Source organism: Amblyomma maculatum, chromosome 11, assembly GCF_055883805.1.
Source record: "Amblyomma maculatum isolate TAMU_Amacu chromosome 11, ASM5588380v1, whole genome shotgun sequence".
Taxonomy (NCBI): domain Eukaryota; kingdom Metazoa; phylum Arthropoda; class Arachnida; order Ixodida; family Ixodidae; genus Amblyomma; species Amblyomma maculatum.
Window position 1 is genome coordinate 143,844,820 of NC_139354.1, and position 144,179 is coordinate 143,988,998.

Below are 144,179 nucleotides of genomic sequence, written 5' to 3' on the forward strand. Positions count from 1 at the left end.
TCAATTTCTTGTTTTCTGTTCCGTTTCGGAGATGATTCACAAAAGAAGAGGAAATGCACATTAAACCTGTCTGCCAAAGCAGCGCCACTATATTCAACGTCATTTAGTATTAATGTTCTAGGAATAGGACATGTTTTCCTTCCCTCGAGCTTGCTGAAACAATTCCAGATTTTCTTAAGGCACTTGGAGACTGCTGAAAATTTGTTCTTTTAGTATTCCTTTCTTACAGTTTTTGATGTCAGAACCTCACTTATTTCTAAATTTTTTGTATTCCTTAATTACGTCTAGATCTTTAAATCGGATGAATTTGTCAAAGCGTTTGTCGCGAGTTTGTATCCGTTGATACAATTTTCTTGTTACCCACGGCTTTAGAGATTTTTATGGCATTTTCCCACTATCAAATGAAAAGCGGTATCATACTTGCTTTTTACTAATTGAAGGAAGATATTGTTTGGTATACTAGGATTTAACTCCCTGCAAACATCACTCCAGGCTATGCATTCAATCATTGATCTAAACGCAACCAAATTTCTTTGATTGAAACTGTGGTACACTATCTGGTGAGTTGGTAGCTTACGTTTCCTTATCTTCCGCGGAAACAAACAGAATATAGGTAGATGGTCGCCTAAATCAAATGTGATCACACCTGAGAGAACATCTGATAAATCATGATTTCTAACACACAAATCAATAATGTTTCTCTCTCTAAAGTTATTCTTGTTGGTGACTGAATAACATTGGTACATAGAAATGTATCAATGACTTCACAGAAAAGACGCCGTGGGGGCTGTTTGTCAAAAGATCAATGTTGAAATCCCCAACAAGAACAACAGGAATGTTTATGATGCAAGCATTTCAAGAAGATCACGTACAAACTGAATAAATTCAGCAATTTCACTAGATGGTTGCCGATAAATGCAAGCAACCAAGTGTTCCCGAGCATTTCATAGCAACTGATTCGTAGTGCCCAGAGACAAGAGAAAAATCTGATAAAACTTCGTAGTCAGTTTTCTTTAACATACAATGCAATGCTACCTCCTCTACGGTTATCTCTGAATGCACCTTCAAATTTATAGCCAGGAAAAAACATAACATTTTCACTTGTGAAGCATGTTTCAGTGTACGCTAGTATATCAAACCTGTGATTCAAGGAACCTAAAGCTGTTTGGATTTCAAATTCATTATTTTTCAGGCTTCTAATATTCACATGAAATATTGAAATCCTGTCGTTTTCGCGAACAAGGTAACGGCGCACCAAAGAATTAAAAGATAAAGCATTGGAGTAAAGAAGCTTTGATTGTGATGCCATAAAGAAAAGGAAAGAATGAAACCGATAAGTGAGGCGAAAGAAAGGCGACGCCCATTTGCATGATCTTTTTGAGGTCAGTCTCGCATGCAATGCGTGTTGCCGTTTACCCTTGGCTCTTGCGCACAAACAGCTTTCCATTACTGTTACAAGCATATTTATGTCGCTTTTCTGTAGTCCTTGTCTTCATCAACAACATGAACCTTCTGTTCTGCGCAGTTAAATTGTCAAAAAAGTAGATTGCGGACTGAGCTTCCCGCATACTCTGCTTCTTTGCCATCTATTGGTCCTTCGTTATAAGTGAAGAAAAGCGATCCAAAACTGCCGGCGTTTTTCCACGTTTAGCGGGCAGTCTGTGAAGGTCTTCAACGTCGTGCTCAGTCAACAGAGCAAGCTCTAAGTACTGTGCTATAGCATTAATCTTGTGGAGCAAGTTTTCATTTTTGGTTTGGGCAATTTCATGTACTTCCAGGTTATTCCGTCTGCTGTATTGTTCTAGGTTCTTTATTTTCTGTCGCAGTTCGCCGATTTCCTTATTACTGCTCTCTGAGTCAATCTGTGCCTCAACCTTTTCAACCCGTTTTGCTAAGGCAACAATCTCAGTCGACTGAAGCTTCGTTTAGGCCAGCACTTCATCGTACTGATCTGAAAGATACTGAACAGGCTTTACCATGCTTTCAACTGTCTCTTTGATCTCGTAAAATCATCCAAGTTTTGTTGAACTGTAAGTAGTTCCCTGAGCTTTCTGTTGATTTCTATCAATAGCTTTTCAGTCTGAGACTGGTCATTTTATACATTTCTTACATTGTTTAAGCCTCGAGCGGCTGAAACTACACATGCTTGACACTTCCAATTTTTTTTTCAGTATCTGTCATTGCTTTGTAGGCTGTCTTAGTCGTATTAGAACAGGCGCCTAAGTGATAACCGTACTGGCCCTCTGAGCAGATTTGTCAGAGGCCTTCTGCCTGAAGTGACTGATTACAAACCAGGCATATATCAGAATCAAGATTATCCATAGCACTCGCCATGAGAAGTTTTCGGCGCAATGAAAAAAACAACTATCGGTACAGCACACAAGCAGCGGCGGTGATTCTCAGAAGCATTTCTTATGACTTAAATGTGTGGAAACGCATCAACCTACAAAATGAATGATTTGCAGTTACGCACTTGTCGTTGTTGCTTCTGCCACCGCCGCTGAGCAAGTGTGGGAGGCACAGGTGAGTCTCTTCCTTTTATACGCTGCTGGCTGGCGCTGTCATTATCTTTCGGTGCCGGTCGCAGTAATTCTTGTTTTGTTTAGTCCACCAGGTGTAACGCCGCAAGCCTGGCCAAGAACTGCAAAATGAAGGATTTGCCGCTGCTTTCATTGTTGCCTCCGCCACTGCCATTGACCAAGTCCTTTTATGCTCGAGGTCCCCGCAGCTGTCTCAATACCATCTTTTTTTTTCTCCATCCACAACTAACCTTCTACGCTGGCACTTTATGTCGAGACGAAGAAGGTCACCGCATTCCCCAACCACTCATACTGCCTCAAAGGAACGTTAGTAGGAGCGTTATCACAACCGACGCCCCCATGTTTGCTACGCCCTCGGCGATATAGTGTTGCTTTAGGCGCAGCTGCGCATGCGTGGTTTAGACTTGAATATGAAGTTTCACCATAGATATCCTTTCGTCGCTGTGGAACGCCTGAGTTTCGTGAGGTATGTGATATCACGGCGCTATGAAATTGGCCGATGCTCACGCAGTACCCAGGTAGTGCACGTCGCTCGTACAAAACTGCTTCATCCTCGGCATCTTACTAAACCTGCTTGCCCTGGGGCCTTCATCTGCGAAGGGGGAAATGAGAAGTGTCACGTGCTTTTGGAGGTCATACAAAGGAAGACGCTGGAATGAAAGGAAGAAACAGAAGCTGGTGTGCCTTGCGGACTCCCATGCCTAGACTAGAAATAAACACCCTCGTCACATACTGGGTACATATATATATATATATATATATATATATATATATATATATAGAGAGAGAGAGAGAGAGAGAGGTGCAGCGGTAGCGTAACGGTAGAACATCCGCCTCGCATGCAAGAGGACCGGGGCTGAAATCCCGGTGCCGCGCAATTCTCCACCGGATGAAAAAAAAAAGAAAATCCGCGTGTCGATGGAATTGCATAAAAAGGTTTGGGGTGCGACCTGATGCCGGTGAACACCTCCGGCAACGCACTCCCTCACCAGAACAGGAGTTGGCCACCCTGGTGCAGTAATTGGCCGCAACCTCCTATGATAAGCTCCACATAACCCCGGCCCTCAGTCACCAGCGGCTGCGGAACAACTGACCACGGCGGCGGTCAGACCTGTGACGCAGCAGGGGGTGCTAAGAAAGCCTGGCTCCGCTGGACAGGCCGCTATTGGAAACTCACCCTGGCAACGTTTAATGCTAGAACACTAGCTAGTGAAGCTAGTTTAGCAGTGCTGTTAGAGGAACTAGAGGGCATGAAGTGGGATGTCATAGGGCTTAGTGAGGTTAGGAGGCCGAATGAGGCATATACTATACTGAAGGATGGGCATGTACTGTGTTATCGAGGTTTACCAGAGAGGCGACAACTAGGAGTAGGTTTCCTTGTCAATAAGTATATAGCGGGTAATATAGATGAATTCTATAGTATTAATGAGAGGGTTGCAGGCATCGTAATTAGACTTAATAAGCGGTATGAACTGAAGGTTGTACAGGCCTATGCACCTACATGTAGTTATGATGACCAGGCAGTTGAAAGATTCTATGAAGATGTAGAATCGGCAATGCGAAAAGTAAAGACGCAGTATACTGTACTAATGGGCGACTTCAATGCCAAGGTAGGGAAAAAACAGGCAGGAGACCAGGCAGTGGGTGACTATGGCATTGGTTCTAGGAATAGCAGGGGGGAGTTACTAGTTGAGTTTGCAGAGCGCAATAACTTAAGAATCATGAATACCTTCTTCAGCAAACGGAAGAACCGGAAATGGACATGGAAAAGTCCTAACGGGGAGACTAAAAACGAAATCGACTTCATAATGTGTTCAACTCCCGCCATTATTCATGATGTAGAGGTATTCGGGAAAGTGCGATGCAGTGACCACAGGATGGTGAGGTCCCGAATTTGCCTAAATCTGAAGAAGGAACGCAAGACGTTAGTAACAAAGAAACCCATCAACGAATTAGCGGTGAGGGGGAGGGCAGAAGAGTTCAGGATCTCGCTACAGAATAGGTATTCAGCTCTAACTGAGGATGGCGACATTACCCTAGAGGCAAGGAACAATAATTTCATAGATATCATTACTGAGTGCGCGGTACAAGTAGGCGGTAGGATAGTTACAGAGGATACCGGTAAGCTGTCTAAGAAGACGAAAGATTTGATTAAGAAACGCCAGCGTATGAAAGCTTCCAATCCAACAGACCAGATCGAATTGGCCGAGATATCAAAGCTAATCAATAAGCGCAAGGTGGCCGATATAAGGAAGTGTAACATAGAGAAAATTGAGCATGCTGTAAAGAACGGGGGAAGCCTTAAAGCGGCAAAGAAGAAATTGGGCATAGGCAAAAACCAGATGTATGCGATAAGGGACAAGGCGGGCAACATCATCACTAATATGGAAAAGATAGTCAAAGTAGCCGAGGAGTTCTATACAGATCTCTACAGTAGCCAAAGTAGTCAGGACCATAATGAGATTGGCGGTAGGGAAAAACAGTCAGACGTTCCACCAGTGACAAAGGACGAGGTCAAGAAAGCACTAGAAACTATGAAAAGGGGGAAATCAGCTGGAGAGGACCAGATAACTACAGATTTGCTGAAGGACGGGGGGGATATCGTGCTAGAAAAACTGGCCACCCTGTATACGCAGTGCCTGGTGTCATCGACGGTACCGGAACCATGGAAGAATGCAAACATTATCCTCATTCACAAGAAAGGGGACTATAAGGACCTTAAAAATTACAGACCAATCAGCTTACTGTCTGTTACGTATAAGGTATTTACTAAGGTAATCGCTAATAGAATCAGGACAACCTTAGACTGCAGTCAAGCAAAGGATCAAGCAGGGTTTCGGAAACGGTACTCTACTATCGATCATATCCATACCATCAATCAGGTGATAGAAAAATGCTCGGAATATAACCAACCCTTATACATAGCATTCATTGATTACGAAAAAGCATTTGACTCAGTTGAAACCTCTGCGGTGATGCAGGCATTGCGAAATCAGGGGGTAGACGAGCCGTACGTGAAAGTGCTGGAAAATATATATAGTGGCTGCATAGCAACCATAGTTCTGCATAAAGCAAGTAACAAAATTCCCATAAAGAAAGGTGTTAGGCAAGGAGACACAATCTCCCCAGTACTATTCACAGCTTGTTTAGAGGAAGTATTTAGAGACTTGGAATGGGAGCAGTTAGGGATAGGGGTAGATGGAGAATACCTCAGTAATCTGCGATTTGCTGATGACATTGTCTTGCTAAGCAACTCGGGGGATGAACTGCAAATAATGATTGATGACCTAGACAGGAAAAGTAGAAAGGTAGGCTTGAAAATCAATATGCAGAAGACTAAGGTAATGTTCAACAGCCTCTGGAAGGAACAGCAGTTTACATTAGGTAGCGAAATACTGGAAGTAGTAGGCGAATATGTCTACTTAAGACAGGTAGTAACCGCAGATCCGGACCACGAAAAGGAAATAACAAGAAGAATAAGATTGGGATGGAGCGCGTTTGGCAAGCACTCGCAGATTATGACTAGTAGCAGCTTACCGGTATCGCTCAAGAGGAAAGTATGCAACAGTTGCATCTTGCCTGTACTCACCTATGGGGCTGAAACGTGGAGGCTAACCAAGAGAGTTCTACTAAAGTTGAGGACAACCCAGAGGGCTATGGAACGAAAAATGGTAGGGGTAACATTAAGAGATAGAAAGCGTGCAGAGTGGGTCAGAGAAATAACTCAAGTTACCGACATTCTAGTAGAAATTAAGAAGAAGAAATGGACGTGGGCAGGACATGTAGTGCGAAGAGAGGATAACCGATGGTCGCTTAGGGTAACAAACTGGATTCCAAGGGAAGGAAAGCGTAGCAGGGGGCGGCAGAAAGTTAGGTGGGCGGATGAGATGAAGAAGTTCGCAGGGGTCAAGTGGATGCAGCTAGCACAGAACCGGGTTAAGTGGAGAAATATGGGAGAGTCCTTCGCCCTGCAGTGGGTATAATCAGGCTGATGATGATATATATATATATATATATATATATATATATATATATATATATATATATATATATATATATATATATATTTTGCCAGGGGGCGCTCGGAGCGAAAGACGTTGAAGTGGCACTCGGAGAATAAGACGAAGTGAATCGGCTCCGGACTCGCAGGACGTACCTAAACCTTGAACCGTGTAATTCCACCTGTACCGGCTCTGGTAACCTAGTCCAGTCGCCAATACCATGACAAATCTGGTGGAGGTCAGGTCTGATGTCCCGTGCCCCTCCGCTAAGCAGGAGTGCTGGTCATATATTCGAGAAAATGGCTGTTCACCGCACCAGCCGCAGGCAACGAGGACTACCACCTGAGTTTTCCCCATCGGCAAAGACTACCGGCAGCCACGACGTCGGCACAATGCCTGGAGCGGCCCCTACTTACGTGACGTTTCAGAACCCCCGCGTCCCAAAGTCCTTTCACGGGGACACCTATGAGGACGTCGACGACTGGTTGCAGCACTACGAAAGAGTAGCTACCTTCAACCTCTGGGATGATGCTGCCCGGCTTCGCAACGTCTACTTCAGCCTTGAGGATGGCGCTCGAATATGGTTCGAGAACCATGAAGACCAGCTGTCTTCCTGGAGTGAGTTCAAGCGTCATCTTGCGGCTACTTACGGTAGGTCATATCGCCGCGAACGGGCCGAATGCGCTCTCCAATCTCGGGTTCAAACGCCTAACGAAACCGTCGCGGCATATATCGAAGACATGACACGCCTCTTCAAGCGGGCAGACCCTACAATGTCCGAGGACAAAAAGCTGCGCTACTTCATGCTTGGCGTCAAAGAGCAGCTTTTTGCTGGCCTGGTGCGCATCCCACTGAAAACTGTCGCAGAATTCCTTGCGGAAACATCCACGATAGAAAGAGTGCTTCAGCAGCGAGTTTCGGGACAGAATCGTACCGTCCACGCCACCTCTGTCTCTGCCGAGTTACCATCGCATGGCATGGACGCATCGGCGCTACGGGAGCTCGTACGTTCGATTGTGCGCGACGAACTCAGACTGCTGTATGGCGCACCTCAACCAGCTTCTACCTCCATTGCGAGCGTTGTCCGCGACGAAGTGCATCAGACACTCCGGCCTTCGTTTCCAAGCGGTGAACCTCACCCTGCTCCTCCTCTTACGCCACCTGAATGTCAGCGCCCTACATACGCCGAGTTGCTACAATACTCTCCACCCCAGTCGCCTACCCTCATTCCTGCTAATGTAGCTGCACCGACAACACCGGCCCCCGTGGTCCAGTATGTAACGGATTCCTGACCGTCTAGACGGAAAGCAGACGCGTGGCGTACCCCCGACCGACGGCCTTGGTGCTTTCACTGCGGCGAACCGAGGACAATGTCCGAGGACAAAAAGCTGCGCTACTTCATGCTTGGCGTCAAAGAGCAGCTTTTTGCTGGCCTGGTGCGCATCCCACTGAAAACTGTCGCAGAATTCCTTGCGGAAACATCCACGATAGAAAGAGTGCTTCAGCAGCGAGTTTCGGGACAGAACCGTACCGTCCACGCCACCTCTGTCTCTGCCGAGTTACCATCGCATGGCATGGACGCATCGGCGCTACGGGAACTCGTACGTTCGATTGTGCGCGACGAACTCAGACTGCTGTATGGCGCACCTCAACCAGCTTCTACCTCCATTGCGAGCGTTGTCCGCGACGAACTGCATCAGACACTCCGGCCTTCGTTTCCAAGCGGTGAACCTCACCCTGCTCCTCCTCTTACGCCACCTGAATGTCAGCGCCCTACATACGCCGAGTTGCTACAATACTCTCCACCCCAGTCGCCTACCCTCATTCCTGCTAATGTAGCTGCACCGACAACACCGGCCCCCGTGGTCCAGTATGTAACGGATTCCTGACCGTCTAGACGGAAAGCAGACGCGTGGCGTACCCCCGACCGACGGCCTTGGTGCTTTCACTGCGGCGAACCGGGTCATGTCTATCGGCGCTGTCCCTACCGTCGACTGGGCCTCGAAGGATTTTCCGCCGATTCACCGCGGCCTCGCTACGGCGAACGGCCCCCAGCCGTTGAAGATTTCGTCAACGACCAGCGTCGTGGTGTTCCGTCTCGTCTGCGGCAATCGCGATCACCGTCGCCTAGGGCTCGCCCTTCGCCATCTCCTGCGAGGTCCTCATGGGCAGCGCAGGACCTGTATTATTACTGACAGAGGGACTGCCTTTGCTTCACAAATGATGGCCGAAGTTTTTCATCTCAGCGGTACGGCGCATCGAAAAGATACTGCTTACCATCCGCAGACCAATGGGCTGACGGAAAAGCTTAATTAGACCATTGCGGACATGCTGGCGTTGTATGTGGACGCCCAGAAAAAGACTTGGGATGCTATCCTACCATATGTGACATTCGCGTACAATACGGCAGTCAAAGAGACGACACGCTTCACGCCGTTTCGCCTAGTTTACGGCAGGGAGGTTCGGACGATGCTGGACGCAATGCTGTCTTGCGAAACAGATACCGAGATTTCTACCGACGCCGAGCACTTTGCTCAAGATGCTGAGCAAGCACGCCAACTAGCATGCGTCCGCATCGCCCAGCAACAGGACAAGGATTCACGCCGGTACAACCTCCACCACAAACAAGTTTCCTACCACATCGGGGACCAGATGTGGGTGTGGACTCCTGTTCGACGCCGTGGCCTATCAGAAAAGCTGATTTGCCGTTACTTCGGACCATATAAAATCTTGCGGCGCCTCAGCGACGTTAACTATGAGGAGCTCCCAGACGGCCTAGAGCAGACAGGCCGTCGGCTACCTCGTTCAGAGACAGTTCATGTCCTATGCTTGAAGCCGTATTTTACGCGGTAACTGAAAAACGGCATCTGCAAACTTCTTTTTGTTTCCTTTTGTCCACCTGTGTGCGCGTGTGCCGTGTGCATCACGCTTAAGAAGGGAGGAATGCCAGGGGGCGCTCGGAGCGGAAGACGTGGAAGTGGCGCTCGGAGAAAAAGACGAAGTGAATCGGCTCCGGACTCGCAGGACGTACCTAAACCTTGAACCGTGTAATTCTACCTGTAACGGCTCTGTGCGCCTAGCCCAGTCGCCAATATATATATATATATATATATATATATATATATATATATATGGGAACAGTATGGAACAGTAGTCGAGCGTCGTAACCACTGCGCCACCCCGGCGGGGTACGAGAATATTGTGGAGAGTCGTTGACTTTGTTCTATGATATTGAAATGGTTTTTAAGGATTTTGTTAATATTCGGGATATTGTCTTCGAAGGTTACAATGAAATTACAGTGTTGTGGTGATGGATGTGATTCCGCAAGGATGTGATGATGGTTACTTATTTCAGCCCTTTTTATGGCATCTTCGATGATAGAGGGCGGGTAGTGTTGTTTCTCTAGTGTTACTCGCATGCGATTAGCATTTCTTGAAAATCTACGGGTTTTGAGCAAATGCGTTTGAATCTGTAAGCCTGCGAGTATGGGATTGAAGTCTTGCAGTGGCGTGGATGGCAGCCTTTGAAGTGAAGGTATTATTGTCTGTCTGTGGGTTTATTGTAAACGCTAGTGATTAATGCGCCCCCTTCAACTCGAACCAGAACATCTAAGAAGTTGATTTTACTAGTTGAGTAGGTGTGTGTGAAAGAGATATTAGGGTGTATGTTGTTGAATGAGGCGATAAACTTAACGAGTTCGTCCTCTGTTTCGGTCCAAATCATGAATATGTCATCTAGAAAGCGTTTGTCAAAAATTGGTTTGATTGCAAATGAGGACAGAAAGTCGGACTCAATTTTGCTCATAAATATGTTTGCGCAATTTGGAGCCATTTTGGTGCCCATAGCTGTACCACTAGTTTGAAGATAGTATGAGTTGTTGAAGTCAAAAGTGTTAAGTTTAAGGACCAGATTGGCTAGTGTCTCGATGGTACTTGGACTAGGAGAGTCTAAAATTTTATATTTTTCGTATGCTCCGATCATGGCCTGGATTCCGTCGTCATGTGGGATGTTAGTGTAAAGTGACACCACGTCAAGGGTGACTAGGAAAGCTCCATGAGGGAAGGTAACATTGGATAATTCTCTCAGGAAATGATTGGTGTCGCGTATGTACGATGGATGTTTCGGAGGTATGTGTTTGATTAGGGAATCGATATAATCTGAAATTGGCTCTGTGAGTGTGCCGATACCGGCAACAATAGCTCGCCCTGGATAATTCTCTTTGTGTATTTTCGAGAGCATGTAGAAGCGCCCCGCTGAGGCATTTTTTGGCGTCAATGCTTTACTTACACGTAGGGGTAATTCACCTTCATCGGTTAGTTTAGTAAGAGTTTTTCCTATGATGCTCCGGTGTTCAGCGGTGGGGTCCGATGAGAGTTTCTTATAGAATTTTGGGTTATTGAGTTGACAGTTGCCCTCCTGAATGTAATCGTCTTTGTCTAAAATTATTATACCTCCACCTTTTTCGGCGGACTTAATAACAATGTCAGTTCATTTGCCGAGTGAGTCTAATGCATTACGTTCTCTCTTTGTGAGGTAAGGTGGGCCAGATCTACGTGTCCCAAAGGCCTGAAGAATATCCCCTTGTACTGCTTTTATATTCCCTTCATGGATCACTGCCTTGTCGTGGCGGAGGGGCTTGCGAAACTTGACGAAGTCGTGAGCTCTGCTGTGTAGGGCCACCCAAGATAGACAGTTCACGGCAGAGAGTTCTGACAAATTGTGTGCTGGAGTAACAAAGCACCTGCGACATAACTGCGTCTTTTCCGGTTTCCTCCCGGATGCTTCACAGCTGCTTGTCTGTAACAAGCAGAGAAGAAACGACATTAACGTGAAACTGCTCAGTTTCTTCTCGCAGTTCCAATTTACTCGGAAAACGTTAGAGAGGATCAGCAACGAGAAGTTCACTGCCAGGTTTGTGCTTAATGATGATTGGTAATTTTTGAAGTACTAGCCGCATGCATTGGAGGTGCATCGGGCATTCAAACATAGGTTTCTTGAATATCATTTCTAGCGGTCTGTGATCTGATTCGACGACCGTTACTTCTGGCTTTCCAAATATGTAACCTTGAAATTTTGTATAGCCACCGACGATTGCCAAAGTCTCTTGTTCGATTTGTGCGTACCGTTGTTGGGCTGAGGTTAGCGGACAAGTGAGTATGTAACAGGCTATCAATTCTGCAAAAGTACGGCCCCTACACCATACTGGTTAGCATCAACGGGCAGTACAACGGGTTGTCCTTGCTGAAAGTATGCCAGGACTGGTGTTTGCATGAGACTTGCACGGAGCTGCTGAAAACTTCTCTGTTGCAGGTCTGACCAAACCCGTGCTTTCTTTCTTTAAAAGTTCTCTAACAGGAGCAGAGAGGGAGGACATATTATGGTCGAAACGCGCCACGCAGTTCACCAGCCGAGAAACACTTGCAGCTCTGTACGATTTTTTGGTGGTGTAACCTTTAGGATGTCGTCTACTCTTTCAGGGTTCAGGGAGAGTGCTTGTTTGGTGAGCTCATGGCCCATGTGGCGTACTCGGGGCTGCAAGAAGCCACATTTTAAAAAGCTTCAAGTTGTGTTCTCTTGAACGCATCAGCAACTTTGTGATGTTGCTATCGTGCTGCTCGCGAGTTTTTTTTCCCAGACTAAAATGTCGTCCATAACCGCGGTTACAACAGCAAGCCCCTCTGCTACTCCGTGCATCGCTCACTGAAAACCTTCTGGAGCCGAAACTATGCGGAATGCCATCTTCAGAAACCTATCTGCTGTACGGGGGGCTCATTGTATAATATAAGTTAGCTCGGTTTGTCTAACTTTACTTGTGAGAATCCGGATGACGCCTCCAAAGGTGAAAAAGTACCTCGGTCCAGACAGACGCGGTGCTATGTCTTCTAAATTTTGCATATGGTAATGCTCCCTAAGAATCGCCTTGTTCAAATCTGATGGGTCTAGGCCACGGAGCAAGAAACCATTTAGCCGCAGCGACAAAAAGAAACCTGGACAGGTTGCCTTGCAACCAAAACGGCGGTAACGTCTTTCAACGCCGACAGACTTTGCCAGCATGATAGTGGCGCCACGGGCTTGTGACCTTTTCTGGTCGCCGCAAACGGTGTAGCTTCCACTACCAAAGGTTTCTTGGACCGTGGTCTAGGCATATGCGCACGTTTTCCTTTTTCAGCACCATCATCATTCATCATCATCATCAGACTAACTATAGCCACTGCAGGGCGAAGGCCTCTCCCGTATTTCTCTAATTAACCCGGTTCTATGCTAGCTGCATCCACGTGACCCCTGTGAACTTCTTAACCTCATCCGCCCACCTAACTCTCTGCCGCCCTCTGCTACGCTTTCCTTCCCTTGAAATCCAGTTTGTTACCCTAAGCGAGCATCGGTTATCCTCTTTTCGCACTACATGTCCTGCTCATGTCCATTTCTTGTTCTTAATTTCCGCTAGAATGTCGGTAACTTGAGTTATTTCTCTGACCAACTCTGCACGCTTGCTATCTCTTAATGTTACCCCTACCATTTTTCGTTCCATAGCCCTCTGAGTTGTCCTCAACTTACGTAGAATCCTCTTGGTTAGCCTCCACGTTTCAGCCCCATAGGTGAGTACAGGTAGGATGCAACTGTTGTATACTTTCTTCTTGAGCGATACCGATAAGCTGCTAGTCATAATCTGCGAGTGCTTGCCAAATGCGCTCCATCCCAATCTTCACCATTTGGCTTGACCAAAAGGTTGGTTCAGTTACCTTTGCGATGACTCTGTCACTTTCCATTTTTTGGAGGTCTGCTTTCACACGATCTTGAAGGGCAAGCGCGACTCTTCTTGCTGGTTTCACGGTGCCTTGGTCACCAGGCTTCAGCTTGAGGTGGTACGCGACACCCTTAAGTTCTCCTGGGCCTCGAAATACGTCTTCAAATTCCCGAATACCGTTGAAGTCGACCGCATATATCGCACCTATGCGGCTTATTAGGCCAAGACGTTCAGCAACGCAGCCACTCAGTTTCACTTGTACATCCGGCTTGACAATAAAAAATGTGTTTCCGTGCACTGCACTTTGTGGCTAATGGGCAGCCTAATCTTTTTTGATGCAATTCCTTTGTGGCCGAAGAACGTGCACAGTGTAGCGGAGCTAACTCTGTCGGTTGGCATGTTATGCGTCGCAGCATAGTCTCGGGCATTACACAACATGTTGCACTGGTGTCAATCTTGCACCTTATGTACCTGCTTGCGATAACGACTCCTGACGACCAACGATCATCCTAATCGAGAGGATTGATTTAGAGACTTTGAAGAAATAGTTCTTCGTCTTGTGTTATCTGAACTTCTTTTATGCTGCCTTCTTTGTTGCTCGTTCGTGACCGGGCCCTTTGACAGGTGCGAGCGAAATGGCTGCGGCCTCCACATTTCTGGCAGTGCATACCTAGAGCGAGACAGTTTCCACTGTTGTGTTCATCGAAACCACTATTTTTTCTTTATTGCCTGATTTTGTGAGACCACACAAACACACACAAGACATTGATATAATAAGCCGGCCAGAGGTGGTTTCGTTGTTCTAAAATTTCTTTAAATCCATCAAAGGTTCAACCTTTGGCAATCACTCAGGATTACCATCGTCAAACTTCACAATCTCGATAAACCAATAGAGAGGCTCGCGTAAAAAAATTCATACAAATCTGGGGGCACCCCTTAGCGTGCAGCGTTCTGTGCGGCAGGGCTGTCCCCTCAGCCCTCTTTTATTCTGCAGTTACATTGAAACCCTTTGCTTAAATATCTTGAACAATGAGAATATTACTGGTTTTCGTTTGCAAACCTGGAAGTGAAGCTGCTGGCGTACGCCGATGATGTTGCGGTTTTTACGGTTAACCAGAAGGGTATAACCGAAGTGGTTGATTCTGCAAAAACCTTCAGCGAAGTTACAGGCAGTAAGGTAAACTGGTCCAAGTCACTGGGACTCTGGCATGGTAGATGGCAAAGTGCTCCTAAAAATTTTGCAAATGTGTCCTGGGTGGCGACTCCGTCAAAGTACCTTGGCGTGCCGCTACAATGCTATCGTGATAGCGATACATATTGGAGAGCATGCACAGATGACATGCGGAAAAGGGCAGATAAGTGGAAAGGAACCGGCTCATGAATTTTTGCAAGAGCCACAGTGTGAAACCTCTTCATTTCTAGGCTGTGGTATGTGATGCAAGTTTTACAATGTGCAAGATTGAGTGTGCAGAAGCTGCATATGATATTCGCGGTGTTTGTGTGGGCTTCAAAATGGGAAAGATGCAGCCGCACGAATTTATTTAGAAGTGTAAAGGATGGCGGCATGGGCTTAGGGCATCTTTTTTGCGGCAGATTGTCAGCAGATTTCTGTTCCTGCGTGACGTTCATGATCCATTTTTTTTCACTGCCTGCCAAATTAGGCTTGGACGTGCACTGCCAGATTTTGTTGTGCCAACCGAATGTTACACGGGAGGTATTTTTGGTTACTTTAGAGAAGTTGTTCAAAGTGTGCGATTTCTTTGTGCAAGATTTTCAAAAAAATATTTATCAACAGGGAAAAATAAAACGTTGTACAAAGATTTGTGCGATGTTGTTCTGCCGGAGCCCATCTATAGGGCCATATACAGGGAGGCCCTGGCAGGAATGTACTGAAGAGGACAAAGAGAATGAAAGCACCGGAAGTGGCTAAAACTTTCTTTAAGTTGAACACTGGAACTTTGCCAGTAAAAGTGTTTTTCCAAGAAAAAAGGGTTTATTTCTTGCTTGGGGTGCACATTGCTTATTTGTAAACAGCCAGAAACGATAGATCATGAATTTCTTCCCTGTTAAGGGGTTTATTTTTGGACGTACTTCAAGGAACCATAAAATAAGATTTACCTGTTAATCCTGACGGAATACGGTACTTACCCACGCAAAATGAGGAGGGTGTTCCGTATGATTCAATCATGCTAATGGGTCTCCACAGTAGATGACGTTCACGCATGGCAGGATATTATTCTGATCCTGATGCGCGTCCTGCACGAATTTTTTCATCGAAACCACACTGAAGAAAGCGTTTGCTTTTGATTTCACTGCATCTATTCTAGCAGGACATGCGTCTTGTATTTCAAAAAACGCTCTTTGCCCTGTTCGCTAGCACGGCAGATTTGGACAGCTTTGCTGCAAGACGGATTTTCCAGCACGAGCCTCTGCTGCAAAACTTTGTCCCTGATTCTAAGGTTAGGTCTACTACGCAGTAATCTCTCTTCTAAAGCGCCAAACTCGCATTCCTGTGCAAGCGTCCGAGGTTCTGTGAGCCAATCGTTGAACGACTCACCCTCTTCTTGGTTCCTAGGGCCGAAGCGAATTCGATGAATGTCAGGTTGGTTGATGGCTCGCAGTGGTCCTCAAAGTTTTGCGCGAGAATCTTCATGTCGTGCTTGTAATCGTGACTCCCAAACGTGAAAGTGCGGCCCCGTCGGGATTGTGCAAGGGTAAGACGCTTGACTTCTGTTACAGTGGCTAGCACTGTAGTTCTGTGCTGGAGTTCCCGCGTTCGAACCCGACAGCGGCGGCTACGTTTCAATGGATGCGAAACATGTTGGCGTCCGTGTGTTGTGCGATGTCAGCGCTGTTGTTGTTGTTGTGGCTGTAGGAAGATGGAAAAGAAAATGCGCGGGCCTGCTACTGGCTCTGTAGCTGAGCCACCTCCGCTGCCTCGTGAAGATTATGCGCCTTTACATTCCTGTGAACCAATTATTATTAATATTATAGAACAGTCGCCTGGTTTCTTCGCGGATTGTCATAAGGAAAGTGGCAGCGTGAGCCTAGTTTTGTTGCTCTCTCTCAGCTTCGTTGCAAATGCAAACAGATCGAACTCTCGCTTCCAGGTGGTCCAGCTGTGAAAGGCGTCTCCCGTTGTTTCCATCGGCTTTGGCGTGGAAAGCATCGATAATGTCATGTTTCGCGGCCGCGTTTGGTGCAATTTCATCCTGCAAGGACAGGCTGACGACATGAGCGACGATACACGGGTAACACGGGCGACACGCCCCACTTCTGACACCATGTAACACGCGAGCATGTGAGAAAGAGGAAAGGCGCTTTATTGCAAATGCGCCAGTATTTATACCGGCAACCCTTGGGCTGAGGCGTGCGCACTGGGCGTCTCGTGCAGACGTGTTGCTGACGGTCTACACTGCCACAATCCCCAAGCACTGAAAAGTCTTCAAGGCAACTAAACAAAAGTAGTACTTTAAGAGCGACACTGGAAAACTTTAAAACATTTATTTCGGGTTTTCTACCGAAGCCCTGCTTTTTTCAAGAATGTCGCTACATTGCGCTCAGGTACCGTATTAAAGGTTTGACAAAGACAGAAGCAGAAGGCAGAGATAGGGGAAATAGAGGAAAAGACTAACAAGACTGGCGGAAAAAGAAACAAGATGACATGGGCGCCACGCTAGCACAGAAAGCGCGAACAGCACATAGCAGCGGGCTCGCGCGCAAAGGAAAACCCATAATCAAACAAGGTTCGTTGGTCAACAATCCAAGAAGAGAAGGAGCGTCTCGATTGGTGTGGGCCTTTGCGTTTAATACAGGGATTTCTGGTGCATTTTATTGGCGCCATAACGCAACACGACGAAGGTCTAGCATGAGGCACATGATGCAGATATAAGGCAAATAACTGGATGTTCAGTGCGCTAGCAAAAACGAAACCCAGGAGGTAAAAGCAAGAGTACACCAAGAAGAAGAAAAGCTGAAGTTCTAGAGATAAACTAAGATATCACAGTAAAAACAGTTTATAAAACTTTAGCGAACAAAACAACTCATAACGGGTTGTATATTATCCAACCAAATAGAAAGATTAGAACTGCATTTCCTCTAACAGGAATGTCACTCACTAGGACAGTAGGCAACACCAACACAAGCTACCATTGTATACCCATACATCAGAGGATGGCACTCTGTAATAGGACAGTGTTCAGCGTCAATGCAAAAAAGCAAACAATAACTGTGTATGAAAATTAAAACCGTAAGCACATTAGCCCCCAGAAACTATTGCCGCGAAATATTTAAATCTTGACTTGTTCTTATTGGACAGCCACTGCATGCGGCCTAATCATTGTGAATCTAGCGCGCTTATCGAATTCTGTATAGCGTGTTTGTTCATGCTCGTTGTCGCGAGACGACGCTTTATCATTTTCTTTGTCGCGAAAAATGCGTCGGAACGTACTTCGAAGATTCCAGCCGCTGGCGTGTGCTTCTGTAATGTTCCAGGTCATGCTAATACCGTTCGCAGCTTTACCTAGATCTTTCCTCGGCGCCTTTAAATTCAGCGCTGAAAAGTGAAATGCGCATTCTTTGTTCGACGATCGACGAGCACTCTAGTTGCTATCACAGGCGCTGAGTTGCTTAGGTTTTTTTGAGGGACCAAGTAAGCCCAAAAAAAGAGTTAATTTCAGTACTATAGAGCCTCTGTTTTTTTTATTACTACGGCCTTGTCACCACTACGTGACATCTGATGGAGTTGCTGCCTTGATCCTTCAAGCGAAGACCCCATCCTTCTTCCTGTCGTCCAGGGGGACCAGCATACAAGTCACTGAGCCAGCCGCCGACTTCAAGGGCTCCAACCCGAATACGGTCTGCTACCTGACGCCTTTCGACGCCGGAAGGCGTCCACTTTGGAAATGGCCCAGTCGACGGCACCGATTGTCCTCGTGCAGCCCAGGGAACCCCCATCTTCCAAGGACTGTCCACTGAAGATGCGGAAGACTGGATGGACCTTTTCGACCAGGTAATAGTATTTAACGGCTGGAACGACGAAACATAAGTAAGGTAAGTCTATATCTCCCGACGCATTTGCCCTATATGGCTCGAAAATCACGAGGCAGCTTTGAAGAATTCGTAAATTTTCAAGAAAACGTTTTTGACTCTCTTTGCAAGTGTCGTTCGGACGAAAAAAGCCAAGGCCATCCTTCAACCAAGGCTTCAACTCCCAAATGAGCCTGTCCTGGTTTATGTTGAGGAGATGAAGCGCTTGTTTCGTCGCACCTACCCTTACATGACTGAAGGGGAGTTTGAAATTATTAATGCGAGTCGTTAAAGAGCCCCGTTTTGCAGGGCTTATCCACATTGCAACAAAACCTGTGCACGAATTTGAAAGCGAAGCGTCGACCATCGAGAAGACGATGGGCACCCGAATGCGCCACAATGATCGACCACTGCAGCCGGTCAGCGCAAGTCCCTACAGCAGTGCATCCATGAGCGGAGTAAGCTTCCGGGACCTCATCCATGACATCATCCGAGAGGAGCTTCGCCGGTTGCTGCCATCATTCCGCAACCCCAGGTGGCGACGGTCGCGGACGTTGTCCGGGAACAAGTCCAGCAGTCGCTGGGTGTTCCTCAAGCTACAGTTCCCGACAGCCCCAGCGCAAGAAACGACAACAATGAATTACGCTGCTGCATTACGTCGTCCTGCGCCCCGACGTGACTTTCCAAGCCCTCGCCGCTACCGTCCCATTCCGGAAAGCCGCTGCTTGGGCTCTGCCTCCCAAGCCTACCGACGAACCACAAGCCCAAGGAAGTGCGATACCAGGAGGACTGCGAACAACTGGCCATTATGCTTCCACTGCGATGAGGCCGGCCACATTCTACGTCACTGCCCATACCGACCAATCGGCCTCCGTGGTTTCACCGTCGACGCTCCACGACCCTGTCCTGGCGACCGACCACAGGAAATCGCCAGCTTCCTGCGCAGGGATGAACACGCGCTGCCAAGGCGTCTGTCAAGCTCCTCATAACCGTACAATGCCAGATTTGCATCCGCGGGCCGCGGTTAAGTGCAGACTGTTCCCTATCCCCCATAGGGTAAACGAAAGGCGGCAACCTTTGCAGGTGAGCTTGCTAAGCGGCGAACTAATGGAGCCCTAGCGAAAAATTTCGTATCGCGACAAACGGGTTTGAACCGGTACTGTATTATCCCGTATAAATGTCATATCGGTGTGACCAGACCTGTATGAAGTTTAAACGGGTTTATAGCGGTCAGGTGATGTCCGGTATAAATCTCAATTCGGACGGTCCAGTATAGAGATAATACAGGGCAGACCATTTCCACTATGCATCTTATACATGACATCCCAGTCCGGTATGGTTATGAAACAGGGCGGACCAGTCTTGTATTGAGCTCATAGTTAGGACAGGTCATGTCCGGTTTAACAGAAACCGGACAAGCCCGATATGAATGAAACTGATACGGGACAGAGTATTTCCGCTTCTCAACACAATTCGGGTGGATCGTGAAGCTCAACCAGGATGACCACTTCGGAACATGCCTTCGCGGTAAATAAGCATGAAACCATACATATTATACGTTACAACTTTTCTGCATATGTGGAGTATGCGCTGTTTCGCAAATACCTAGAAGATATGAAGCCGTGGATGTGTGCGCTAGCAAGCACATACACGCATTGCATTTTGCTTTTGCGTGTGCAACAGCCGCTGCAGCTTGTACGATCTTGCGGTGCATCTTCATATCTGCGACTGAAGATCTGCCACCTTGAACGCGAAAGTGCAAGCAAGAACGTAGCGTTTCGCTAGCGATGACAAAAAACTGTTCGGGAAAAAATAAACAAACATTGCTGACCATCGAAAGATGCGCAGATAGCCGCACACCGGGTGGCGCGTTCTCGAATGTTTACATATTGAAACCGCTCAGTCGGAAATGCATTCACTGACATCGATGCTCCGCTGGTAGCACGTGAAGCTAAAACACCCGGTATTATAAGTATTAGTGCATCGGATATCTCTGTTTGTAGGAAAACTTACAAGTTTCGTAGACGATGAAAAACACATCAGCACAAGTAAATTGTAAAATCTTGAGGTTTGCCTTCAATAAAGCGACGAATTACAGACCGTTTTCGTGGCGAGGAGGATAATAGCCTCGAACCGGAACGCGTTGCGCGGCTCCTCCTTTCTGGTATGTGGGGACGCGGGGATAGCAGCGGGGGCGGCAGGACATTCTACGGAGAATGGGCGCACGTTGCAGTCTTTTGTACACAGAGTGTCTTGAATAGCCGCAAAGTATCTGGATTAGCTGATGTGAGCGATGTTCTTTCCCTGTTCTTCTTTCGACCCTTTCTTTCCTTCATTTCCCTGACCGTTTCATTTCCGCCGGCCGCAGTTTAGCTGCTAAGAGCTGCCGCGGTTAACGCAATCTTTTTTTTTACTCAGTTGTTTGCATTAACAAAACAATAACAACCAAAAGGAGATGATTGACAGAAGATAAAAGATTAACAGCGGTGGTATGCGCGTGTGTGGCTCTACACTGTTCCACTTGCAACTCACTCAATTGGGCGAAGACGAGCAACTTCTGAATTTCAAGCCCCAACCGAAAATGGCAACCGAAAGGCTTTGGCAGCCTTTCGTGCGAGTTTCGAACACTGTGGTCGTAGAGTAGGGACCGGAAAAACTGAATACCCGTACAACAACGGCAGACGTTGGGCAACAAGCCGATGATATGCCATGCGGCAAATATTTACGAGATGCCGCCAGGTAAAGAACTATTTTGATTCAGTCACCTGAGGTTAATGCAAGTATGAAAGAACCTGTCCCACTTGAAGACAACGATATACTAATAAATTGGTTGTCAACTTATTTAGTGAAACAGCGATAATTTTTTTAAACACGCATCTCGTAAGATTTTGCTGCCGATAATAAATGGGAATATGATCATAGGAATAGCAGCGATTGCTTGCAGTAAGCAAATCTTGCGACGAAAAATGGACTACATAATTGTTGACAAAAGAAACTTTCGATGAAGTCATTATGGGACATAATTTGAGGTCTCTATTCCATAGGTATCATTTGTCCATTTTATCTTGCATTTTATGTCAGCATGACGGCAGCGTCAGACAAACGCAACTAACGCCTAGTCAGAGATATTGCAGGATAGCAGCATCCGCTATTGACAAGCCATGGCCACTCCCCGTACATACCGGCAAACAGGTGCTTGAGACATGTAGGCAATGCTGAAATCCGATTGCCTGGTAGTGGACACTTGAACACCCTGCCTGCTGGTCACCCAACAAAAGTAGCCAGGGTAGAGTAAATGGATTCGAAATGGATAATGAATACTTAAGAATAGAACCCTAGTGGAGGTGTGGGAACTTCCGCAGTAGCCGCTCAAGCAGTAGAGTATATGAATGATCGGCTAACCCAACAAATGTAGCGCGATTAGCATTGCTCCTAAACGTGACATGAAACGGCTACATTCGCTTTCTTTCTTTCCTCAAATTGTTACGGTAAGCCGTCTCTAGAAATCATTTAAGAATAAAAAGTAGATCGAAAACTGTCATTACTGCCAGTGGTGCGCCGCCGCCTCTCTATGCCACATAAAAGTTTCACACTAATTGTAATCAGGCTTGTAGCCTTCAGCCCACCTGATCAGGAGCATAATTATTTGTCATTTCAGACCGAATGGCATCGCTGCTACTGAAAACATTTTTTTTTTCAGCTAGGTACTTTCAGAAAGCAAAAATGTGCACGCGAAAGCTCCAAAATGCCGATTTCCACTACTTGTCGCCTGTTCCGCAGATGGGACCCCACATACCAGCATGGCAGTTGTTCACAACTCGGCCGCTAGATGGCGCCACATACACAAGACGGACATAAAGTTAATCCTGGAGAAGCGTTTCGAAGTGGTTGAGGTAAACAGGGAGGTACATAAAGCAGGTATTGTTAGGGCTTTTCAGCGAGATGGCATTCATTTTAACAGAAGGGTGGGAGCAGAGATCGGCTGGCGCCTGGCAGGCAGGGCTGTCGCTTTTTTAGGGGGTCCTCGAGGACTCCGTGCACAGAGGTAGTTAGAAGTGAAGCAGAAAAAAGTGTAATCATGGAGGCTGAGTCCCCAAAACTGGCAAAGAGTAGGTTGAGAAAGAAAAGTACAAAAAAGAAATTTAACACTAGGATCAGCCATATAAACATGCAAGGAGGTAGAAAAAGAGCGAAATGGCTAGAGATAGAACAGCAGTTGAAGGATGACGAAATAGGTGTGCACGCTTTTTGCGAGACTCATCTCAGGGATCTAGAAGATCCGCCGTTTATAGAAGGCTACGTATGGGAAGGGTGCCACAGAACGAAACGGAAAAAAAAGGTGGAGGGGTAGGTATGTTGATACACCAGGGAACAAATTGGCAAAGAATTAAATCATCTTGTAAAGAATATATCTGGGTTTCAGGAACTATTGCCGGCATAAGGACATGGCTAGGGGTAGTTTATTTAGGAAACAGGACATCAATGCAGGCAAGAAAACAAGGATCTTGTTGAATGTCTCAGTGACGATATAAGCCAGTTTGGAAACGGGGCCAATATTATCCTACTGGGGGACATGAACGGCCACATCGACGATCTGGATGGATACACGGATTGTAACGGGAAGCTAATGCTAGATTTCTATGAGCGACACGATCTAATTATAGTAAATAGAGAAACAAAATGTGAAGGCCAAATCACGTGGGAATTCTGCAACAGGCAGACGACCATTGACTCTTGTCTAATGTCGCAGGAAATTTATGGCAAGGCCACAAAAATGGAAATAGACGAAGAAGGGGAGTGTAGTCTGGGAAGCGATCACAAACGTATTAGTCTGCAGATGGGGCCCTTGATGAAAAGAGAAATGGAACTTGGACAAAACGTAAACACAAAATTAAACGACAATCAAATAGCGCAGATAGCAGCAGACATAGAGGAAGCAATAGAGAAAAGCCCCATGGAAGACTGGGATTATGAACAGGTAAAACTACTCATAAGGAGGAAAATTCAGGAGGTTAAAGTAGCGAACCGCTGGAATGGAAAGAAGAAACCACGGAGCTGGTGGAATAAGGAAATCAGGGAAGCTATTGAACAACGACGGGCTGCTTCAAGGGAACACCGAGTGGCAAAGAAAGCACAGGTGTCTCAGGAGGATATCGACCAAAAATCGGAATCATATCGACAAAAGAAACTTGAGGTACAGGCCCTCATCCAAAGTAAAATAAACCAGTCCACCGATCGCTGGATGGCTGACATACGCGATGCCCCTAGAGGCGGAGCAAGAAAATTCTGGAACCATATAAGCTGGCTGGGGAAGAAGAATCAAAGAAAGCAGGATCGGATTCAAGATAACGAGAAAAATTGTTTAAAGGGAGACAACGCAGTGAACTACATTACATCCGTTATAGCCGAGTCATTTAAGTGCGGCGATAGGGTAATCTCCGCAAATCAGGAAGCAACACAAGGTAGCAGAATAAAGAGCACCTTAGAACTGACCAATCTAAACTGGAAAAAGGCAGAAAAATTATTCCTAAAAACACACCTACAGGAATAGATGGAATTCCGATCAAGCTGAATAATGAACTCGGTCCAAAAAGTAAGGAAACGTTGTTAAAAGCTCTGGAAACAGTCATAACGAATAAGCAAATTCCGGAGAGCTCGCGGCAGAGTAAAATGAATTTGATTTATAAAGGGAAGGGAGACAGGGTGCACATAAAATCCCACAGGCCGATTACCATATCATATGTTATGTACAGGTTAGCCATGCAGGCGGTGAAATTAAAGGTGCAAGCATGGGTAGAAAGTAACAAGATACTCGGAGAACTTCAGAACAGCTTTAGAAATGGTAGGCGCTTAGATGATAGCCTGGTCGTGCTTACCCAATGCATCGAAATATCTAGAGTGGAAAATAGACCATTGTATTTGGCCTTCCTGGACATAAACGGGGCGTACGACAACGTAAGCAGCGAACTCCTGTGGAACATATTAAAAGAAGAAGGTAACGGTTTTGAGATAATAGAGTTCCTACAGGAAATATACCGGGATAACAAAGTAGAAATTACGTGGGAAGGGATAAGAAGTACGGAGAATGTCAAAGTATGCAAAGGATTAAGACAAGACTGTCCTCTATCACCGGAGCTGTTCATGCTTTATAGGATAAACCTGGAAGGGAAGATACAAGACAGTAACTTAGGCTTTACCCTGTCATATAGATTAGGTGGAAAGGCGGTAGAGCAGCGCGTCCCCGGTTTTATGTATGCAGACGATATTGTACTGCTAGCTGAGAGTCTGGAAGAACTGCAAACACTAGTTGAGTATTGCGGAGACGAAGGGGACGCTCTAGGCTTCAGTTTCAGCGCAGTTAAGTCGCGTCTGATGATTTTCAACGGCTCAACTGATCAGGATCTTAAAAATACAAGGCCATGAAATACTTAGAGTAGCAGAATATAAATATCTGGGGGTATGGGTAAACGAAGGATTGGCATACATTGGAAAGCATGAGCAATCTCTTAAGGCCAAAGGGCGAAGGCATGCCGGGATAATGAAGCATAAGGCATTGTGGGGATACAATAGGTATGAGGTTTTGAGGGGTATTTGAAAAGGAATATGGTACCCGGACTTACTTTCGGAAATGCGGTTTTGTGCCTAAAATCAGAGGTACAGTCGACATTAGAAATAAATCAGAGATCCGTTGTACGATTAGCACTAGGTGCCCACGGCAAAACTACAAATGAGTCGGTACAGGGAGATATGGGCTGGGCATTGTTCGAAGTACGGGAAGCTCAGAGTAAAATATTATATGAGGAACGCCTGAGGAAATTGGACAGTAACAGATGGGCAGCTAAAGTATTTGAATACCTGTACTTAAAAAGCGTTGACTTACAATGGAGGGAAAGAATTAGGAAACTAACTAGTAAGTATGCTAGTCACAAGGACGGATAAATAAAAAGCATTAGGCAACAGGTGAAAAACACAGAATGTAAACATTGGATAAAGTCGATGGAAAAGAAACAGAGTGTGGAATTATACCGAAAGTGGAAAATGCAGACACGGAAGGAAGATTTCTTTGATAACTCAAGAGGCAGTGCCCTACTTTTTGAAGCTAGATCAGGGTGCCTTAGAACACCCAGCTACAAAAAGAAATTTAACAATGGTGATGACGCATGTGCTATATGTGGAAACTCCAGTGAAACAATTGACCGTATTATACTCGAATGTAATGGTATCCGTCCGGACCCAGGTAGCACAGAATGTGGGGCCCCAGTAGGTCAGATGTAGGCAAGTGGGGCTGGGGCAACCATCATAAAACCTGCATCGGTCCCCGATGGGGCAAATGTGGGCAAGCCCCATTTGGGCTTGCCCCTGCTCCTCCTGCATGGGTCCCATAGCGGCGTTTATTGGGCTAATGCAGAGCACATTCTTGCATCCAGACCACAAGGGTCCCTTGCCGGATATTTGAGGGCAATCCAACCTAAATGTGGGCTTTTTATGGGAAAGCCCTCATAGATCCGAAGTGAGGCCGCCCCCATTAAATCTTTGTGGGACCAATATCGGCCGTAGTGGGGCAAGAAAACGCACATACCCACATGCTGCCCAAATCAGCCCCTTGTAGGTTACTTGAGGGCAGGTGAAATATGAATAAGGGCTCAATTTGGGCAAGCCCTCGTGAGGCCCAAATGAGGCAGCCTTAGCTAAACCGCTTTAGGTCCCACATAGGCTGCAATGGGGCTGGAAGGCGGGCGTGCCCGCATGGTACCAAAATCGGTCCTTTGTGGGGGCTTTGAAGGCCTGTGCAACAGCAGGTGGGCTCCAGGTTCAAAAACAACGTCCAGCCCAATTGGGGCTGCCCACATAAAACTGCTTTATATCTCACATGGGCCGTAATGGGGCTGGAAGGTGGGAGGGCCCGCATGATACCAAAATTTGTCCCTTGTGGGGAATTTGAAGGCACGTGCAATAGCAAGTGGGCTTTAGGTTCAAAACCAACACCCAGCCCAATTGGGGCTGCCCACACAAAACCGCTGTAGGTCCCACATCGGCCGTAATGGGGCTAGAAAGCGTGCGTGCAATTGCGTAATCATTGTTTCCAACTTTTATTTGCATTAGATGTTGCCCTAAATTACTGTTATAGATGATTTGTATAACAGTTGTGGCCATGTTTAGTCGATTAGAAATTTACATGGCTTTAGTTCTCGCGCTCGTGCAAATTGCGCTACATATACTAAAACAAACTGATAGCTAACTGTTGCCTCTTATGTGGTTGCTTTGGACAGCCTGCAACTCGCAGTACAATATTACTGTTCAGAACACACATTTCCATAGCCTGAACTAGATGTACATGAAGTCATTTCGGCTCGATGAATGTTATGAATTATTGTAAAAATTAATATTGTGGCTTTTTAGAAAGTGCAGACATGTATAAAGTAATTACCTAATTATGTGCCTAAATACTGATTGGGAAAACTTGGACTAGGGCTTCCCATCAATTTCCTACGTCGGACCCTTATGAGAATAATGTGGGCAAGCCCAAGTGTGGCTAGCGCTATAGAACCCACATTGGTCCTATGTCATTTTCTGAGGGGCTAACTGAAATAAAAAAAAAATGTTCCTCCAAAGCGGCTGCCCAAATCGGTCCAAAGTAGGACCATCGCGGGGAGTTGGCGGGATGTGCCCTTTTAACAATGCCGGAAAAATGTGGGCAGCCCCGCAAGGGCTGCCTGCATCGGCCCCTAGTGGGGCCAATTGGGGCTTTGTCGACAGCCCGCTTCGGGCCTACGTCGGCCCCTCTTGCAGCACCCACATTGAGCCCACCGGGGCTGTCCTGCATTGCCTACATCGGGCCCACCGGGGCCCACCCTTCATAGCCCACTTTGTGCTACCTGGGGAAGTTGATGCAGACGCAATTACTGTTCCTGAAGCTCTGGGGTTTAGAGATACCAGTGGCCGGGTGAATAAACCGGCGGTGGAAACTAGCAAAAAACGACTGGAAGATTGGTGGCTTAAAAGCAGAAAAGTGACATAATGTTAGTAATGTAGGAACAAAAATTTAATAAATAGAATGATGGTTTAGTTATCCATTCTAAATCAATAATTAAGATATAGGGAGAAAAATTTGTGAACCCTCGTGATAGCCTGGAAAAATATTCAGCGTCTTTAAAGGGCGATCGGTGAATTACGGCCACAAATTCTACAGCCAAAGAAAGTATACAAAGTACGAAAGAGCAAAAGTAGCTACATATACTCAAGAATGACCACTGTAACTGTAACCCGCCGTAGAGTAGTGGTTTTTAATGTGCCCGTCTGAATAACATGCGGAACAACTGACCACGGCGGCGGTCAGACCTGTGACGCAGCAGGGGGTGCTAAGAAAGCCTGGCTCCGCTGGACAGGCCGCCATTGGAAACTGACCCTGGCAACGTTTAATGCTAGAACCCTAGCTAGTGAAGCTAGTTTAGCAGTGCTGTTAGAGGAACTAGAGGGCATGAAATGGGATGTCATAGGGCTTAGTGAGGTTAGGAGGCCGAATGAGGCATATACTGTACTGAAGGATGGGCATGTACTGTGTTATCGAGGTTTACCAGAGAGGCGACAACTAGGAGTAGGTTTCCTTGTCAATAAGTATATAGCGGGTAATATAGATGAATTCTATAGTAATAATGAGAGGGTTGCAGGCATCGTAATTAGGCTTAATAAGCGGTATAAACTGAAGGTTGTACAGGCCTATGCACCTACAAGTAGTTATGATGACCAGGCAGTTGAAAGCTTCTATGAAGATGTAGAATCGGCAATGCGAAAAGTAAAGACGCAGTATACTGTACTAATGGGCGACTTCAATGCCAAGGTAGGGAAAAAACAGGCAGGAGACAAGGCAGTAGGTGACTATGGCGTTGGTTCTAGGAATAGCAGGGGGGAGTTACTAGTTGAGTTTGCAGAGCGCAGTAACTTACGAATCATGAATACCTTCTTCAGCAAACGGAAGAACCGGAAATGGACATGGAAAAGTCCTAACGGAGAGACTAAAAATGAAATTGACTTCATAATGTGTTCAACCCCCGCCATTGTGCAGGACGTAGAGGTAATCGGGAAAGTGCGATGCAGTGACCACAGGATGGTGAGGTCCCGAATTAGCCTAAATCTGAAGAAGGAACGCAACAGATTAGTAAGAAAGAAACCCATCAACGAATTAGCGGTGAGGGGGAGGGCAGAAGAGTTCAGGATCTCGCTACAGAATAGGTATTCAGCTCTAACTGAGGATGGCGACATTACCCTAGAGGCAAGGAACGATAATTTCAGAGATATCATTACTGAGTGCGCGGTAGAAGTAGGCGGTAGGATAGTTAGAGAGAATACCGGTAAGCTGTCTAAGGAGACGAAAGATTTGATTAAGAAACGCCAGAGTATGAAAGCTTCCAATCCAACAGACCAGATCGAATTGGCCGAGATATCAAAGCTAATCAATAAGCGCAAGGTGGCCGATATAAGGAAGTATAACATGGAGAAAATTGAGCATGCTGTAAAGAACGGGGGAAGCCTTAAAGCGGTAAAGAAGAAATTGGGCATAGGCAAAAACCAGATGTATGCGATAAGGGACAAGGCGGGCAACGTCATCACTAATATGGACAAGATAGTCAAAGTAGCCGAGGAGTTCTCTACAGATCTCTACAGCAGCCAAAGTAGTCAGGACCGTAATGAGATTGGCGGTAGGGAAAAAGAGTCAGACGTTCCACCAGTGACGAAGGACGAGGTCAAGAAAGCACTAGAAACTCTGAAAAGGGGGAAATCAGCTGGAGAGGATCAGATAACTGGAGATTTGCTGAAGGACGGGGGGGATATCGTGCTAGAAAAACTGGCCACCCTGTATACGCAGTGCCTGGTGTCATCGACGGTACCGGAACCATGGAAGAATGCAAACATTATCCTCATTCACAAGAAAGGGGACTCTAAGGACCTTAAAAATTACAGACCAATCAGCTTACTGTCTGTTACGTATAAGGTATTTACTAAGGTAATCGCTAATAGAATCAGGACAACCTTAGACTGCAATCAATCAAAGGATCAAGCAGGGTTTCGGAAACGGTACTCTACTATCGATCATATCCATACCATCAACCAGGTGATAGAAAAATGCTCGGAATATAACCAGCCCTTATACATAGCATTCATTGATTACGAAAAAGCATTTGACTCAGTTGAAACCTCGGCGGTGATGCAGGCATTGCGAAATCAGGGGGTAGATGAGCCGTACGTGAAAGTGCTGGTAGATATATATAGTGGCTGCACAGCAACCATAGTTCTGCATAAAGAAAGTAACAAAATTCCCATAAAGAAAGGTGTTAGACAAGGAGACACAATCTCCCCAGTACTATTCACAGCTTGTTTAGAGGAAGTATTCAGAGACTTGGAATGGGAGCAGTTAGGGATAAGGGTAGATGGAGAATACCTCAGTAATCTGCGATTTGCTGATGACATTGCCTTGCTAAGCAACTCGGGGGATGAACTGCAAATAATGATTGATGACCTAGACAGAAAAAGTAGAAAGGTAGGCTTGAAAATCAATATGCAGAAGACTAAGGTAATGTTCAACAGCCTCGGGAAGGAACAGCAGTTTACATTAGGTAGCGAAATACTGGAAGTAGTAGGCGAATATGTCTACTTAGGACAGGTAGTAACCGCAGATCCGGACCATGAAAAGGAAATAACAAGAAGAATAAGATTGGGATGGTGCGCATTTGGCAAGCACTCGCAGATTATGACTAGCAGCTTACCGGTATCGCTCAAGAGGAAAGTATACAACAGTTGCATCTTGCCTGTACTCACCAATGGGGCTGAAACGTGGAGGCTAACCAAGAGAGTTCTACTTAAGTTGAGGACAACCCAGAGGGCTATGGAACGAAAAATGGTAGGGGTAACATTAAGAGATAGAAAGCGTGCAGAGTGGGTCAGAGAAATAACTCAAGTTACCGACATTCTAGTGGAAATTAAAAAGAAGAAATGGACATGGGCAGGACATGTAGGGCGAAGAGAGGATAACCGATGGTCGCTGAGGGTAACAAACTGGATTCCAAGGGAAGGAAAGCGTAGCAGGGGGCGGCAGAAAGTTAGGTGGGCGGATGAGATTAAGAAGTTCGCAGGGGTCAAGTGGATGCAGCTAGCACAGAACCGGGTTAAGTGGAGAAATATGTGAGTGGCCTTCGCCCTGCAGTGGGTATAATCAGGCTGATGATGATGATGATGATGATGATGAGGCTCGATTCCGCACTTGGTAGTAAACGTTTTTTTATTTTTTTTTATTTTAATAATATTTTAAATGTAGTCGTGTTATTTTATATTCTTGCATGGTTTTTCCACCCTGGCGACGCATTTTTTTCCGGAAACGAGGGCCATCATCCATACAGGCCATTCCGGTATCAGAGCTCCGCGCGGTTTCATTTTCGACTTTCCAGGGCAGTGCAGGAATTTCCTGAAATAGCCCCCAATCCTGTATCCCAGATCCGGTACAGTAAACCTGTATACGATTTCCTGTACGAATTTTATACAGCATTTTTCAGTAGGGACATCCTCCACCCCTGACGACTAGTGAGGATGCTTTAACCGATACCCCGCGGATACGCACGACGAGGACATCGATGACAACGCGACCACACGTTAAACTGTCCTGGTAACTGAGAACAGCGTGTCCTGGCCGCGACCTGAGCAAACGACGAAGCAGAGATCGAACACCGAAGCTAGCATGCACTGCAAGGGCACTTACTAGTGACCTCACCGTTAGTGTCGACGGACGCACGATTACCGCCCTTGTATACATCTTTCTTTCTTTCTTTCTTTATTTGTTCCTTTCTATTACAGAAAGCCGGAGCGAAAGCTAAAGGCTACAGAGCCTGAAAAAGGCTTCCGCTCCAGATGACGTTCAGCGTGCAGTTTGAAAAACGTATACAAAACATACAAAAGAGCACTTCGAATCATAAACACAATGCGCAAATACAGAAATTTGATTGCATGAAACTGAGTCACTCCAAATAACTATGGATAGGAAAAAAGAAATACAAAAGATTGGCATTTTATTGCGGATTGCTATGTAATAAACCAACTGCAATTAATGAAACAGATGAAACATACCGCTGTAGACGATATCAATAAAACCGTTTGTTGAACTTAGTGATACAGTATAGAACACTTGCAAAATAATAAAGAAAAGCACATGTAACCTCTGGTACAAAAAACACAAAACAAAAAATTAAACTATGCAATTGCGATGTCATGCTTGAGTAATAGGGCTTTAAGAAACTTTTTGGTGACAGGTTTGTTAAAGTTTACGAGCGTATCTACACGATTCAGCAGAAACGGTATCTGGTAGTCTGTGTGTTGCCGGCCGTAGTTTGTTCTTGTGGCAGGTGTCCTTCTGAGTACTCGGCGAAAAGAATACTGTGAACTTGGGTTTGAATCGGAAGCTTTATATAACTTGTTGTTAATGTACTGTACGAGCTTGTAGTAGTAGACCTGGTTTGCTTTGATTATTAAATGTTGTGAAAAAAGCGGATTCGTTGGGAGAAGATGAGGCGTGCCATAAAAGTTTTCAAATATTCTCAGCATTTTCTTCTGCAATAAAATTAAGTTCTTTAAATTTGGGCTGTCGTAGTTCCCCAGACGAGTGCGCAGTAAGACAGTCGAGAGTAGAAGAGGGTATAATACAACATTTTTTTCAGCCAAAGTGGAACGAGGTTCTTAATCTTATACAGACACCCAACAGCTCGACTTAAGTCCCCTGCTAGACGACTAACATGCGTATTCCAAGATAAGTTATTCTGAAACCATACACCCAAAAATTTTTGTGTCGATACCTGATCTAGCAGCTTATTACGGAAATTGATGGCGATTTTGCAACATAGAGGCTTATTTATTGGTGCAAAGATTATATATTTGGTTTTGGTATGTTTAACCTTAATTTATTAACATCGAGCCAGAGGGATAGTGAGTTGAGGTAGTTATTTACTGTGTCCTGGAGCGAAATCAGCGATCTGCCTGCGAAGAAAAGATTAGTGTCATCTGCGTACATAATTAATTTTGGCGAACTTGGTATATTGCAGATGTCATTAATGTATAAATCGAACAATATCGGTCCTAGAATTGATCCTTGCGGTACGCCGTACAGTACATTTAATAATGATGAATGCGCATTATTTAGTGTAACATATTGGGAACGATTAGTCAAATAATTTCTTATTAGATCTAATGCGACACCTCGTATACCGCAGTCGTAAAGCTTCATTAATAATATTTCATGGTCCACCGAATCGAAAGCCTTCTGAAGATCCAGAAATCTACCTACTGTGTAGAGCCTTTGTTCAATATTGCGTATTATTTCGTTTTTAATGTTTAGTAAAACCTGGTCAGTTGACTTATTCTTTTGGAATCGGTATTGTGTCTCTAAGATTATGTTATGTTTTCTTATGAAATCTTCCATTCTGACGTTTATAACACCCTCAAAAACTTTTGGCAAAAGGGGGAGCACTGATATGGGACGGAAGGTGTTGACTGAGTAATCACTCCCACCTTTATGAATTGGACTCACCCTTGCTATTTTGAGTTGATCAGGAAATATTCCAGTCTCCAGTATACTATTAACAATATGGGTAAGAATAACAGAGATTAGATCGGAAATATATTATATAGGAATTGCTTTAATATCATCAATGCCGGCCGCAGTGCTATTTTTAAGATTTTGTATCAGTCGCTCAATTTCAAGTGGTGTGGTTGGCGACATTGCCAATGAGTTCAGAATAGCAGGTTTCGGTAAGACAAGCTCTTGTACAGGTGGGTAAGTGGAAGTGTATTTTCCGATTTTTATGAAATGGTTGTTGAGGGTATCAGCAGCTCTTGTGTCACCTTCGAACCTTAGCATGCGGTTAGCGCTGCTAATAATTAGTTCGATATGCGGTTTCCAGGATAATGACGAACTGATGATAACACCCAAGTACCGGTATGATGTTACAGGTGCAATCTGAATATTATCCAAAGCGTAAGCGGAGGTAGTAGTATTTTGTCTGGAAACTCTCATTAAAGCACACTTGCGAGGGTTTAGTTGCATTTGCCATTTTTTTCACCAAAGAGAAATGTTATCGAGATCAGTCTGAAGGCAGTGTTTGTCGTCTTCGGTGCAAATTTCACGATATAAAACACAGTCATCCGCGTATAAGTGTATGTTAGAAGAAACGCAATTAGGCAAGTCATTGATGTATATCAAAAAAAGAAGTGGGCCTAGTACAGAACCTTGGGGGACACCTGATGTTACTTCAGTTAAAGGGGAATCGTAGTCATTAAGCGTTACATATTGTGAACGATTAGCAAGAAAACATTCAAGCCAGGCTAAAACATTATGATCTAGGTTTAGAGCAGAAAGCTTAAGCATGAGTAGTTCGTGGTTCACATTATCAAATGCCTTTGAAAAATCTAGAAATATGCAGTCGGCCTGTGAATTTTTATCGATAATTACATGCAGGGAATGTGAGAAGAGAAGGAGTTGCGTTTCACAAGAATAAGTTCGCCGGAAACCATGCTGGGCCGAAGTAAAAAAATGAGTTTGATTCCAGGAAGTTGAATATGTTAGAATAGAGAATATGTTCCATTAGTTTGCAGGGAATGCTTGTTAGTGAAATGGGTCTGTAGTTCAAAGGTGAATATTTGTTACCTGATTTGTGTAAGGGAACCACCTTCCCTATTTTCCAGTCCGAAGGCAGCGTTGAACTTGCCTTTGTGAACAGTTGCGGTGTGTCTGTAGACTCATTCATGGAAATTCTGTCCTTTTATCTATCTTCTACAGTTATCGGTTGGGAAGGAAGCTGCTACATTCAACACGCTGGTGTTTGTATTGGTTCGTGCGTTGCCCCCGTACTAAGCAATATTTTTCTCGCGCAGGTGGACAGGAACATTCTTCGTAATTCAGTTGGATTGGTTTATAATATTTGCAGATATGTGGATGACTACCTAGTGTTTGCTGTTCAGTCTTATCTAAATCATATCATTCCTGACATTTTGAAGGTTTTTATAGATTGCAGCTCAGGCTTGAAGTTCACCGTTGAGCAGCCTAAAGATTTGGCACTACGGTTCCTCGACTTATCCTTGTCCGTATGCCAGGATCACGTTTGTTGGGCTTAGAGCCCCCGATCTGCCAAAGCACTTCTTAATTTTGCCTCTGGACATTAAAACAATGTTAAGAATGGTATCGCGACGTCCTGTCTCAAAGCAGCCATCACTAAATCCTGTATTCATTCCTTACAAAAAAGCGTCTTTGCACAGGTCAACAGGTTGAAGGAATCTGGCTATCCCATGCATGTTATTAAGATGATTCAGTAAAACACGTTGTTGGGCTAGTTGGTGCATAGCATGAAGTAAGACTAACCGGCCAAGAAGACGCACACAGGAAAAATCGACACACACATCGATTTTTTTCACATCGCTTTTACAACCTGCCGCGCAAGAGTAATCACCTACTGCCTACGGAAAGGGTTTATTCCGGCTGAGGTTATTGGCTTCTTCGGAATGATTCGTCCATTTTTCGGCCATGTGAAACGCGTCTGCCGCCTTCTGAAGTCGGAGCTCTGGAGACAAGTGAGGTTGCTGTACGACTGGATTCGAGTGTTGTGTTGTGCCGGTGTCCCAGATTACAGCGTTGAAAACAGAATGAAGATTTTCAGAAGACTTGCATCGCAAACTACTGAGTGTCTGTGGCAGCGCACTTTGTATCTTTTGCCGAAAAAGCATCAAAAGTCACCTGTGCAACACTGCAGTGTCGTGAACCCTGACAACGCCAGCATACCTGAGGATATCGCCGATACCCTGAAGAAGGGACCTAAGTACAGCGTTCCACCCAGGATACCTGCGCATGAAATGCTTGCCTTGAACAGGAAGCTTGCATACAAGGCTGGGGAAAATGGTGAGAGGTGCCTTTTGGACGGAGTAGACAGCATCCTCACGACCGTGCAGAAGAAGGACCTTTCCCCAAAGGACTGTATGCAGCGAGTAGTAAGCGACTTCGAAAAGAACAACCTGCGACTACTACAGGCTGATAAAGAAGGCGGATTCGTGGTGATGACAGCTTCAACCTACGACAATAAGGCCTCCTTAGCGGTATCAAAGAACTTTGTTCAGGTGAGCAGACAAGCCTGCAGAGTGAAGACAAAAGCGGTAGACATGTGCAAGGACTTGCAGCTCACCAGGTTGACGAATGGCATTAGCAAATGTAAAAAGGGTCACCTGGAGATATTTTTTTCCGTTAAAACGCACAAACCCGAAATGCTTTTCAGATGTATTGTCAGCGAGCGCGGCTCATGGCAACAGCAAATTAGGCGATTTCTTCTTGTAAACTTAAACAATCTTATTACTAATGATCCCTTCGCTACCAAGAATGCGACAGATGTGACCGCCTATTTAAAAGAGCAGAAGGACATCGGGTTCATGTTCTCCATTGATGTTCAAGATTTATTTTATTCCGTCCCGCATGCAGAACTGTTTGAGGCCCTACGTGAGTGTATTGATTTTAATGGGGTTACAGCCTTTCAGAATTCATCATGTATTAGTGTGGAAAGTTTCCTGTCACTTTTAGAGTTTTACCTTGGCTCCACTTTTGTGTCTCTTGGAACAAAGATTTTTATTCAAAAAAGGGGAATTTGCATAGGTTCCTGTGTCGCCCCAGTGCTATGTAATATATTTTTGTCTTCTATTGACCGTGCCTTAGCACATTCTATTGACAACGGCTCTGTCCTTCGAATTTTTAGGTATGTTGACGACTTTCTGGTGATTTTATAGACTAACCGTAACTTGACGCATGCCAGTAGGGTTGAAGGAATCTTAAGCCTGTTTGGACAAGGAAAAGGCCTTACTTTCACCCATGAGATACCGGAGAACAATTGCCTGCAATTCTTAGATATTAACATCAGCTTTTCAAAAGGACGTGCCTGTTGGATGTATTTCCCCAGATCTAAGAAAGAATTGCTGCCTTACGCTTCTTCACATTCTATGACAGTAAAAAGGGCGATCGCTTTTCTTTGCTTGGAATCGGCGCTGATCAAGTCCTGCGCTCACATGATGGAAGTAAGTTTTAATAATCAGATTAACAGACTTCTAAAGGCAGGCTTCCCGTGCTCTGTTGTGTCTGCAGTAGCAGAGACCCTGTTACAAAAAATGAAAGGCAAGAAAAGCTCCTCCGCTAAGCCTCGAAAAGGGAGACCACAGGTGGTCCCTTATACGCACCGTGTCGCCCACAGCCTGAAAAAGGTTGCAGCCAGGTATGATGTGCCTGTCGTATTCTCAGCCCCGAGAAAGCTGAGCGGTTTGTGTGCACGCATCGGGCGGAAAAAGAAGCCCCAGTGCGAAAAGAAGCATGGCCAACCCTTTGTGGAATGTGCGGTCGGTGTGGTGTATGAAGTACCACTGACCTGCGGCAAGGTCTATATAGGCCAGACGGGTCGTTGTATTAATGACAGAGCACTGGAGCACTCGAATTCCCTAAGGAATGGAACCGGGTCTAATTTGCCCCTTCACTGTAAAGAGTGCAGATGTGAGCCGGTGCTTGACGGTATTAAGATTCTCGGCAGAAGTTGCGACAAAATAGCGCGTGAAGTTCTTGAAGCATTTATGATAACACAGAAAGGAGATGCATGTTGTAGTGATTGTTCTGTTGCCTTACGAAGTAAGGAAATCAGGTTCATTCAATCTGTTTTGTAATCACCAGGCCTTGTTAGATATGTGTGTGCCCGTTATCATGGCGTTGATTCATGGTTTAATACCCGCGCGCAAAAAAAAAAAAACGTGAATGTTTGTATTGTGTATGACTTTAGTTCCTTCTGAAGCAGCTTTGCATAGATAGTGCTGTTTTATAGTTTTATATGTACGTAGTGATTACTGGGTAAGCGTAGGTACGATAAAGGAGTTACGATGAAAGTGAATTGTGGTTCCACGACGGAAGGATGTGAAGGCGATTGTGGAAAGGTCATGTGGCTGAGCGCCTCTATATATTTGAGCCCCGTTCTTGCTAATAAGTTCAGTTGGTAGTCCAGCCTCTTTCTTTCTGTGTCGATTTTTCCTGTGTGCGTCTCCTTGGCCGGTTAGTCTTACATCATGTTATTAAGATGACTTGTGGAAAACTGGTGCATTGGATTAAGGCAGGCCATAAGTCGAAACTTGTTACACGGGAGCGTCAAAAGGTTGGCGTCGTGCAGTATATCCAGAGGATGGCACACGGACTAAAGAAGGTGGGAAGCCGCTATGGTGTTTCCGTGGTTGTTTTCTGGACCGACAAAATTGAACAGTTTGTGCTCACATATTCGAAATCGGCACGAAACTGGCGGCGACAAGAAAAAGAGGCGTGGTTGCTCCGTTAAGCACCGCTCGCCGTTTGTACCCTCTGGGATCGGCGTGCTGTATAAGCTGCCTTTATCTTGCGGAGGCGTTTACATAGGACAAACGGGGCGGTGTCTCAACGTTAGGCTAGGGGAACACCACAACTCCTTAAAAGAACAGTCTGATAATCTTCCGAAGCATTGCCGCGCTTGTAGCATTAAAGAGAACCATCAGGGGAAACAAAAGTGCATACCGCTTTTTTCTATGGCCAGCGTTCTTTTTAGATATCGTGACAAGCTGGTTCGTTAAATTATGAAGGCTTACCATATTAAAAAAATCTCAAAATTTGTGTGTCAGCGAGCCGTCGGTTAACTTGGTAGATTGCGAATTTGATTTCTTAGCCTCTACTTTACATTGACTTTACTTATCTATACTTAGGTGTATCTTACTTTTTTTTTTCTTCCCGCCCCAGCAATAAGTGGCACGTGTTACTGTGTGTTACTGCCTATGTTATGACCTAGCTTCCCATTTAGGAGGCTGCTTCTCTCTCTCTCTCTCTTCTATCTCCTTATGTTTTTTCTGGTATCTTTTTCATGTGACCTGTATTTATTGCGTGCTTCAGCAATAAACACTGCAGTTGCGAGTTAGCGCTTGTCCGTGTCTTACTTCTTTCCGTCCTCCGTGTACTTTCGCGCTATTTTCCATCATGAATACTCTGTCATTGGTCAATCTTTCGCCGCCCAGCTCAAGAAAGTGACGAACACTTGAGATGGCCCGCTAATCCGCACCGCTGGTGGTAACGTTATTTCTGCATCGGGGCGATGCCCCGCAAGGGTTACAGCAAATGAACATACCTACCCTACCAGCTTCATTGTCCTACATCAGTGCTCCCGCGACATGATTCTGGGCATGGATTTTCTGAACGAACATTGGGCGATCATCAACCTCTGATCAAAGCTCATCAAGCACTCCACGGACAAAGAAATACCTTCCATGAAGTTTCGACGCATAAAGTCGCTCTCAACATCCTCGACGAAGAATTGACCGTACGCCCCTATCAAGCGTCATAGTCCCTGTGAGAATAAAAGAAGTCAAACTCGCGGAAGGGGCTGTCGAAGGATAAAAGCTGTCGCTGAATAAAGTACTTGGAGTCGCAAGCGGCGTCGCCCGTTTCCATCACAGTCAAGCTCAGGTGTTCCTCACGAACTTCAAGATTACTGTCACCTGAACAAGGGTATGACGACTGCTTTCTTTGACGAGCTAGCGGACACCCGAGAAGTCTTCGCCCTCTCCAGCCAACTTTAAGACGATGCACCCAACCGAGCCAAGCAGCGCCGTTTCGACCTCAACCCAGCGCTTCCCCGAGAGAGGCAATACCGCATTCGCGCTCTTCTTGGAAGCTAGAGCGAGTGCTTTTCTTCAGCGTTAAAGGTGCGGCAAACTCCGTAGGCAAAGCATCGTATCATCATGGACGAACACGCTCGACCGCTACGTCAAACCTCCTACGGCGTATTGTTCCGAGAACGCCAGGCCATACGCGATCAAGTTCGGCAAATGCTTCGTGATGACGTGATCCACCCATCGAACAGCTCCTGGGCGGCACCAGTCGTTTTGGTGAAAAGAAAGCAGGACACATTGTTTCTGCGTCGATTCATCATCAGCCTGATTATACCCACTGCAGGGCGAAGGCCTCTCCCATATTTCTCCACTTAACCCGGTTCTGTGCTAGCTGCATCCACTTGACCCCTGCGAACTTCTTAATCTCATCCGCCCACCTAACTTTCTGCCGCCCCCTGCTACGCTTTCCTTCCCTTGGAATCCAGTTTGTTACCCTCAGCGACCATCGGTTATCCTCTCTTCGCACTACATGTCCTGCCCATGTCCATTTCTTCTTCTTAATTTCTACTAGAATGTCGGCAACTTGAGTTATTTCTCTATTTCTCTGACCCACTCTGCACGCTTTCTATCTCTTAATGTTACCCCTACCATTTTTCGTTCCATAGCCCTCTGGGTTGTCCTCAACTTAAGTAGAACTCTCTTGGTTAGCCTCCACGTTTCAGCCCCATAGGTGAGTACAGGTAAGATGCAACTGTTGTATACTTTCCTCTTGAGCGATACCGGTAAGCTGCTAGTCATAATCTGCGAGTGCTTGCCAAATGCGCTCCATCCCAATCGTATTCTTCTTGTTATTTCCTTTTCGTGGTCCTGGTCTGCGGTTACTACCTGTCCTAAGTAGACATATTCGCCTACTACTTCCAGTATTTCGCTACCTAATGTAAACTGCTGTTCCTTCCCGAGGCTGTTGAACATTACCTTAGTCTTCTGCATATTGATTTTCAAGCCTACCTTTCTACTTTTCCTGTCTAGGTCATCAATCATTATTTGCAGTTCATCCCCCGAGTTGCTTAGCAAGGCAATGTCATCAGCAAATCGCAGATTACTGAGGTATTCTCCATCTACCCTTATCCCTAACTGCTCCCATTCCAAGTCTCTGAATACTTCCTCTAAACAAGCTGTGAATAGTACTGGGGAGATTGTGTCTCCTTGCCTAACACCTCTCTTTATGGGAATTTTGTTACTTTCTTTATGCAGAACTATGGTTGCTGTGCAGCCGCTATATATATCTTCCAGCACTTTCACGTATGGCTCGTCTACCCCCTGATTTCGCAATGCCTGCATCACCGCCGAGGTTTCAACTGAGTCAAATGCTTTTTCGTAATCAATGAATGCTATGTATAAGGGCTGGTTATACTCCGAGCATTTTTCTATCACCTGATTGATGGTATGGATATGATCGATAGTAGAGTACCGTTTCCGAAACCCTGCTTGATCCTTTGCTTGATTGCAGTCTAAGGTTGTCCTGATTCTATTAGCGATTACCTTAGTAAATACCTTATACGTAACAGACAGTAAGCTGATTGGTCTGTAATTTTTAAGGTCCATAGAGTCCCCTTTCTTGTGAATGAGGATAATGTTTGCATTCTTCCATGGTTCCGGTACCGTCGATGACACCAGGCACTGCGTATACAGGGTGGCCAGGTTTTCTAGGACGATATCCCCCCCGTCCTGCGTCGATTACCGCCGCCTAAACAGCGTGACAAAGAAGGATGTGTACCCTCTCCCACACACAGATGACACACTGGACCGGCTCTGCAATGCAAGGTACTTCTAATCAATGGACCTGAACAGCGGCTACTGGCAAATTGAGGCCGACGAAAGAGATCCGAGAGAAGACCGCATTTATCACACCAGACGGCCTATACGAGTTCAGGTGACGCCATTTGGCCACTGCTCCGCACCAGCCACGTTTAAACGAGTAATGGACGCCTTGCTGGCTGGCATGAAGTGGCAGATTTGTTTGGTATTCTTGGACGACGTCATTGTCTTCTTGTCAAACTTTGAAAACCGCCTGAAACGGCTGCAGACAGTGCTAGAATTGAATCGCCTCTCCTGGACTAAAGTCAAAAACCAGAGAAGTGGCACCTCGCCTACGAGGAACTGCGGTTTCATTGTTAGTACGGATGGTGTCCGGCCAGACCCGGAAAAAACCGCTTCAATCGCACAATTTCCACCGCCTGCCAACATGAGAGCTGTGCGCTTATTATCGACGATTTGTGAGAGACTTTTCGCGCATCGCCGAACCCTTAACGCAGCTTATAAAGTCTGACTTAACGTTTAAGTGCACTGTTAAACCTCCCTTCCGTACAGCCGGTCTTAACACTTCCGTAGGATTCGCTCCAAAGTAAAGTATTTAAAGTCAACTGTGCGCCACTCCGTGCGGACCTCACACGACAGAAACACCCAATAGCAAGAAATACAAATACAAATACAATACAAATACAAGAAATACAAATGCAGCAAGAAATACAAAATACTCGACGAGCTAAGATCTGAATAGCTGAATTGGCAGTAAAGAAAAAATAAAAGGAAGCAAGGGTTGACATTTAAACTATATCTACGAACTTGGGATATCGACGATTCAATCCATAAAGCCTCGAAACATAACCGACGCCAACACAAAGACCACGAAAAGCAGGCGCCAACAGACATTCGCGTTAACTTCGTTCTCACTCACTGAGCATCAATTCTCAACGTTAACGTGGTTCTCAAAAGACACAACGATATTCTACAAAGCGAAAGGATAAAGGAAGTGCTCCCCATGCCGCCGAGAGTTGTGTACAGGCATGCACGGAAAATTCGTGATATGATCTGAAGGCCTCGCCTTCAAAAAACGGGCCCGCGACCATGGTCTCGCCCGACGAGTGACAAATCCAGTCTCTTAAAAAACACCGGTTTATTCCGGATAAACAAACAAAAAACGAAACAAAGAAACATAAGGCGCTACTGCGCTGAGAACAAGCTGTTCATACGCGCGACAATAGAACTCCAACGGAAAGCGGGAAGAATGTCAGTGTCATACCGCGGCGAAACAAAACACACTGCGGAGCGAATAAAATGAGCAATGGGGCCAAAGCGCTAACGGCGACACAAGAAAGATTTCTCCTCGCGGGACAGCGACTCACAGGAATACGCCTAGGCTGTTTCTGCAGGCACTGCTTCCATCTTGGTGTCGGCGATCTTCTTTCAGTCTTCCGTGCACACCCTGCTGGCCCGTGACGCTCGCCGGTTGCCCCGCGCCGGCCTCTCCGCCGGGGCGAAAAAGCCACGCGCCTCGCTTCTCACGCGCTTATCTACCCTCGTCTGTCACCGCTAACATCACGCCCCCCAAGACTATCTGCTTGCTCATGCGCACTCGTGCTGCCCGTGCAAACACAATATAAATAGAAAGACGCGCGCGCGGTTTAAAACACCTAAAGGGGCTGCGGAGCCCCACAGATCATATCATCTACTGTTGGTAACCGCATGTTCAGCGGATCTGCGCCATGCAACAAAGAAAGATGTGAACTCTGTACCATAATGGCAACAGCTACCACTGATCAAAGCACAGCATCAGCCTTGTGCGACAGCGCTAATGTTATCTACCTTCTGGAATGTGGCACTTGCAGGGTCAGTACGTAGGACAAACCGCAACACCATTCAGCATTCGAATCAACAACCACAGGTCACATGCACGAACACAGCCAAATCTCCCTCTGTCAAAACATATCAATATATTTGGACATCAGTTCGACAACTTCACAGCTACTGTACTCCAATAAGGGTTCAAAACACACTATGATCGCGAAAGTTGTGAATCGTACTTGATCCAAAATTCAACGCCGTCGCAAGCGCTATCAATTAATCAGTAGGAAAGTTGTCCTGCCTTCATACTTGAGCCCTGTCAGGCAGTTCTAACATCAATACAGTAACGGACACAATTATTTCAAACATTTGAGGATCTTGAGGGTAAAAGACCAAATGTCAAGTAATAAATGTCATGTTTATATCTTGCTTAGTGACTCGTCTTTATGTACGCATGATGCTGTTTTTCATGAATCTACCACAATAAGATGGTTGTTTGAAACAATTTTCTGAGCTATGGCTTTCCTCTATGTTTTTTTTGTTGTCAACCACTATGTGTGGTGCTAGATTTGGTATTGATCTCTATTTACATTCTAATGTGGCCGAATACTGTTCCACTGAGTGACATTTGTGCTTTAAATGTATCTTGTCCATTATTATTCAAGTCTTTGTTTTAATTTTTTTATGTCACTCTTTGCAATCCTCTAGAGCTTGCTTTGCATTTCTCCTGTTCCAAGCTTTTCTAGCGTGCCCTCTGTTAGTAATAGTTCAATTGCTGTAACAGTGGCATATGCTCCCTTGTCCTTGTTTTTTGCCCTGACATTCCCTTGTATAACGAGCCTTACCATGTGGTTTTATTCTGTGTACCATTCCTGTTTCGCGTGTCACGTGTGGCGGCGTCTGGAGCCACTTTGGATGCTTTTACCCTCTGTGCTTTTGTCTTCACGCCGCGACAGACCACACCGGTGACGGGGCCGGCGGCGGGGCGGTCGCTCCATGGTCCCTCACAAATGGCGCATCCGTTCTTCCTTCTTTGTAGAATGCTGAGCCTCCCCTACCCCCTCCTTTTATTTTTTCTTTCCTCCTTTTCGCCCCCCCCCCCTCCTCTGCTTTTAAGGGAAAACGTGCTATGCAGGCGTTTCCACTCTTTTTCCTCTCTCTCGATCCTCTCTTGCTGTGCGTGTGTATACTGTTGGTTGCCACCACGGCAGGCAACATCTCTGCCTCACCTGTTTTCTTCCCCCTTTTCACCCTCTCAGTGAACGGTTTTAAGATGCGTGTAACCACCTGTACTTCATTCTTGAAAAAGACCGGACCCCGGTCTAAACGTCGAAATAATTCCACCGTTATGTTTTTAAACTCTTGGTGATTCATTTTACACACACACACACACACACACACATATATAATACTTGGTGGACGCACATGCGCTACAGTTTATTTATTTATTTTAGAATACTGTGAGCCTTTCTCAGGCTCTGACAGGAGTGAAAAAAAAAGTATAAACAGCAGGCATAGTGTTCCAAGGCAGCAGGAAAAGCATACAGAGTACACCGTGAATAACACATCAAGGTTGAGGGTATTGACAAGCTACGTTAAGACTCGTGAACAACAAAGAGGGCAGTGAAACAACAACACTACGACAATAACATTTCTTGAAAAAAAGATTCAACGCTGGCAGAAAAGGCATCAAGCGACACGTTATTCATAAACTGGTGGGGCAGGTTGTTCCATGTTTCTATGGAACGGGGAAAAAATGAGAATTTGAACAAGTCACATTTAGCGGAAAACGGTCTTATACACATGTCATGGTTAATTCTTTTAAAGCGATGATAAGGCGGCTTTAGGTACAAATCTTTATCTATGTTGATGCAATTGTTATATAGAAGGAAAAGAAATTTCATGCAGCAGTCTGTCTCCGGCATTCCAACGTCGAAATGCCCGCGCTTTCACGCAGATGTGTCACACTTTCGTAACGTGAGTAACGGTTATATTTAAACCGGAGTGCTAGTTTTTGAATTCTTTCCAGTTTTTTGTTCAGATAAGATTGATGAGGGTTCCAAACTATTGCAGTGTACTCAAGAATGGGTCGTACTAATGTCTTATATGCGTTTAGTTTTACATGTGAGGGTGCAGCTGATAATTTCAGTCGTATGAATCCAAGTTGTCGGTATGCTTTTGTGCATATGTTACCAAATGTGATTCCCAACTCAATTTTTTCGTGATTGTTACTCCCAGGTACTTACCTTCTTTACTGCGTGTCACAGCAGATCGTGATAACAAATAAGTTAAGTAAATGGGAGTCTTCTTCCTAGTTATTGTAACAGAGGATGTTTTGCTGACATTTATTCTCATACCCCAAGTGTCACACCAAGAGGCAATGTTATTCAGTGTTAAGTTTAGATTATTTTGGTCATCTTGCGAACGAACAGTAGTTTATACAACGCAGTCATCTGCAAACAGCCTTAATACAACATTATGAGTTACACAGGTGAAAATATCATTGATGTAGATAAGAAAAAGTGTAGGCCCTAATACGGATCCCTGGGGAACGCCTGAACAAACATCCAATGTGTTATTTCGACATATTGCGAACGGCCTGAGAGGTAGGTGATGATCCACGAAATTATTTTTGAATACCAAATAGACTGAGCTTCTCAATTAACTTACAATGTGGAACAGAGTCAAACGCCTTTAAAAAGTCAATAAACACTGAATCTACCTGCAGACCAGAGTTAATGGCAGCCGCAAAGTCGTGTGTAATCTCAAGTAGTTGAGTAACGGTTGATAAACCCTTCCTGAAACCATGCTGGTTTGCATACAGAAGTTTGTTGTTTTCCAGGTAGGTTATGAATGCTTTGTTAATTACATGCTCCAATAATTTGCAGCAAGAGCTAGTGAGTGATATGGGTCTGTATGTGTTTACGCAAAGTCTGTTTCCAGTTTTTTTGAAAATCGGGACCACCTTTGCGCAGAGCCAGTCGGTGGGTACGGACGCTGTTTCTATAGATAAGGAGAAGATTTTATGAAGGAGCGGAGACAGTGCTTGCGCATATCGTTTTAGAAAAGCGTTAGGTAAGCCCAGGTTATTTCTTTTCGTCAAGCTGTAACAACAAATTAAGAATGCCACATTCCGTTACAAAAATGTCATGCATACTCGATTGGTATTCCGCTTGACTGAATTCTGGGGCAGGGGCACGAGTGAACACAGACTGAAAATATTGATTAAAGGCGTTTGCGATACTGTATGCGTCGTATGTAACAGCTCCGTCTATTTCCATTTGATCGATTGATCCTCCCGGCTTTGCCATGTAAAGCCAGAACTTTTTTGTCTCATGTGTTATAAAATTGGTCAACGTATTCGTGAAAAAGTTGTTCCTTGCTATAGAAATTTCAGCTTTAAGCGTTTGAGAAAGCTCACTTAAAATAGCCAAATTGGTTTTCTTTTTACGCATTCTTTGTATCTTTCTTTTGAGGTGAATAATGCTACGTGTAATCCAAGGTGTCTTTCTATTTACTCGCTTTCTTATAGTTGGGATGAATTTTTCTTCACAATGTGCCACTATTCGTTTTAGCTGCAAACCATAAGTCGTTCACGTTTTCAGATTTCGGGTGCAAGATACCGTCTAGCATTACCTCAATGTAATCTATAATGCTGACATCATCAGCCCTGTGATAGTCCTTAACAGATATGCGGGATACACGGGAGCTTTGGTCGGGGCTGCAGCTTAAGTAATCAAAAGTGAGTAGTACCATTTTATGAACTGATATTCCATTCTCGATACTGATATTGGGGCTAAGTATTTTGGAAACGAGAGCAAGGTCGAGAATGGAGCTAGCTTGCCCTTGTATACGCGTTGGTTCCTTAACAAGTTGGACCAAGGAAAAACTAAACATAAGATTCAAAAGCATTTCACAACTACTGCGCTCGTTTCTACCTATTGATTTTCCCAGTCAATCCCCGCTAGGTTGAAATCAACAACTAAGACAAGCTTGGAACGTTCTTTAACTTGACGGCACAAAAAATCGTGGAGCTCAGCGAGATAGTCGACTGACGCGTTCGGCCGTCGGTATATGCCGCCCAATAGCACTGACGTTCCATTAACATCGATAACGCACCATACGCTCTCATGATTGGAAATTCCCTGATCTTTTTTAAATGGTAAGCCTTCCTTAATAGCAATAGCAACGCCCCCTCCCCTACTATCACGGTCAAATCGAATGAGAGAATACGAGTTTGGGAGCAGTTCCGAATCATGTATTTCAGGATGTAACCAGGTTTCAGTAATCACAATTATATCAGGGCTATACGTCAATACAATTACTTCCAATGCTGTGGATTTATTGACAATGCTCCTGGCATTGAAACATATTAAAGACAGCGGAACTGAAGTAGTCTGTCACGATGTAGAATGAAAGTCTTCGTCTTCAGCCTCACATGTTTCGAGTTTGACAAGTGCTTTCAATGCTGTCCCATGCGTAAAGATCGTTGCCTATCTTCACTTTATCAAATATTAACGACGCTTTCTCGCCCCTGTCACGATTTTCTTGACACGATTGCCATAGTTTCCGGCGCGTCGCCCGTATTGCAGGTGAGAAGTCTTCAGAGATGGATACGTTTTTTCCTTTCAACTTGAAACAGTTTCGAAGAACAGACATTTTTTCAGAAAAATCGAAGAAACGAAGAATTACTGGACGTTCGCGTGTAGTACCTTTCTTGCCGATCCGGTGTATCCTTTCAATAGATTTTACTTCCACTTTAAGAATATCCTTAAAAATGTCATGCCGCACCCGTTTTTCTAATACCGCCGTAGTTTCGTTCTCACCCTCACTAAGGCCGTATATGATTAGATTGTTTCGACGACTTCGATTTTCCAAGTCTTCTATTTTACTACTCAGGCGAGCAATCTCATGCTACAATTAACTATTTACCTATATTACCTACGATTACCTAGTTACTTAATTACCTATTTAAACCGCCAGCCGCTTCCACCGCCGTGGGCGTGAGATTGTTTACGTGGACCGTTTGAAGCCCTGTTACAATAAAACTATCATTTTGTCTCCTTGAGTGGCTGAGACGGCTCCTCTTTTCTGTAGTGGCCATATTAAGTGCTTTTAAGGAACAGATCTCGACGAGCTAAACCATCACCGCTCCGGTCCGGCCCGCTACCAGTGCTTTAACTCCCACTAGGCACAATTTCTTTCTCTAAAATCGGGATTCAGTTAATTTTCTGGTTTTAAAGCGGCATCATGACAAGCCGAACGTTATCCTTAAAATGGAAAAAAAATAGTTATCATAATCCTATCTTCAGTGACACCCAGTATCAAAGAATTGTTTGCACTAGATTAAACCATAGTCTCCTTTATACTATGTGCCTGTCAGCGCGCCGCGCGAACAATAGAGCGGCTCCGTCGAGTAAAGTTGCGCGGTCCCCTCGCTGAGGGCGCCGCGGACATAGGGGTCGAGGCGCACGGGAACGAATGTCGGCGCGAGGCGGGGGCGCTGTATTTCGCTAGCGGGATAACTGTTCCTAAAAATGAGTCGTGCATATTCAGCATATTTGCTTGTAAGGCCGACATCCACTAAGCATAACAAGTGATCATGATACTTGTTAGGCAATAACACCAACGCTATATGACATTTTATGTCGGGCAGTTTCAAGAAATTGCGCATGGCTCGAAAAATTGCATGACTGCTCCGCTAACACCAATGGTAATAGAAAAATTTAAATGCTAGTCTACGCTGCAATAAAACAAAATTTAAGAAGAAAGGCACCAGCATTTATTTACAAATTCCACCACAGCAATTGCGCTTCAAGAGTACCATGTAGAAGTGGCGTGATGAATAGCTGCCACAAATAGGGAAAGAAGTTCACGGTGACTGCTGTCACTGATAGCACTTCAGAAGCCAGCTTGATTTACAGATGATTGGAACAACTGCATCGCAGTATGCCATTCAGGTCTGTAAGGAGAACAATTTTGGTATCAGCTGTTACTTTCAATGATTCAGCGTGTCGTAAAAAAGTTTTTTTTTAACTTGAAAAACACGGAAAGACAAATATACGTGTTGCATCTTTCTGTTTCGAACACTCCAAAATAATCGTCACAATAGGCAAAGCTCGTGTTTTTATTTTTTCACAGAATTGCGCAATTAGCAAAATAAAAATACTGCGCTGGAGCACATGTAACATACCACACAGACGAGCTAACCAGGGAGGAAGTTACCATCGCAGTCCAGAAGATACATGTGCACATTTAATATTATTATTACCTTACTGACGCGTAATAAACACACTTCTGGTGCTGTCATTATTTCTCACAGGCCTTATGCGGTTGAGTGTAGGAAGGGGAACTAATATAGGCTTTGCAAGATTTGGTTTAACTCACTTTAAAGTAGTCATCTTCACAATAGGTAAATCTTGTGTTTCTATTTTATCACAAATTTTCGTAATTAGCGTATACTGCAAAAAAAAAGCTTCGCAGGAGCACACTAACACACTACACAGACGAGCTAGGCAGGGAAGCAATTAGCATTGCAGTCCAGAAAGCACAGGTGCGCATCTAACATTACTATTGCAGTATTGACGCTTAAAAAACACATTGGTGCTGTCACTAATTTTTACAAGCCTCAAAGCAGCTGAATACAACGCAGCGATCGCATGAAGGACAAAGCAAAGCTGGCACTTACCAGTTGGTGCAATGCTGTATTCCTGCAGCATTCGAAGGCAGAGAAAAGTAGAAGCATGACCTTGCACACAGCAGAACAGTACACGAAACAGCGAGACAGCGGCAGCGCGTGGCTATCCGGACCGCTTTGCAACACGGTGCACCCGGCACACTCACTGCGGGCCCGGCACTCGCCTGGGGAAGGTGGATGGATGGATGGATGGAATATAGGAGCGTCCCCTTTGAAACGGGGTGGTAGCAGTAGCTATCATGCTCATTTTTCTCCCTATATCTTATATTGATTTAGAATGGTTAACTAAACCATCATTCCATTTATTAAATTTTTGTTCCTACATTACTAACATTATGTCACTTCTCTGCTTTTAAGCCACCAATCTTCCAGTCGTTTTTTTCTAGTTTCCACCGCCGGTTTATTCACCCGGCCACTGTTATCTCTAAACCCTAGAGCGTCAGGAACAGTGATTGCGCCTGCATCAACTTCCGGATGGATACCATTACAATCGAGTAAAATAAGGTCAATTGTTTCAATGGAGTTACCACATACAGCACATGCGTCATCTCCATTGTTAAATTTCTTTTTATTGCTGCTTGTTCTAAGGCACACTGATCTAGCTACAAAAAGTAGGGCACACCCTCTTGAGTTAGCAAAGAAATCGTCCTTCCTGGTCTGCATTTCCCACTTTCGGTATAATTACACACTCTGTTTCATTCCATCGAATTTATCGAATTTTTACCTTCTGTGTTTTTCACCTGTTGCCTAATGCTCTTTATTTCTCCGTCCTTGTGACTAGCATACTTACTAGTTGGTTTCCTAATTCTTTCCCTCCATTGTAAGTCAACGCTTTTTAAGTACAGGTATTTAAATACTTTAGCTGCCCGTCTATTACTGTCCAATTTCCTCAGGCGTTCCCCATATAATATTTTACCCTGAGCTTCCCGTACTTCAAAAGATGCCCAGCCCATATCTCCCTGTACCGCCTCATTTGTAGTTTTGCCGTGGGCATCTAGTGCTAATTGTCCAACGGATCTCTGATTTATTTCTAATGTTGATTGTACCTCTGATTTTAGGCACTAAACCGCATTTCCGAAAGTAAGTCCGGGCACCATAATTCCTTTCCAAATACCCCTCAATACCTCATACCTATTGTATCCCCACAATGCCTTTTGCTTCATTATCCCGGCATTCCTTCGTCCTTCGGCCTTACGTGATTGATCATGCTTTCCAATGTATGCCAATCTATCGTTTACCCATACCCCCCGATATTTATATTCTGCTACTCTAGGTATTTCATGGCCTTGTATTTTAAGACCCTGATCAGTTGAGCCGTTGAAAATCATCAGACCCGACTTAACTGTGCTGAAACTGAAGCCTAGAGCGTCCCCTTCGTCTCCGCAATCCTTAACTAGTGTCTGCAATTCTTCCAGACTCTCAACTAGCAGTACAATATCGTCTGCACACATCAAACCGGGGAGGCGCTGCTCTACCGCCTTTCCACCTAATCTATCAATTCAGTTCAGTTGAGTGGTTCAGTCGTGTCCGTCTCTTCGTGACCCTATGGACCATGTCACGCCACGCTTTCCGGTCTCTCACTATCTTCCTAACATCACATAACTTCATCTGCAGTGCCTCGAGGATGCCATCTAACCATCGCGTTCGCTGCCTACCCCTTCTCCGGCGACCCTCAACCTTTCCCAACATCAAATCTTTCTCCAGCTACTCCTCTCTTCTCATCAGATGACCAAAGTAGCTGAGCTTTAACTTTAGAATTTGACCCTCCAATGAGCAGTCAGGCTTTATGGTCGACAATATCGACTGATTTGATCTTCTGGTAGTCCAAGGAACTCTCAAGAGTCTTCGCCAGTACCACAATTCAAACGCGTCAATTCTTCGGCGGTCAGCGTTTTTCACAGTCCAACTCTCGCATCTATACATCACAACTGGAAAGACCATAGCACGAGTTATACGGATCTTGTTTGGAAGAGTAATGTCTCTGCTCTTTACTAGGCGGTCAAGGCTAACCATTGCTCTCTTTCCCAGAAGCAGGCGTCTCCTAATTTCATGGCTGCAGTCTCCTTCCGAGGTAATCTTGGAGCCCAAGAAGAGAAAATCTGTCAGAGCTTCCACTTCTTGTCCATTGATGCTCCAGGACTTGATAGGGCAAAACGCCATGATCTTTGTCTTTTTAATGTTCAGTTTAAGCCCAAACTTCTCACTCTCTTCTTGTACGCACATCAGAAGTCTCTTGAGTTCCACTGCACTTTCTGCCATTAAAGTGGTATCATCCGCATATCTAAGGTTGTTTATACGTTTTCCAGCAATCTTCACTCCAGCTGAAGACTCGTCAAAGCCGGCCTTCCTCATGATGCACTCTGCATATAGGTTAAATAGGCAGGGCGACAGTATGCAGCCTTGCCTCACTCCTTTCTCAATCGGAAACCAGTCAGTAAGACCATGCCCAGTCCTGACTGTGGCCTCTTGCCCTTCATACAGGTTCCTGAGGAGACATATGAGGTGAATTGGAACTCCCATTTCTTGGAGAGCTTGCCACAATCTGCTGTGACCTACGCAGTCAAACGCTTTCGCATAATCAATAAAGCAGAAGTAGATGGGTTTCTGGAACTCTTGCTTTTTCCATAATCCAGCGAAGGTTGGCAATTTGGTCTCTAGTTCCTCTGCCCTTGCGAAACCCAGCTTGCACGTCGGGAAGCTCCCGATCCACATACTGCTGCAGCCTACCTTGGAGGATTTTCAACATCACATTGCTAGCATGCGAAATAAGCGCGATCGTGCGGTAGTTGGAAAAATCTTTGGCACTGCCTTTCTTTGGAATGGGGATGTAAACTGACCTACTCCAATCCTGTGGCCACTGCAGGGTTGTCCAAATCTTCTGACATAATGTATGCATAATGTTAACAGCGTCATGGTTGAGCTTTTGAAGCAACTCAGCTGGAATGCCATCAATTCCGCTAGCTTTGTTCTTAGCAAGGCTGGCTAAGGCTCATTCAACTTCACTCTTCAGGATGCCCAGCTCGAGATCAGTAGTCACAACCGACTTATGTTGGTTTGCACATTCGGGTCCTTCTTGTACAGTTCTTCTGTGTATTCCTGCCACCTTTTCTTTAGCTCTGAGGCTTCAGTGAGGTCCTTGCCTCGTTTGTCCTTTATCACGCCCAGCTTAGCACAGAAGCTTCCTTTGATATCTTTGATTGTCTTATACAGAGCTCCTGTGTTCCTTAATTGGCTGTTGTCCTCGACTACTTGGCACTGTGTGTTTAGGAAGGCATTCTTATCTCTCCTTGCTATTTTCTGAAAATCCGCATTGAGAACCTTGCATCTTTATCTTTCCCCCATAACTTTTGCCATCCTCCTTTCCTCAGCTATTTGCAAAGGCTCTTCAGATAACCAGTTTGCTTTCTTGCATTTCTTTTGCTTTGGAACTACCTTAGTAGCAACTTCTTGTATTATATCACGAACATCAGTCCACATCTCTTCGGGCGCTCTATCTTCTAGATCTAATGCTTGAAATCGATTCCTCACTTCCACGGCATATACTTGTGGAATTTGATCCAGATCATACCTGAAAGGCCTTCTAGTTTTCTGCGTTTTCCTCAATCGAAGCTTAATTTTGACAACAAGAAGCTGATAATCGGTGCCACAATCGGCCCGAGGCCTTGTTTTTACTGCTTGTAGAGCGCTTCTCCATCTCTGCCGGCAAAGAATATAATCGATCTTATTCCTGTATAGGCCGTCCGGTGAAGTCCATGTGTACAGGCGCCTCTTGTGCTGTTGAAAATTAGTATTCGCTATGGTCAGGTTGTTTTCTTGACAAAACTCTACTAGCCTCTGCCCAGCTTCATTTGGCTCGCCAAGAGCGAACTTGCCTATAATTCCGTACATTTCTTCACTCCCGACCTTAGCATTCCAGTCTCCTATGAGAAAAACGACGTCTGATGATGGAGAGCGGTCTAAAAGGCATTGTAGGTCCGCATAAAATCTCTCAACGTCAGCTTCTTCAGCAGTAGTGGTCGGTGCATAGACTTGTATAAATGTTATGTTGAAAGGGTGACCTTGGATCCGAAGTGAAATAATTCGGTCGTTTTTGGCGTTCTACCCTAGCACTGCTTTGCCCATTCTTCTGTTTACTATGAGAGCGACACCATTCCTTCTCTTGGATTCGTGCCCACAATAAAAGACATAATGGTTGCCGGAGTTAAATTCTCCCATTCCGGTCCAATTGAGCTCGCTGATAACCAAGATATCAATGTTCAATCTGTCCATTTGTCGCTTGACGACATCCAGTTTACCTTGCGTCATAGATCTTACATTCCATGTTGCTATGTGATATATCTCCTTGCAACATCTGACTTTCCGGTCGCTTCCCGACTCATCCAAAGCTGAGCGTCCTTTTCGCTTTAGCCCAGCCGCTTCGTTCGTCCTGGAGCTACTAGGAATCGCCCTTTGTTCATCCCCAGTAACATGTGGGACGCCTTCCAACCTGGGGGGCTCATCTTCCGGCGCCATATAATTAATGGTATTGTGACTGGCCATAGGGTTTTCTTGCAGGAAATACTGGAGTGGGTTGCCATTACCTTCTCGAGTGAATCACATTTTGTCAGAACTCTCTGCCGTCACCTGTCTATCTTGGGTGGCCCTACACAGCAGAGCTCACGACTTAATCGAGTTTCGCAATCCCCTCCGCCACGACAAGGCAGTGATCCATGAAGGGGACCTAATCTATATGACAGGTTGAAACCTAGGTTACTGTCTTGTATCCTCCGTTCCAGGTTTATCATATAAAACATGAACAGCACCGGTGATAGCGGACAGCCTTGTCTTAATCCTTTGCATACTTTGACATCCTCCGTACTTCTTATAACTTGCCACGTAATTTCTACTTTGTTATCCCGGTATATTGCTTGTAGGAACTCTATTATCTCATAACCGGTACCTTCTTCTTTTAATATGTTCCACAGGAGTTCCCTTTACGTTGTCGTACGCCCCGTTTATGTCCAGGAAGGCCAAATACAAAGGTCGATTTTCCACTCTAGATATTTCGATGCAATGGGTAAGCACGAATACGCTATCATCTAAGCGCCTACCATTTATAAAGCCGTTCGGAAGTTCTCCGAATATCTTGTCACTTTCTACCCATGGTTGCACCTTTATTTTACCGCCTGCATGGTTAATCTGTACATAACAGATGTTACGGCAATCGGCCTGTAGAATTTTATGTGCATCTTGTCTCCTTTCCCTTTATAAATCAAATTCATTTTCCTCAGCTGCCAGCTGTCCGGAATTTGCTTATTCGGTATGACTGTTTCAAGAGCTTTTAACAACGTTTAATTACTTTTTGGACCGAGTTCATTAATCAGTTTGATCGGAATTCCATCTATTTCTGTAGATGTGTTTTTAGGAATATTTTTTTCTGCCTTTTTCCAGTTTAGATTGGTCAGTTCTAAGCTGCTTTGTATTCTGCTACTTTGTGTTGCTTCCTGATTTGCGGAGATTACCCTATCGTCGCTCCTAAATGACTCGGCTATAACTGATGTAATGTAGTTCACTGCGTTGTCTCCCTTTAAACAATTTTTCTCGTTATCTTGAATCCGATCCTGCTTTCTTTGATTCTTCTTCCCCAGCCAGCTTATATGGTTCCAGAATTTTCTTGCTCCGTCTCTAGAGGCATCGTGTATGTCAGCCATCCAGCGATCGGTGGACTGCTTTATTTTAATTTGGGCGAGGGCCTGTACCTCAAGTTTCTTTTGTCGATATGATTCCGATTTTTGGTCGATATCCTCCTGAGACACCTGTGCTTTTTTGCCACTCGGTGTTCCCTTGAAGCAGCCCGTCGTTGATCAATAGTTTCCCTGAATTCGTTATTCCACCAGCTCCGTGGCTTCCTCTTTCCATTCCAGCGGTTTGCTACTTTAACCTCCTGAATTTTATCCTTATGAGTAGTTCTACCTGTTCATAATCCCAGTCTTCCATGGGACTTTTCTCTATTGCTTCCTCTATGTCTGCTGCTCTCTGCGCTATTTGATCGTCGTTTAATTTTGCATTTACGTTTTGTCTAAGTTTCATTTCTCTTTTCATCAAGGGCCCCATCTGCAGACTAATACGTTTATGATCACTTCCCAGACTACACTCCCCTTCTTCGTCTATTTCCATTTTTGTGACCTTGCTATAAATTTCATGCGACATTAGACAATAGTCAATGGTCGTCTGCCTGTTGCGGAATTCCCACGTGATTTGGCCTTCACATTGTGTTTCTCTATTTACTATAACTAGATCGTGTCGCTCACAGAAATCTAGCATTAGCTTCCCGTTACAATCCGTGTATCCATCCAGATCGTCGATGTGGCCGTTCATGTCCCCCAGTAGAATAATATTGGCCCCGTTTCCAAACTGGCTTATATCGTCATTGAGACATTCAACTAGATCCTTGTTTTCCTGCCTGCATTGATGTCCTGTTCCTGAATAAACTACCCCTAGCCATGTCTTTATGCCGGCAATGGTTCCTGAAACCCAGATATGTTCTTTACAAGATGGTTTAATTCTTTGCCAATTTGTTTCCTGGTGTATCAACATACCTATCCCTCCACCCTTTTTTTCCGTTCTCATTCTGATGCACTCTTCCGAGATGTAATCAACATACCTATCCCTCCACCCTTTTTTTCCGTTCTCATTCTGATGCACTCTTCCGAGACGTAGCCTTCTATAAACGCTGGATCTTCTAGATCCCTGAGATCAGTCACGCAAAGAGCGTATACACCCACCTACCTATTTTGTCATTCTTCAACTGCTGTTCTATCTCTAGCCATTTCGCTCTTTTTCTACCTCCTTGCATATTTATGTAGCTGATCCTAGTGTTAAATTTCTTTTTTGTACTTTTCTTTCTTGACCTACACTTTGACATTTTTGGGGGCTCAGCCTCCATTATTACACTTTCTTCTGCTTCACTTCTAACTACCGCTGTGCACGGAGTCCTCGCGGACCCCCTAAAAAAGCTACAGCCCTGCCTGCCAGGCGCCAGCCGATCTCTGCACCCACCCTTCTGTTAAAATGAATGCCATCTCGCTGAAAAGCCGTACCAAAACCTGCTTTATGTACCTCCGTGTTTACCTCAACCACTTCGAAACGCTTCTCCAAGCTTAACTTTCGTATGTCCTGATTAACTGTCACGACGTCCTTTTCGCGCTTTCCGTTCAATCCTAGCACATCTGGTACTGTGCATACAACTATCTGTGTTTGCTGTGCTATCTCTCTGATCTCGTCAACTCCCTTAGCTAAACTTTCCACCACTCCTGCAGCGTCACTATTTAGGACATCGTTTAGCCCCGCTGCTACTATTACCATACTGCGCTCTGCGGAATTCTTCAACAGCCTATTTTTACTCTCTTTCAGCACTGCCCTCATTGTTCTCCCTGGGAAGGCTCCAACTAACACTCTCTTTCACCTTTTACACGTTCCAAGATATCTTGCTTGCACCTGTTCATGTTAGAATCTCCGGCGATAAGCACATGGGCCTTCTCTCTTCCTCTCCAAACTGTTGGCTCCTGCTTTCGGTTATCTGTGTCCTGATCTCTGGGATTTTCATTCTTCCTTACTTCTGCCTTTTTTCCGGCTTCTTAGCTCCTTCTAAATAACTCTGACGGTTCGGATCCGCCTGACCTACTTTGCTTATGCCTTCCATGCCAGTGCTGGCCCCAGCCACGTGGCCCGCATGGGAATGTTTGTCCTCGTTGGTTCCAAGGATAAAGTCGGTCCCTTTTTTTTTCAATTTGAGGAAGCTGTCCAAGCAGTTTCTGATTTTGCGCCCTTAAAAAACGTACTTCATTTTCTAAATCATCCACACGAGACACTAAACTGCCCCTTTCTTGATCAAATCTATCTAGACACGCACTCAGTACGCAACACCGACAGAAAAAGTCGCTGCCTTCCGCTTCACCTACAGAGTCAAAACGCGTTTCCTTGAGATTAACCTGAGCCTCACACTGAGTAGACTTTTCCTTCTTTTGATTACACATCTTAATCGCTCGTCGAGTGAACTATATCTATTAAGAATTCTCAGAATATACAAATTTCTAAGAGAAGACACAAGAAACGACAAGCGAACACGCTTTAAAAACCAATTCTTCGAATGCCAAAACCTAAAAAAAAAGTATTTATCTAAACAAGATAGTTAAAGAACGAACGCCAAGAAAGCCTAGCAGCCGGCACGAAACACCAGGCTGCTAGGACCAAGAGCTAAAATGTATCCTTTAGGCTGCACCTAACTTAACTAGCTGAAAACAAAATAAAGTTATTAAAAGGACGAACTCATCTATTTGACGCTTCGGAAGCTCCCGCTGTCGCCAGTCCGTCCGTTTCCGGTAGCCACGTGCAATCGAAGGAGCGATGGAACACGCGTCCGCACCACACGGCTGTCAACTGTCAACTGGTGACCCTACGTCGCTGTCGCAATCTCTCGGCAGCCAGCGGCGTAACTTGTCAACTGAGGAGGAGCGCGGCGACGGCCGCGGAGCGCGGAGTTGACAGGCACAGAGTGTATAAAGGAGGCTATGTTTAAACACACTGTTGTGCAACAAACTATATTTCCGCGAAACCTTCAAAAATATTTTTTTGTTGTTTTCTAGCAGCCGCCGGCATGCGGCCTTATCAAGCTGATCCTAGCCCGCACTTTAATTCTGTATTATTGTTTGTTAACTCTCGATGTCGCGAATCACACATTTGTCACGCAAGATGTGTCGATCTCTTTCTTGAAAATTCCGGTGACTCGCGTGTGTTTCTACGCATTCCAGGTTGTGCTAGTAACAGTTTTTTGGTGTTATCTAGATGGCTCTGAGCCGCATTTTAATTTGATCGTTGACGTGTGCGACAGGAATCCTTGTTCAAGGACCAGCGAGCACGTTTGTTGTTATCGTCGCCGCCGAATCGCTTAGTGTTTTGCAGGAGCAAGTTATCCCAGTACAGAGTTTATTGCAGTTAATTTAAGCCTCACCACCTTATCACCACTACGTGACAACTGGTGGAAGTGCTGAATCCCGACATCGTGATGGTCCCCGAAGATGGCACCTGTCGAGCAGAAAGCACCCTTGCTTTTCGTCCAACTTCGTGAGCCCCTGTTTCCAAGGACGACCGAACGAGGATGCAGAAGACTGACTCGACCTGTTCAAACGCGCGGCAACGTTCAACGCCTTGAACTACAAGGCGAAGCTAATGCGAGTCTACTTTGCCCTTGAAGAACATTCCTGTAATGATTCCAAAATCACGAGGCCGCTTTGAAGTATTGGGAGAGTTTCAAGAAAGTGTTTTTGCTCCCTTTGCAAGTGTGTTTCGGAAGGAAAGAGCCAGATCCCTCTTTCCATCATGACTTCAACTCACAAACGAGCATGTCCTGGTTTACGTTGAGGAGATGAAGTGCCTCTTTCGCCGCGCCGACCCTAACGTGACGAAGGTGAGAGAGTAAGATTTTTAATTCTAGGCGCTAAAGAGCCGCTTTTTGCACGCTTGCCAGGAATCCACAGAATGTGCGACTACGATCGACCATTCAAACCTGTCTATGTAAGCTCCTACAGCAGCACATCTGTGAGCAGGGAGAGGCTCATCCGGAAGATCGTGCGAAATGAGCTTCGCCGGCTCCTGCCCTCATCCCAACAACCTCAGGTAGAAACGCTCGCGGACGTCATTCGTGAGGAAGTCCAGCAAGCGTTGGGCGTTCTTCAGGTGACTGCTTCGACAGCTCCAGCCCAAGAAACAACAGATATGAATCTTTCTGCTACTTTATGTCGTCCTGCGCTCCAACGTGACGTCCCAAGCGATCGCAGATACCACTCTGCTCCTCACCCATCATACCTACTAACGACCTCCAGTCCCAGGAAATGCGACACCTGGAAGACGTCTAACCAGCGACCTGCTTCCACTGTGGTGAGGCTGGACACATCCTCCGTAACTGCCTGCACAGGCGGACTGACCTACGTGGTTTCGCCACGGTCACCGCACGACCCCGTCCTCGCAAGCGACCACAGGAAATTAACAACTTCCTACGAGCACGCGTCGCCAAGGCGTTTGTCACGCTCCCCATCGCCGTACAATGGCCCATTTGCGTGCCTGGGGCGCGGTTACTTGCTAAGACGGTTCCGTAGCCACCACAAGGAAAATTAACGGCAGCAATCTTTGGCAGTGAGGTAGCTAAACGGCGAACTAATGAAGATAACCCAACGCCGACGACGAGTGCCAATGCTTAAACCAATACCCTGCCGCTACTCGCGACGAGGACATAAACGACCACTGAATTGCACGTCAAACGAACATCGACGCACCGCAAAGTGACAACACTGTGCCCTGGCCGCGACCTGAGCAAACGACTGAGCAGAAACCGAACACCGAAGCCAATATAAATTACGAGGGCACGAACATGCGAACTCGCCATTGCTGTCGACGAACGAACCATTACCGCCCTAGTGAGGACCGGAGACGACAACTCTGTCATTAGTGGAGCTTTCGCCGCCAAGCTCAATAAAGTGACGACAACTAGGGGTGGCCCGCTTATCGGCACCGTTGGTGGTAACCTTATTATGCCGTCGAGGCGATGCACTGCAATGGTTACTGTAAACGGACGTACCTACCCTACGAGCTTCGAAGTCCTACAGCAGTGTTTCCACGACATGATGCTGGGCATGAATTTGCTGAACGAACGTTGGACGATCACCGACCTCCGTTCCAAGCTCATCAAGCTCTCGACGGACAAAGTCATACCTCTTACGAGAACTTCGACCAATCACGTCACTTGCAACATCCTCGACGAAGAGTTGACCATACCGCACCCGATCAAGCATCATCGTCCCTCTGGATACAAAAGAATTCGGAATCGCGAAAGGGGTTGTCGAAATAAACACTCAGTTGTTACTGGATAAAGGACTTTTGCATTGCAGGAGGTATCGTCCATTTCCGTCATGGATAATCTCATTTACTGGTCACCCAAATTCACTGGAGAATATCGGCACCTTGGCAAGGGCCCGACGATTGCTTTTCTCGATGAATTAGCGGACATCCGGGAAGTATTCACCCTCCCCGACCAACACCAGGAAGACGCACCTCACAAATTTAGTCAGCCTAAATTTGAAATCCACCCGGGGTTTCCACACAGCAGAAAGGATCAGATTCGTTGTCTTCTTCGAACCTACAGTTAGTGCTTCTCGTCATCATCTAAAGTTGGGACAAACACCACGTGCCAAGCACCGCATTATAACTGACGAACACGTCCAACCTCTGCTCCAAAGCCCCTACCGCGTATTGTCGCGAAAACGCCAAGCCATCCGCGAGCAAGTTGACGAAATGCTTCGTGACGATATTATCGAGCCGTCAACGAGCACTGGGCGGCGCCAGTGGTTCTGGTGAAGAAGACGGGACACTTGATTTTTGCGTCGAATATCGCCGCCTTAACAGCATAACGAAGAAGGATATTCGCCATCTTCCTCGCATCGACGACTCACTGGGTCGGCTCTCCAATGGGAGGTACTTCTCATCGATAAACCTGAAGAGCGGCAATTGGCAAATTGAGGTCAAAAATAGAGGTCGCAACAAGACCGCATGCATAACACCAGATGGACAATTTGGGTTCAAGGTGATGCAATTTGGCCTCTGCTTCCCAACCAACCACGTTTCAACGAGTAATGGACACTGCGTGGGTGGGCTTAAAGTGGCAACTTTGTCTGGTGTACTTGGACGATGTCCTTGTCTTCTCCTCTAGCTTTTATGGTGTCACAACCCCCCCCCCCCCCATTAGAGGTCAACGGAGGAGCGGGATACCCTTTACGGTTATCCGTCGTCCGTCCATGAGGTTTGAGAACACATTTAAAAGTTAGGCCGGCCAACCCGTGAAGTACGTGTGTCGGTGTGCGATTGAGGAATAAGTTCAAAAAGGATCACTTTCTTTTGCAAATAATTGAATATTTATAGATAGTAGTCCACTGCATAATATTAAATTACAAAAAACTAAAACGCCAGGATAAGATATTGATAAAAGTCGACTCGGTAAATGACAAGAGGAAAACCCGACAATGAACAAAACACTGGGACAAAACGAAGACTATAAAGATAATAAAGTAAGTATTCCGGATATAATAAGTATGTCAAGGGTCACATAGAAAACATAGCGTAAACAAATATTACTAAGTGAGGCAGAGGTTAACAAGGCGAAAACAATGTTCGAATAAACAACAATCTGGCAAAAAAAAGTCTTACGGCTTTCTTGTTGATGCGTCGAAGGCTGGGTTGCCCGGTAGCGGCGGCCGTACAGATGAAAAGAACGATACGTCGATCACGGGTCCGGTGAAGCACAAGACGTTTTCCTAGAGCGGCCGCGGGAGAGGCCCAGAAGACGGATTCTTCCTAAAGCGCACTGGCGCGGGCGTGCTCCTGTATGCGTTTTTATGCTCTCGGCTGTCTACGCAGAGCCCGGGTCAAGAACAGCGTGGTCGCTGCCCCAGTATTGTAAGGCCGAGGCCCTTAATGGCTCCGCGTCAAACCTCCAAATATGCAATAAACGTTTTCACCACCACCACCGCCGTCATGTCAAATACTGCTCAGAGAAGCGCGAGGGCCCGTGAGTTTCGCTCTATATTTGAGGTAGAAGATACCGCAACTTCCGCTGTATAGGTGAAGCAGCTTGTGACACTAAGCCCCACTGAAGAATATTGTCTCGGAATATTCTTGATATCCACAAGCGCCAAGAACGACGTTATTGCGCCCCGCAGAGGGGTGAAGTAGATGGGCTCCTTTCGATGCACCCCCCGATGTACCCGAGTAGATTTTGATCGTTCATCACTCACTAAGGTTCATGACGCACACCATATATGCACTGATCAGAACCCGCACAGCACCTGTAGTTCGTCAGTCATGTCTTGAGCACATGTCAGAAGTTACGGATCCCTGACAACTTTCACGCGAGCACAAATGGACAGGTACATCACGTACGATTTTCACTACACAACACAATGCAGCTCGGTAGTAGTGCAAGCTGAACAACTATTCCAGCCGGCTCATGTAATCTGCTCCCACGTTCTGGCTGCCTTTAATACACCAGACACAGAACTTGTATTCCTGAAGCTAATACTCCAGCGAAGAACGCAGCTTTAGCAGCTTTTGTTTCTTTTATGAACTTCAAAGGCTGGTGGTTTGTTTCAACGAGAAATGTCGCCCCGTAAAGGAATGCTTGAAATTCCTAGAGTCCCCAAACAAGTGCTAAAACCTTTTTCTAAATAGTTGAATAGGCTACCTCTCGAGGGAGCAACGTGCGGCTCGTATAGGCAACTGGGTGCCGGATTTTCTCATGCGATTGAAGCGGAACGGCTCCAACACCTCTATTTAGAAGCATCCGATCGCAACGAATTCCTCGTCAGAATCTCAAAGTTTTAGAATCGGTGCCTCAACCAGGTTTTTCCGGAAGTTCTTGAAAGCCCGTTCTTGCTCGGGGCCCCAGCTTACGGCTGAAGGTTGACCCTCCGGTGTTAGATCTGACAGCATAGTTCGGAATGAAATCTCGGTAGTAACCCGTGAGTCCCAAGAAGGATCGGACTTGCTTCTTTGGTGTTGGCCGTGAAGCTTCTTGTATCTTTAGTAGGGTCTTGATGAGGGGCGACAACTTTCCGGGTGCAATTTGATGGCCCAGGAACGCGACGGTTTCCATTACGATCTCGCATTTGAGCGGTTTGATGGCGAGACCAGCCGCTTCGATTCGGGCAAAGATTTCGCCCAATGTTTGGCGATGCAGTTCGCATGTAGTACTGGCAATGAGTCAATCGTCGAAGTAATACGCCACGTCGGGAATATCAGCCAAGATGTTCCGCATCAGCTTCGTAAATGTGGCTGGCGCCGTCTTAATACTGAAGGGCAAATATCGGAACTGAAAGTGCCCCGTGCCAACCGTGAAAGCAGTCATCGCCTTCGAATCGTTTGACAACGGCACTTACCAATATCCATTAGATAAGTCCAGCTTGGAAAAGAATTTCTTGCGGCCTACCGAGGCGATAAGGTCACCCGCACGTGGTGAGGGCTCGGCGTCGTCTGCGATGACTTTGTTTAGTTTCTGGAAGTCAATGCATAGCCGATGCGTCCCGTCAGGCTTACGTACGGCGATCCGATCACAAGGGAATTTTAGGGTGGCTCCGATTGCTCAATGATGTCTACTCGGAGGAAGTCGTCGTCTTCTGATGCGATTGCCGGCCTTAAAGCGTACGGTAGCGGATATTGTTTTACATTTATCCGCCAGTCTCTCTGTAACTTCAGTTGGTACTCGATCAGCGTGGTCTTTCTCAGAAGGTCCGAAAATATACCTTCGTACATGTTGCAGAAGATTCTTGGCTTCGTTCTGCTCTACGTTGGTTAATCTGTCGAAATTGTGTATATTTCCGATAGACTGCGTCTGGGAGGGTTTAGGAAGCTCTATCGCTTCAGCGTCTGTTTCTTCTGGCGAAATTACTGCACCGACAGCTGCAACGATGGTGTTGTCTTTCTTTTGCTGGTATTCTTTAGCATTTTGATATGGAATATTTGTTTGGCATGGTCCAAATCCACTTCATAGTCGACATCACCACTGCGGCTGATGACCGAAAAAGGATCCTTCTATTGCATGAGTAGCTTACTGTGCTATGTGGGAAGAAGAATAAGAACCTGCTCTCCCGGTTTGAGGGAGCGTTTGCGTTCTTGATGTCGTAGTAGCGGCTGTAACGCTCTCCTGCGCTCTCCAGCTCTTCGTGGGAAAGTTTACAGGTATTCTTCAGTTTGTCCTGTAGAGCAAGCGCATACTCGTATGTAGTTCGTAACTCGTCAGGGATGGTTGCATTTGTCCAACGCTCTCTACGTAAGCCAGAAGTGCACGCACATTTCGCCCATATAAGAGTTCGAATGGAGAAAATCCAAGGTTTCTTGGGGTGCTTCCCTGTATGCGAACAGGAGTGGAGCCAGGTACCTATCCCAATCGGTCGGTCTCTCTTGACACATGCGCTTCAGCATTTGTTTAAGAGTGCCCTTAAACCGTTCGACTAGGTCGTTCGCTACCGGGTGCTAGGGAGAGGTATGCAGCTGTTTTACTGACAACAGACGGCTAACCTCTTTCATTACGTAGGACGTAAAACCAGTGCCCCTGTCACTGAGGACCTCTCTGGGCACTCATAGACTGGAAAGAATTTTGACATGAGCTTCGGCTACCCTTTCGGTCTCGGTGTTAGGAAGTGCGACTGCATCAGGTCGATCGCCCCCCTTTGAAATGTCGATCGCCCCCCTTTGAAACGGGGTCTCAATGAAGGGCACTCAGACCAAAGGCGCTCGTGTGATGTAACCCTTCGGAGTTTTGCGTTGGCACACATCGCAAGAGACAAAGAAGCACTTAGCGTCAGCCTGCATTACGGGCGAGAAGAATTCTGTCTGAAGCTGGAGTAGGGATTTCTGCGCTCCTCACATCAACCCATCATGTGCAAGCTTGAGAATAGCTGATCTGTGCTTTTGAGGTACAACTTGAGTGTACTCCCCGCCGGACTCGGCGACGTATTTCTTTCGAAGGACGCCGTTGGCAGTGAAAAACTGGTGGCTATCCTTTTCCTTCTTCACTTGTGGAGGGCCCACGCGATCAAAGCACAAGCGTAGGGTCGCATTATTTCCTTGCTCTTCGACCAAATCTTCGCGGCATGCACTTGGGAGACCTTGCAGGACCTTTGTCAGCGTTTTATCGTTGCATGCTTCTGCTCTAGCCACTAGCGGACAAGCTTCAGTGGCATCCGAAATGTGTGCGGTGCTCTCGGTGTCAGGTGCTAACTCTTCCACTTTTACTTCGCTGGAATTCGTAGTCTCGCTTTCTGTTGTCTTGTGCCAGTTTGAATCGGGGTCGTTGCTGGCCAAGCACCTTCCACATTTCCCAGTACCAAATCGTACAGTAGGATTCTCCATACACTTAGCGAGAGGTCGTCCTTTAAAGTACGGAGTGTCGACATCGCCCGAGATTCTGGGAGCATTAGGAGCGAGAGGTCAAGTAAGTAAACTGGAAACGTCGTATGAGTGATATCTTCTTTCCGTGCTAAGTCCTTCCTTATCACCACTGTGTTGCAGCCTGTGTCTCTCAGTACTCGGAATGCCCTGCCCCCAGTCATGCCGGCTACGACAGGTAAACATTCCCTGACTGCGCATTCCTTACTGGTGAACTCAGCGTTGATGACGGGGATCTTCCCTCCGTCCTTAAATTCTAGGTATCCGTTCTTAACGCATACTGCAGCGGACTTCTCTATGTTTTGGTGCCCCATTTGCCCAGCATCTCCAGCTTGAATAACCTGGCTTGCCGCATTTGTGGCATTTCTTGGGTAGACCCAATCCGTCGGGGGTGGCGGCTCGGCAATGTTCGGAGCGGTGTCCGGTGCGCGAACAAATAAAACATGTTTGTTTTCATCGCTGCTCTTCTCGTTCCATGATTGAAGCAGCGTTCCCTTTCTCTCGGTAGTCTTGGAGATGGCGTTTCCTGCCCCGTCTTTCGGGTTGCTTCGCTTTTCAAAAATGGACCAGCCATGGGCCTCCACATGCTTTTCCGCCCTGGCTACTGTTTCCGCGAAATATGCGTCCTTTTCTTTCAAAAACATTTGTAGCGAAATGGCGCAGTTAGAAAGGAACTGCTCCCTTAGAATCAGGTCAAAGAGATCTGCGTACTCTTTCTTGGTGTCCTACAGCTCTATCCATCTGGTAGACGCGTCACGAATTTTGAAGACGTTTTCTCACTCCGGGGACTAGCAGACCTGAATTTTTCTCTGCACCCTTCCTCTGTCATACGGATGCTAATAACGATTGCCTGCCGGAGCTTGTTGTAGTCCATGCACTCGGACGCAGACATGCGACTAAAAACACTTGCGCTTCGCTGCTTAAACAAAGACTAAGGGCTGTAGCCCATTGATCGCGAGGCCAACTCTGACTCTCAGCGACTCGCTCGAAACGGATGAGGTAAGTGTCAACGTCATCCCTGCCTTCATTAAAAACCGGCATCAGCTTGTGCGGGCTTATGCGTTCAGGCCGACAAACTTGACTCTCCCCTGTTTCTAACCTCGTGGTTCCGGTACTATTAGCGTCAGTTGCCGGGTTATTTGGTAAGTCTCGTCGGAGAATCAGCAACTCTTTCTCCATCTCCGCCATCAGGAGTTGGGCCATCTGCAACTCAAGTTCCTTTTCTTTCTCCATCAACGCCATCGGTAAATCTGACTCCTCTTTTCGTCGCGCACGTTACTATTTGCGTTCTGCTCTGCGACGAGCTTGCTCCTGGTATAACCATTCGAGCAGCTCTTGACCCTCAAAGCCAAAGGTTCGGCCATACTCAACAAGTCGTTCGAACTCTGCTTCGGCCACGTTAGGTGAGAAGCGTTATGCAGTTCTAGACTACAACACTAAAAAAAAGTTTGCACCTACTCCTCTCTTCCACACCGACACTTCGTTGACCACCCTTACAAAAATGTCTATGATCACTTTATGCGATGTCTTTAGACAATATAATCATAGAAGCTATCAGCCATCAAAAGAAAGTCTTTAGAACATGTATGATCTATGTATGACCTCCCTTCCGACAATTGGCCACCGTGATTGAATAGAATGTATTTACATAGAACGTATTTATACCTCCTATGATTAGCCTATTGATAGCGTATATGGACACTGTAACGACTGTGTTCCGATAATTGGCCACCGTTATTTTAAAGAATCGTGTTCATACAAAGTATTAATATCTTGTGTTATGCTAACTATATTTCAAGTGCCCAATAATAATGTGTATTTTACTCACTCTTCACGTGCGTGTATATTTCGTGAAAAGTGAGAGTAGTGAAAGGAACAGATGCAAATTTATACCTTCATTTATTGCACAAACCCTTGACACAGAAACACTTGGTTTCCGATGGCAATGACACTGTGTGTTTGATGTAGTGGCCATATCAAATTTATCATGGTGTCATCTAGAAAAGAAATATACATGCTCAAAATTTCTCTGCCAATTTTACATGCTTTGTGCTAGCATCACACACATCTCTCTTCACTCAGATGCCTCTTTTTCCTCAAAATATGCTAACAGGTTTCCAACCACTTTCTGTACAAACTATACTGCAAAACACCCTCAGGAGATAGAGACTATTGCTGTGTTTAGTCGTATTCCTTTTGATCCTCTATATCATTCGACATTAGTTTATCACAATAGGGGCCCAGGAAACAAAGGAGTGAAATTTACACGCCAGTATGCTTGGTCATCAGATAAACTCTCTCCTCTGCCATTTGCTACATCAAGCAAATACACGTTGAACAAAACTTGAAGTTGGGCTAGATGGTGCATTGTAACTTGACTGAAGATAAAGCGCACGGGAAGACAAACACAAGAGAAGAAGACACAGAACATGCGCTAACTCACATCTGGTTTATTTGCAGCAATAACAGTAAATATATGCTGAAAAGGGGTCATGCACAGTACATAACAATCACATAAAGACAGAGAAAAAATATAAGGAATATTACAAAACATGATCAAGAAATATCACAAAACCCGATCAAGAACACTGATCTCTGCTTTCCAGAGCCGCACCGACGTATCGCTGACACACCTATCTCCCCTTTTCCCGATATGGAACGCCTCCAAAAGCTCACGCGCTGTCTTATCACGGCCTCTGCCCAGAATCTTAATGTCAGCCAGTCGCGGCTCGCACGCAGTGCAGTTCGCGCAATGCGCTGCCAAATTTGTCCCTCCACTCCTTAAAGCCCGCAAATGATCCCCTGCTCGATCATTAATACAGCACCCGGTCTGGCCAATGTAGGCCTTCCCACAGGTCAGCGGGATCTCATATACGACCCCCATGCAGCAGTCGACAAACTGCTTAGAATGTTTTTTTTTCACAATCGCTCGATTTTCCAACACGCGAAATGCGTGAGCAAAGCTCCGCCATCTTCTTCGGAGCAGAGAACACCACCGGCATGCCACGCCTGTTCGCCACTTTCTTCACGTAGTGTGCAACCTTATGCATATACGGTACCACAACAGGTTTGGCCGTATTTCTCACCGGAGCAGTTTTCTTCCCAAACATGGCTCGCTTGGTTTTGGGAAGAAAACTTAACTAGGTGCTAAAAAGGCTAAACGATGAAAAATCTTCTTAGCAAATTGGTCGTGCTGTGTGCACCAAATTAAAAAATGGGTAAACGCGTGTAAGTTAAAAACTGCTTAGTTCAGAAACATAAACTTTTCCGTGAGTATGCGCAAAGGGTTTATAAAAAAGTAATGAAAACGTTTGGCAACTTACATTGAAGATTTCTGGCAGAAAGAAGTATTTTTTTTCCGTGCTCGACGTCGCCAAACGCCGCCTCCCCGAGAAGTTTTTTTTGCAGGTCGTCTGGGTCTTCGGTGCACGATCACGTGACACAATCACGTGACGCATGCCTCTATTTTTGCAGGAATTCTGAGAGCAATCACGTGACACATGGGTGCCGTAGCCAAGCCGTAGTCTCGGCGTCCGCTCACGCGTGTATCGTGGAGTTCGCTTTTTTTGTTTGTTTGTTTTTTTAGTCGCGCTGCCGCGCCAAGGTCGCCGCGCTGCTCAGACGAAAGGCGGGAAGCGTGGAATGCCGAGCGAGCGCCGGTTCTGTGCGTTCGCAATCTTTTGCTTTCGTTCTTTTTCTTCCGGTGGTTTTGTGGGGTGGCTGGTATTCGAGGCGACGCAGAGACTCGGAATGGCGAGCCCGCTTCCTCACAGCGCGCTGCATGGATCGTGTGTTTGCTTTCCTCATTGTAATGAAAACTTGAGTTCTGACCGTATGCGGGGCCACACATATTGAGTACCTGCGCATAAGTTATTTGCACACACGCCCGCTCACACACATGCAGATTTACAGTGGCGGAAAAGATATAGCTCTCAAGACTGAGAGCATTACCCATTTATGCTAATTAAACACGAAAAACTGATTGCTGATTTGGTTACTTTTACCCGGAGACAGCTTCGTGAATATTTTGTGAAACTTTGAAGCCATCCTTTTCGCTGTATTGATGACATCACTGCGGTATTACCATGAAATCGCGCTGTTATTCGGTACACACATATCTACTTTCCTTTTTTTTACTTTTGATGCTGTTCATCTCTGTAATGCCTGCAATGTTTATGCCTGTAATGTGTTCCATGTAAACTCTCAAGCAGTGTGCAACTGCTTTCTCGCTGAGGAGCCCCCCCCCCCCTCCCCCGTCCTCGGATTTTGAAAATAAGGTTGATTGATTGAGTGATAATTTGATTGATTGATTGATTCATTGAAGGGCGCGTAAATGTTAACGTAGCAGTCAAATCGCCAGCGCTACCTAGCTGCCGATCCTTGGTTCGATCGGCAGCTACCAAACTTTAAAAAAATAAACTAAAGGAAGAAAGCGTGCAACGTCTGCTCTGTGATTTGCCGAGGGCAGCTCCAAGCCGTCACAGGTTTGATACCATGCTGTCTACGTTGGCAAGCCTGCCCGCTTCTCCTTTCACACCTTCCGCACTTCAAGGGGGAGGGAGGAGGTGAAGAATGCGTGCGTGCGTGCTGCTGTGTGCTTTGCTCGCAGGACGGCTAGACGCTCCCCCTCCTCCAGTTCGAAGGCGCGCGCTCCGATGGTCAAGCGCCTCCTTGCATCCTCCCCGCGCATTGGATTTGAGACACCTTGCAACCACCCTCTCTAGAGGGTGACTGCAGCTAGAACTAGCATAACGTTTTTAATGGATCACAACACACGGAAGGAGGAATATGTTCAGCTACAGCTGGTTCATATTCCGTGGTTTTGCATGTTAATTGCTGTTAATTGTTCCGTAAGGGCGCTTAATTTATGCACAGAGCAAGGTCAGTGCTGCGGACCGCAGGTTGCGCGGTGATATAGTTCACCAGGCTGAATGAGCGCGATGCGAAGGCAGAGAGCGAATATGCGTGTTTCTGCGGGCGCATTCTATGCTGTTATGTGTGCTAGTTCGCCCGCACCGCACCCTTCTCGGCGCCTTCCCTCTTCCGCTCTCTTTTCTTACCATAAGCGCGCCTCCCTCTCTACCCTTGCCCTTTGCACGCACCTCACCCAGACACCACCTCCAGCAAAAACATAAACAAAAGTAGAACCTGTAGAGCACTCGCTCGGTTGACGCACATGCCCAAAGGCTGCTGTGTGGTCTCGGATAACCTCCGCGAGCGAAACATACGATGCGCGCGGTCAGGAACAGTATGGCCGCTGCCTTGCCGGGAGCTGTGGCGCAGAAGTGAATAAGACAATTGCTAACATATTGAGCGCGGCGCTAGACAATGTCGGCGACGCGGACGCCGATTTGTTTCTATAAGTGGTGGGCGGGGGCGTAGCGTGAACAGTGGGGTGGCTCGACGGCGTCTGGGAGCACAGTTCTAATCCCGATCGTGTCGTTATAAAAGAAAAAAAAAAGGAGAAGTTCATATTTTTCTGGTGAAAGTTTTGTCCTCGTCAGGGAAAAGCACTCCATTTTCCAGTAATTTCGGCGCGTGAAAAGGGAAGGGGGCGGAGGGGGGGGGGAGCTCGTTCGGTATTTTACTGAACATGTGCATATACTCAATAGTTGTGTGTATACCATCAAATAATGCTAAAGTCCCGCCCATACAGCTTCTGGGCTACGTGGATCCGAGAGTCCAGTGCGTGCTCCTCTTGGAGAGCATCGCGCGATGTAACCCAACACCACGCAGCGCACATTCGCCATCGTAAAGTTGGCGGCGCGGTGGCTGACGCCGTGCTGTCCGCGTTTACCTTCCATTTGTGATGTTTTAGTCTTTAATGGTGCGAGCGAGCTCGATAACAGGACTCAGTGCGTCCTCGAAGAGCGGACGCTTGACTAAGAAATGCGCGATGAAGAAAGAGTGAAATTGTAACCAGTTAAATTTTTCAAAATATAAACTTATACGTTTTTATCAATGATTCTTGCAAATTGGTCATATCAATTGTCTTTTTCCATTTCTTTTTTTAACAGATGTTACTGATAATAAAAATAAAAAAGTAATTCAAATATGATTTGCAATGAACAGCATGCACTCGGTCAGTTAATTGGGACTATATACTTTCGATCTGAACATTTTTTCTGACATGCCAAATTGCTTCAATATATTGCAATAGCTGTGTATGAGTGGTATAACCAGACATAATTGTCGAGGGCGTTATACGCCATCGATAAAAAAAATTGCAAGAAAGGCCAAAAAAAAAGGAGTTCAAAAACTTTAGGAAGGTGTTTTGACCTCGGCACATAGCCCTGGTTATGCCCCTGCTGTATATTGACAGGTGTATATACAGAGAAGTATATTCGCCTAACAACTTGCTATGTACTAACTTTATATGAACTGATCTAAATACAGAAAAGTAACCGTGTATGAACTTCGTATTTACACATCTCCATAGAGATTAAAAGTACGTACAATATTGATAGAGTCAATAAGGTGTTAATACAAATTCTAAAGACTGTTGACGACCATTTTTGTAAGGGCAGTTCTGTCCGCGGACGCCAATTATGTCACAAACCTCCGCCTTTACGGTCAACAGAGGCGCGGGATCCCCTTTAGGGTTGCCTGTCGTCCCTCTAAAAGGTTTGGGAACACATTTAAAAGTTTGGACGGTCAGCCCGTGAAGAATGTGTGCCGGTGTGCGATTGAGGAATGAGTTCAAAAAGGTCACTTTATTTTACAAATAATTGAATATTTATAGATAGCAGTCCAAATTACGCTGCTTAATAATAGAGTACAAAAAAGTAAAGCACCACGATAAGATATTGATAAAAGACGACTCGGCAAAAGGCAAGAAGAAAAACATTGGGACAAAAATAGACTGTAATGATAATAAAGCAAGTATTCCGGATATAATAATTATGGGCAAGGGTTAGAGAAAATACATTGTAAGTGAATATTACAAAGTCAGGTAAAGGTTAACAAGCTGAAAACAATTTTTGATTAAACAACAATACGTGGCAAAAAAGAGGAAGTCTCACGGCTTTCTTGTTAGTTGCGGCGTCGAAGGTTGGGTCTCTTAATACAGATGAGGAGAACGACGCGTTGATCGCGAGTGCGGTGAAACACAAGACGCTTTCCCAGAACGGCCGCGAAAGAGGCCCAGAAGACTATCTTCCCACAGCGCACAGGAGCGGGCGTGCTGCCGTATGCGTTTTTATGCTCTTGGCTGTCTACGCAGTGCCGGCGTCAAATACAGCGCGGTCGCTATCACGCCATCATGTCGAGTCCTGTTTAGAGCAGCGGCGAGGTCTCATGAGTAATGTAAAAGATATTGCAACTTCCGCTGTATAGGTGAAGCAGCTTGTGACAGATGACCATCTGAAAGGCTTCCAAGAGTCCTCGAAGTTGTCAAGTCATCAGGGCTAACTTTGAAAGTCGGGAAATGCCACTTTGCATACGAGGAACTACGGTTCCTAGTTGACATCATTGGTAAGAACTCGCGTTCACCCAGACGCGCTGAAAAGAGCTGCGATCACGCAGTTTCAACGACCCGCCGACAAGAAAGCCGTGCGCAGGTTCCTCGGTCTTTGCGCTTAATATCAAAAATTTCTGAGGGACGTTTCGCATATCGCCCAACCATTGACGCAACTTACAAAGACTGACTTAGCTTTTCGATGGGAAGCGCAGCAAGAAGAAAATTTCGCCAAACCTAAACACACCTTTGGTTTCCTCCTGACCTGGGTCACTTTGATGCAAACGCCGAGACAGAAATTCACACCGATGTAAGCAATTTGAGCCTAGGCGCTGTTACTGTTCAGAAGAGTGCCAGACAGAAGAAAGTTATCGCCTACGCAAGCCGTTCGCTGTCGAACGCTGAAGCCAATTATTCGATGACGGAGAAAGAATGTCTTGCCATTATTTGGGCAGCATCTCAATTTGTGGGAACGACGTTTCAGGGTTGTGAGAGATTAGCGTGCTCTGTGCTGGCTCGCCAACTTAAAAGATCCCTCAGAGCGTCTTGCGCGATGGAGCCTGCATCTTCAAAAATTCGACACCACACTCGTGTATAAGACCGACCGGAAGCATTTGAATGCAGACTGCTTGTCACGAGCCTCCGTTGATGCGCCACCGAACGAAGAAGACGAAGACGCCTTGTTAGGACTGCTAAGCGCCAGCAGCTTCGCAGAGCAGCAGCGCTCGGACCCATAGTTAAAAGGCTTGGCTGATTACCTTGAAAAAAGATCGCTTCCCCTCCTGCTCTATTCCGGCGTCATTTATCGTCGTTCGCCTTGCACATTGACGTCGTCGTGAAGAACATCACAGCCAACAGAAATACGCAGCTTCTTGTTGAAACCTTAGACACGAGATTTTGCAGGTGCTTCACAAATAGCCGACAGGAGGGCACCTCGGGTTTGCGCGCACGTTGTACAGGTTACAAGAAAAATAGTACTGGCCATAATTGCGTGCCCACGTCGCTCATTATGTGAGAACATGCCGTCAATGACGGCGACGCAAGGCATCCCCGACGAGACCTGCTGGCCTGCGGAGCCTGATGCTGAAGCCGATTAAGCGCTTTCAACAATTTGGGATGGACATCCTCGGCCCCTTCCCAACTTCATCAGCGGGAATAAATGGATCATCTCGGCAACCGATTACATCAACCGCTACGCCGAAGGCAAAGCCCTGCCCAACGACACTGCAGCAGACGTTGGTAATGTTTTCGTCGAATGAATTCTCCTGCGACATGCCGCTCTTGAGGGGCTCATCACGGACATAGGAACTGCATTTACGGCTGAGCTCACGCAGACCATCTTTCACTACAGTCAAACGAGCCACCGTAGGACAAATGTCCACCATCCCCAGACCGACAGACTTACCTGACTGCTTTAGTTGTTTAGGCTCCAGTTGAAAAAATCATTATTTTACTCATGTCCTGCTGTAATCGTCGGTCACTCATTACAAACATTTTGCTGACGTCTATACAACCAAGGGGAGCTCATCACATGTGACGACAAAAACAATAGACGAATTGCTATATGAATGTTCAGCTTTTAATAAATGTTGGAACAAAAACATTAGTATTAAAAATTAAAGTAAAGAATACACTCGGAGATTTTTTCTGAACCCGCTTGAACCCATTAGAACCGTTTCGGATAAGGTCACACCGATTTTTATCGGAACGGATTGGGTCTCCTGAGCGCAAACCAAACCCGAACCTGAAAGGCATGGGCCCGAACCCCAACCAAATGCGGAACAATTCCACTTGGAAACCCATTCACCCATTCACAATATTACTCATGCCACAAAGTGTTCTTCGAGGGCGCGAAGCTCCTTATATATGCAAGAGAATGAATCAAAGCCATTCAATTCATACTCGTTTAGTAAAGACAGAAGTAGATAACAGAACCCTTGTTTTAACAAATTTAGACGAGGTGTGAGAAAGAGGCTGATCTTTTTGTGCCCTGTTTTATAAGGGCAGTATCTTTTTTGCATTTTGGTGATTCTATGCAAGTAGTAGATAATGTTTGGTTACCGTTTAACTCTCAGCTTAATTGATATTTATAAAGGTTGAGAGAGAGAGAGAGAGTGAGAAATAACATTTATTTGCACCCGTCACACGGTTGGCGTGGATCCGAGGCGCAGCTCTGTCCCTCTGTCCCAACCATCTCCTCTCCCTCAGCCGTCGACCTAGATCTCTTGGATCTGAGCAGCGGCCAGGACGAGACGGATGACTTCACGTTGCCCTTTTTCGTCCTGTCTGAGAAGTGGTGCCTCACAGGACTCATCTGTTCTGTCAAGATTTTATTTATTCTTCGAGCGCGGAAAAAGTTTGCACTGAGCGCTCCATAAGAGGCATTGTATATATTACGCGTAAATTTCCTTCGTAGTAGCTGGATCATCTGTAGGGTAGAAGGTGGTGCCGCTTCCAGACCAAATGAGAGTACTTAAGATGAGAGCAAAACAGTACGTTGTATAATAAGTTTAACCTGTACAGGAAATAGAGATGGCATGCGACCTATAATTTCAGTAAACTGAGCTAGCTTTAGTGATACATGATTGCATGACCATCCCACGGATTGTTTTAAATTACCACGCAAGGATATTTAAAATGGTCGATAATAACAGTTGTACGGTTATTGAGCTGAGTATTCTGGATAAGAGGCACATTTTTAGATTTTGATCAAAAGATAACTGCTTTTGTTTCTTTTCATTAAACCGCATGGTATTAATAGTGGTCCTGTCATGTCACGATATTAATATTGTTACGTGGAAGATTTACAGTCCCAAAGCTGTCTGCACAACTAACGTTGATGAGGGCACCGATTTCACAACACTCAGTGTCGTCGTCTTTTCGGAGTCTGTTGCAATTCTTCATCCTCATCACGAGCAGCGAATACAGCTAAGTAACACTACCCCCCCCCCGCGGGAAAAGCACAGTCCCGGTGCGGTCTATGTTAGCGAAATAGAACGTTGATGATTGGGCTTTAGACGGGACACATGCACTATTTCGGAGCTTGGAGCTGTGGACGTGGACTTCGGAACAACAGATTCAACTTCGTAGGTGACGTCGGTCACGGGGCGCAAAACACGGTAAGGGCCAGTGTAACGGGGCAAAAGTTTTTCATACGAGCCCACTCGACTGCACGGGAGCCACAGCAAAACGAGAGATCCAGGAGTGTAGTGGACATCACGGTGGCGGCTGTCGTACGGATCTTTTGAGAGTCTTGGGATGCAGAGAGCCTGGCATGAGCTATCCGGCGGGCATCATGAGCGCGGGTGACGGCATCACTGGTGTAAGAACTGGTGGCGTCTGCCGCGGGTAGAGAGGTGTCGAAGGGTAGTAACGGGTGTCGGCCAAATAATAAATAAAATGGGGAGTATCCAGCGGTAGAATGGACAGATGAACTGTAGGCGAATGTGACAAAGGGGAGATGAACGTCCCAATCTCGATGGTCATCAGACACATACATGGCCAGCATGTCTGTGAGGGTACTGTTTAGACGTTCCGTCAGGCCGTTGGTCTGGGGGTGATATGCGGTGGTGAGTTTGCGGTGGACGGAGCACGAACGGAGAATTTCGTCAACCACTCGCGACAGGAAACAGCGGCCACGGTCAGTTAGTAGTTAGCGAGGAGCACCATGATGAAGAATTACGTTTTCTTGAAGGAAGTCAGCGACGTCTGTGGCGCAGCTGGTCGGGATGGCTCGGGTAATAGCGTACCGAGTAGCGTAATCGGTGGCGACGGCGATCCATTTGTTCTCCGAGGTGGAAACTGGAAAGGGGCCAAGGAGGTCAACGCCTATACGGGAAAATGGGTCAGTTGGTATGGCTGCATATGACCTGAAGGCAAAATTGTGGGCTTCTTCCGACGCTGACACAGTTCACACGCGGCAATGTACTGCTGGACAGAGCGATAGAGCCCCGGCCAGTAGAAACGTCGGCGCAGGCTGTCGTATGTGCGAGAGACACCCAAGTGGCCAGCCGTGGGAGCATCATGGAACTGTCAAAGGATGGTGGAACGCAGGTGTTGTGGAACGACGAGCAAAAGGTCTGTGCCATCTGGTCGCATATTACGTCGGTATAGGGTGTTCTCGTGGAGCACAAATAAGGCGAGAGATGGGTCAGGGCGGTCGGAGGTAAAACGGAGGATAATGGAATGCAGAGAAGGATCTAGGTGCTGTTCCTTGGCAATGTTGGCAAAGGCGGAGACAGATAAGACATATGCGTAACAATATGTTATTACATAAATAAATTATTTCTTGCAAATCAGACACTGAAAAGAGGCTTACATCGTCGGCATATATTGGCAGCCGTGCATATATTCACAACATTGCTGAGATATATATTGCCGCGAACTGTTTAAATCTTTGTTTGCTGTAGTTCAACAGCCGATGGCATGCGGCGTTATCATTGTGATTCTAGCGCGCTTAACGATTCTGTATTCCGAGTTTTTTCATGAACGTTGTCGCGAGACGACGCACTATCATTTTCTTTGCCGCAAAAGATGCGTCGGGACGTATCTCGAAGATTCCAACCACTCGTGTGTTCCAGATTATGCTAGTACCGTTGGCGGCTTAATCTAGATCCTCCTTCAGCGTCTTTAAGTTGAGTGCTGACAAGTGTAACGGGCATTCTTAGTTCGACGATCGACAAGCACGTTTATTGCTATTGCCGTCGCCGAGTTACTTAATTCGTTTTGCGGGCGCAAGTCAGCCCAATATGTAAACAATTTAAGTACTATCCCACCTGTGTATTATTTTCGTGTGTACAGCCTTGTCACCACTACGTGATAATATTGAAGAGCAGCGGCCCTAAAATGCTCCCCTGTGGCACTCCGCAATCGAGCGGCTTAATTTCGGTAGTTTCATTGTGTACTCAAACAGGTTCTTTTCGATGAGACAAGTATGAGTGAAATATTTGCAGAGGTAGTCGATGGACACCTTAGTTTGAAGCGTTTGGAGCAAGATGTGATTGGCAAGATCAAAGGCTTTCCAGTAATCCACAAACACAGCAAAAACGCATTGTTCTCGAATTGAGATAGAATATATTCGTTTTGCTAAAACGGTGCCAGTTCTGTTCGTTTATTTTTACGAAAGCCATATTGGAATGGTATGAGCAAGTTACACACATAAAAGAATGCTGATAGCCTCAAATGTAAGCTTTTTTTCGAATGCCTTTGAAAAAGATAGGTAAAATGGAAACAGGCCTGTAGTTTCCCGAAGTCGTTCTTGGCAACTGTTTTACACCAGACACTACCCTTCGCAACTGCTTTTTATCTCCAAAGACTCCGGCAATCAAAAGCAGGTAAGCAGGTTAAATATAGCAAAACCCGGTGCAATGAAATCGACTGCGTACTTGAGAGGCCGTACCTGGACACCCTCGATATCACTGCTGGCAGGTTGCTCATGTTTTTTAGTAAGTCTGTTACTTTGGCGCTAGTATGGTGAACGAAAAGTTACTTGTCGTTCATAATATACACACATTTGGCCGCTTCAGATGGTACTCTAGTCCGTTAGAGAAATGCTTTCGCATTACGGTACCAATGTGAAAGCGTTTACCATGAAATTTTTTCTAGTTTAGGTTCGGTGAATTGCAAGCAGCAAAGTATTCTGTTACGGTCCAACAAAATTCAGTATTCATTTAAATTATTTTTGGCATTGCTTAACGTGCTTGGAGAACGTACATTTTAATCTGTTGCTTAAAAAAAGCAAGGCACACAGCTCTGCCCAGTAAGAGCCTATGTTCGGAACATTGTGGATACACTTCAAGCACAATCAACTTTACAAAAGCTCTGGAGTTAACAATTTCTTTTCGGTCTCGGAAAGTAATTTACCCGGAAAAGAATCGCGCAAACATTGAAATAAATATATACAGGATGCTGCATTTCCACATTTTACTCGTCTCATTCACTTTGCTGATATCTTTCACTGAAACTAAGCAAACAGGCGGCCGTATTATTTCCACGTACCTCCTAAAGAAGGCGTCGGTGGGATGCTTCATATATTAATGAGAAATAGTGATGCTCAAACGTTATGTGCATCATCACATTTTTCACGCAAGGCATTTAGGAATTAGCCAGAATTTCGACATGAACGTTGGTAACACCAACATAGAATTAAAAGGCGTGCTTAAAACACAAGGAGGGCTTTTCACACTCACATGAGCCGGAACGCTGAAGTAGAGCCGGGTATTACTCATCTAGCTGTTGAGATGCGTTGGCATTCTTGCTAAATTTCGATACTTCCTTCCGGTCTCCGTCAAGTTAAAAATATAATACGCCATGTTTTGTCTCAATTAAGCTACTATTTTTTGGTTTGGGCAACTACAACTGAAACAAATATGCATTAAACATGCATGTTGCAAAAAAAGCTGCTTGCGATATAGCTAACGTTGACTACCGTGCTCCAACCGATCAACTATTTATAAAATACCATATTACACCCGTTCATACCTTGTACAAATATTTCTTAGCAATCAGATACAAAAGATCTCTGAAATATAGTAATCGAGTATTCCTAGACTTAACTTGTCTCTCACGAACAGTACCTGCTTATATACTCCGAAACACAGAAAACTGGTTTATCTCTTTTTGCCGCAGTAGTTATAGAAACTAGATTCGTCGATTCAATGTGCCCATTTTACTGAAAAACCTAGACTCTATGAATACTGATATTCAAAAAACCAGTTTGGGTCAGATTCGAGCCGCCTTAACATGAAATCATAAAATAATTCATCTTAAAATATTCTGTATATATATACTCTGTGTGCGAAAACGTGTTGTTTGAAGTATTTAGCCAGTTTTCTGATTATCAAAAAAATGGATATGTATGCCATGTAGCTCCTCAAGTGATCTGCGATCACTTTTTTACCCGGACCTACCCACATCTCTGATGATGTAAATAAATTTGAAACTTGAAACTTGAATCATCGTAAATAATGCATTGATCTTTAGCCAAGCCCTTAAAGCAAAAACATTTCGTTTCTTGGCATTCCTTGTCATATATGGCGAATTCACGACGTACCGCTGCCCACATTTATTTATTTATTTGCTCACAAAACTACCGGTCTTCTTCCAAGACCATAGCAGGGGGCGTTTAGTACATTTCGAGCAGATAACTTATATGCATATCTTTCATGGGCAGCACAGCAGGATATAAAAGTACACGTACGCGAAAGGAGGAAATATTACGTGTGCTAAAATTATGTACAAAGCAAAAAGATCAGCAATTAAAAAAAAAAAAAACATCACAATGCACTGCACATCTCTTAAATCACAAAATTGTGCACGTGAGCGTTTTCCTATCAACAGGTAGCAGGTACGGCTCTTGCACCTCAGTCATAAATTTAGTAAAGGCTTTACTTATGATAGGAATGAAGATAGAGATTGCACGCTAGTAATGCGATGATCTAAGCAATTTCATTCACCGATGGCGAGAGGAAAGATAGAATGCTTGAATGTGTCATTGAGACAGATGTACTCGGTTAGTGTGTACGAGTCTTTGTGCCGAGATGGTCGCGACTCTGAAGGTTATGTATTTTTCACAATCTATATTGTAGTGCTGAAACAGAACTTCAGGCGCGATTATTTTGCCCTCAATATTAATGTAGGAAGACATCAAAAATACAAGGCGTAGCTTAATAGCAAATATTATCCCTGTAGAAGTAATCCTGCCAAGGTCTGGACTGGTAGACTTCTTTCCAAAGAATTTTGAATAAGTGCTGTTGCAAAAATATTTCATTCCGCATGAGTAGATTAAGGATCCAAATATTACATCAAAACACTATAAATCAGCAAATCTGTTTCGTATAATATATTTTTCTACCAGAAATTTCAATGCTTTATAATAGGTCTATCAATCTTTGGGCGTATTTCTTTGAAAAACTGTGTGACAAAAAGTGTCTAGTATTTACGAAAAACATTGACTGCGCGAAAAAGAACCGTACTCTAAATATGAATTGCGAAAATGCCTGAATGCCTCGTATTATTCGATCCGCCGCCAAGCATTTGTCAGGAAAAGTGTAGTCTTGTGTCATACTGTCCGTTGCTAACACAACTGAGGCAAACGATTCAGTTAATGAATCATCGTCACATCTATCCCATGAATGGAAACTGCTGCGCTTTGATTGAATAACGCTGTTCGGTTCTAGTTGTATAGGTTTTGTGCATAGAAAGTTAAAGCACGCATGATTTTTATACTGTTACTTCCTCAATATGTATTCGTTCCAGGCAAAGAAGAAATGCATCCTTGGTGGCTGATCCCGCTACGAAAAGTCAATTGGACAATCTGTGGAACAACCGCATTTTTCATTACGGCCATATCAACACGCCACAGATCGGCACTGAAGAAACGGATCATATTGAGTTGCTGAAAATTATACGCGTATGTGTCCCATTAAAGCCTGACTTGTCATAACGTCACACAAAACAAACAAACACACACACACACACACACACACAGACACACACACACATATATATATATATATATATATATATATATATATATATATATATATATATATATATATATATATATATATATATATATATATATATATATATATATATATTGTAACAGATGAAATGGTTTTAATACAGCTGAACTTCGTATGAAGGACGGACGCACACAGCTCAGAAAAACCCGGATCAGTCTGCACGCGCCTCGTTTCATCCGCTTCTTCTTCTGCTGCTTCTGCAGCTTCTCAGTGCGCCGCTACGCGGCGTAACAATTCCCCCCGGGCAAACGATTCTCGTCCTCGGGAAAATTAGCTAGATCGAAGAAGGCAGCTTAATGCGAGTCACGTGAACAAGTTGCGTCTTGCAGGATCGGCGTTTATCCGTCGTGACTTTGGCGATAACCTAGTTCACGTCATTCAGTTGGTCCACCGCGACGAACGGGCCATCGTACTTGCAGAGAAACTTCTCATATAACCCTCGCTTGCGAATAGGCGTCCAAAGCCAGACGTATGGTCTCCAGGGGAGTACGCAACTGCACAAAGATGCAGATCGTAGTGTTCTTTCGAGCGGCTTTGAGAAGCCAGTATGCGTAAGCGGGCTATACGACGGGGTTCTTCGGCACGGCATAGTATCTGGGAAAAAGACGCATTGTCGTTGGGGGAAAATGGGAAGATGGTGTCTAAGAAAACTGGGGTGTTCTTGCGTAGAGTACATAGAAAGGAGAATAGCCGGTAACTTCATGATTTGCAGTGTTATAAGCGTACGTCACATACGGTAGCACTGAAACCCAGTTACGATGGTCAGACGAGATGTACATGGAGAGCATGGATGTCAAGGTGCGGTTGGTGCGCTCGGTGAGCAAGTTGGTCTGCGGATGATACCGTGTCGAGTGCCGGTAATGTGAACCACAAAGTCGGAGCATTTCTTCCACGACATCAGCAGTGAATTGCCGACCACGATCACTTATAATAACACGGGGTGCACCATGGCGAAGAAAAACGGAATTCAAAAGAAACGACAAAACATCAGCAGCCTTTGCGGTAGCGAGAGCAGCGGTCTCCGCGTATCTGGTGAATAGTCAACGCAGACGATAGCCCAGCGGCAGCCCTCTACAGTCTTTGGAATAGGACCGAACAGGTCAATTCCAATCTTTTCAAAAAGTGAGGTAGGTGGCTTGACGGGTTGTAAAGGTCCGGCCAGCGTGGTGGTGCGCGCCTTAAGTCGTTGGCATTTTTCACATGTGGCAACGTATTGCTTGGTGGTCTTGTACATTTGTGGCCATTAAAAACGCTGGCGAATTCTTTGCAGGGTACGGCAGAAGCCTAGATGTCCAGAGGTAATATCATCGTGCATGGCATGCAAAACTTGTGCATGGAGACGTTTTTGGACGACCAAAAGGAGGGCAGCACCGTCAACTGAGTAGTTCTTTTTGAACAGAACACCATCTTCGAATGTAAACTACGTTGACTCTGCTCTTCCTTCTGCCTCTTGTATAAGAGGCTGTAGTGACCGGTCGTTGCGTTGTTCTCGCCTAAAGGTCGCCATAATAGGAAACGTCGATGCGATTGAGGCTAAACACCCGTCGAAGCCGTCTTCATCGTTAACGGAAGACGGCAATGGGTGCCGTGACAAGCAGTCTGCATCACTGTGATGTCTTCCACTCTTGTACGCGACACCAAAGTTGTATTCTTGTAGCCGTAATGCCCAGCGCGCCAGACGACCATATGCATCGCGAAGTCCGATGAGCCAGCATAGCGAATGGTGGTCTGCATCTATGGTGAAGTAGCGTTCATATAGGTATGGTCGGAATTTGTGCACAGCGAACACAACTGCGAGGCACTCCACTTCGGTAACTGTGTAGTTCCGTTCACATTTTTTCAACGTACGGCTGGCATATGCAAGAACGTGTCCAGCCCCACTATGCAGCTGTACAAGCATCGCCCCAAGACCGACTCCACTGGCGTCAGTGTGGACATCAGTCACAGCAGAAGAGTCGAAGTGGCGCAGCAGTGGTGCTGAAGTTAGAGAAGACTTGAGAAGATTGAAAGAGGATTCGCACTCTGGGGTCCACACAAATTGCGAATCCTTGTGCAGTAGAGAAGTGAGGGGGTGGGCAAGTTGCGCAAAACCAGCAATGAAGCGACGAAAATAAGAAGAGGGGCCAAGAAAGCTCCGAAGACTTTCCAGGGTGCGTGGAGTTTCGAAGTTGCGTACTGCAGCAATCGTCTGCGGATCCGGCCTGATACCATCCTCGTTGACGAGGAACCCAAGAACTAAAGTTTGTCGCTCTCCAAAATGGCACTTCTTCGAATTCAAAATGAGGCCCGCTTTGCCAGTGCATTCAAGAACTTTATGGAGCCTCTCATTGTGCTCTTGGAAGGTCTTTCCAAAATGATAACATCATCAAGGTAACACATGCATATTTCCCATTTGAGACCACGATGGATAGTGTCCATAAATCGCTCGAACGTCGCGGGAGCGTTGTATAATCCAAAGGGCATTACAATAAATTCGTATAAACCATCTGGTGTTACAATAGCAGTCTTCTCATGGTCGGATGGATGTAGAGGAATTTGCCAAAAGCCAGATCGCAAATCAACAGAGGAGAAATATGACGCCGAATGTAGACAGTCGACGGCGTCATCAATGCGAGGTAGCGGGTATACGTTTTCCTTTGTTACCCCATTCAAACGACGGTAGTCTACACAAAATCGCCAAGAATCGTCTTTTTTTTGCACCAGGATCACAGGTGCGGCCCACGGACTGGAAGATTCTCGGATGATTCCTTTGTGCGGCATTTCGTCCACTGGTTCTTGAATTATCTTGCGCTCTGCTGAGGAGACTCTGTAAGGTTTTTGGCGAATAGGGGGTGCTCTTCCTGTGTTAATTTTGTGCTGAAGCCGAGAAGCTGGGAGATGGCTACCCGATCCGTTTGAGGCAAAGTCGAACACTTGGGCATCCGTCATTCCTGTCCGTCATTCGGAAAACTAAGGGATGCAGTTTCCGGAGGTGAAACTGCACTCTGCGAACTTACCAAAAGTCCTCATCTCCCGTACAATATGATTTCCGTTTTAGCTGAAGGATTGCCGGTCGAAGCTTTGATTGACACAGGGGCTGCAATTTCTATTATTCGCGCTGATTTATGCCACCGTTTGCGGAAAGTAACGACACCATATGATGGACCTGAACTTCGTGGAGCAAATGACGTCCCTCTACATCCTTCAGCAAAGTGTACAGTTCGAATTGTTATAGACGGCGTCCTCCACCATGTGCAGTTTGCTGTGCTTTCACCGTGTGCGCATCAGATGATTTTTGGTTGGGATTTTTTGTCGACCGCGTCAGCGTTAATGTCTTGTGGCGACCGTGTCATTCATATGACAGACAGTGATTTTTCATCTGACATGTCTGAAGGACGTCATTCCCTCATTGCCGCAGTTGACACTGTATTGCCTCCACAGTGCGAAAAACTTGTTACCGTTGTTTCGGAACACATCACTGACGGGGATGTACTTATCACACCATCTCATCGTCATCTTGCACGTGGAATCGCCTTCCCATCAAGTCTTGTACGATTCCGCAGCGGCTCAGCGATAGTAGCTGCCACGAACACATCCCGTGAATCCATCGTCCTGACTGAAGGAACTTCCCTGCCACGCATAGTGGATGCTCACCCTAACATCCATTATGGTGCTCACCGCCCCGCTACCTCAGCAACGTGATTCATCGCACGTCTCTCTTCCGATGCTGTCGAAGACAATCAGTCCGGACCTCACGCCGCACCAACGCAAAGAATTGCTGAAATTGCTTCAAGCCCATCAAGCCATTTTTGATGCCACTTCCCCTCCACTGGGACGGGCTAGTGTTGCACATCACCGCATCATTACTGAAGGTAACTCGATCGTACGCCGACGACCTTATCGGGTTTCTCTCTCGGAACGAAAAGTAATCGAAGAAAATGTGAATGACATGCTCCGTCGCGATATTATTCGTCCATCAACAAGCCCATGGTCTTCGCCAGTAGTATTAGTTAAAAAAAGGATGGATCGGTACGATTTTGTGTTTATTATCGCGCACTCAACAAAATTACCCGTTAAGATGTCTACCGGGTGCCGCGAATATATGACGCCCTTGACTCTCTCCAAGGCGCCGAATATTTCTCGACCTTGGATCTCCGCTCAGGTTATTGGCAGATACCAATGCATGAAGGCGACAAAGAGAAAACCGCTTTCGCAACTCCCGATGAACTTTACGAGTTTAATGTTATGCCCTTTGGCCTGTGTAACGCACCAGCGACATTTGAAAGAATGATTGATACGGTACTTCGTGGCCTAAAATGGAGAACCTGTTATGTTACTTGGACGGCATTGTTATCTTTTCGGCAACTTTTAACGACCATCTCAAGCGCCTGAATGAAGTCCTGACGTGCCTTTCGTCAGCGGGCCTTCAGCTCAACACCAAGAAGTGCCACTTTGCACAAAAGGAAATTAAAATATTGGGACATCTGGTTAGCAGTGAAGGCATTCGTCCAGACCCAGATAAAATCAGCGCGGTCTTGAACTTTCCTCGTCCGCAACGCACTGCAGATTTGCGCAGTTTCCTCGGCCTGGCGTCATATTTCCGGCGTTTCATAAGGCATTTTGCAACTATTGCTGCGCCACTTCATGAACTACTTAAAGCGCGCAGCTCTTTCGTGTGGACTGAACAGTGCAACACTGCTTTTACCGACCTAAAGCACGCCCTCACATCAGATCCCGTCCTTGGCCACTTCAGCGACAGCGCTCCTACCATCCTGCACACTGATGCCAGTGGTCACGGTCTTGGCGCTGTCCTTCTGCAGCGTGATGCAACATCGCGTGAGAAAGTGATTGCCTTTGCCAGTCGGACCTTGACTCAAGCTGAAAAAAACTACACCATTACCGAGCAGGAATGTCTTGCCGTCGTCTGGGCTGTTCAAAAGTTTCGGCCCTACCTCTATGGTCGGCACTTCACAGTTGTGACCGATCACCATGCTCTTTGCTGGTTGTCTTCACTGAAAAATTTAACAGGCCGACTTGGCCGCTGGATTCTACGCCTGCAAGAATATAATTTCGACGTCGTTTATAAATCGGGTCGCCAACACCAAGACGCCGACGCTCTTTCTCGCTGCCCACTTACGGAATCAGCCTGCTGTTTTTCTTCGCAACGAATTTCAACCTCTGACCACAGCCGACCATCTCTTCCCCCGACGCATATCACAACAGTTTCTTTTGACGATTCTGAGCACAAACACGCACTCCGCTCGCAGCAATTAGCTGATGCCTACTGTCGGCCCATCATCGACCGCCTTAACGGCGCTTCGAACCCGCCCAATGCTAGGCTTCGCCGACAGCTTCGCAATTTCAAACTCGAAGATGGCATACTACGCCGCTACGTGTATTGCCCTGATGGAACTCGTTGGCTCCCTGTCGTGCCGCGTGCGCTTCGCCCACGTATACTGGCGGCTTTCCACGATGACGCTACTGAAGGTCACCTTGGTTTTGACAAAACATATGACCTCGTGAAAAGACGATTCTTTTGGCCTGGCCTATCTTCTACCGTAGCTAAATACTTCGCTTCCTGCCATCTGTGCCAACGCCGCAAGCGCCCTGATTCTTCGCCCGCTGGCCTCTTACAGCCTCTTCCATGTCCCGCCAGGCCATTCGACGTAGTCGGCATCGACTTATATGGTCCCCTACCTCTCTCCGATGGGGGTAACCATTGGATTATAACAGCCGTTGACCACTTTACACACTACGCTGAAACAGCCCCTGTACCGACTGGTTCTGCCGAAGAGGTAGCTAATTTTTTTTGCGATCAATTGTCCTGCGTCATGGCGCTCCTCGGGTGCTTCTAAGTGACCGCGGGACGGCCTTCTTATCGACAGTCGTTGCCGAAGTTCTTCATGCGTCATCCATTCTTCATAAGACAACCTCAAGCTACCATCCCCAGACTAACGGTCTTACTGAGCGATTTCATCGCACTCTATCCGATATGATATCCATGTACATCACACCGGATCACCGAAATTGGGACACTATTCTACCAGTCGTCACATTCGCCTACATTACAGCAGTACAGCGGACTACCGGTTACTCTCCGTTTTTCCTCGTTTTTGGCCGTCCTCCCACTACAATGCTCGACACTTCCTTCTTCTCTACGCCCGACTACTCCTCATCAGTACCAGCCCAGTTCTTATCCCTTGTGGCCAGATGCCGTCATATTGTCCGCCTCAACACAGAAGCGCGCCAGGAAGACCGCAAGAGTCGCTACGATTCTACGCATCGTGCGGTCTCTTTTCGTCCCGGTGCCGAAGTCCTGCTTTACACACCACTGCGCGCCCCGGGCCTTAGTGATAAATTTCAGCGTCGCTATCTTGGTCCCTACAAGATCATAAACCAAACTTCCCCCGTGAACTACCAAGTCACACCTGTTGATCCCCCAGCCGATCGACGCCACCGTGGAACTGAAATTGTTCATGTCTCCCGCTTGAAGCCGTTTGTGCGCCGCGGTGCTTCTGTTGGTTAGGAGCGGCCAGGCTGGCCGCTTCCGACCCCCCGGGATGATTGTGCGAGCCTTCCACGGATCTTCATTCATTTGCACATACCATAATCTTCTTCTTTCTTTTGTACATACCATCGTCATCGTCCCGCGGCGCCGGCTGCAGCACGCGCCTGGGTTCTCCATCAGATTAAAACGCTGACACGGCTTACCTTGCCTTGCCGTCACGACTTTGGCGTCTCGACCTGGCCTTCTTTCACAATATATATATATATATGTGGAAGTGAAAACAAGCTTCAAACTGATTTCAGTTTTATTTGGAGTCGACGTTACGGCAGGAGCCCTGCCTTGCTCAAGCCTGAAGGTACATGGATCTTGCTTGTCTTCTTATAGTGTCCACTACTCAAAAGGCGATATAAACACGGACGACAAAATATGGGCACATAGAGGCGAGCAAGCTGCGCACGAACAATACACACACACTTGAAGAGCAGGGTAGGCACAAAGAGTCAATCCGTACACCCAAGGCGCCGGCTGGGAGTCAGCGTATACAATACAGGCAGCGGCGAAACAACCTCGGAGGAAGAAAAAGAAAAGTGTGGGAAGGTGTTCGCTGCAGAATGGTGAACGCTAATAGGTGTGAGCGCCAAGTATGAAGGAGATTTTTGCAAGAAGTGGCCGACTGTGAATGGTGAGCGCGTTCGCTTGGAGATATTTTTCGCTGTATCTGTTATCCTCCCCTCCCTTGTCTCTGCCAAAGCCACCTAGACTACACAAGGCCTGCGCGCTCCTCCTCTCCACAGGGGCCTACGTCACACTAGTGGCCCGACCGCGAGCGATGCTGAAAGTTCGGTGCAGTGCACGGGGGGAAGAAATGCAGGTGCATCGCACCTGCAGGAGGCACTGCAGGTGGACCTTTCCTAGGGTGCCTCGATACCAGTGCCGCCGTACAGGGTGGTGACACCCTTTGGCATGCCCCGTGCCGCCGCACTCTCCGCGCTCGTCATCTTGGGGCAAGTCGCTTCGTGCAGTTGCTGCAGAGTGTCCGAAGAGATTGTGTTCTTCGCTGGGCGATTGTACTGTGTTCAGTCATGCAAACCAGCATGCCAGGCTGTTGGGTTCCATTCTGTGCTGGCTCGGCAAAAAAAAAAAAAATGAAAGGAGCCAGATGATTTTGTTTTCCACGAGATAAGAGACGGATAAATGTATGGGAGGCGAAAGTGAAGCGTGAAGACTGGACGGCGAATGGCAACGAGAAGATCTGCGAGGTAAGCCACAATACCTGTGCTGCTTTTACGCATCCATAAAATTTATTTTGAGCGAATAAGTGTATTTCGATTTTGTAAAAAAGGTTTAGCGCAGACACAGACCACTAGAAAGATGACAAACACACAAGCGCCTGCGTATGTGCGCGTGTCGTCTTTCTTGAGGTCTGTTTCTGTTTATACGAAAGCGTTTTACAAGATATTTTTGTACTTTTCTAATGCAGTTACCCACTCCTGTTTGGAATGACATTATCTCACGCCGCTTCACCCATCTGCTTGTAAGCACGAGCTTTGTGCGGTTTTTGGCTTCCCAGTCTAGCGTTGTGCGCAACAGATTTTGGTCTGCCTTCTTCAACGTTGAAGCAGGTCGAAGCATCGCATTGCCTAGCATCGGGAGTAGCGCGGTGTGTTTTTTAAGTCTAAATTTTGAATTTTCAGCGTACGTGATGGCTTATAAGCTAAATATATGGACAATTGCGTCTGCTATGTTGTAGTCACTCGGGAAAATTTAGTGTAACTTTCAGTGAGTGACACTCGACCTTAGTATCATTCGCGTAGTGTCACACAATAACATCTGTTGTTGAGGATCTCCCTTTCTGTGTTCATAGCCGCACCAAGAATATGCGGAGAAAGCCGAGCCAGGTATTTATCAAAGGAATGCACCAATGCGCCCTTTCGATCGCTCCCAAGCTAACGTCAACCACCGAGGCTTCAGATTCACACGGATTACATTCCCTCTCCCCTTCTTGGGAAATATTACAATGGAGAGCGACGGATGGCATGTCACCTCGCGACAGAGTAGGAAGTGAAACGCAGTTTGTAACAATTACTTTGGTCGCAAAAAAAAAAAAAAAGAAACTTCCTGTGAGTGGGCCCGCTGGAATTTGGCTAGTGGGCTTATCGCTAGTACAACATTTCGCGAAACAGAGATAACAGGTCCTCTGAAGCTCCTTTTTTTTAAATTATACACAGGAGCAGTTTTTCGCGAGGTTTTTGAGATTCGCAATAATATAAAAAGTTGGGTTCTCATGAAAATTAGGTTGTTTTAAGTATATGATTGGCAGCTCGACAAGTCACAAAGAAACTGATCTCGTGAGCTGGAAGGTGTAGCGGCATCATCTTGTGAAAGCGGTCGTAAGGAAGCAAGGTGCTTGCGCAGTACAAAAGTTCATCCCGAATGCAGCGTTTCCTTCCCTGTGTAATTAATTACGCATCGCAAGGCGATGTACACACCCTGTTGTCCCCGCAAGTACTCCTCTGAGGTTAAGCCAAATTTAGGTGAAGCTAAATTTGACCGCCTGTCACCCCAATTGGTGCTGTCTCTTGCTTGGCATCCATAGAAAAATTGTGCTATCGCACATGTAAATATCGCATTGCTTCCATGATGTTTTTATTATTTCATTAATTTGCGTGCACACTACAAAAGACGCAAAATGACTGTTTCGTCGCCTATCTCATTTCAGCGCCAGTTCGAGGGCAAACACAGTGTATGGACGTCACCTCCTCAAGTCAACTGCTGTCTCGACATCGTTGGATTGCGTGTAAAAATTTATCGGAATAAAACGACATCTGCCATTTGAAGAGTCTAGTAAAATTCGTTAAATGATTCATCGAACAAACCGTTCCGATTCCAGTGGTTGATTGCGCGGAACACCCAAAGCTGATCAGCAGACTATTAGAGCGGTTTGGGACGATGCGCTTGCACATTTACTTGAGTTGGCTAAGTCAGCCATAAAAATCAAATGATGGGTATGGCAGCAAAACTGTAGCTGGCGCCAATCTTGATTAAATGATGTCTCCTAGGCGTGCATCCAAAATCAGCTTCGAAGTTTTGATGAGGATAGTTTTGGAATAAAATGCCGTGTGCATCAGCGTGCGACACGTGCCAAAGGTTGATTTACGCATCGTTTTTTGTTGTGTCTTTCTACGGTTTCTGCAATACAATTAATTTTCGATATACGGCTGACTGAAACGTAGACATGATTGTTGATTTATAGCAATAAACGCAACTGAATGTTATGCACCTCATAAACTCATTCATGTCCGGCAGAACAAAGTACATTGCTTTATAAAACAGCCAGTCTTCAAAATAACCGAATTTGAGCCTTCGAGACGGCGAACGAGTAAAGGTTACCATCTGCAATTTGATCATTTCCTCTTAGAACTACGTCGCATGCTAGCAAGCAGTAGTTGCTTTCACATTTTTTTTTCGAGTAAGAAAGTGCTCAGGATTGTGAGTATGTGTGTAAAAACGTTAACCAGCTGAGCCTGCTAGCGCAAGAGCGTGCTGAACAAGAAATCGGGCCGACGCTCCATAGCCCGCCGTGTCTACGCTTGCCCCAACATGGCGCCGTCGACGGCGGTGTCTCCATCCTGTACGGCTGCGCGCTACATCGAGGCACCCTAATCTTTCCACTCTGTCTCCCTGTGGTTAGGTTATACACATCGAACATGCTGGCATTTCTCTTTTCTGACTTGGTTTTCGAACTGCAAGACATCGATCTGTTTCCTCTTGGCTTGTGCTCGCGTTTAAATCATGATGTGGTGCTGAAGCAAAAGCAAGTTTATTTTGCAACCGCCGAAACATGGGCCGATGCTGCGTGCCTGGGTGCCGCGGAAATTGTGACGGGGGCCCAAAAGTTAGGGTGTTTAGTTTTCCGAAGGCTGAAGCTCAAAGAAAAGCTTGGATGAGAGCAGTTCCTCGCAAAAATTTTACAACGACCATTCATTCCAAGGTAAGTAACTGAATTTTAACCCTATAAATTTTATATCCTTAGCTTATCTACCATAAAATCCAACACAAAACTAAAACCTGTAAATCAAAAAGTTGTTAAACAGTGCTTTCGAGAAAATTGGATGGTTTTGTAATTAAGCTTCCTCATGCAGGTGTGCGAGCTTCATTTCCAGGAGCAAGACTTTGTCACCAAGCTCTCATACCATGACAAACAAACGGGCAGTACCATAGATCTAAAACGTGATCGAGTTCGACTTCAAAAGGAAGCAGTGCCTTCGCTATTCCCCACTTGTGCTGCGTACCTTTCTTCTGCACCTTCGTGTCGAGAGCCCCCAGCAGGAAAGAGAGCACGCCGGGAAAATGATTTCATTCAAGAAGCCATAAAACATTCTATCAGGGCAAGCGAGGAAGAAAAACTCGAAAATTCAGTGTCTTCGTTTGAAGAATTGCAAAGCAAGCTAAAGAACATTTGCGACGCGGAGTTTTGGACAGTAACTACGAATGAAAAGTCCATTATGTTTCTTTGTATCGAAAGTGAGCCGTATCTATATTTGAAATGTTCCGTCACAGTCCTCCCGGATCCGTCAATATCTGTCACTATAGGCATGGGAAAGCTGCACTCACTAGCATGTGGCAGTGCAATTCCGGACAAGGTTTGCGATGTTCCAGCCTTATCTGCACTGCTTGGCAATCTTGAGAGCGAGCTGCGTAAAAATGCCGACAACTCGGGCGGAGAGAAACGGGACATTTTGTCGTTGTTGAGATTTCTGATATCCGAATTTATTCACGAAACTGAAGAAGGAACGGAGGACATTGCTCTGCTGAAATTTATTGATGAACAAATCAGCCTTTTCCTCTCAAATAAGCGTGCGTACAGTTCGGAGATGCTAGTTTTTTCCAGTCTTCTTCACTCAATTTCTCCCCATGCCTATCACTTCGCAAGATCTGCATCCAGTTTAATTTTGCCGCACCCATCAACCCTACGCCGTGCCTGTTCTAAATATCAAGGTGACCCCAGTCAGGAACAGCATCAAGCAAATTTCCTTGCTTACATTCGGGAACGAGCGAAACTGTTGCAGCCCCACGAAAAAACTGTAATACTAATGATTGATGAGGTACATCTTAAACCATTCTTTGACTTCAAGGCAGGAACAATAATTGGAGCATCAGCCCACTCTTCCGAGCCAGCAACAACCGCCCATGTCTTCATGACGCAGTCATTGCTTTTCTCAAACAAGGATGTTATACATATTCTACCTGTTTGTAGGATGAATGCTGAAACCCTGCACCAGTACACGACGAAGATAATAGTTGGCATTGAAGAGATGGGGATAAAAGTAATAGCTGTCATAACTGACAACAATTCTCTGAGGAGGAAAATGATGTCATTATTTTCGGAAAAGCAGCAACTGAGCATTGTGTACTCCTCAGCCAGTAGACAGTCAACGCCCGCTATTTTACATCGTGGATCCGGTGTACTTATTGAAGTGCATTAGAAATAATTGGATCAATCAAAAAAACTCTGGAACCTGTTTCTACTTCCCGGAAATTCATTTGTCAGGGGGTATGCCTGACGGTCCCCCTAGAATAAAAGCGGCATCCTTCGAAGCTATTAGGAAACTGTATACTTCGGAAAAAACAGCACTTGTGAAAGCTGTCTACGGGCTCAACGCAAAAACTGTAAATCCTACAGTTATGGAGCGCCAGAACGTGAAACTGGTACTAAATGTAATAAACTCCTTCGTCTCTAATGCTCTCCGAACTCGTGGATCAGCGTTGCAGGTCCCGCTTGCCGATTCAACCGCCATGTTTATAGACATCGCGCGGACATGGTGGAAAATAGTAAACGTAAAAACCCCTCACAAGGGCCAAAGAGCCAAGGACAGTCTGGAAGCCCCAATACAATGCATCACTGATCACCAGCTGACGTTTCTCAGCAGAATTCTTGACTGGCTTGACGCCTGGCACTCAGTTAACATGTCCAGTGGCACTCTCACGAGGGAAACGCACACCGCATTGCGGATTACCTGCTATTTTCTCGTCGAAGTATCACGTTATTGTTTGGAAGAGCTGGGGTTTAAGTACGTCTTGCTTGGGGAATTCCAAACAGACGAACTGGAAGACCGTTTCGGTAGTTATAGGAGGTTATCTGGCAGAAACTACCATATTTTTGTGCGTCAATTATATGAGTCGGAAAAAAAGTTGAGGCTACAGAAGCTCCGGACATTGCCAGTGGAAGAGACTTCGGGCGCCAAAGAGGACGACGAAACAATTGTAGACACAGATAACAATTTTTCTGTTATTATTACAGAGGACGACATAACTGCGTCAAAGAGTGACATGGATGTGATAGCCTACATAGCTGGCTATTGCGCACATGCTGCCCTAAAGAACATTTCTTGTTCCTCGTGTGCCAGCGCAGTTGTTGTTGAGGACAGAGTCCTGGAAACTGAAGACATGAACATGATTCTACACCTTTCCAGAGTTGGCTTCAAGTTTCCGCACCCATGTGTTGTCAATATGGTTCTTGTCTGCAAGCTCGTTGTTGAAAACCTTTGAACAGGGAATAATGAAGAGAAATTTTTATTGAGCTGCAGTCAACAAGCCATTGTAGGGTCATTAGTAGCTTCCCGCGTGCAAGAAGACTTTCCGGCCAACGAGTGCGGAAATGGACATTCACCAAAATTACTTCTGCAGCTTATGATAAAAGCAGCAGCGAACACTGTGCTCAATAATTTGTGCAAGTTGAGGAATGATGCTATTCATGATAGCAGTCAGAAGAAGGCAGCTGCCAGGAAGCTGAAAAAATTAAAGAACTGAATTATTTTAGTGCAAAGAACCGGTAGCAATAAAATGTTTATAAAGTCTAATGTTATTGTTTTGCATGACTTCTTTAATTTGGTTATTTCTATGCTGAACATGCCATCCGTTTTGAAAATGACAAAAACAAATACTCCCTTTTAAAAAGCAGTATGTATGAGATGTAGTTAGATACTGCATGAAAGAAAATGTGAATTATAAATTAACTTGGCAGATATACGGTGAACTAATACCCGCAGTTAAAAAGCTCTCCCTTAGTCGCCAATTCATGTTTATTGGCCTATTTGAACAGCCCCTGCGCCTTGAATAGTAAAAAAATGCGCTGAAAACTGCCGGCGAAACCCCGCAGCCGCGAGCGGAGGCAAGCGGCGGCCGGACAACTAGCGTGACGTCACGGACCGAGCGGAGTAGTCTAGGTGGCTTTGTCTATACCCGCTGGCCCAACAGGAAAAAAAAAGATTGGAGGGGGGACATTTCTGGTTAGAAGAACCTGTAAGCGGTGAGTGAAGACCGAGCCTGCTTAGAGCGGTAAGCAATTTCTGACGAGAGATGAACCTCGGAGGAAGAAAAGAAAAAAAAGAAGAATGGGGGAGGGTATAATGGTGAAATAATTTGCTGTTCTTGATACGAGATGTGAGCATTAAGTGTGAAGGAGGTTTTTGCGAGAGGTTGCCGACGGAGGACTTCAAAGAAGCGGAAAAAAATGAGAGAAAAGAGAACCGGAAGCAAACGAGGAAACCCCTTAAAGGACAACGATTGATACATGCGCTGGTCCTGGTCGGTTAGCATTCACCTTGCAGGGCTAGTCTAAAAGACATTGTTCCAATGTTTTCGTTAATCCCATTATTAATAGTCTTAAACGTATAAATAAAGTATGACTCACGCTGCTCCCGTTCCCGGGTATTATTGAATCCCCTCTGAAAAACTGTTAGTTTGTGTCGAAGGAGTGTTCTTTCTGGTTGATATGTTTTGAGAAAGGAAGGTTGGGCGCAGAGCGGACATTAGAACGTGGATTATTAAACTTCATTCGTAGAGGGGTAGCCATATGGCCAATGTACTGCATGCGGCATCATACACCGTATTCTAGGAGGTATATAACGCTTGAGGCATGGCAATCAAATTTACCACCTATTCTCCACTTAAAATTTGACGCTGTGCTTGTTGCGCTGCCCGATTTCTGCATGTGCTTGCACACCTGGCATCTGCTCTTTCCATAAGGCCGGCACCACAACCGCGGGCTGTTACCTATTTTTGAGTCAACTAGAATGTTGTGGATGTTTCTCGGTCGTCTGTAGACAAACTGGGGAGGAGTCGTGAAAATAGATGTTTGCTCTGTTCTAGAATGTTGAATTGTTTCTTTAGGATTTTGTTCACATTGGGGGGTTACTCGTGAAGGTGTGTACCAGGCATGTTCAACGGTCTATTTTGTCTTTTCGTCGACGTCCCTCTAGAAGTTTCCTCTCGGTTGAGTTCAGATGCGTTTTTTTATGGCGTCGTCAAGAATATCTGGCGGGTATCGTGGTTTAGTCAGGACTTCAGCAAACGTTTTGCGTTTAGTGCGAAGTCCTGATCTTCATATCGATTCTTTTGAATCGATGAGCCTGAGAATATGGGATGCTTGTTTTTGAGTGATGAGGATGACAGCTTTGAAAATGTAAGTATTGTTGCCGGCCCGTGGGTTTTCTGCACACGCTCGGGGTAGGCGAACCTTCATGGACCGAAATTTCAACGTCTAGAAAGTTAGTCTTATTTCGGGAGTATGTGTGCGTGAAGGATATGCTAGGGTGGAGGAGATTGAAGTTTTTAGTGAAATGCAGGTGCGATTGTTCTGTGTCAGTCCAAAATACGAAAATATCATCCATGTAGCGTTTGTATAGGCTGGGCTTAATAGGGGAAGTAAGTAAAAATTTAGATTCAATGGTATGCATTAAGATGTGACCATAAGCAGGGGCAATTTTTGTACACGTGGCGGTGCCATTATTTTTGTAAGTAGCGTTCATTGTCAAATTCAAAATTGTATTATAGAACTAGTTTCGTCAATACCTCTAGAACGTCTGGAGGGGGGCGGATTTATTTTCTTTGTAGGCCTGAATCAGAGCTTTGGTTCCATTGGAATGCGGGATATTTGTATATAGGGTGACTACATCTAAGGTTACAAGGAAGGCACCCTCGGGAAGATTTAGACCTGCTATTTCACGAAGGAAGTGGTTTGTGTCACGTATGTTTGATGGGTGTGTTGCAGGTATATGTCCAATTAATGTGTCAATGTAACTGGAGATTGGTTTTGTTATCGTGCCGATGCCGGAAACTATTAGGCGGCCAAGGTTGCCCGTTTTGTGTATTTCCGAAAGCATGTAGAATCGGCCCGCCGACGGGTGTGAAGCGGTCAGGGCTTTGCATAATCTCAGGGAAATGTCCCCCCCCCCCTTTGCGAGCTCATTAGCGAGCTCATGCGGAGTGCTCTGTGCCCCATCAAAAAAGTATTCCCTGAGTCTCAGAGTTCGCGCAAAGTTGTCAAGGTCCTTCACTACCAAATATTCCGTAAGTAATCCAGTAGTAGGGCAAAATATCAGTCCTCGTGAGAGTACCGATCATTCCTCTGCCATAAGGGGGGTGGATGAAAGGTTTACAATACTGCCCTCGGGATGAAGGCCTGAGCTTCTAACCAGAGGGTAATTATTAGTAACTGCTTCTGTTTCCGAGCTTGTTTCCGGTATTGTTAGGTTTGCGATCATAATGTAGGGAATATCGTCACGGGTAAATGTTCTTTGTTTGACTTCGGCTATCTCAGTCGCCCTTTTTTCCTCAGACAGCATGAGTTCGCTGGCCTGAAGTGTGGAAAGGGCGATTTTTCTGGGAGCACGACTCTCCTCTGTTCTCAGGTATACAACACCCTCTCAAAATGGGAAATGGTGACTTTAAGGAGATCTAAAGATGCAGATTTCAATACGTAGTTCCAATGTTCCTTGTTCTCGTCACACAGGTTATTCATTGAGGGTAACAGTTATACCTGGAAACCGTTTGGTACGATTTTGGAATGGAGATAAGTCTTAAGGCTACGGATAAAAAAATCATGTCTTATTCGTTTATCTACAATTTTTCTTAGCTTAAAAACATTTGAGCTGTCTGAGGAATGCAACTGGCAATGTGTGAAGGAGAGAGTCGGCGTACTCACGTGGCCTGGATGTCAGTCATGACGGATGCGTTGTGCCGAATCTCAAATCTTAGAGCGACACAGGGGTGCTGGAAATCTGGTTCTCGGCTTCACAGTTCGCATGGTCCTTGGTGTGTGGGGCTGAGTCTACAGTGGTTCTTTTAGGGCCCCGCCTGCGTCAGTGGACGCTCTGCATTGGACGAACATGTCATCAGTGGATGCTCGGATTTGCTACCTATTACAGAGCGAGCCAGTTACGGCGCTCAGAGTTGTGTTTTTACGTGCTTCCTAAAGCAGGCGTCCTGATAAACAGGTGAAGTGCCATTTTGCTCGCGCACAGACACTAGAATGTGCTATGTAATCTATAATTGGAGGGACTAGTAGATGCTTTTTGTGAGCTTTTCTGCTTTGACTGATTGATTGAATGTACTTTTTTCAATGGGAAGGCTCATGGCCATGGATGGGGATAAAGGGGAGTAGACAGAATCTTCATTGTTTAGGTCGTCACTCAAATCACGTTGCTCTAATCAGGTCACTAGGTGAGCCATACTTGTCAAATATCATCTGTGTGTTAGCATCAGTTTCTAGCAGGAAACGGTAGTTCAGGCGGTAGGGTTTGATCTCGGAGCGTCCAGTAGAAAAAGCAGGGCAATCCCAAAGTCGATGACCCCGCCGGTGTGGCGCAGTGGTTACGGCGCTCGACTACTGTTCCAAGGATGCGGGATCGAATCCCGGCCTCGGTGGCCGCTTTTCGGTGGTGGCGAAAAGCAAGGCGGCCGTGTGCTGTGCGATATCAGTGCACGTTAAAGTACCCCAGGTAGTCGAAATTTCCGGAGTCCTCCACTACGGCGTCTCTCATAGCCTGAGTCGCTTTGGGACGTTAAACCCCCCAAACCAACCAAACCAACCAAAGTAGATGAGATATGCCGCCGCGAGTTAGAGTCGTACAGTGGGGGCACGTAATCATTTTCTCTGTATACTGACGCCAGCGGGCCATAATACGTGGCGTGTAAGCCGCATGGGCAATGAGCTTATTCAAAAAGACTTCTTGACTTCGGGTGAGGTGGGTTTTTCTCGTAAAAGGTGGGTCTGGTGTGGCCACCTGCATGAGATGCTGACTGAGGCTACGAAGACTGCTTCGAGTATAGTGCTTAAGGGCAAGAGAAGGGGTGAGTTGCCCGCCCAAGTTCTAGTAAGGATGAAGCAAGGGGGTGGGGAAGTAAATGTGGACATACCACTTGCCAAGGCAGCCGTGGTGTGTGCCATCGCATTGCCCCCTGATTCGTCCGAGTGACCTGGGGTCCAGTGAATGGCGACAGTTCTGGTCGCCAGTTGGTGGCGTTTAAGGAGGCGCTGTATGGCCGTAGCTGTTGCTTCTTGTGAACCCGTAGTATCTATTTCCTTGTGAGCTTCATAGGAATCAGTAAGAATACGTATTGAACCAGTTCCGGTGCAAGGCACTCCTGACAAGGCTCCCCAAATCGTGAGGAGTTCAGCATGAAGAGGGGTACCTTGAGGTAGGTGGCAGGCATAAGCGCCTGAAAGGGAAGGGTTGTCATCGCATACCCACCCATAGATGCAAATTCGCTTGTAATCGATGCGTCGGTGTATATGTCAGTCGTATCAGGGATTCGCTCTTGTCGGTGATGGCCAGCGAGGAGCTCTCGGGGAATGACAAAATCGCGGTTTATAGGTCGGCGATGGAGGCGTGTGAGTACTGGCATCTCCCAAGGGGGAATAGATGCAAATAGGGCTGGTGTTTTGTCGTTACGCTACTCATCGCAGGCCAGCAGACGACGCCCTTGGACAGTGTTCTCTAGACGTATTCGATGACGCGTCTGTGACTCGGTAACGATGGTAGTGAGCTGTGGAAGAGCGGCCAAATGCTCAAGTTTGGCTATACGAGTGTGCTTAGGTAGACCGGTAATAGTGTGTAGTGTTGCGCGATGAAGGCGATTGACCTTAGAGAAGTCAGTCTTCGACAGTTGGAGGACAGGTGTGCCATAGAGGTTTTTTTTCGACCGCCGATGCTCGGGCCATCGCACGGCAGGCATGTTGCCGCGCACCGCCGTGCCGGTTGGACAGGCGACTAATAGTGTGTAACAGTGCTGGCCAAAGGCGTTGTAGCTAATGAACCCATTTCTGGGGACTGTTGCCGCTTGAGATGGGCAGGCCAAGAATGCGAATTTGCCCATTTGAGGAGGTGATGGCGTTGCCTTCGACGTGAACATGGATCTGCATACTGGGGCTGGTTTTATGTTTTCCGTTGATACTAATCAATTCTGTTTTATGTGGTGCGAGTTCAAGGCCAATTTTGGTTAGTGTATCTAAGTTCAGTCTGCATAGAATATTTGTCTACACGATTCTCTGCCTCAGTCCGGACGGTAATATCATCGGCATATGTAGTCAATCTTGCGCTTGTGCTGATTTCCAGATTCTCGGCCACGCTTGTCATGGCCAAGTTGAACAATAAGGGTCCGAGAATGGAGCCCTGAGGTACACCCCTATCCAAGTAGTAGGTTTTGGGCACCTATCCCGGAGCTTTGCCATGTAGCTGAATGGGTCTAGATGTCACAAAATTGCGGATCTAGATTTAAGCACGAGTACTAGGAAAGCGTTTGGCGAGTTCCTCCAGGATAACCTCATGGCGAACATTGTCAAAAGTTCAGAAGAGCGTGTTGTCGGGCTAGTTGGTTCTGCATAGTATATAAGAGAAATGCGCAACAACTTAGACAGGACACGGGAGGAACCACATACAGCAGTTCACGAGCGCAACTACCAACTCATGCAACTTGGTAGTTGCGCTCGTGAACTGCTGTATGTGTTTCTTCCTGTGTCCTAAGTTGTTGCGCATTTCTCTTATATACTATTGTCAAATGCTTTGTGTATATCGACAGCCAGGATATAGTCAGGTAGCACTTTACGGTGAGCTCTATTCAGAACTCTTCACAAAAGCCAAATGCAGTCATGCGTTCCGAGGTTAGGACGGAATGCAATAAAAAGCTGCGCTAATAAGACACGGACGAAGGAAAGGTAGGACGCACACAAACGCAGTAGGACGGAAGCCGGCTTGAGCTGGATGAAATCCAGCACTGACATATTCAATGTAGTGACTAATTCGAGTATGCAGCAGGCGCTCGATGAGTTTACAGCGATGTGAAGTCCGGGCGATTGGGCGCAAATTACTAGGAAGTCGAGGGTTTTTGCCAGGTTTAGGGATAGGAAGAATAAGAGAAAGCTTGAGACTATCCGGTACCGTTCCGGTCTCCCAGTAGGAGTTAATGATGTCGAGAAGGGCATCCTGGGCTGACGAGTCGAGATTGCGAAGCTACTGCCGACTGACTCGGTCATGCCCGGGTGTGGCGCGAGCTCGGCCTCTTCCGAGGGCTGCTTGCAGTTCTCCCTTTGAGAATGCGCGATCCAGGTCTGGATCAGGGTTTCTGACTGTAAAAATGGAAACTGCTGGTGGAGGCGTTAGGCTGGCGTGTGCGAAAAAGGTGCGAATAACTTCATCTTCAACATCAGTCGGGTTGCTATTGAGAAGGAGATCGGCGAGAGGTGGGGCACCGCGTGCCTTACCATTTAGGCCATGAAAAATGCGCCAAAGTTGTGATAGGCCCGGTACTTGTCCAAGACGGTCGAATGTAGAGTGCCAAGCCTCACTTTGCAGGTGAAGCTGGTATGCCCGGACAAGCTTGAATTGTCGTCGAAGAAGCACGAAATCTTTGTGACGTTTTCCGCGTGTCCGAAAACGTTGCGTGAGGTGATATGCGCGACGCCAAAGGTTAGCCAGGTGAGCATCCATGCCAACTGTGGAAGCGTCACAGGGGATATATTCGAGAGCTTGAGTGCGGGCATCTCAGAGTACAGACAGAAAGGAATCCGAGAAGGGGTCGTAGTATTAGCAAGAAACTTGTCCCAGTTTAACGTAAGAATTTAAAAGAAAGCTGTGTGTACTGTGCAGCAACGATTGATGGTATGTTTATTTTAGTTCCATAGCTTTATAGGTTCAGTTGAGCACTTTGGCCTTCCAGCGATCATATTGCGCGTTGTACGCGACTACTTCTCTGCTTTCCTTTTTTTTATCGAGTGTTATTTTTTGTATGCGATATCGTGAGCGTCATTGTTCTTTTTTCCACCCTATTCTGCATTTATACATTCAATAATTTGCAACCTGTATAATTTGTTTTGCTTGCTGTTATTGTTTTATTGTGTGAATTCTGCATTGTAAACATCATTTGCCTTCATAACCTACAATGCATGTACCCATGTTCTTTCCTCCCCTCCTTTTTTTTCCAAGTCCCACTACCGTCTATAATGCCCACCGGGCCAAGAGGGTAACTGAAATAAATAAATACAATTATAAAGTTAGGTAAACTTAGCCACACTCAGAATCTTGCGTACTGTGATCGATTGTAAGCAAACGGTGCTTTATGTTGTAGCAGTGTCAAAATATTGCAACGGAGCGTACCAACCGCGTCATCCCGCAAGAATGGCGGCCTCAAATGTGAAAAATCAGTCCCATGGTGGGGAACAAAAGCGTACGATGGCTAGCTTGTCAGATGCCAAATGTTGAGGTCAGCATTTAAACTGCACTGCGCACCCAAGTGTAAAGGCTGCAGCCAAGGGCTGCGGCTTTGCGCTCCAATTATGGGGCTCTATTTAATCCTGGTAGCTTGAACTTCAGAGCTCAAGTGCTCCTTAACATTTTCCGGTGCCAGCTGCCAACCCCTTACTTCCGTTTGCTTTCGTGCTCACAGCATGCTCAGGTGCTCTGTTCAACTACGCTTTTTTACCAAGTGCGAAGGGGAATTTTCTGCTTGTTCTGACTTCGTGTTCTGCCAAGCGCCATTCGTCTCGGCCTAAGGCGTGATACTGATATCTCGCCAAGGACGTGGATTGGGGAAAGCTCCCGCTTGTGCGCGACGTTTTAGCCTTTTGACGTGCATTCGTGTTTCTTATTTTTTAATGTGCTGGCTCTTTCTTGGAATTAAACCTGGGTTCTACTTTCTGATTTTATAAAGAGTTTGCCTTCTTTCTGAAGTGCACGCTGTACACCACTTCGGACAGACCTTGACATCATACTTCCTTCAGTATTTTGCATTCAGTAGCTAAAATTTGCAACGAAATTAGAAAGACTGTTTCACTGAATGTTTTGCATGAAGTGACTGTATATTATCGTTCAGCTTTTGGCATTCTCTTGCAGGCGATTGGCGCTTTGATGAAGGACAAAGCAGACACTAAGGATGGAGCGGCGTATACCGCAGTCTTGCTCCCCATCAAAAACGTGGCATATGCTGACTACATCGTGCGTGAGATGAGGTGAGAACCAGTCTAACACCGAAAGATCGCACAGGTTACATAAGGCAGTGACTTGTGAGATGAAAGAAGTGCAATAACAGACAGGAAACGTTTTGTTCACGTCTGTCAGTACGCAAGCGTTAGGCTTTCTTCTGGGTATAAGAATTGAAATCTGTATTTATGTCACCTTACCCGCACTCATTTGTGGAGCTAAATGTGAAGGCTAGAGATGAGGGTTCTTCTTTACCTGACATCATAGTTAGCCATAGACTGCAAAATGGCAGACCTAAAGTTGAGATAAGAAGTGGGCAATCTTGGTAAAGAAGTAAATCCAGGTAATGACATTCAAAAGGAAATCGAAGAAATGGGCATTTGTGGGACATGTTTTGCAAACAGCAGATAAGCTATGACCACTATTTGTAACAAATTGGTTTTGAAGGAAAGGAAAGCCTAGGAATGGACGGTAGAATGTGAGGTCGGTAGATGTGATAAGAAATTTACAGGCTTGAAATGGATGCCACTAGCATAGGATTCGGCCATTTGGAGGAATAGGGGAGGCGGTCTTCTCCCTGCAGTGTTACAGCCAGAATGATGATTGCGGTTTATATCACACAAGTAGTGTACACGCACTTTTAAAATGAGGCCAACGAAATGCAAAAGGAAGTCAATACTTACTGGGACTTCTCTCAAGCATGCAAATAAAAACATTCTCACCCTACATGCGATTGAATATGTTTTCACGAACCTTATATAAATATCATAATGAGGGTGGTATTGTACAGTATGGTATGCGATTTCAATAACGCGTATTTTACACACTCAGCAGCATACAAGCAGTCACTTTGAAAAGGCCAATATCAAAATAAGCAGCTTTTTAAAGCACAAGTGTCATACAGCATTTACTCTTCTCACAAGAGGATATATCAGTATCAGGTTGTGGCCTCGTACCGGCAGTTCTAATGGTTACCAGAGCTGAATCAAATTTACTGGCTGGCTTCAACCTCTCGTGCCTCAGATACAAACACATTCGACGCTCAAACCGGGTACAGCGTTTTTAAGGTGACACTGGTGAAGGAGTTTTGAGCCGTTAAGACTTTTACTTGCTTTCATAGTCGGGAATTGTGTTCTTACCCAAGGTCAAATAGTAACGTTGTTTAGGTGTACATCCATTGATATACAATACCCATTCATAAGAACCCCTGCAAAACTACTTGCACTGTACTAATTGCACGCAAAGGCAGTTCTTGTTTGTCAGTAACATGAATATTGCTAGCTAGGCTTAATTAAACCAATGGCGACTTTAAAAATATACTTCGTTAGCAACCTCAAAGCCGGTGATGTGCACAATCTACAGAATAATTATATATTGTAGTGAACTATGCGAGGATATTACGAAGACGAGGATTAGCTAGGCAAGGATATCACGAAGACAAGGATAAGAACGAAGTGCCGCTGCGCTGCTCGAGCTCGGTTGTGGAGGCTTAGACTGGCTCTGTTATAGTGTGCTTCGCCGTGCCACTTAGAGAGGGCTAGTATCCCTGTTAAACACAGTAAAAACCCCTTTTCACTTGGTGGAGGTGAGGATTTCCTACCAACCTGGAGCTCCGCAGCCGCACACTCCCGACACCAGCAATGACCGACGCTACCACCCCTAGTTCAACCGGCCCCTCATCCCCGAGTTCTTCCCTGGAGCTTTGCGCCAGCGTGATCCTCCTATCTTCAGCGGAACCGGCGACCATGACGTGAAGGCTGGCTGGCCTCATATGAGCGGGCCGGTATTTACAACCACTGGGACGACAACCAAAAATTAATAACGTCATATTTTACATAACGGACGTTGCAAACCTATGGTTCCGCAACTACGAGGCAGATATCATATAGTGGTCTACTTTCAAGACTAGTTTTGCCGATATCTTCGGCCGGCCTGTAGTGCGCAAGCTGCGCGCTGCGCAACGCCTGCGCGGCCGTGCACAGCTTCCTGGCGAAAATTTTACCATCGATATTGAAGATGTCGTAGATCTGTGCAAGCTAGTGGACGCTTCAATCTCAGAGAGCACCAAGATTGATCACATTATGCAAGGAATTGACGATGACGCGTTCCAGATGCTTCTGGCTCGAAAGCCAGCCACCGTCGTCGATGTTACCAACGCCTGCTACAACTTTGACGAATTACGCAAGCGCCGTAACATCACTCGTTCTTCGCTGTCACACCCGGCGCCGCTTGCAGCTTTAACACCTGACGCAGACCAGTCGTCCTTGCTGCCACAAATAAAGCAGTTCTTTCCAGAAGTTGCCCGTCAACTATCCCTCGTTCGCCAACGTCCTGACGCTCCCACTTCTTTACTGCTAAATTTGCGGCAAGTCATCCGCGAACAGGTTGCGGAAGCACTCCCCACGCTTCCTGAAGTTCCTTCTGTTGACATACGTCCGGTATAGTCAACCTGCTGTTCCAGCCCCTTTGACCTACGCGGCTGCGGCTGCGCGGCCACCGCCTGAGCCGTCACCACCAATGCAGCCTGCCCTACGCCCTGCACCGCGTCCTCAAACGGCTCCGCTTCATCCTCCCACTCCGCGCTTTTACAACCCTTGGCGTACTTCGGACAATCGCCCAATTTGCTACTACTGTGGTTTCGCCGGACATGTGGCCCGTAGATGTCGTCGCATGGCCGCGCCTCCCGAGCTTGCGTCTTTTGATTACTTCCCACCGCTGCTTCGTTCAGCCCACTATCCGCCTGCGTACGCCAATTGAACAGCGTTCGTACACAACCCATCGTTATCCTTCTCCGGGTCGCCGGTCACTGTCACCAATGCGCCGACGACCATCACCTGCTGACGAGGGAAACTAAGCTCCGCGGTTTCTGAGGCAAGAACTGCGTGCTCTGTGAAAAGCTCAAGGTCTTATATTTTGCCCAAGAACGTTATATATTGATCTCTATCGATGATCTGTCCGTATATGCGCTGGTCGATACGGGTGCTACAGTGTAGGTGATTCATGAGTGACTCTGCCGACGATTACGATAAGTTACGACGTCATTTCACTGTTTGTAGCTCCGCACTGCTAGTGAAGAGAGAATCGCACCTTTAGCAGCATTTACAGCGCGTGTAGTCATTAAAGGTGTTTTGTACAGTGTCGAGTTCATAGTTTTGTCTTCTTGTTCCCATGACGTGATTCTCGGATGGGATTTCTTGTCCAAAAATAGCGCCGTGATCGGTTGCGTCCGAGCTTAAGTGACATTTTCTGCACTCTGCGACGCCCTGCCCGACGACAACCGTTCAGTGTTTTCTCAAAAGCTCACCACCGCTGAAGACTTCGACGTACCACTAGAGGCTTATGCCCTTGTGCCTCTTTCGTGTCCTTCCGTATCAGCTGTTACTGTTTTATTTACGCCGTCTGCATCCTTCATCCACCGTAAGCAGCTACCGCTGCCGTCTGCTGTTCTCCATGTTCACGGTGGCTTCATCCTACTAATCATCTACAATTCGTCTTCGCTTCCGCTTACTCTTCTACGTGGTGAATCTTCCGGTTCTATTCAACCAGCCCACCTTCTATTCGACCTGGACGCCTCCGTGACCTACCGTAGTAACTACATCAATGCCCTGCAGTCCGATCCGACGTCTGATCCGTTGCCAGACGACTACTTTCGAACCGCCATAAATGGCGATCTTCCATATACAGCATGCATCTTGTGGTCCTTTTACAGACGTTTCGCTCCGCTTTCGACGCCGCCCACACCCCTCTCGGCCGCACTTCCACAGTCGCGCATCACATTCAGACCGGCTCTAACTCACCTTTCGCCTTTTCGACCTCGACCCTATCGTGTGTCAGCGGCAGAGCGTCGCGTTATCAGTGAGCAAGTTGAGGACATGCAACAACGTGGTGTAATCCACCCGTCTTAAAGCCCCTGGTCTTCACCAATGGTGCTAGTAAACAAGAAGGCTCAATTCGCTTTTGTGTCGATTACCCGAAACTGAACAAAATTACCCACAAGGACAATGACCCCCTTGCGCGTATAGACGACGCTCTTGTTGCCTTCAAGGTGCCGACTACTTTTCGTCTCTTGATTTACGCTTTGGTTACTGGCAAGTACCAATGGCCGCTTGTGACAGAGAGAAGACCGCATTTGTGACCCCGGATGGCCTCTATGAATTTAATGCAATTCCCTTCGGTTCGTGCCACGCAACCGCCACAATCGAGAGGATGATGGAGAACATCTTGCGGATGTTCAAGTAGCACATCTGCCTCTGCTACCTGAACGACATTGTTGCCTTTTCCACCAGCTTCGCCACGCACCTAGAGCGCTTGCGGCAAGTTTTGGTTTGTCTTACTGACGTCAGCCTACAACTGAATCTCAAGAAGTGTAACTTCGGTGCCCGGAAGTTGACCATTTTGGGGCACATCGTCTCTAAGGAAGGTGTTCGCCCTGATCCGGCCAGGCCGCTCGCAGTGGCGTAGTTTCCTAAGACGTTCTCGCTCAAGCTACTTCGAAGCTTAATAGGTCTATGCTCTTATTTTCGGTGCTTCATGCGGAATTTTTGCTGTTATAACTGCATCCCTGACGAAGCTACTCAAGAGAAACAGTGACTTAACTGTGGGGTCGGTCGAGTGCCACGAACCGTTCACCGCATTGCACCGTCTTTGGACTTCGTCACCAATCCTTCGCCACAAGTCCCCACAGCACCTTCCGAGGTCCATACTGATGTGTGGCGTTGGCCTCGGAGCGGCCTTGCCTCAACGGAAAAATGGCTTTCATGAATACGTCGTTGCGTACGCGAATCGCGTCCTCCCCAAAGCTGAATGCAACTGCTCAGTTACAAAAAAGGAGTGTTTGGCCATTGTGTCGGCACCAACAAAATTCCGGCCCTACCTACACGATCCCCAGTTTGATGTCGTCACGGATCACCACGCATTATGTTGGCTGTCCTCTCTTAAAGACCCGTCTGGCCGCCTCGCACGATGGGGTCTCCGCTTTCAGGAATTTGATATTCTCGTTATATATCCCACTGGCCTTACACACATGGATGCCGACGCTCTGTCTCGTTCTCCGCTATCTAGCGATGCTGCTTGCTCCTTGGCGGCTGGTCCCGTCTCATCTCTAACCTTCGCTGATATGCCTGCAAAGCAGCGAAAAGACCCGTGGCTCGCATCTCTTATCGACATCGTCACCACTTCTCCCAATGCTGCGCCTTCTCATACTTTGCGCCGCCAAGCACCACACTTCGCCCTACGAGACGGCCTTCTAAACCGCTGCAATTATATTGCTGATGGTCGACGGTAGCTTCTCGTCATTCCCCGCCATTTACGACATGAATTGTGCACCTCTTTCCATTCCGACCCTCAGTGTGCCTATCCTGGTGCGGTCAACATGTTTCAAAGAATTTCTCAACACTTCTATTATTATTTTTATTTATTTATTTTCAGTACACCCTGCAGCGCCGAAGCATTATAGCAGGGGAGTGGGTACAACATTAAAGTGACGAGCAGATAAACAACAAAAATCACACGAGAGAAAGAAAAAAAGCAGGGGGGGGGGGTTAGATAAAGGAGTAATGAATTAAAAAAAAATACAAGAGGAACAACAGTGCATTCGGTCAACAATAATAGTTTGAAGGAACAGTAAAATCAGAAATCATTGATTAGTCGCAAAAATACAGCTGGGTGTACACTCACATCAGCTGGCAACCTGTTCCATTCAGAAATAGTACTTGGAAAAAATGAGTACTTTTTGTACTTCGTTTTACGCGCCATTTCCCGTATTTTAAAACTGTGGTCTGTCCTGTTAGAAATATAGTGGGCTGCTTTTAGGTACTTTCCCTTATCAATGCCTTTTGTGTCGGTGTATATTGAGTGCAGAAGTTTGAGCCTTTGCTTCTGGCGCCTTATCTGTAGCGGTTCGAGTTCTATGTGTTTCTTTATCTGTGTTATGCTGGCATGTCTGGAATACTGCCTTGATATAAATCTGGCCGCGCGGTTTTGTATAGCTTCTAATTTATCAATCAGGTACCGCTGATGCGGATCCCATACTGCAGACGCATATTCCAGTTGAGACCTTACCAGTGACTTGTAGGCAGTACTTTAAAGAATGTGAGGAGCAGTTCCAAGGGTCCGTATGAGTAGGTTGAGCATTTTACCAGCTTTTTTGACGCTCATATCAATATTATTTGAAAAGGACAGATCAGCAGTTAGTAGGACTCCTAGATATTTCACTTGTGCCACTGGATATTTCACTTGTGCCAGTGGATCCTGCAACTGCCACCAATGTTGTGCCGGTGGGGTTATCACACAGTAGCCCACCGTCAACAGGGTTGTGCCAAGGAGTTGGTAATGCAGCGCTCGTCACCCGTTTCGTGAACGAGGGCTATCAGCTCCCTGGGCGGTAGCGATGAATCCGAGTCGGCGTTGGTGAGATGAAGAAAAGGCTTTATACACTATTTACATGTATTTACACAACAAGATCGGCTCTGGGGCCGAAAGCTAACATAGCCGTACGCGACTGTTCTCGCGCAGCGACGGCCGGGGAGATTCCGCCGCGTCCGCACTGTCAGGAGGCGAACTGCTCCCGATGGACGCTAGTGACGAACTCACACTCGGAGTCTCGAACGGAAGCACTTGAGACTCCGTTTCCGAGAACCGTTGACGCTCAAAATGGTCCAATCCGACGGCAGCACTTTCGCAGGGCCAATGGGAGAGCTTGCTGCGCTCTCGCTTCAAATATGCCGCGGGGCGAGAAGGGGTTCACCGTCAGGGCCACGGCGCGCCGTGCTCTCTGGACATTCAGCGCATGTTGAAACACGTCGCTTCTGTCCCTTTGGTACGGCTCGCCTCCAGTGCACTGGTGCCTTGCAGAGAAGTATCCAGAGTTTGTGAAGGAGGCGTTCGCCGAAGAAGTTTGGCGTCCGGCTGAATTTCTAGGCGGCTTTGGCCAGGCACAACAGCACCCCCGCCATCAGACAATGCGCCGGGAAGACGAGCTCCTCGCATGTGGCTCGGATGCCGGGCGCGCTCGTTCGCCAGGTTCCTCCAAGCTCACGTACAGTGTCCGGGCGCCAGGTAGCCTCACGTGCCTTGGGTTCCACTCGCCAGGTCAGGATCTCTGCCGACAGCCTTGTTGCCGGGGCACGCCGATCAACTTCGCCCGGGTCGCTCCGATGCCCTTGCCACTCGCCACTGGTAACGGTAGACTGTTCTGCGGCTTGCGAAACCGACCGACAACAGGCAACACCCAACACAAGCAAGTACCCTCGGTCACCCGTCAAACACCAGACAGAGTCAAATTTTCAAATTCAATTAGCTAAATTGTTGTCCCGTTTTTGCTCCCACTACAACAAGAGACAGGTGGAGGATGCAGTACACAAGGTTCAAACAACAATTTTGCACATTATGGATACATTAAACAGCAAAGAAGATTAATAATCAATAATGGAAAAAAGTCTCCTTGAAATCGCTTGGACCGTAGACCATAACTGAGGAAGTAAGGAGGTCATTTAATTTTGCCCCGATCTGCCTACAAAGTTACCGTTAGCGACGAAACGCTCGTCGAATGTAGCTATGTTTTGAATGCATGACTCAAAGCATCCGATTTCGCATTGTGCTGCTCTCTTCCGCAAGCGGCAGAATGCGTAGCAGTATTCGGGCGGTTTGGCTCTCCTCCCTCCGCTACAGCTTCGGCGGTCCATTTCTCTACGAGACCTTTCTTTCCAGTTTGTGTGTGAAAGAACAGACGAGCACAAGTTACTCGCTTTGTTGAACGATCTGTCTCGTTCCTTACGCTTTGCGCACCAATCGCGCATTTTCTCAGCACGGGTGCATTTGTGTCGCTGGGATCGCTGCTTCTTTTCCTTTCGCGATCGTTTGCGTTTTCTCACCTTTCGGTGACAGCATTCTTTCACGCACCTGCCTTTCCGCTCGTTTTGACGGCTGCACTTGAGTTTTTGCTTTCTTTCTTTTGGTGCCAGCTCTTTCAAGCTGCCGGTAACCGGAGCTAGTATGGCGCCGACATCGTCGGAGTGCGGCGCCGCGCCTGCATCGCGGCCAGCAGCGCATGACTCACTGCCAGTCGCGTCCGAACAAGGCTCGCTCACGCCAACCTCCGAGCTAGGCATATCCTCTGCAGGCTTGCCTCTCAAGTTACTCTGATCCGCCGGTGTGCCGCATCGCTCAGCGCTAACCAGCGCACGCTCAAGGTCGTCCGACAGCAGGGGCGCTTCGGATCGCGTGAGGTCCATGTTCGCACTAGGGTTGTTCTCGCCAACACAATTGAGCATGTCAGTACAGGAAGATTCATGGCTCCTATCTAGTCGCTCGCTGTCGACTTCACAGGTATGGTTCTCGACAGCGTCCGCGTCATGGGTTTGCCTTAGCTGTTCAACACTTGTGAGCTGCGCAATTTCCATGAGCGCAACTTCGTTTTTCTGTGTGTCATGATCTACGTCGACTCTGACATCGGAAATTGCCAATTTGTCGTCTCCTAGCCTGACTACATCTCCGCCACGCTGTACAACTTCTGCTTCTGAGTTGTCAGGCGGTTGATTTACTGCAAATTCCCCACTCTCGATTGGTGCAATCGGATTGCTTACAGCTACGTGAAGCGGCGTGCAGGACGGTGTCACTGCGGATTTCTCGCCGATGGAGTCGGCTCCAACCGTCTCAGCTGCCAGTGGCTCGACCAAGGTAACCCTAGACACTTCTGTTCGAGACTCGATCAGCTCGCTGCTGCGGTCGCTTTGCTCGGCCGCTTCCCCAAGTTGTGTCTCATTCTCTGGTGAAAGCACAATTTGCTCTGAGACTTCCTAACTTTCTAGCCATTCGCTTACAGCGGCTTTCAACTGATAGGCCAAATCAAAGTATGCCTTGTTACAATGTTTCTCGCTCTCATATCTCTTCCGAAGATCCTGAGGCGTTATCTGATATCGTATCAGCAATGACTCTTTTAGCTCATCGTAATTTTTCAAGCGGTCGCCAACCAATCGCTTGATTTCTTCCGACGCTTCAGCGGAGAGAAGAGCTAACAACTTCTGTGCCCAACTATCTCGCTCGAAACGTTTACTTCTGCAGACATTCTCGAAATCTGCCAAGTACTCTGCCATATCCTCAGCGATGAGGAACGGTGGTGGACAGTCTCGCGGTATTGAACCGTTACAATGAATGGCATTAAAAGCTTTAATCTTTTCCACGCTCATTCTATGTGTTGAAACCTCCAGCTGCATCAGTTGCCATACACGGGCGTCCTCTTTCTCGTGACGTTCACGATCCTCTTTCTCGTGATGTTCACGTTCCTCTTTCTCGTTTCTCTCTTGAATATCATCCCAGGCCTCTGCGGCTTCCTCAACCGTCACGTCTTCTGCCTGCATGATCTCAAGAATTTCCTTTTTTCTTTTTGTTGAGCCCAAATCGATGCCCAACTCATCACAAATTTGGAGAAGTTCTCTGACATTGTAACTCTCCATCTTTACACCAGCCTCTTGTTGTTTGCCTTTTTAGAATAGTGTACTATACGTTCACTATCTCGCTCCTAGCAAGAGATGCGCAAGCCTTTCTCACAATGATTCCCCTCTTAGCATCCCTTGGTTTTCAAGAACACTTCCTGTAGGCTTGAAACACGCAAGGTTAACACAATGCTACGCTCAGCCTTTCTCTAAGCTACCCTGTGTGTTAGAGAAGTCTGGCGTTTGAGGGATACTTCAGGTACTCACCGCGCCGAGGTGCCTGACGCCGGTCAATCCCACCGCTGCCACCAATGTTGTGCCGGTGGGGTTATCACACAGTAGCCCACCGTCAACAGGGTTGTGCCAGTGGATCCTGCAACTGCCACCAATGTTGTGCCGGTGGGGTTATCACACAGTAGCCCACCGTCAACAGGGTTGTGCCAAGGATCCTGCAACTGCCACCAATGTTGTGCCGGTGGGGTTATCACACAGTAGCCCACCGTCAACAGGGTTGTGCCAAGGAGTTGGTAATGCAGCGCTCGTCACCCTTTTCGTGAACGAGGGCTGTCAGCTCCCTGGGCGGTAGCGATGAATCCGAGTCGGCGTTGGTGAGATGAAGAAAAGGCTTTATACACTATTTACATGTATTTACACAACACGATCGGCTCTGGGGCCGAAAGCTAACATAGCCGTACGCGACTGTTCTCGCGCAGCGACGGCCGGGGAGATTCCGCCGCGTCCGCACTGTCAGGAGGCGAACTGCTCCCGATGGACGCTAGTGACGAACTCACACTCGGAGTCTCGAACGGAAGCACTTGAGACTCCGTTTCCGAGAACCGTTGACGCTCAAAATGGTCCAATCCGACGGCAGCACTTTCGTAGGGCCAATGGGAGAGCTTGCTGCGCTCTCGCTTCAAATATGCCGCGGGGCGAGAAGGGGTTCACCGGCAGGGCCACGGCGCGCCGTGCTCTCTGGACATTCAGCGCATGTTGAAACACGTCGCTTCTGTCCCTTTGGTACGGCTCGCCTCCAGTGCACTGGTGCCTTGCACAGAAGTATCCAGAGTTTGTGAAGGAGGCGTTCGCCGAAGAAGTTTGGCGTCCGGCTGAATTTCTAGGCGGCTTTGGCCAGGCACAACAACAATGACCCCCTTGCGCGTATAGACGACGCTCTTGTTGCCTTCAAGGTGCCGACTACTTTTCGTCTCTTGATTTACGCTTTGGTTACTGGCAAGTACCAATGGCCGCTTGTGACAGAGAGAAGACCGCATTTGTGACCCCGGATGGCCTCTATGAATTTAATGCAATTCCCTTCGGTTCGTGCCACGCAACCGCCACAATCGAGAGGATGATGGAGAACATCTTGCGGATGTTCAAGTAGCACATCTGCCTCTGCTACCTGAACGACATTGTTGCCTTTTCCACCAGCTTCGCCACGCACCTAGAGCGCTTGCGGCAAGTTTTGGTTTGTCTTACTGACGTCAGCCTACAACTGAATCTCAAGAAGTGTAACTTCGGTGCCCGGAAGTTGACCATTTTGGGGCACATCGTCTCTAAGGAAGGTGTTCGCCCTGATCCGGCCAGGCCGCTCGCAGTGGCGTAGTTTCCTAAGACGTTCTCGCTCAAGCTACTTCGAAGCTTCATAGGTCTATGCTCTTATTTTCGGTGCTTCATGCGGAATTTTGCTGTTATAACTGCATCCCTGACGAAGCTACTCAAGAGAAACAGTGACTTAACTGTGGGGTCGGTCGAGTGCCACGAACCGTTCACCGCATTGCACCGTCTTTGGACTTCGTCACCAATCCTTCGCCACAAGTCCCCACAGCACCTTCCGAGGTCCATACTGATGTGTGGCGTTGGCCTCGGAGCGGCCTTGCCTCAACGGAAAAATGGCTTTCATGAATACGTCGTTGCGTACGTGAATCGCGTCCTCCCCAAAGCTGAATGCAACTGCTCAGTTACAAAAAAGGAGTGTTTGGCCATTGTGTCGGCACCAACAAAATTCCGGCCCTACCTATACGATCCCCAGTTTGATGTCGTCACGGATCACCACGCATTATGTTGGCTGTCCTCTCTTAAAGACCCGTCTGGCCGCCTCGCACGATGGGGTCTCCGCTTTCAGGAATTTGATATTCGCGTTATATATATCCCACTGGCCTTACACACATGGATGCCGACGCTCTGTCTCGTTCTCCGCTATCTAGCGATGCTGCTTGCTCCTTGGCGGCTGGTCCCGTCTCATCTCTAACCTTCGCTGATATGCCTGCAAAGCAGCGAAAAGACCCGTGGCTCGCATCTCTTATCGACATCGTCACCACTTCTCCCAATGCTGCGCCTTCTCATACTTTGCGCCGCCAAGCACCACACTTCGCCCTACGAGACGGCCTTCTAAACCGCTGCAATTATATTGCTGATGGTCGACGGTAGCTTCTCGTCATTCCCCGCCATTTACGACATGAATTGTGCACCTCTTTCCATTCCGACCCTCAGTGTGCCTATCCTGGTGCGGTCAACATGTTTCAAAGAATTTCTCAACACTTCTATTATTATTTTTATTTATTTATTTTCAGTACACCCTGCAGCGCCGAAGCATTATAGCAGGGGAGTGGGTACAACATTAAAGTGACGAGCAGATAAACAACAAAAATCACACGAGAGAAAGAAAAAAAGCAGGGGGGGGGGTAGACAAAGGAGTAATGAATTAAAAAAAAATACAAGAGGAACAACAGTGCATTCGGTCAACAATAATAGTTTGAAGGAACAGTAAAATCAGAAATCATTGATTAGTCGCAAAAATACAGCTGGGTGTACACTCACATCAGCTGGCAACCTGTTCCATTCAGAAATAGTACTTGGAAAAAATGAGTACTTTTTGTAGTTCGTTTTACACGCCATTTCCCGTATTTTAAAACTGTGGTCTGTCCTGTTAGAAATATAGTGGGCTGCTTTTAGGTACTTTCCCTTATCAATGCCTGTTGTGTCGGTGTATATTGAGTGCAGAAGTTTGAGCCTTTGCTTCTGGCGCCTTATCTGTAGCGGTTCGAGTTCTATGTGTTTCTTTATCTGTGTTATGCTGGCATGTCTGGAATACTGCCTTGATATAAATCTGGCCGCGCGGTTTTGTATAGCTTCTAATTTATCAATCAGGTACCGCTGATGCGGATCCCATACTGCAGACGCATATTCCAGTTGAGACCTTACCAGTGACTTGTAGGCAGTACTTTAAAGAATGTGAGGAGCAGTTCCAAGGGTCCGTATGAGTAGGTTGAGCATTTTACCAGCTTTTTTGACGCTCATATCAATATGATTTGAAAAGGACAGGTCAGCAGTTAGTAGGACTCCTAGATATTTCACTTCATTTGGCGTGATGAGAGTGGTATCACCTAGTTTGTAGGTAGGTTCATTAGGAATCTTAGACTTAGTAAATGTTACCTGGTAACATTTGTTGGTGTTCAGGCTAAGTTGCCAGGTTTGGCACCAGGAGGCTGTGCTGTTCAGGTCCTGCTGCAGGGTATATACATCTTGTACATTACGGATTGGTCTGTAAACAACGCAGTCATCTGCGAATAATCTTATTTGTGAACATATGTTTGAAGGGATATCATTGATATAGATTAGGAAGAGTAGCGCTCCCAGCACCGAGCCCTGCGGCACTCCCGAAGTGACTTCAACAAAGCTAGAATTTTCGCCTCCAATTACCACGCATTGCATTCTGTCGCTCAGGTAGTCTTCAATTACTTTCACAACTTTATCATCCAGGTTAAGAGTTCTCATTTTGCACTTTAGTAGTTCATGTGAGACGAAATCAAATGCTTTGCGATAGTCGAGAAAAACTGCATCGGTACGGAACCTTTTTTCAGCAGTATCCGCTAGCTCATGAAAAAGTTCAACCAGCTGAGTGGTGCAGGACACGCCTTTGCGGAAATCATGCTGGTTGGGAAAGAAAAAGCTCCTTTGTTCTAAGTGTCTAATTCTATTGCTGTATAGTAAGTGCTCGAACACTTTACTACATACGGAGCAGAGTTAGATTGGTCTATAGTTGTTCACAGAGAATTTGGAACCGCTTTTAAAAATTGGTACGACATAAGCTTTTTTCCAGTCTTTGGGTATTAGGCTGCATTCGAGTGTTTTGCAAAAAAAAATACTTGTAGGTACTGAGGTACACTGAACGAACAGGCTTTGAGTACTATAGGAGAGATTCCATCTAGATCAGTTGCTTTGGTTTCATCAATGGAGTTTAGGCACTTCCTGATACCCTCAACTGTGATTGTTATTGAAGGCATCACGTTTTGAACTTTAGAAGTAGTGCCGGGTAAAGTATCTATTTTGTGGTTTTTTAGAAATACTGACTTAAAGTAGTTATTAAAACAGTCAGCTTTAGCGTTATTCTCAAATATCTGGTTTCCATCGTAAAGAATACTCGGAATACATGTTCTCTCCTTGCGTGTCTTTCTTAGGTAGCTCCAAAATGCCTTGGAATTACTGTTATTAGATTCAGCGAGTCCGGAGAAGTAAATCTCCTTGGCGGTAGCTATAGCTGCGGTATAGGCTGTATGTAGTTCCTTTAGGTGGCGGCCAAGTTTGCTTGAAGGATTATTTTTGTATTTTTGGTAAGCACGGGTCCTTTTTTTATCTTCCGTTCGACCTCGTAAGTCATCCAGGGTTTCTCTACTTTAGGTTTGTCTGAGATTTGTTTGAAATGAACGTGTTTTTCGATCAGTGATGACAGCACTGTTTTAAAAGAAGTCCAAAGAAGTTCTGCGCTTTCAGGCGAATGTTCTGTAAAAGCCAGAAAAGCTGCCTCTAAACCCAGACTGATTTCATTATAATTCGCCCTGGAATAGTCATAAACCTTGCGTACTTCATGGGTAGGAGGAATAAGGTGTGGCAGAGTTAGCATTGCGGTTACAATTTTATTATCACTGATTCCAGGTAAAACACAAACGTCATGAGCAACATTCGGGTCATTGCAAAATAATAAGTTTAGGGTGTTATTTCCACGCGTAGGGTTCACAACATATTGCTCAAACCCACAATTGGAAGTCATATCAATAAATGCTGTACAAGTTCCGTCTGAATGCATGCTGTCACCCCAGTTCAAGTTTGGAAAGTTGAAATCTCCTTCTAACATAATACGTTCATCTGGAAGCGAAGCCAACGTGTCATCAAGGGAAGAGATAATTTGCGGTCGTGCGCTTGGTGGGCGGTGCACGACGCCAAACGCTATCGTTCCTTTATCAGGCGTGGTGAGCCTGCACCAGACTGATACGTGATCATTGATTTCCATGTCAATTGCAGTACAATGCAAGAATTCTTTTGCCAAGATAAACACTCCGCCGCCTCTCGAATTCCTGTCTTTTCTAAATACCTCGTATGCCGAAGGAAATACTTCGCTGTCCCTTACTGAGTCGTCTAGCCAGGATTCTGTTGCAAAAACGATGGATGGATTAAACATCTGGAGCAGGCCTCAGAATTCATCAGTTTTATTCTTAATGCATTGACAGTTTACTAAGAGAACAGGGCACTTCGAATGTTTAGGTTTCCCGATGCCTAAGAGTGGTCATTTTTATCTAGTTTAGTTCCCTCTTGGGTAAGATTGTCCCACACGAAAACGTCTCCATTTATGATAACTTTGTTGTATGTTAGGGCCACTTTGTCTTTATCGTTAAGTTTTCTTCGCTTACCAACAGCCCAAGCTTTTGCCGAATATCTCGGACACGCCGAGAATAGTCCCTTGAGATTGCAAAGTTCGACGCTTTTAGTTTATTGCCATTGCTTAGGACCTTTCGATGTCCTTATATGATGTAAAATTTATAATAATCGGTCGTTTACGCTCAAAAGTGTGTTTGCCTATCCTGTGGGCCCTCTGGGTTTCCCCTACTGTTACGTTTAACGTGTCCTGACAAAGCGCCCTAACACGGTTCTCAGAAGTTTCCCAGCTTTCACGTGGCTCAGCATCTTCAAAGCCGTGAAAAATTAAATTCATTCTTCTACAATTATTTTCTAAGTAGTCTATTTTTTTGGCTGTCACATCGACTTTTTCAGAATGACTTTGAATTCTGCATTGCGCTGTTAGAGTCTCATGTTCTTCACTTTCAAGAACGGCCATCCTTGACTCGAGCGATTCTACGCGTATTCTGAAATCACTCACTAGATTTTCCAGCTTAGTTTGTCTTTCCACAATGTCACTTGGTCTGTTCAGAATAGCTGTCTGACCCTTTCGCAGACTGTGAAGAATAGTAGCCGTTTCGGCGCCAGGACCGGGGTTTTGTTCAATGTCGCCAGACAATAACAACAATTTGGCGAAAAACGCCTTCGCTAACAGGACTAGTTCACACATCCTTTGTTGGAATGGTAGCAGCAGCAAAAAGCGATCATCGCTTCTATAGCAAGGAAAGTCTAGCCTTACCTGCAGTATGCAAAAATGCCTGATTAGAAGCATGTTCACGCTGTCGCCGCTGCCTTTCCACTGAAGGCGAAATGGCACAGATGAGGCCTTTTATACTGAAAATCTTGAAGATCATGTGATGTTCCTGAGGGCACGTGGTGTCGGTTATTACGCCAGCGATCCTGCACGTTGTAGCGAAGATCTGGCAGGCGGTAGTTCTGGTCAGTCCATCGGTAGCTATCTTGAAGGGGGTGTGTCCTTGTCTCCCAGAGCATGCTGTTGACACAGTCATCGATGACAGAAAGCAGTAACTGCAGTATGCAAAAATGCCTGATTAGAAGCATGTTCACGATGTCGCCGTTTTCTTCCCACTGAAGGCGAAATGGTACTCATGAGGCCTTTTATACTGAAAATCTTGAAGGTCATGTGATGTTCCTGAGGGCATGTGGTGTCGGTTATTACGCCAGCGACCCTGCCCGTTGTAGCGAAGATCTTGCAGGCGGTAGTTCTGGTCAGTCCATCGGTAGCTATCTTGAAGGGGGTGTGTCCTTGTCTCCCAGAGCATGCTGTTGACACAGTCACCGATGACAGAAAGCAGCAACTGCAGTATGCAAAAATGCCTTATTAGAAGCATGTTCACGCTGTCGCCGCTGCCTTTCCCACTGAAGGCGAAATGTTACAGATGAGGCCTTTTATACTGAAAATCTTGAAGGTCATGTGATGTTCCTGAGGGCACGTGGTGTCGGTTATTACGCCAGCGATACTGCACGTTGTAGCGAAGATCTGGCAGGCGGTAGTTCTGGTCAGTCTATCGGTAGCTATCTTGAAGGGGGTGTGTCCTTGTCTCCCAGAGCAAGCTGTTGACACAGTCACCGATGACAGAAAGCAGCAACTGCAGTATGCAAAATAGCCTGATTAGAAGCATGTTCACGCTGTCGCCGCTGTCTTTCCCACTGAAGGTGAAATGGTACACATGAGGCCTTTTATACTGAAAATCTTGAAGGTCATGTGATGTTCCTGAGGGCACGTGGTGTCGGTTATTACGCCAGCGATCCTGCACGTTGTAGCGAAGATCTGGCAGGCGGTAGTTCTGGTCAGTCCATCGGTAGCTATCTTGAAGGGGGTGTGTCCTTGTCTCCCAGAGCATGCTGTTGACACAGTCACCGATGACAGAAAGCAGCAACCCCAGTATGCAAAAATGCCTGATTAGAAGCATGTTCACGCTGTCGCCGCTGCCTTTCCCATTGGCGCGGCATGTACGGTTATGTTCGCAAATACGTCTGCTCCTGCATCGCTTGTTAGCGCCGGAAGTCATCCACACCTCGTGTTTCTGGCCCCTTACAACCACTTCCATGCCCGGCCCGCCATTTTGACCGCGTTGGCGTTGACCTTTACGGGCCACTTCCCTGCACGGTCTCTGGGAACCGGTGGATTATCGTCGGCATCGACAACCTCACCCGGTATGCCGAGACCGCCGCTTTACCCGCCGCTACTGCCCGTGAAGTTGGCCTGTTCTTGCTACATCATTTTGTTCTTCGGCACGGCGCGCCGCGAGAGCTGCTGAGTAACCGAGGACGCGTCTTCCTTTCCAACGTCGTTGAAGATCTACTGGCCGAATGTCGCATAATTCATCGGGCCACAACAGCCTACCACCCTAAAACTAACGGGCTTACTGAGCGCTTCAATAGTACTCTCGGAGATATGCTCATAGTGTACGTTGTCGCTGATCAGACCAACCGGGACGCTGTTCTTCCTTTCGTGACGTACGCATGTCATACCTCCACGCAATCAACGACAGGATTTAGCCCTTTCTTCCTCTTGCATGGACATGAGGCGCATTCACGATGGACACTAGTTTACCTTATCGCCCCGACTCCTCCAAGTGGGCTTTCCTTTCAGACGTTGCCAAACATGCGGAGGAATGCCGCCAGTTGGCCCGGAGATTTACATCGGAATCTCAAGACCGGCAAAAGCATCGCCACGACAAAGATGAGATGCTACAGATCTTTTTCTGCATGATCCTTTGTTTGGCTCTGGGTACGTGGACCCCACCGGGATTTTTCATCAAAATTTCAAACCGAGTACCACGGCCCCTACCGCATTCTCCGCCAAACCTCCCCTGTGAATTAAATCGTGGAGCCCCTCACACCCGCTTTGGACATGCGTCATCGCGGCCGCGAAACTGTGAGCGTGAGCCGCCTCAAAACGTACTACGATCCGCTCCTCTCGCCCTCGCTATAGGTTGCCAGGATGGCTCCTCTTCGCTCCAGGAGAAATTGTAGTGAACCATGCGAGGATTATACGAAGCCGGGAAGAAAGTAGGCAAGTATATCACGAATATGAGGATAAGAAGGACAAAGTGCCGCTGCGCTGCTTCAGCTCGCTTGTGGAGGCCTAGACTGGCGGTGTTCTTGTGTGGTTCTCCGTGCAACTTAGAGAGGGCTATTATCCCAAATAAAACACAGTAAAACCCCCTGGAATTTCATGAAACTCCGCCTAAATATAAGCGTGCGAAGAAATGAAAGCTACACAATTGGCAATTTAACTGCACATTAAAGGGCACAGATGTCACTTAGATTTTTGTTATTATTGTGCTTGCTTCATAATCTGGCCTCCAATTCTCGTGGATAGGCCAGATTATAGAACCAGTGACCCGCACTGGTGTTCTTCTAGAGTGGTCGCAGGTGGTCTTCCCGGGTGCCGTGGAAATCTACCGCCTGCAAGAAAAATATTTTGAGCTAAAAAGAAGTAATTTCCTCTTATTCCTATTTTATTGTTGTAACAGAGATTTCGAAAAATTTAACTCATGCAGAATTCAGGATTGATGAATGTGCTAAACCTCTTAATTCGCCTTGAAGGAGAAGCACTATACAGCAGCAATGAATTTGCACCTTATTACACCTATGAATAAGAGGTTTTCTATACGCACCCAACTACCACTGTTCTTTGCTATTTTCGATCCCTCAGGCTTCTAGTCTCATGCAATCACCAAAGTTTCTGCTGCCGACGGTACAGTTGCATTTTCTTTCATTCCATTCTGTCACCGCTCTGGCCCGCCCGGGTGGCGCAGTGGTTACGGCGCTGGGCTACTGTTCCCAAGGACGCGGGATCGAATACCGGCCTCGGCGGCCGCTTTTTGCTGCAGGCTAAAAGCAAGGCGCCGGTGTGCTGTGCGATGTCAGTGCACGTTAAAGAACCCCAGGTGGTCGAAATTTCTGAGGTCCTCCACTACGGCGCCTCATAGCCTCAGTCGCTTTGGGACAATAAACCCTACAAACCAAACCAAACCTGTCACCACTCTGGAGGATTGAGTTTCTTTTCTTTGAAACGCATGACGTTTCCATGCCCATATCTTCTCTTTATCTTGACTTGAATACAATTAAGTCGCCTTTGTATCTTTGCTCATTCCAACACGTTTCTTGTTCCTCAAATTTACCCCTCCATTATCTTCCATAGCTCTCAGCATGCTGCTCAGAATAGGTTGACTTCCTTAGTTAGCCTAAATGCCTGCGCCATCGGCGAGGGTCTCTAATATACAACTCTAATATACTTCGCTTTTGAGAGATATTTAGAGCCCAATTTTTGTTATTATAGTCGAACAATGAGCACTAGCGAAATCTCTTCTTAATTTTTCTGGTTCAGTGACTCGGTCATTTGGATAACATTTGCCTTAAGTACTTTCCCTTCACCGTTTCTAGCGACTCACTACCGATTGCAATATTCTGTTCTCCAACGCTGCTAAGCATTTCTTCAGCCTTGGACATTTCCATTTTTGGCGTAACCTTCTGCTTTGCCTGTATATGCCATAGATTATCCTGTATATTTTGTCACAAGAGCTCATCAGCAAGGCAATGTCGTCAGCAAATATTTTGATTAGTAAGCGTTTTTTAGTAACCTTCATTTCTATTAGTTTTCAGTACAGTGTTCTGAATATTACGTTTATAGAAACAGCCAGTAGTTTTGCAGCGATCGAGTCTCTTAGCCTAACACATTCTTGTATTAAAATTGCACTAATTTATGCAGGACTACGGTTGTAATGCAGCCACTATGGATATCTTCCAGTACTTTCATATATCGCTCACCTACACAGTTTTTGCAACACCAGCATGACTGTTCACTTTCAATAAACCCATCTGTTTTCTCGTATCAATGAGTTCTATGTATAGTCTCTAGCTATATTAGAGCATTTGTTATATAGCATTTCAGAAAGCATGCCTTATCATTATATTTATTGAAGTCAATAGTAGCTCTCAGATTGTATTGGGAAAATTTTGCAAATACCTTGTACAGCACGCTCGCTACTTTTCAAAAATGTCGCGCGAGGGCCGATTTGCAGATCCAGTGGATCCGAGGCGAAACAGAGCGGAAACCAAGACAGCGAGCAAGCATGCTCAACAGTCGTATTGCTAAAGTGCGTTCATTGGCACTACTCTATAAGAGCCTTTTCTTCCCTTTCTTGTCCTTGTTTAACCTCTGCTGTTTTGCCTTGTGATGAAACAGCTCTCCCGGGGTATGTTATTCATGTTACTTATTGGCTTTCCCAGCTTTTTTCCGAGCGAAGCCTACGAAACAAGTTTGATACCTGAGTCATGAGAACATTTGCACCATGTTTAAACTTCGTAATATTATTTTGTCGGAAACCCGTACAGTTCATTGCCCAATGCTAGGCTCCCGTCATGTTTGCCGCTAGCGTCTGTAAGGCGTATTACGCCTGATGCTCCGACATCGGTTGTCTGCAACGAATAGTTTTGAGAAAGTTGTAACTGGTTTCTTACGCAGGCTTGGTGTTCATCACAAATATGCGCTCGAAAGCACCATGATCATCAGATTAACTATACCCACTACAAGGCGGAGGCCTCTCCCATATAACTTCAATTCACCTAGTTTTTGCTGGCTGCGTCTATTTACCCCTGCTATCATCTTGAACTCTTTCGCTCACCTAACTTTCTGTCGTAGCCTACAACACTTTCCTTTCCTTGAAATCCAGTTTGTTACCCTAAGCGACCGCCGGTTATCCTCTCTTCGCACTACATGTTCTCCCATGTTCATTTCTTCTTCATTTCGATTAAAATATCAGCAACTTGAGTTATTTCTCTGACCCAGACTGCAGCTCCGTGTCACATCTTTCCCCTACTGCCAATCTTATTATTTTCCTTACTACTTTGGCCAATGTAGAGAGCAGGATAGAAATCCTCGGCATCTTTTACTATCTTGTCCGCCTTGTCGTTTATTGCATAGATCTAATGTTTGCTTTTGCCCAATTTCTTGCTCACCGCTTTAAAACTTCCCTCGTAATTTACAACATGCTCAATTTTTTCCATGTTATACTTCCTTATATCGGCCACTATGCGCTTATTGATAACCTTTCATATCTCTGCCAATTCTATCTGGTCTATTGAATTGGAAGCTTTCATATTTTCGCGTTCCTAATCAATTCTTTCGTTTCTGTACACAGCTTACTGGTATCCTCTCTAACTATCCTACCACGTAATTCTACAATTCGCCCAGTAATGATATCTCTAAAATTGCTAATTGCTTCTAGGCTAATATCGTCATTCTAGGTTAGAGCTGAATGTCTATTCTGTAGCGAGGCCTTCAGCTCTTCTGCACTCCTCCTCATGACTAATTCGCTAACAGGCTTCTTTCTTACTAATCTTTGGCGTTCCCTCTTCAGATTTAGACTAATTTGAGATCTTATCATGCGGCCACTCCATCGCACTTTCCCGATTACCTCTACATCCTGCATATTGGCGAGGTTAGAACACAGTATGAAGTCTGTTTCATATTTAGTCACACCGTTAGGACTTTTCGATGGCTACTTCCGGTTTTTCGGTTTGCTGAAGAAGGTATTCATAATTCTTAAGCTATAATGCGCTCTGCAAACTGAGCTAGTAACCTCAGCTAATAACTCCCCCCTGCTATTTCTAGAACCGATGCCATATTAACCCACTGCCTGGTATCCCGCCTGCATTTTTCGTACGTTGGCATTAAAGTCGCCCATTAGTACTGTGCACTGCGTCTTTTCTTTCCACATTGCTTATTCTACATCTCCGTAGAAGCTCTAAACTGTCTAGTCATCATGACTACATATAGGTGTGTAGGCCTGTCCTACCTTCAGTTTATACCGCCTATTTTGCCTAATTATGACGCCTGCCATCATCTCATTCTTGCTATAGAGTTCATCTATATTACCAGCTATATACTTACTGACAAGGAAACCTACTCTTAGTTCTCGCTTCTCCGGTAAACCTCGATAACACAGTACATGCCCATCCTTCAGAACAGTACAGGTCTCATTCGGCCTGCTAACCTCGCTAAGCCCTATGATATCCCTTTTCATACCATCTAGTTGCTCTAACAGCACTGCTAAACTAGCTTCACTAGCTAGGGTTCTAGCGTTAAGAGTTGCGAGGGTCCACTTCCAACGGTTGCCTGTCCAGCGGAGTAAGAGATTCCTGGCAGCCCCGCCGTGGCCAGTTGCTCCGCAGCAGCTGGCGACTGAGCGCCGGGGTGGTATTGGATTTGGTTTGTTTGGTTTGTGGGGTTTAACGTCCCAAAGCAACTCAGGCTATGAGAGACGCCGTAGTGGAGGACTCCGGAAATTTCGACCACCTGGGGTTCTTTAACGTGCACTGACATCGCACAGCCAATGGGCGCCTTGCTTTTCGCCTCCATCGAAAAGCTGCCGCCGAGGCCGGGATTCAATCCCGCGTCCTTGGGAACAGTAGTCGAGCGCCGTAACCACTGCGCCACCCCGGCGGGGTGGAGTGGTATTGGAATAATCATGCGAAGCTAACGTTCTCAATTGGTTCATCAGAAATACGAATCGCCTATGCCGTTAAGTCTTTGTATCACATTTCACCAAAACGTATCATGGGATATTCACATTCATAATACAGCCACCAAAGTTTCAAGAGTTGTAGGCACCCTTTCAAAGTTTCGGTACTACTTTCCTTAATGCATAAAACGTTTGTACCATTCATTATTTCGAAGTGTCATAAATTATTGTTTCTTACTATGGGGTAAAACCAGTCTTCAATAATACAAAAATCCAATTACTACAAAAAAAGCTATTTTTGCAATTAGTGACATTCCAAAGATGTATGCACAAAAGCTGTCTTTGAGTCAATAAACATTGTACGTATAATGCAATTGCACTTCGTCCTTTTGCATAAGAGGTGCACATCAAATATGAATCGAGGCAATGTATTTCTCGCCAATTTGTCTAGACTAATATGTAGAGAACGTCCCTACAATACGCGCAGCGGAGACAATTGGTCTTTACATCGAACGCCAACTATGTCAGACATGCTGTCTTATCACTTGCCGTTGCTTTTAAACAATGACAATGAATTGTAATTATCGGAGAGAGAGAAAAACCTTTATTTGTCAGCGATTAGAATTTGCCTTGGGCTGCATTCAGCTGTTCCAGGTGGCCGGAAGTTCAAGTCTGTCAGCGACCTTTTGTGCTCTTGCCGAGGCCCGGGACTGGACGTCTGGGTCCCGGCTGGCGAGAACAGCTACCCAGTGTTCCAGTGAGGGAGATGTTACTAGATCTGCCGGAGGTGGATATCCGCGCAGTCCCAGATTATATTGTCTGAGGTGACAGGCTCGCCGCACTGTTGGCAGTATGGATTTACTATATCGGGAAAGATCTTGGCATAAGTAAGGGTTTGGCTGCAACCGCGTTTGCAGCCGCCGCCTCGTGGTAGCCTGGTCTCGGCTGAGCGAAGCGTGCGGAGGAAGCAGGCTCGCCCTGAGCTCTTTGTAGTAAGTGGTAATGGCCTGGTTGGTATCCAGAGAGTCTCACTTCGTCGGGCACCCGCGTCAGAGATCCCCTCACCAGCTCGGCTGACAAAACCTCGAGCATATTGGTGAGCGGCCTCGTTCCCTGGGACGCCCGAGTGAGCCGGGACCCATACGAGATCCACTATGTTCCTATCTTTTGGCAACGCACTAAGACGTTTGAATGCAGTGGCGGAGATACGACCCCTGACGATGTTGCGAAGGCTGTTTTTGGAATCACTCAGAATAGTGCTGGTTTTGTTTTGAACAATTCCTAGGGCTAATGCGGCCTCTTCTGCCTCTTCTACTCGGCCGTGACCACCGTAGCTGCTACCCTGCGGGAGATGCTTACAGCGCTCACAGCGAAAGCCTCCCTTCCTGTAATGTTGTATTTTGCCGCATCGACATACACGGCACTATCATCCCCTTGATACGTTTTGCCTAACATCTTCGCCCTGGCCCTCCTCCGACGTTGTGGCGATCCGCTTGCATGCTCTTGGGGAGTGGTTTGACCCGAATGCGTTCACGCATCTCTATAGGCAAGATCACCTGGCTTGAAGGGTCCTCACCCCTTATGCCTAAGCTTCTCTGGATACACAGCCCCGCCTCAGTTTGCCTGAGCCATTGCTTTTGCGATGTTAATTGTGCCCCAATGAGCTCTTCGAGGGTGTTGTGGACCCCTAGTGATAAAAGTCTCGCGGCGGACGTGTTTCTGGGGAGACCGAGAGCCGCTTTGTATGCCTGCCTTATCAGATAATTCAATTTTTCACTATCGGCCTTTTTGAGGTCCAGGTAGGGGGTTGCATACACGAGCCGACTGAAGACAAAAGCCTGAATTAGCCGACATGCATCGCGCTCCCCCATACCTTGTCGCCTAGTCGCCACGCGCTTAATTAGCCGTATGGTCTGTTGGATCGAGGTCGACAACCTGTCCAGCATTAACTTGTTGCACCTGTTAGATTGTATAAACATCCAAAGCACCCGTATCGTTTCTACCTTCGGTATTTCGTTTCCCTCGATTTCTAGCTGTATCTTGTTCGGCTTTGTTTTGCAAACCCTTCCGTTGTTACGGATCACCAACAGCTCCGACTTCTGTGGGGAGCATAGTCCTGCCCAACAGGCGTGGGTGTCTACGACGTCTGCCGCCTCTTGAAGGGCTTCCTCGATTTGCCCATCTGATCCCTAACTCGTCCAAATTGTGATGTCATCGGCGTATAGGGTGTGTCAGATACCGTGTATGGCCTCAAGCTTTTTAGGGAGCGTGATCAGCGCAGCGTTGAATAGAAAAGGGGATAACATTGACCCCTGCGGCGTGCCCCTCTTTCTCAGCGGTATCCGTTCCGACTTGATGTCCCCTATGGCAAGCTCCGCAGTCCTGTAGGACGAAAAAGTACTCCGAATCTTTGTGTATGCATTTACCTACCAATGAAATTCAGTTCGTGCGTGTGTGGGGTTTTTTAATTATTATATAATCAATTATTTCTCTATTAAGAACCCTTGATGTGGTGCCTTTCCTCTCGACCTGAATTTTGATGCCTTGAGTATGTGTATTTTTTCCCAGCTATGCGTGCTCGTTGTTTTGCTATAAATATGCCACAGACATACCATGTGCTGTAGAGTTGTGAGATTTTGGTTATTTAGTGCACAGTGAAGCTGCTGTAGGGGGCGGAGACCGCCGTGAAGCCTCACAAGCCTCGCTCCTCACATCCTTGATGTGAAATAAATATGATTGATTGATGGATTGATTTAGGTTGCGGCCAATTACTGCACAAAAGTGGTCCACTCCTGTTCTGGCCAGGGAGTGAGTTCCCGAAGATGTTCACTGGTATCAGGTCGCACCTCAAAATTTTTTATACAATTCTATCGACGCGCGGTGGAGAATTGCGCGGCAGCATGATTCGAACCACGATACCATTGAATGAGAAGCGTATATTCTACCTTAAGGCCACCGCTGTACTTTGCCTCTCTTCTTGTCTCGAAAGTAAACCGCCCGCAATATACGCAGGAGCTAAAAGTACAGTTGGCCACAGCTTCTTGACACTCGGATGCACAGCTTCCAATAAAAAGTAGGGTTCATTCGGATTAATCTAAACATCCTAGCAGACGGCGCTCAGAGTTGACCGTACCATTGCATGCATTCTCATCTCCTTTGTATTCCGCGCCTCAGAACTCGGTCGCGCAATACTTAAAAAACCTACTTACTCTACTTAATCAATATCCCTTGCCTTCAACTTTTCCATGGATTGCGATAAATTCAACGTTTTTTCACAATTCCTTCACTCGCGTTGTGATGAAATGGCATAAGTGCTTTTCCAGCCTGTTACCTTTAACTTTCGTGTGCAAATCCGAACTTACCAAGTTTTACCCAGCTGATTTGCCTTTTTTTAGAGCATATAAATATAGATTTATTTTGCTCTTCATAATTCGTGGAATGTACATTACTCTGCATAACTGCTATTGTTCACTAATTATTAATTACTCCAGATACTTGAAAGTCAAGAATTTCTATGCTGCTTGACTATGTTCCATCTATTTGTACCAGCCTTGTCCACATTGTCTCATAGGGCTTTAATCTAATTGCAGCCTATGCCTAGTTACCTCTGGAGAGTTCGGCTCTAATCCATATGTGATTTTTCTCTGTAATACTTCCTTTTCAAAGTTCTGAAGCTTACCGATTAGTTCTGCCAGCTGAGCCTCTTCAACCTATCTGTTGATTTTAGTGTTTTCGTAATTTGGTGCCTCTTCATCAGAATTTTGTCGGCTTTGAAATATTATGGTCATCATCAGCCAGGCTATACCTGTCGCAGAGTGACGGCCTCTCCCATATTCATCCAATTAAGGCGGTCTTAAGATAGGTGCATCCAGCTGACCCCTAAGAACTTCTTAACATCATTCATCCACTTAACTTTCTGCCGCCGCCAGCTACGCTTTACTTTCCTTAGAATCTAGTTTATTACCTTAAGCGACCATCGGTATCCACTCTTCGCCCTACATGTCCTGCCCATGACAATTTCTTCACGATTTCCACTTGAATATTAATAACTTCAGGTATTTTTCTCACAACTGTGCACGCTTCCTATCTGTTAACGTCAGCCTCTACTATTCCGTTCCATAACCTTCTGCGTTGTCCTCAACTTATTTAAAACCCTCTACGTTAGCCTCCACTGTTCAGCCCCATAGGTGAGTATTATGTTATCTTGACTTAATTTCCTATAGGGTACTTTTAAAGCGCAAACAATAATCATATATCTTAAATTATCGTTGTCTGCTTTCACACTAAGTGCCACCTTTCTCAGTTAACGCTTGATGCCCACTGGGCAGTGCGTTCCTATACCAGTGTACTTTTCCACCCACCGCCTATGATTAGATGGGCTTCTTCACTCGATTGCTCTGCTCATTCTTGAAATCTCGACCAATGTGGGACCTTACCATCTTATGTGCGCTGCATCAGATGTTTTCCGGTGATCTCGTCATTGCGCACTACTCCAGTGGGTGGGGATGACATCAAGTTTATTTTGTTCAGCCTGCCAATGAAGGATTTTACATCGGCACTTCCGCTCCTTCCGTTTCCAATAGAACGCTTTTCATCATTCATCTTTTTCGTTCTGCGATTTCAGATTGTGAGTGCAGATTTGGAGCCGCTTATGATGGTATAAAAAAAGGCTATTAGAATTATTACACAGTCGCATTATAACGCTCACACGGCTCCTCTTTTTAGATAGAGGCATATACTAACTCTTAATTCGTTGATTCAATATAGGGCACTATTAGTTCACGCAAACCTCAAAAACAATTACCCATTACATTGATCTACTTTTACTATGCCTTCAAGAAATGCTCGTACTGCCATAGGTGGAACTTTTCTTCTCCCAAAGACTAAGAATGTTTATGGTAAAAGGAATGTAGTTTGTGTTGGTACTAAACTTTGGAACAGCTTACCAAACACAATAAAAGAGAACAATACCTTTCCTGTGTTGTTAAAGAAGCATTTTAAGCCATATTGTTAAGAAGGCATTTTAGTGTATATTATTTTGTTCATTTTTCTACTACTTATAAAGAGATTATGTTGTAATGAATTTGTGTACTTTTTGCTCTTTTATGTGTACTTTTTACTTGCATAAAAGTGTAATCGATAGGAGCAATGCTTGAATTGTGTATCGTTAGTATGAGAGCCTTATGCACAAAATGCCTATTTAATCATTACACATGCCTGCATATTCGCAAGAAATTTCTTGCATGAATCTCAACTATGTTTTAGCTAGGGATCCAGATGCTGTGACATACAATGCCCTGTACTATTTGTCTGAAATAAAATCAATCAATCAAACAATTCCCTACGGCATTTCTTGTGTAAATGCCATTTATACGCGTCTTCGGTTATCTAGCCTACTCCTTGCTTATCTTTGTACTGAAGTCGCTCAATATTCCAGTACACTGTGTTTTTATTTTACCCTTCGCATATGCCGTATCCTGAAAAACAGCGTTCGAATAACTCAGCATCATGCCAATATGTAGAGTGATAGGCCCTAACAATGTTCTGTGTATGCCACCTATTAAGCTTTAATAATATGATTTCTTGTGTCGCAGTGATGCCATGAAGCTTACTTCCTATTGCATACCAAATGCCTCTAGCAAAAACCCTACATCTACCTCTCACTTGCTCGCCTACGCTCACAACCATAGTACAAAGCCGGCAATTATTACACTTTATGAATTATTCCTTGTTCTAGCTTAAGCCCCATAACCTCCTGCTTAATGCTCCTTAGTTCGCTATCAACTCCCATGGACTAGCCTAAACAGATTAAGTTCAAACAAAAACATTGCAGGGTTCAATGCTGCTCGGAGGCAGAGATTTTGCGCATGCGTCGGTGCGTCATAGGTGTGAGCGCGTTACTGGTCATTTCTGTGGCACCAGGTCTTTAAACGAATGTTCGCAGTGGGCCAAGAGTTAAATATAGAACTAGCATAGATGATTGTGACAAATTATATTAAAGGGGAGGGAAATAAATTATTTTCTTGTTCAGGAGTTCTTTTCAGGTCTTGATGAGCGGGGTCACGCCACACCCCAATGCCGGTTATCTAACTCCACCAAAAAGTGTTTTTTTTTTTTGGGACGGGAAATTGGCTTCAGAGATGTTATAAACCTAAAAATGAAGTAAAACACGGCAGATCTCCATTTAGATATTAAAAACATTTCCTTCAATAAAACATTGCGCTAGGAGACATGATTTCCCCAGTACTATTCACTGCTTTCTGAGATAATTATTTATAGTTAGAATGCGAGTCAGCTTGAGTGCATTTTACCGGTACTCACAAAAATGGTTCTGCATGAGTTGAGGACAACGCAGGCATCTATCGAACGGAACGTTATAGGTGCAACAATAAAAGATAAGAAGCGTGTAGAGTATGCGAGGGAAATAACTACTCTTAGTGACAATATAGTAGAAATCATGAAGAATTGAGAATGGCCAGTAAATGAAATAATTGAAGGTTTCTGAGGGTAGAAAATCAGATTCTCAGGGAAGAAAAGCGCAGCAGGGGGCGGCTGGAAGCTAGCGGGGCGGATGATTGAGACGTTTGCAGTGGTTAAGTGAATACAGCTAGCACAGGAAAGTGTACTGTAGGGGTATTGGAGAGGTGTTCGTCATACAATGGATATAGTCTAGCTGATGATGATATTGATACGGGGCGGAAGGCTAGCACAGGAAATCACAGCAGGTGATAAGCAAGTGTTCACAGCACAGCAGAGCACAGCAAGTATTCAGGCAATCCCCAAAGGTTTCATCAGCTTCGTCGTCTCTCACTCTATTTTCTATCATCGTCCTCTTCGGTGGCATATACGTAATGTTAACCCGCCACGTAAAGCACCGTCCCGGTGCGTACTACGTCGAGGAACTGCAGCTGGAGTGATAGGGCTTCATGCGAGCAACATGAACGATTTCGGAACGTGGCATATTGAACTGCTGGCGTTGGTGCACAGAGCTGACTTCGTATGTCACAGAAGTGACTGGCCGTAAAACACTGTAGGGGCCTGTATACCGCGGCGAGAACTTCTCACAGAGCCCAGTTCTACGAGCGGGGGTCCAGAGCAAGGCAAGAGAGTCCACGGAGTAGTGGACATGGCGATGTCTAGAATCATGGCGCTGTTTTTGGGAGTTCTGGGAAGAAGCCAGTCGGTGGCGAGCAACAACACGGGCGGCATCAGCTCGGGATATGGCGTCACGAACATAACTGCGTGCATCAGCGGTGTGAGGCAGTACGCTGTCGAACAGAAGAGAGGTGTCAGGCCGAACCGAAGATAGAAGGGCGAGTAACCCATTGTATCATGACGGGAGGAATTATATGCAAACGTAACCAGCGGTAAAGTAATATCCCAGTCACGGTGATCAGCTGATACATACATTGACAGCATGTCCGTGAGTGTGTGATTGAGGTGTTCGGTGAGGCAATTCGTTTGTGGATGGTAAGCGGTGGTAAAGCAGTGCTTAATGGAGCTGTATGGAGAATTTCTCCGCCTACTCGAGCAAGAAAGAATACAAAACAGAATGCAAGAAGAATTGAACTATTGCCAACAGATTCCCTTGTCAATTAGAGAAAAAAAATTGCAGAATATACAAAGGATATGGTGTAGCTCTAAGTGTATTGCTCCTAGTTGGATTTCCCACTGGCCTAGAAATTCAACGGCCACCTTGAAATGGAAGCATTATGAGCCAAGGTGCAACCGGCTGCACATATCCCAGGCAGCACCAGCCATCGGCCCAAAATTGCGGATTGATTGGGGATCACTGGCCCACAAGTGGCCCAATGGTGCCAATGAGCTACCAATAATACTCCGTCATGCTAGAACATAACCATTATTGGCCAAGTGAACTCCACCCAGATCCATTATTGGCATTCAACCGGTTAACAGTGGTCGGTAATGCCTTTGCATATTGAGCAGCTTGCGATTATTGTATACACTATGAGACAACCTGGCTATTATTGGCCAACCAGCTACAATGGTTGCCAATATCCTCCACATCATGGTATAACCTGGTAAATATTGTCCGGTCAGTAACAACAGCTTCTCAATATTGAATATATCTATGCATACAGTGGTCAATAATGTCCAACCAACTTTGGCGGCTTCCTAACAATGTAATAACTTGGTTTCTGCTGGTAGATATTGTCTACTAAGACTTGATGGCTGGCCAGCATTGCACATATCATGGCATAGGTCGGGTAATAATATTCTGCCAATATGGCTGTCTTGTTAACATTGAATATATATTGTCATGCATGGATCAATATTGTTCTGACAGTCATTGTGGCCTGCGAACAATGTATACAGATCGGTTTATAGTGATCAAGATTGCTTGATGGACTGTGATGGCTAACCAGCATTGGACATATCATGGCATAGCTTGGTTAATATTGTCCGGCCATTATGGTTGTCTTGTTAACATTGAATATATCTTTGCATGCATTTTGGTGGCATCCCAACATTGCACATATCTTGGTTTATAATGGTCAATATTGTCCAATCAGCTTTGATGGCTGGCCAGCATGGCATTGCACATATAATGGCATAAATTGGTTAATGTTGTCCGGCCCACATGGTTTTCTTGTCAGCTACAAATAAATCTTGGTATATATTGGTCAACAGAGACCCGCCTGTCATGGCGGCCTGCCAACAATGTATACATATTGCATTATATTGTTCAATATTGCTCGATGGACTGTGATGGCTAGCCAGCATTGCACCCTAATGGCATAGGTTGGCCAATGATGTTCTGCCAATATGGATGGCTTGTCAACATGGAATATATCCTGATATAGATTGGTCAATATTGTCCCATCAGATTTGGTGGCATCCCAATATTGTATATATCGTGGTTTCTAGTAGTCATTATTGTCTAACGAGCTTTGATGACTGGTCACCATTGCACATTTCAAGCTGCGGCAGCGCTAAAGAAACAGTAGAAGCATCTCTGACCAACACAGACATTTTTCAATGTGCATGTATCCCAATATGACAGTGTTTTTGGGCTAATTTCGTCCCAACTAAATTTTTTGCTTGGCCGGGCATCAGTTTACGTTCAACTGTAGAAGATATTCATACACCATACGTAATTTGAGCCACCATATATATAATGTTTTTGGGATGAATGTACAGATTGTCTCAAAATTCTTTGAGCTGACCACACAAAATGCACAGAAGCGCCCATCACGGAAAATACAGAATATATTTTTCCGAATATATTTTCCGTGATTCACTAATTGTTGCGGATGACCTGCAATCATATTTGTCAATTTTGGTAGACTACTCTTGTATTTAAGATTTTTGGCACGATTAACTGTTAGTAAAATTCTGCATATATCTTCGAGACAATTCCTGCAGGCTAGAGGGCCGGCTGTCGATCACGCGTGGACGTGGCTAAAACACAGTTCGAAACTTTAGCCAAGTGTTGAAAAAATTCCGACAGCAAGTGGAATCTACACTTCAGAAATTTGCGAAGGCGAGAATAATGCTGCTGCATACGGTGCATCACGTATCATTATCGTTATCAACTAAACGCAGCATCATTAGCATTGATACTGTCATCATTGTTATTATCACTAATTGCAGTGTCATTCTCGTCGCTATCATAATGGTAGACAGGGAGAATTTTATATGGTGCTAGTTTCGCGATCCAGGGTTTTGGCGCAGTTGGTTAAAGCGCTAGCTAGGCTAGGAGTCCGATTCCGAGTGGAGACGATTTGTTTTTCTGATCTCGTCAAACCTGGATGATTGAAAGTGAGAGACACAATATTGCACAGATCCTGAACACATCTCGGCAACAACTCTCGCGCCTGCGATTTCGCTCCAAGGGCCTATATATACGCATACGAGTGCACAAGCATACGCACACGCTCGAGCACACATCTGACAAGCAAAAGTTTAATAGATGCGTGTCCGCGAAAAAACTCCTGCGAACTCAAGAAACGCAAGGCACTCAAATGCAAAGAATGCAACAGAACGTCTCAGTCGCTTGAACAAACACCAGTGGCTACGTTTGGATAGTAAACGCAGAAACAGTCGAATATATCCGGTGAATTCAAATCCTGTAAACGTTTGTCCATGATTGGAAACACGCACGCGTAGCATCATAATTTCCTCCTTTTTTTTACGTGATAGGAAGAAACCCTACATGTCCAAGCGATAGCAACTTGTGGGAGAGATCGATCGCGCTAGCCAAACACTCACTGCATGATTCGCCATTACGCTAGATGTTTCCGGCATTCAGCATCAGCTCCAACTATACCACGCCTCAATACTAGCTGTTCTTATAGACAGATATGTTGGACTGCTTTCAAGGCCTTCGAGTTCTAATATTTACTAAACACAAATTTGCGTATTATTCCTGTACTCTCTAGCGCTCTGCTGTCGGCTTTTGCAACAGACAGATAAAGACTGAACGACTTTGGCCATCGGTGTAGAAGCGCATAAAATATTTCAGCTCAAAGAAAAATACAAGCAACATATATTCTACGCTATCTGTAGCTAATTCACTTCACAAGAAAAGAGATCTGAACATTACTGGAATGGTTCGTATTCTAATGCGACGTAAATCGCGCACTGCCGAAACGTTGTGTGCACTGGGAAGATAATAAAAACAATCAACAGCACTACATGTGGCAAGGCAAATGAAAAAAAAAATGTAAAACAACTACCTACAGTGCAATGAATGCGCGCTCATGTGTCGCCAGCATATATGGTAACAAAATTAAAATAGAGTAATAACGATGCTCTCTATGGAAGTTATTTTTGTTCGAAAGCTGCAATACATGGCTCATAATGATGCATTTGACTACAGCTTTTGACAGCGTTCTCATAACTACTAATCAGAAACTATTCTTCTGGCATTCTATGTTTTATTATTTAAACATATAATTTCGCACCGAAGGTGTTTCCCTCCAGAGAACTAAACAATTCTATCCCGTCGTGTCAACTAGGTAGCTAATGGCAATTGATATATATTAAAAGTAATGCGAGTGCCTTATTTAAGCAGTTTTGGGACATTTTTAGAGAACACCACTCTCGAATTTAACACATGATTGAGAATTAGGTTTCCTCTCTGAAATATCCTGGCGCTTTCACAAGCGTAGCTTCCGCGGGCTGAAAGATGATTTTACCGCGCTTCTTTCTGAGAACTACACTTTGTCCCAAGTTCGTAGATATAGTTTGTTGACCCTCGCTTTCTTTCTATTCTTTCTTTACTGCCAATTTAGTTCTTCAGATCTTAGCTCATCCAGTATTTTGTATTTCTTGCTGCTTTATATGCCCACGCTTAGTTACACGCGGATTTTTTCTTGCTCTTACCGTCGACCTGATTTGAAAAAAAATAATAACATGAAGATTTTAACCTTGAAGTACCCGTAGTTATGGGCGTTTTCGCTTTTATTTTCCTTAATAGGAATACAGCAAGTATATCGGCTGCTGCATCGCTCAGTTGTGAGTGATGACGTTTCAAGAGCACTCCATCATGAACCTGTGTGCCATCTTTCGTAAAAAAATATGTCCATTTGTTCGAACCGAGAACGATTCCGTGAAAACTGGAAATTGTTTACGTATGTGATTATTACTGAAACACATATGCCAAAAGCAATTTGCAATAACAAAAATGTAGCGAAATTATCACGCCACTGAAAACGTCACCCAGCCAACAGTCGAGGCGACTAAAGAGCTCCGAACGCACTTCTCGTTGTTTTAGCGAAGCCGAGGGCAAAACTGCGCATTCCTCCTCACAAGCTTGGCCCAAAGAACATATAGTTTCCATTCTCTCGTCTTTTCGTCGCCTCTCCGGCGGAGGGCCTTCACTAAAGCAATTTTCCAGACCGCTTTCAACTTTAGGTCTCGTAGCCTTTTCGCCCGTGAAGCAGTCATCGCGGCAGGGCGGCGACCTTCACTGCCCTTTCTTTCTTTGTGGCTAGGCATGCGTTGCTCACAACGCCCTCCCACTCTATTCACCTGCACTCTTCCCTTCCTTCCCGCCAACTTCTTCTTCTAGGATCTGTGGGATATTCTGGGGGGGAGGGGGGGGGCATACTGGACGCGGGTTATGCCGGCCTAATGTCGCGGCGGCACTCTTGGCGTCCGGTGGAAGGGGAGATGGGACGTGGAGAGGTGTGGCGGGGAGCCAACTTTCCTCGCCGCAGCCTTCTGGGCTAGCATGGTCCTATCCATTTCTCTCACCGCCTTTCCAGCTTTATGCCTCCTCTTTCGACAGATCTCAAGCAAAAAAAAAGAGAGAGAGAACACAACGACCCTTCTGCTTCTTCCAACCGTGCCTCGAAACTCGACACAAGCGGCTGATTCAGAGGCGTCCGGCCATCCACACAATCCCCACCCGCTGCAGCTGCTCGAGATCCCGCAGCTTTGGACAGCAGAACCGAAAAACCAAGCCTTGTGAAAGTTCTAATTCGTTTTAATGACCATGCCTGAAAGAGGATATTTGTGAGTACCAAAAGCATTTTAAGTTGTTTGTTCATAACTGAGCTTTCTGAGATGATTTCTTGCTTTGTCTGGTTGTAAGATCGCTACTTTTTCTTACTAGGTGTGATAAAGCATCAGATCACTCGGATCTACTTTGCGTGGCAACATTCATTTTGGATTGCTGCAACTGAGGTCTGCGAATCTGCGCTAGCCGTACGGTAAGATACCTTTTTTTGCATGATTTGGTGCTGTATGTTGTCAGCCTTGATCATCATGTGAATAACCGATATGCTTGCGAGAACGGAAAGCCATTTATTTCGACCGCACCACCCCAGTCAATTCCGAACTGTATTTTCAGCGCACTATTTTGTATGCATAAGCTTTGGTCACAAAGACAAAATTTACGGCGCAGAAGTGGCCAATTTGTAATGCAAAAGAAAAATGTGGCCTTGTAAAACGTGATGCGTGTTTTGTGTGATTTTCAGATTACAACTTCATCGCGTGTGTTGTGTGTCTGAAGGGATCAATTTCTTTTTACTATATTCAAAACTCATGGTTAAGTTGAGCTTTCTGGAACATGATTTTTAGTTGCGAGCGAATATTTATTATTGTAATTTGCCGTTGTGAATGCGCGTTTGGAATGGTCTCAACGACGTGTACCTTATTCACGTGTTTGATCTTTCTCATGCGCTGATCCCGAGTAGTAGAAGTGTCATAAAATAGCCAGCAGGTTCAGTTTTACTATCAATTGCAGAAAACTAAAAGCTTCCGGAAAGAAGATCTGCCGACGCACTTATTCTTATTGCTAAATTTGATTATTTGCGGAAATAAAAAAAACTTTTCGTTCAAAAATGCACTTATCCACAATTATAGATTGTTATATGGCGCAAAAAAAAGGGGCTTGCCTGAAACATGACACTTTATCTTTTACGTTAAAGAGCATCCACTGTCCGTGCGAAGAACTGTATGAAAAAAAATTCTGAAAAGGGGATTCTTATTTGCAGTTGCTACCATAGTTCTTATACTTTACCACACGTACAAACTTGTTTCCACAACAAACGTGATGCTAAGCTACGGATATCTTTATTTTTCAATTTGAGTATATCATACAAACCCCAAAGCATCTGTGTCATACACTGCTTTGGCTGCAGCTTTGACAAATTTTAAAATGTTCTGTTTGCAGTAATGATGCAGTGTACACTAATTTTAGCAGCCGTGGTCGGAGTGCGACTGCAATTTTTGCGTCTATTTTTTCTTTTGTAGTTTCTTTTAGGTCTTGCTGCAACTACCCTAACGAAAATTATTCAAAGGAAAGCTATTGATTTGAAGCATGCAGTTATGTCGACGTCTTTCTTCTACAGGTGTTCGATCACAAAGGCACTACATGTAGAAGGGGGCAAGCACTGACTGCCGTTTAACGAATAGATAACGGCAAATATCATTTTCTTTTATGTTCCCAGCGTCAACAACACATTCACATGGGAAGCCGTGCACTGCCAGATGTCGCAACCAATGTAACCAAGTTAATATGGCCGGCCTTACCGAGTATACAGCTTATTTCAACCTAAACCAGACAAGAAAGTTGCCTGAGGGTCCACAGGTGGTGCTTTATTTTGAATTTTTACTCAACGGCATAGCTGTACTTCCATTTTCCAAACGTTTTCTCTCTTAATGGGATTTATGAATGTTGCTTTCATTTCCAGGTGTCATCTGCGAAAGAAAATACATTGTTAGGCACGCTGCTCAAGTCCATATCTTTAAAGACTACTGGGAGCTGCTGCCCCTACAACCGACCACAAAAGAAGCTGCGAACTCAGCGCCTTCCTCCAACCTGGGACCTGAGAACACCTTGCAAAGGGACACAAAAACAGGAGGAGCACTTAAGTCTAAGTGTTCTGTCTACATTTTTCAACAGAACATTTTTTTTCGACATAACACAATTTTTTGTAACCCATGCACACCTAACAAATCACCATGCAATGAACCTTTCAGCTGTATTATTTTATGTGCACGGATATTCTCAGCATGCTTTATTTAAATAAAAAGCTAGATGAAAAATATCAGCACTGCATACGTATGCGATGGCTTTGTAGTTGCCTATTAGCCATAGCACGAAATAGCAACTAGCCGTAGTACTGATTATTGAATCATCCAGCACTATAATTTGCCGGATTGCCAATTGCTCTGGCTGGATGCCAACAATGCAAAACCACTGGGCAAGATTGGATTGGAAATATTGGGTAGCCGATAAATCTGGCTGGATGCCAGTTGTGAATATCCAGTGAATAAGCATGGATACAAGATATTGGATGGCCAGTGAGCTTGGCGGGATAGCCGTGATATAACAAACAGTGAGTGAGCTTGGGTGAAATATACTGAGTAGCCATTGAGTGTCATTGAATGCCAATAAACAAGGTAGTATGCCAATACTGGTTTTGAGAGGATAGCCAATCATAATTGGTTGGCATATTTCTTGGATCTTTGTGCGCCCCAGTCAGACGGCAATATTGACCAATATTGGACCAGTGGCAGTCCATTGATGGCGTGCTGCTTGGGATTCCAAGCTTTGGCATGAAGCTCAGGTTTTCATTACTCTGCTTTAATATGGGTGTAATCGTGGTGCAAAAGCGGGAACAGGATAGCTGGATATGGTCATAATCATGACACTAGTCTTGGGGTAGGATGGCTGGATATAGGCATAATCATGACACAAATGGGAGGGGGGTAGGATGGCTGTATATGGGCAAAGTCTCGGCAGCAGCATGGGGACAGGTAGGGTCTACATGGGCGTAATCTTCGCGCGAGCGTGGCGGAAGGTTGGCTGCACGCGCACATGCTTGGCGCGAATGTGGCGACAGCTTGGCTCTACACGGGCATACCCTTGGTGACGAGCTGGCTGTATGCAGGCATACTCATGGCATTAAAATGGCGACAGGCATACAATTGGCATAAATGGTGGGGCCATTGTTGGAGAAAGTAGTAATTTTCCCAAATGAAAATGAAGGACCTATATTCATGCCAACCTTTGCCACCAGAATACCAATCAAGGACCATAGCTTTTGTGCTGCTTGAGTACGAGCAGAAGCTCAGCGCCATCTGGTCGCATATTCCGCTGATATAAAGCGCCATTGTGGAGCACAAGAAAAGCAAGAGTGGCGTCAGGGTGATCAGTGCCGAGGCAGTTGATAATGCCGCAAAGCTTGGGATCTAAGCGCTGCTCATGACGAATGTTTAAAATGTCAGTGATGGGCAGCACACAGGTGTCATCATCACACTCGGTTTCAGGCGGCGGATCTAACGGGTTGCGGGACAGGCAATTGGCTTCAGTGTGTAGCCGGCCGGACTTGGGAACGACACAAAAAGTGTATTCCTGGAGGCGCAGCGCCCAACGCTCTAGACGACCAGTAGGGTCATTAAGAGTAGAAAGCCGACATAAGGCGTGGTGATCGGTGATGACGGAGAATGGGCAGCCGAACAAGTAGGGGCGAAATTTTCTAATGGCCCATACGAGGGCTAAACACTCACGTTCTTTGATCGAATAACTCCGCTCCGCCGCTGAAAGGAGGCGACTGGCATAAGCAATGACGCGAGTGCGGCCCGTCTGCTGTTGGGCGAGAATGGCGCCAATACCGTGGCCACTGGCGTCGGTGCGTACCTCCGTTCGTGCTGAGGGGTTGAAGTGGGCCAGGACGGGCGGGTTGGTGAGGGCTGCGATGAACGCAAAGGCTTGAGATTGTCCTTGGCCCCAGCAGAATGGAACGTCGTTCTCCGGAAGTGTGAGTGGACGAGCCGTGTCCGCAATGTTGGGGACAAACCGCCTAAAATACGAGCAAATGCCAAGAAAACTATGAACGTAACTGATGCAGTGGCGTGTAGGAAATGCACTTGCAGCACGAATTTTGTCGGGGTCGGGTTGAACGCCACAGGCATCGACCAGGTGTCCGAGCACTTTGAGTTCACGTCGGCCGAAGCTACACTTCTTTGAATTCAGCTGAAGGCCAGCTCTTCGGAAGACTCCAAAATGGCATCAAGGCAGTGAAGATGACTCTCGAAGGTCGAAGAAAAGACAATGAAGTCATCGAGATAACATCAGCACGTCGTTCATTTGAAACCACGTAAAAGAGAGTCCATCATAACGCCCAACTCCAATGACATATCCTGGGCGTCAGCGCTCAGCGTCGGCGCTGTTGGTGTATGCAGGAACCGGTTTGAGCATGCGCATGGTACGAGACGCCAGCAAACTCGAGCTGAGCGCCGAGATCTGTCTATGCTAGATTTCGGCGTCAGTGTACCCGCCAGGCGCCGAGCTGCTCTCCCACGTAGGTCTCTCATTGGCGCACGTCTAGGCGCCGTACACCAATGAGAGGACAGGGTGGCCGCGACCTCCGGATTAGGAATTTTCTCTCGCGCGGATTCTTCGCGCCCTTTTTTCTCACTTTCTTGTCATCGCTTTCCATCGTCGCATGTGGCAAAACCCTTCGCGCCGATCGGTTGATCTCAGCCGTGGAGGAACAAAACTCAAAAGACTCGTCTCAGCAACGGTCGCGGAAAACGGGACAAATTGATATTGCGTCGATGGCTTTGCAGGTTGTATTGAAAATCCGTGAAAAATATGAAAGATGCACGTTTATTTGTGCAGAAGTAGAATAGAACTTAACTGTAATTAGGTTCCATGTCTAAATTACGTCTCTTAATGCTTTAAAAAGCCGAAATCATTGAGTGAATGCTAAAACTATTTTGGGCAATGTGTGCTTGTTAGGTCTAGCAACAACGCACCAGTAGAGTCCCTAGCACCAGCGAGAGTACAAGTATCAGCAGTGAGCGCCAACAGCGCCAGCTTCGGGTCCCATGGAGATGCGCACCGCTTGTGACGCCCACAGTGGCACGGCGCTGACAGTGCCGACGCCTAGGATATGTCTTTGGAGTTGGGCCTATACGCTCGAATGCAGCAGGCGCATTACACAGGCCAAAAGGCATAACCTTGAATTGGTACAGGCCATCGGGTGTGACGAAGGCGGTCTTCTCTCGATCCCGTTCGTCGACCGCGATCTGCAAATAACCAGAATGAAGTTCAGTCGAAGAGAAATGACTGGCACCGTGCAAGCAGTCGAGGGCATCATCTATCCTGGGAAGTGGGTAAACGTCCTTCTTTGTAACTTTGTTCAAATGTCGGTAATCAACGCAGAACCTCCAGGTATTGTCCTTTTTAACAAGCACGACAGGTGACGCCTAGGGGCTGCTCGAAGTCTCTATGTTACTTCTTACCAACATCTTGTCTATTTCTTCTTGTATGACGAGACGTTCGAAAATGGCGACTCGGTAAGGTCTTCTGTGAATTGGTTTAGCGTCTCGTCTATCGATGCGATGAGTAACGAGGGACGTTTGTCTCAAGGGTCGGATACCAAAATCAAAAATGTCACTGTGCGAAGTCAGAAGGGGCGCAAGTGCTTGAGAACGATGAGGACGCAAGTCAGGAGCTACTATTCCTGGTATGCGGGCCTCCGTAGGCGGGGACTCAACAGGTCGTGTCGATCCTCCAGCAGTAGTGTCAGGTAAAAGTGCAGACACACTAAAGTCAGATAGTGTGGCAGTTTGGCGAGAGGAATGCCCTCGGGAAGAACTTGTACAGAACAGCTGAAGTTTAGGACGGGAGTATAAGTGGGATTATTGGCTATGTGCACAATATTATGAGGGAGAGCTATGCTACGCTGCTGAGTAACGTCGGTTAAGGGGGAAACAGCGTAGTCACCATCAGGAAGGGAGGGAAAAGGTGACACGAGCACATACACAGCGGCTTCAGGTGGCAGATGAATGAATGCAGCGGAGCGAAGACAGGGCGTTGAAGTTTCATGAGCTTGTTCGGCAGGACAGTGCGGCAGGTCTAGATGAAGCAGTCCAGAAGAACACTCAATGTGCAGGTAAAAAGTCGAGGCCTAATATAACATCTTGAGGGCAACTGGTGAGGACTGTAAATAACACAGGGATGTTGCGGCCGGCTATGATAATTCGTGCAGTACACATACCAATAACAGTAGCTGTGTTGCCATCTGCAACACGGATGGTAGATGAGGTAGCGGGTGTGAGGACGTTCTTGAGGCATCGGCAGAGCGATGAACTGAG

At 46.0% G+C, this 144,179-nt stretch overlaps 1 pseudogene; it reads left to right on the top strand.

The window, feature by feature from the left end:
- Positions 1-18,692: 18,692 nt before the first annotated feature.
- On the top strand, positions 18,693-94,292 carry LOC146175114 (uncharacterized; annotated as a pseudogene).
- Positions 94,293-144,179: the final 49,887 nt, after the last annotated feature.